Here is a 144,179-nt window from a genome sequence, read left to right on the forward strand (position 1 = left end):
AAAGTTGCCACTGAGATCAGCTGGAAATTCAGCAGTCGAGGTGTACAGGACACAGCATAGCCCTAGTCAGACCAGCATGTGCTGTTGAGTGCTGTGTTCAGCAGTGTGTTACTTACTTCAACCCAGTGTTCCCACAAACAAAGGGACTGTCTGAGGCACAGCTGAAGATCTTTGCAGATGTAGAAAGAAAATCCTGCTCAAATATGAGAATGCAGGTATCTGTTTCCTTTTGCTAGAGACTCCCACGATTTTAGGGAGACTTGGCAGCTCTGTTGATAGAGAAATGTAGTGGAAACTCCATGACACGATATGGAATACATTCCCAGAAAAAAGGGACTACCCAGGAATGCTGTCTGATGGTAAACTCCATTGAGACAGTTAGTTCTGTGGTAGAGTCCAGATTTTCCATACTTTCAGGAAAGTCATGATTCTATTAAAGACACAGAGGCTCGTATTATGTGTACTCTTCTTTATTAAAACTCAAGCAGCAATCTTAAAAAAGAAAAAAAACATTAAACAAAAATCAAAGAAAAAAAACATTTTCTGTGACAATGTCGTTGTTGCAATTTGAAACTCTATTGCCCTCAGGCATGACACTTGTACTAGTCCATGAATCACAACGTTATGGTTCTATCACCTCACAATTCCTCGTCCCCAATTCCTCTTTCTTTCACTGTCTCGCTCTAGCTTCCTAATGAATGACTACATCTCAAACAGGGTATAACGAAGAACAAAACCCATAATGAACTGCCTCCAAATCTGGCAGGGATCTGCCCTGTGTTGTCTGCCTATTTGGTGTCCGCACCTGCTGTCAGGTTCCCTTGGAGGTTCAGCAGATTCCTTCTTAGATAAGTGACTGTAAAATTACTGACGAATGCAACTTGTTATGGCATATGATTGATGGAAAATTGATCAGTTAGTTAAAATAACTTTTAAACAGAAGAGGTGATTGAGCAAACATAAGACTGTCAAGTAAAGTTTAGTCTTTAATGGAAAGTCAATAATGTGATGTTTCAAAGGGTCGTTCATTTTCTACAGGGGCAGAGACAGTGCCCCAGTTTTGAGTCTGTGATAAACCACACAAACACCATTCTCTGCTGTGGCCTAGTCTCAGATTTCACCTAATTGATGAGAAACCCCAGCTTCTTTAGGAGACCCGTCGTTAGGACCATTTGCTCTGGCAGCCACATCGGATCCTGCGCCATGAGAAACATATTGTTGATGTATAAAATCAGTCTCACTCCTGAGTAGCTTTGTGAAGCACTGCAGTGCTGAAGTTAGTCCAAAAAGGGAGACACATAAACTCCCACCTTTGCCATCACCAGAGAAATTCTAATAATTGCTAGTGCATATCAGGAATGGGTACTGCTAGATAGGCATCCCTCAAATCTATGCAGGTTAGCCAGTTAGACCTTTCTGCAAAATGTCCCTGGAGAGATGGATTTCCTCCATCTTGCAATGTCAGTACATGAGAAAGGCGTTAAATTGTCTGAGATTATCACCGGCCTGACTTTTTGCTTCTGTTTCACCAGTATGACATTGCTTAGGAAGTATTGCACCACCTGCTGCTCTGGCCTTATCGCCATTTTCTTTAGAAAGTCTCCTACTTACTTGTCTATGAGGCTTTGTTCCTCCTCTGAAATTGCGAAAGGTTGTTGCAGTTTCGTTTGTCTGTGCTCTTTAAAAGTTACAGACAAAACCCCTTCACAGTCTCTGCGACCCAAGAGTCCACGGTAAATTCCTCCCAAGCCCTTAGGTGCATCGCTAGCCTACCATCTATTGCAGGAATTGCATTGCTTGCTTCTGCGCTGTGTGCATACGACTGTACTCTCACATGCTGCTGCAGCGCCAGCCCCGGCCCCTGCCTCTTCCACGGGAGGGGAAGGAAGGATTCAGCCTTCTGTCTTCTTGCTGTCACCAGTTGTTTCCTCTATAGGGCCTCCGGCCTCCTCAGAGGCTGGCGGAGCTGCCTCTGCTTCTGCCGCCCTGGCAGATACACAGGGCACAAACACTCTTTTTAACAATGTCTGGCCTTTGTCCAGAGCAGCAGAGGTGCTAACAAATCTGGACATGTCTTTGACAAAAGCTTTTCCAAACAAAAGCATTTTAGCTGCTGCAGCAGCCTTAGAGGATGCCAATTCCCTGAGTTCCAGGTCGATCTTTACTAAAATCGATTGTCTGCAACCCGCTGCTAGCGTACAGTTGGTATTACTTATTAAACAAACTGCTCTTTGTGCCCAACTAGCTAGAATATGCACATCCATAGGCAGGGCCTCTTTAGTCTCTTCCACCATTTTAATGATCTTGGCCAATGGACCTATGGAATCGGGAAGCGTGTCCTGGCATGCGGTCCATGAGCGGTCAATGCCCTTTTCAGGTCCTTGGTGTGCTTCACCATGAATGTTAACATTCAGGAGTCCACCTCCAGAGTGTCCGCTACATTATCCAGCAGAGAAGGTCTGGGATATTGTGCCTTCCATTAGCCTCTCACCTCCTTATTTAGAGGTGTGCGCAGTCGCTTGCTCAAGTACCTTTTGGCCTTAAATGGGAGCTTCCCATCCGAGGATCTCGGGTGCAGTAGCAGGTCTGGATGAAAGGGGACGGCCAGGGAACTATCTCTGCATTTCTAAATGCTCTTATTGTGCCTTTTGCACGGTTCTCCTTACTGAGGAGTGGCCAAGCTCACAGATAGGTGAGAACTCTCAGTGCTGCTGGAATCCCATTCACTGCCATCTTGGTCTTCCTGTGGGCTAAGATGTATGTCACCTTGTCCCTTCCATCACGCCTTTCCCTTAGCATGCTTCTCTTTTGTGTGTCCTTTGCGTGATTCGGGCAGTGGTTTGCCACCGGCCTTATATTCCTCCTGACATTGCCTCTTGCAGGCTCTAGGCCTCACAGCTCTCGGCCCTTGCGAAAGGCGAGCCAGCCCAGGAGAAAGTCCAGCTCTTTGGATAATGGCCCAAGGTCTGCCCATGCTGCTTTCTCCATCAGCTGTCCCAGAGAGGGGTCCCACAGAATGTTTGAAGGCCCTTCTCTCCTTTACTCGCTGTCAGCGGATTCTACTCCTACCCACGCCATATTGTGAAATGGACAGGAGACAGACAGCTAGCTGCCGCAAGGTGACACACAGGCTTTTTATTATTAAATTTGATTTATAACATCTCACAATGGTTGTGAGGCTATTTCTTCACTTGTTTAATGTCTTTGAAGTCATTTAAACAGTACATTTTACATCAGCTAGTCTCCAGATTGGTGACATGGTGTGGTATTCTGGAGTTCCAAGTGCTTTCAACCATTCAATTTCTGAAAGTTATTAAATATAAGACAAGAGGCTAAGACGAGAGATGTCTGCAATACTTTTGTGACCCTGCTGTCTGAAAAGGTCCTAAGAACTAGCTCCAGGGATTCCCCACATGAAGCATTGGTGCAATGGTAGAACTTCTGACTATAGTGTTTGAGGTTGTGAGGTCTAGAGAGGTGTCTGGAATTTATATGTATATTTTTTAATTTGATTTATACCATCTCACATTGGTTGTGAGGCTTTTTAGTCACTTGTTTAATGTCTTTGAAGTCATTTAAACAGCAAATTTGACATCAGCTAGTCCCGAGATTGGTGACATGCTGTGGCATGCTGGCATTCCAAGTGCTTTCAACTATTCAATTGCTGAAAGTTATTAAATATAAGAGACGAGTCTAAGAGGTGAGATACCTGCAGTACTTTTGAACCAAGGAAAAGACTGTTTTGAAGCAGCTATGAAGAAATATCTAGGTAGCATGCCACGTTGGATTTGACACTGAAAAGGGACTTGCAGGCCCTGCTGTCTGAATAGGTCATAAGAACTAGCTCCAGAGATTTTCCATATAAGGAATTGCCGCAATAGTAGCACTTCCGACTACAGTGCATGAGGTTTTGAGCGCAAGGGGGCTGTCTGGAATTAGTTTTCTTTTTTTAAAACCATCTCATAATGGTTTGAGGCTTTTTATTCACTTGTTTAATGTCTTTGAAGTCATTTAAACAGTACATTTTACATCAGCAAGTCCCGAGATTGGTGACATGCTGTGGCATGATAAGTGCTTTAAACCATGTAATTGCTGAAAGTGTTTTAATATAAAACAATCCCACAATGATTGAGAGGGTATTTTCCACTTGTTGAATGTGTTTGAAATCATTTAAACTGTACATTTTACATCAGTCAGTCCAGATATTGGTGGCATGCTGTGGCACATGCCACATGTCACATTCGGCTCCTACCCCTTCTCCTGAAGTATCACCTAATAGCCCAAACTAAAAAACAGTAATGATGATAGACATGGAGGAGCTTGTATCGTCTTATAGCTCTGATCCCTCCTTGCAGTGAGCCAATCCTTTGTCACTGTTCTCTCTGCCTTCCCTGGCTGCTGGGTGTGGCTGTGGGGGTGAACGCGAGTGAGCACGACTGTGCAAACCTCAGAGCCAAGCAGCACAATGGCCCACTCTTTCGGAGACAGCAGGCCCTAACTTATATCCTGATTCCTGCTTGCCTCAGATGCTTCCCCTCCTCCTTTGCGGGTGAAACACTGCAGGAGCTTGCCTCGGGCGGCTACTCTGCTCCTGCCCTCCCCCCGTGTGTGGTGCCACTGCCACTGTTAATGTTTGTCTGCCCCCCATGATCAGAACTTTCAGTTTGCTGATTAGAGCCTGCCTGCCACAGAATAACAGCAAGCTATGATCCTGAGGAGCTCTTCCTCGAGTCGCTCCTCAAGGGTTGAGGCAAGGGAGAGGAATGGTCATCAAATTAGGGAAGGAATGTACATTTATCATGCATGCAAGACCATCACACGGGGTGGGCCAGTCAGAGGGACAAACTGCTCTGGGCCATGCAGGGTAGGTCAGCCTTGTGGGGTCGGGGTTCCTCATGTGATGTGCTGTATGTTATTATTTGCATAGCACTTCTGGCGTCTGCGGCCAAGCCCCAGTGACAACAAATTGTGATTTGTGGCCCAGTGTCCACAGCACTGAGCTTAGCATACAGGCACCTCGATTTAAACCTAGCTTCAGTACCTGATCAGAATTCTATCAGGTAATATTATCCCCATAAATAATGTCTCCATATGTATGGTTACCAGGAAACGGCATAGGCAACATTATTTATGGGATAATTTATGGGGTAAATGGGGGTGGGGGTTGTGGGGGTGTCCCCCACTCCCTTAAAAAAAATATGGGAGTTGCAGGGGTGTCCCCCGCAGGTTCCATGGGTTAATATCGCAGCAAAAAACAGTGCCATTCTTATATGCAACATTTTTGCAGGGATATTAACACATGGAACCATCAGCACAGTGCTATTCTGGAACAATCTCTGCATATCCCTGTGTCTATAAGTACAATAATATGGAATGGGATGTGAAATTGTAGCCGTCAGTTGCTTTGCTGCCGTGTGCTGATATCGTCCCTTCACTTCTAGGATTCTCTAATTTGACCTCCACAGCCTCAAGGCCAGATTGTTATGTGCAGGACACGGGAGACGGCCAGTAACAGTTCACCTATTACATTGTGTTGGATTTGTAACAACCTGCTCAGAGTACAAAAAAATATCCACAAAGTTAAACGAAAAGGAAATGGGCCGCTGAGCTCTGTAACCTGCAGGACACCGTTTCTAAAACCCATCAGGGCCGACTCAGCCTTTTATCCTTTCAGAGGTGGAAAAATGGAGTACTGTTTAGCTGAGCATTGACACCCCTGATTACTTAAGCATCAGGTTTGTTTAAAGTGCCCAAAAGAACGTGTCTCATAGATTAAAAAAAGAAAAGCTTGTCCGAGGAAGAATTGTGGTTGTCACTTTGGGGGGGGGGGCCTCAGGAAGGAATTGGCAGGTCATCATTTTAATGGAAAGTGTTTCTGGTGTGGCAGCACTCCCTGAGCCCTTCAATCTGCAAGGCACACAGTGAGGGAGCTCCTCCATCCACAGGTCCGTAAATATGTGTGTGGTTTCAGAAAGCAGGGATGTATAGCGCGAGAGGGCAACAATTGTGAAAGCAACTGAGAATAGTTTTCCACAGCATACTGTAGGAGCTGAATCATGTCTTTGTCTTTAAATTGTTTGTCTAGCGCCTACTACGGCACATAGGCTGGGAAAATGCTTTCTCAGTCAGGTACTAGGCCACTTCTAAGCCATGGCACATTTGATTTGCAGCTGTTATAGGCTGGGGTAACCTCCCTAGAGCCAGAGTTTCCAAGAGAAAACAAAAGCAGGTGACAGATAGTCCGCGTCCCGAGATGTAACAGAAAAGTAACAGTAATGGAAATGATGTTGACCCAAAGAACAATAAATATGATTTGGTGTGTGAAGGCTTGTGTTGAGAAACTATTCTCTGGAAAGTATGTGCATGTCAAACTGTTGTAGGATTATTTCAAAAAAAGGTAGCAGGCGCTCCTCTCCAGAAGTAACATGGCATGATAACCAGTTCTGAGATGTGAGTTTGCAGCACACACTTTTTGCTCACTGTTCCTTTCACAGATGGGAAATATCCATTTGCATATCAGTCTTTGTCCCGCCCACATGGGCAGTCCAGCACCGAAATGCTATGGCAATTCCTCTCTGAATAAGAGTACCAACAGCAACCCCATACACGTGTTTCAGCCTTGTTGGGACTGCCCATGTGGGTGGGACAAAGACTGATATGCAAATGGATATTTCCCATCTGTGAAAGGCACAGTGAGCAAAAAGCGTGTGCTGCAAACTCTCACCTCAGAACTGGTTATCATGCCATGTTCCTTCTGGAGAGGAGCGCCTGCTACCTTTTTTTGAAATATTTGTAAGGAACTTGGGGTTGGTCACCCTGAGTTATCTGGGGGCAACCAGACGTGGACTCCCTGTTCACTGTGCTCAGAGAGGCTCAGCTTCACCTCACCGATGATGCCCAACAAGGCTGAAACACGTGTATGGGGTTGCTGTTGGTACTCTTGTTCAGAGAGGAATTGTCATTGCATTTCGGTGCTGGACTGCCCATGTGAGTGGGACAAAGACTGATATGCAAATGAGTATTTCCCATCTGTGAAAAGTACAGTGAGCAAAAAGCAGATGGCTGTGAACTCTCAATGTGGTTAACAACCACTGAACAAGTTATCATGCCATGTTCTTCCGAGAGAGGGGCGCCTGCTACCTTTGTTGAATTCTTTGAAGGAACTTGGGTTTGGTCCCCCTAGGTTACCTGGGGCAACCAGACCTGGACTCCCTGCTCACTGTGCTTAGAGAGGCGCAGCTTCACCTCACTGATGAGGCCCAACAAGGCTGAAAGATGTGTATGGGGTTGCTGTTGGTACTCTTGTTCAGAGAGGAATTGCCATAGCATTTTGGTGCTGGACTGCCCATGTGGGCGGGACAAAGACTGATGCAAATTGATATTTCACATCTGTGAAAGGTACAATGAGCAAAAAGCAGATGGCTGCGAACTCTCAATGTGGTTAACAACCACTGAACAAGTTATCATGCCATGTTCTTCCGAGAGAGGGGCGCCTGCTACCTTTGTTGAATTCTTTGAAGGAACTTGGGGTTGGTCCCCCTAGGTTACCTGGGGCAACCAGACGTGGACTCCCTGCTCACTGTGCTTAGAGAGGCTCAGCTTCACCTCACTGACGATGCCCAACAAGGCTGAAACACGTGTATGGGGTTGCTGTTGGTACTCTTGTTCAGAGAGGAATTGCCATAGCACTTTGGTGCTGGACTGCCCATGTGGGCGGGACAAAGACTGATGGATATTTCCCATCTGTGAAAGGTACAGTGAGCAAAAAGCAGATGGCTGCGAACTCTCAATGTGGTTAAAAACCACTGAACAGGTTATCAAGCCATGTTCTTCCGAGAGAGGAGCGCCTGCTACCTTTGTTGAATTCTGTTGTAGGATTATCTGTACAAATTAGAATAAGCAGACATACGTTGCAATCTCGCCTTAGTCCTTGACTCTCAATGTTGGCAATTACTTTGAAAAACAAAACACACTGACCTACTTACAAAACTGCGACTGCACGCTATGCAGCACACCTGTTACAGTACATCTTTGGTGCAGGGATTAGCCCCTCGTAAATCTCAATCAGCGCCTATCTACGGTGATAGCTGACAACAAAAGGAAGGTGATAATAGGCAGGACAAGTGTGATCTATTTGTCTGCATACACTGAAATGTTGCACTGTGGGAAAGGCCCCCACTTGGCTACCCGGCAAAAACATTGTTACACTTTTTTAAAGATTTAAACACATCATGATACTGCATAGTGTGCTTATGAGGTATTGTTAACAAGTTCAGATCAGATCAGATCAAGTGAACCTCTAAATGCCCAGTTTGTGCATTCACTACAGCACAACCATTGTGACAATTCCCTCTTTCTTTTGGGAACATATTAATAAAATGAGTTCAGCCATGATGAAGAAGATAGCTGAGTGAGTTAATACTTGTTGCAGAGATCTGCGTTTGTGTGCTGGGTTCATATTAATGTATATACATGCTGTTGATAGGAGCATTAACTATGCTACTAAACAACATACTTGCAATAAAATGAACTAGTTATGTAAACTAAAATAGCACCATTATGGTGCTGGTCTAGTGAGTGGTGGTGCGTGTCTTTCCCCATAACAATATTTCTTATAGCAAGAACAGCATTGCAAGATAAATGATAGCTGCTACATCTCTCAGTGCCACCCATCTACTGGTTTATGTAAAGTGTGCAATGGTAAGCGATGTTGACATTTCTCAAAGCCCCTTCATCTCTTCTTTACTTTAATTTGTGCTTTCTTTGAGACATATTTTTCATGTTATGTGTCCAATTTGATCAATGCAATGCTTTTTTAAAAACAATTTCTGAGCATGATGTACTTGTATGTCACATTTTAGAATGTACACAGTGTGAGGAATTGCCTGCCATCTGGCAACGGTGCAAAGCTCTGGCTTTTTTGATTTGTATTAATACATAAAATGATGCGGGTAATTCCATCTCCAAAGGGGTAATCTGCCAACCAGATTCCCCTTTTTGACAGCTCCAAGCCAAAAGCATAGTGTATTTGTACCCTGCTGCATCAGTAGCCTGATCCACAGAGCCTTCTCTGCGTGTGCTGTAGAGCACATTCAAAGGTCACAAGATGCCCACTTAACAGCCGCAGCGACAGCTAAGTTTCCGAAGTACAGGGGCAACATTTAAGGTATGCCACCCTGCATCAAAACAACAATGACCATTAGTAACCCATGCTGGTAGCAGGGTAAACTGTAAATAAAGCTATGCCTGAGTTTAAGCATGGTGCATGCCACTACTTATGATCATGGCCAACACATCCAAATTGATATTACACATGTGTCAGCTGCTGTGAATCAGGTGTGCTGTGGAAGATGATCTGTATTCTGGCCAGCTGGCTGGAGACTGCCGACTGGTGGGACAGGAACCTGGAGGGCTGAGTCTCTTCTTTGATCTCTTTGTGAGGGCAGGTAACACCCGCTGACAGAGGATGATGTCCTGGGCCCGGATATCAAAGGAGCACACCCGTTCAAAAGGAGTAGCCTCATACCAGCGTGCTGCATCTCTAGGGGCCTTTGTTCATAGTGGGAAGGAAAGGGGCAGAATTAGAGCAGGCTGGAGGCTCGACAATGGAAGGAGACTTCCACCATCTTCTTTCTCTCTGTCTCTCTTTCCTGTCCCCTCCACTTCCTCTGAAGCAAAGCACTTCGGGTGTGACATCAGAAGGGCAAACTACTCCCTGTTCAAGAACAGGGATTGGACCACTAAGTCAGCTAGCTTTAGTCCAATCGCCTGGGAACTTTTGCCTTTCAAAAGGTGGCGTCTCCCACCCCCTCTTTAGATTCTCACAGATCCTGTTGGATCCTCTCAAGACACAAAGATTCACCTAAGAAGAACTAACTGGACTTCCTTTGGGAAAGTTGTGCTTGCCAAAGCCCTCAGCCTAAGGTGAAGAAGGAGCTGTCGAAGGCGGAAGGAAGATCTGCCACCTACCCACTCACAGGGCACATTGGCAGTGACCTTTGCTGTGGATCAGGACTTACCAGTCTGCATACGAATCTCCTGAAGCTGGGAGATCAGACTCTGAATGGAACCATCCTTTCCTCGAGTCCTCCTGAGCAGGCTTCACAGCATGTGGGTGGCCAGACCAGTCGAAGCTCTCTGTTCTACCAAACTGGTCGCTCTGTGTTCATTGCACCGTGATTGAGAAGGAAGGCACCAGCGCTGGCTTTTGCGCTCCACCATCAAGTCTAACTATTGCTTGCTATTACCAGCTCAATGCTGCCTCGTGCCCTAGCTAAGCCCGTCACCTGCTAGGCCCAAATCGACTGCTGGACGCCGGGACCTGATCTGAATCGCTAGTGAGTCACACACTGACTCTGGGCCGAGGTTATAAACATGGCTCAACCCAGCTAACCCTGGAACGGCCGCCTCATGGACCTGCACATCAACGCCGCCCAAAGTCACCACTTCGATGACCATTGCCTGTCAACTCAAACTGCTGGCGCATCACTCATTGACCCCTCTTAGCGACTAAAGCCTGACTTGGTCTGGCTCAACTGCAAAGCTATCCTGGGCCCACCCTGACCTGTGTAATTGAGAGCCCCCCACCTGCTACATAGAGTGACTGCATTTGCCCCTACTAGGCACCTGCCAAGAACTGAATCCAGGCCCTGTTGGCCCTGAACTGCCCTTTCAGTCCACTTGGGCCCTAGAGACTGGTTGGTTCCCGATTGTACCTTTTTTCAAAATCGGCATATAATTTTTGTGGATAGCAGTTTACCTTCCACCCCGGAACCATGCTCAGAGTGCTACTTTCCTCAGTCTGTCGGATCTTCTGTGTTCTTCCTTCTGGGTGGGTTATTGTACAGTATTTTCCATTAATTCTATTGCATGAACTGTGTTTAATTAAGGTATATATATTTTAATCAATCCTTGATTGGACATTTGCTTTATTTTGGACTGTGATCCTGTGTTGTCTGGGTCACTACTGGTTCAACTTAACATACCTCTTAAGAGCATAGCCGTCCCTTGGCCCACGTTACCCATAAAAGGTGAAGGAGGTATATCTCTTAACTGTCCTTGATTGAATTTGTTGGCTCTGTTAAGCATTGAGCCTGGAATGGTTCAAGTGATAGAATTTTCGGACATAATTCATGATTTTGCAATATGCAAATCTAGAAGGAAATGTATAGTTTAATCTTGGCAGTGTTGCATGCACATCGGCTGTGGGCAGTAGAAAGCACATACTCACTGGGTGCTTCTCATCTCATTCTTTCTATGATTACTTGAATTTGTCTCCTGTGTGGGCATGAACGGAAATGCTAAGTGTATTTTTATGTTTGTTACATGCCTTTTTGTTTTTTCTGCTGCCTATTCATGTAATGTTTTTTCAAGGGCATGTACTTTTGGACAAATTGATATAGAAATACATTTTCAGGTTGAACTGTTAGTGTATCATTTTATTAAATAAATGCTTGCTTAGAAATAATTTTCTTGGTGACCGCTAGGGGGCACGGGGGAAGATGGCTGCCTAAGCTTGTAGCTCTCGCTCCCTCCGGCAAAAAGGAGATGAGATTGAGCATGACTGCCTGAGAAAGTTGAATCTAAAGGCATCCATCGAGTGAAGATAACTTTGTGAGCCAACTGAGCCTGAAGAAATAACTCAGACGAGAGCCCCTGCAAGGTGCAGTGCAGAGCAAGCGAACAGCAGAGCGCCCCGGAACAGGACGTACGAGGTGGAGCCCATGCTGCCATCCGATGAAACGACACACTGGAGGAGTGTGGGTGAACGGAGAGTGCTGAGGAGGGCAACCAGAAACCTAACGGACAGGAGTGTCTTTGGTGAGCAGCCGCGAGGCAGGAGCCAGTGTGCCGGAAGACTCCGCACAGCCTTGGAGGAGCTGAGACCGCTGGGCCCGAAAGGAAGAAGACCCGGTGCAGAGGTGGAGAAACCAGCAGGCAGCGTCATCTGAAGGGAGGAGGGAGCCACGCAGCCAGCTCTGGATGGAGAAACAGGCCCAGGAAGTGGAGGACGAGTGGAATTGCCCGAGAGGGAGACCTGGCTGAAGGAGCAGGGCACGCTGACTGCGGCAACAGCCACAGGTACGTCCTTGTCCTCCCAAGCCCTCCCCTCCCTCTGGTGCCCTGTTAGATGCAGCGAATGTGGTGAACCTGGAGAGAAGGCTCAGGGGAGAAGGGAACCCGTGGGGCCGGGGGACAATGGGACAGAGGACCCAACAGGGCCACTAGATACCCAGGGTACCGCATTAGCTGCAAGAACCGAGTAATCAAAAGAAAAGGACAAAAAGGGGCTAAACGAAATAAAGGAAGACAGTGCAATAAGGGTGGGACGCCCCTGCCTAAGCAACACAGCGCTGGTGGGAAAATATCCTGCGTCTCAGCATCAACGAGCGTGGGTGAAACACCCAGGGAAGTGGAACCAACACTGAGAAAAGGCCGGAGAAAGCGGTGGAGTGCAGAAGCCAAGGGGATTAAAGAAACAACGTGGTATGGTAGCCAGGACTGCGGAAATCCTGCAAACACGCATATCCAAGTTTAATCTGAGCTGAAACATAATATAAGGGCAGAACTCCCAGAGAGTCCTTAAGTTGCTAACACGGACAAGAGAACACCGAATCCAAACATCAGCAGGGGAGCGCAGAGTAGAGGCACAGGGAGAGAGCCCCTATGTACAGACTCCTCAGCCCCAGAACAATCCACCGGCCACTGCAAAGGCCCGAAAAGAGTGCCGCCCGCTGTGGCAAAAACGGCCCGGTGAAGTGCCTAAAGGGGGGAACCCAAGATAAAGGTGTAAAGACCTGCTGAACACCCTCACACCACAAAGTATAGCAAGAGGGGGCAGAAGGGGGACACGCCAGTCAGGGCAGAGCTTCAGTTCCACCAAATACAGAAAGAGCAGTGGAAGACCCCCCCTCAAGGGAAACCGAGGACGCAGGGCACAGTTCAGACCCACGAGACAGAGAAAGTAAAGCCCAGCAAACGGAAGCAGTTACCAGGGGTGACAGAGACCAAACAAATCTGTTTGTATGCCACTTTAGCAATACACCAGACCAAAACCCACTACCCGAGGAAACAACACAGAGAAAAGGTGGAAAGGAGTGCCAGTGACAGGGCGCATCAGACCCCCGACTAAAGACAACTGGAAAGAGGCTGGCACGAACTGCATGCAACGCTCAATCCAAGGAAACGCAGAAAAGGGCACAGCTGAGGGAGAAACAATGACAGAGAAAGTTGGGGAGTCAAGAATGAAGATGCCCACGGAGAGAGACATGTCTGTGTTCTTGACCAAGGAAGACATAGGACACATACCGGCGGAAATAAAGGCCCTAAGGGGGGACCTAAGCCTCCCTGAAAGACTTAACAGGCAGAATGACCACAGTGGAGGGTAAAGTCGAAGGCCTTGAGCACATCCAATTGAATGCGGACATGATTGAAATGAAACTGGATTCGAGGATGACGGAAATAGAGCTTCGAAAAGAGGAGGTTATGCTCAAGTGGATGACCTGGAAAACAGAGAAAGGCGCAACGACATATGAATACTCGGACAGAAAGAATTGGCAAGGGAAACTCCAAGGCAGGTTGAAGAGAAGGTACAGGCCTTGGTGAACCAACCCTTCGATGCAGAAGGGGGAAAGACAGTGCAACTCTAAAGAGCACACAGAGGAGGCCGACCCTACGGAAACGGTCCCAGGTCCATAGTGGCAACATTTCTACGATATACAGACAGAACAGAGGAACTGAACAGGGCCAAACAGCTCCGAGAATTGGAATTCGAAGGCTCCAGAGTTGCAATATATCAAGATCTCTCAAACCTCACATTGGCCAGACACAGAGCCATAGACCCCTCATGACATGGCTGCGTGATTAAGGAATTAGATACTGTTAGGCAGAATCACCTGTAGTACCCTCTGTGAACACTACAGGCAATTAGGACTACAAGTGTAAGCATAATTTCACCTTTGGTGCAAGCCTGTACTACACAGTAAAGTTGTAGCGATGGCTGAGCAGCCAGACTTATCTCAAGAGTTTAAGTGAGCAGTAGAACAAGTTACACAAAGGACCAACCCATACAGTGATTGAAATATATACTTACTCAAGGTTTCTTGGTAAAAAAATATACATTTATTTACTCAGTCAGTTAGAAAACATTACACTAGCATATGCAGCTCAATATCACACACTAATAAACCACAAAAATACAACCGGTAAGTAAATGATGAAGTTTAGCTCCAATGAAGTGGGAGCAAAATGGCACTTCCGATACCTATTAAAGGAGTAAAAAGACAAGGTTATAACATTAGACAGCCCAAATACATTCATAGGCAGGGCACAGGGTTTCAGTTAAATACAACCAGCAATTCTTCTCAATAGGCCTGGGCCAAAGTCAATGGTTCAGAGTCTTTTGTATAGGATAGCACAGTTCTGGTAGATAACGGTTAAGTCTTTGCCACAGAGATTAGAAGAATTTGGCTAGGCGAAAGGTTTGACTAATGTTAAGGGAAGGTCAAGCCTTCGTAGTTGAGGAAATTTTCACACACTTTCTCGATGGCCAAAAAGATTTTCGGACCGCGTTTGCACAGTACCTGGTCAATGAAGAAAGCTGTAGCTGAGGCAGTTGTTCCTGGGAGTTCAAGCAGAGCTTGCTGTTCCTGAGCTTCAGTAGTGTGGACAAATGTAACGCTCACCTGATATCCACGGGAACTCCACTCAGCCTGTTTGGACCACTTGCAATCTCGAACCCCTCCCTTGGAATCTGTTTGGCCGAGGATTGGGCCTGAAATACAGGAATATCGGATTTAATCTTACTGTTTCTTGTTGTTTTATTCCCACCTCCCTTGAGGACCAAACGTTCCCCTTAAATCATCTCCTCACCTTGCTTTCTTGTATGATGCGCTCTCCATCCTGCTTTTCGGTGCAGTCCTGCTTTTCGGTGCAGGGGTGCGTAGTTGATGTGGGCACGTCGCGACCTAGTTGCTTCACTGTGCAGGCCCTAAGAGTCCAGACCTGCTGTAACTCCAGTCCGTCAAGGTAGGTTTGTGGTTTTGCAGTTTGATGCTTTGTCCTTTCTTTTTCTTTTGCCTCTGTTAATGTCTCTTCTTCTTCCTCTAGGTGCAGGAAGAGTTTGTTAGTGATGTCGTGCTGCTTGGGGCTGAGCACAAGACGGAGAGTGAAAGCCCGAAGCGCGGCGCTATTTGCCTTTTCTTGTGCTGACCTGTCCCTCTCCTTTTTTCTTGCAGGCTGCTGCAATGTCCCAGAATGGATGCTGGCTGAGAGAGAACCAAGCGGTGAGTATTGCGCAGTACGCAGAGCCTTCTTGACTTTTCACGTGCTAACCTGTGTTTAATATCCTTTGTAGGTCGTTGTTATGTCCCGGGACGGATGTTGACCAATAGCGGCTCAAACCCAGGTAAGCGTGTGATTGTTCTTGCTATTTTTGGAATTGGAATATGAACACATACTAATGCTGTTTTCGTTCTCTTCTTCCCAGGTTGCAGCGTTTCCGAAGATGGAGGAGGAGTCTCCGACATGCTGTGTTCTCTGGACCAAAGGAGTGATGGATGGCGAACAGGATCCCACTCACAGGTAAGTGTTGTGCTGATGATGTTCTTGTTCTTTCAGGTACGCGGCTCCGGGTAGGCAGGCGAAGATCCGAGCAGAACATGGTGAGCGTCACGCTGCAGAGTGAAGAGTAAAGCGTTGTTCACTGCCCGGGCGTGGTTTATATAGCCCCCAAGTACCCCAGGTATCCCTAGGCCTGACCACACCCAAAACACTAGACCGCATAGCATGGTTCATTGAACTGAGCTATGCAGGGGCATCCATATGGCCCAAAGGTTCATTACCAAGTCAAGTTCTCAAGTCTTTCTCATATTATGTATGAGCCTGTCACCAAAGGCGACAGGACTGACTCCAGGAGAGTCTCAGATGAGATGGGAAGACCGTTAGGGCCATTATGGCGGATCGTGACCTGGCTCCAGTGCCTTGTCTATGAGGGTTAGGGGCAGAGATCATGACAGCACTCCCTCCCAAGGCCCCTCCCAGGGTAGTTTTTCTGTCTGGTCCTGGTTTGGTTGAATGATTTTGATGGAACATCCTTTTCAAACGTGGTACATGGACATAATCGCAAGGTTCCCATGTTATGTCCTGCTGGCCATACCCTTTCCACTCTACTAGATAAAATAGTTTAGATCTAACATACTTTGAGTCCAAAATGTCCTTAACCTCAAATTCCGGTTCTCCATTGATTATTACTGATTTTGGTTGTGTTGTAACACGAGTTCCGGGTTGGACAGGTTTCAGAAGAGAAACGTGAAACACAGGGTACATTTGCATGTTGGATGGTAAGGCCAGCTTAACCGCTACTGGATTTATTACAGATTCAATGGTACAAGGACATAGATATTGTGGACGAAATGTCCGGGTTCCTTTTATAGGCACATGTTTTGATGCCAACCAAACTTCGTCTCCAACCTGGTAATTGGGAACCTTTCCATGACGCTGGTCAGCGAATTTCTTTTTACGGTTCTTAGCTTGGAGTAAATGTTCGAATGCCTTTTTGAAGGTGTGAGAAATAATCGTGTGTAAGGTCTTAATTGCTGGCCTTTCCAGGGTAGTAGGAGCATCTAGTTTGGAAGTGCGTGGATGTCTGCCGTATATTGTATAAAAGGGAGTCTGCCCTGTACTGGTGTGTAAAGAATTATTATAGGCATATTCAGCTATCCATAGCAAGTCCTTCCAACTGTCTTCCACTTGCTGTTGCATACAGCGTAGGTATTGCTCGAGTGTTTGGTTTGTTCTTTCTGTTTGGCCATCCATTTGGGGATGGTGGCTAGTAGATAGTCGGATATCGATTTGGGCCATAGAACAGCACTTCCTCCAGAAGTTGGACACAAATTGGGTACCTCAGTCTGAGATCAGTACCGAAGGAAACCCATTGAGCCGTACGATATGTTCAAGAAATACCTTTGCCTGGCTAGATGCATTTGGGAGACCCTTAAAAGGAAGGAAGTGTGCCATTTTTTAAAATAAGTCTACGACCACTAGAATGGTGTTGAATCCTTGACTGGGTGGTAAATCGGTGATGAAATCGAGAGATAATGTATGCCAGGGTGCCGGTGGAATTTCCAATGGTAGAAGGAGTCCAGCTGGTTTTTGCTTTGATGATTTATTTTGCGCACACAGGCCGCAGGATAGGATGAATTGAATAATGTCCTTACGACACGTGGGCCACCAGTAGCTTTATTTTACCTTGGCTAGGGTTTTAGCAATCCCAGGGTGACCCTCAATTAAAGAGTCGTGATAGCCAGAGATGACTTGTTCTTGTAATTCTTTACTTGGCAGGAATAAACGATTCCTGAAATATGGTTGTTGGTCTCAAATGGTATAGTGTTCTCCTTGTGTATTCCACTCTTGTAACAGCTCAGGACTCATCAAGCATTGAATCTCTTCTTGTAGTTCATTCTAGGTCACAGTTGCTGTAATGCCCAGGAGCTTGTCACTTGGAATAATGGCCACTGGATCGGGGGTCGTGTATACCTGCTCATCAATACCCATATGGGAAAGGGCATTAGCCTTTCCGTTTCAGACTCCTGGTCGAAACGTGATCACGTAATCATATTTCACGAAGAAAAGGGCCCAGCGTAGTTGTCGTGAAGATTGAGCCTTTGCAGTTTTTAGGTATTGTAAGTTTCGATGGTCAGCTATTACAATGATTGTATGCCTGGCACCTAGGAGATAATGTTGCCAGGCCTTAAAGGCTGACGTCATGGCTAGGAGTTCTTTATCCGTGATAGCGTAGTTGAGTTCAGGTGGTGAAAAATTCTGTGACCAGAAGGCTACAGGGTGCAATTGACCAGGTACTGGGTCCCTTTGTGAGAGAACAGCTCCCATTGCCATTCTTGAGGCATTCGTTTCCACCACATAAGGAAGATCTGGGCGAGGATGTCGTAGGATCGGGGTGGAAGTGAACCTCACCTTAAGTTCTTGGAAAGCCTTCTCTACTTCTTCTGTCCATTGGAACTTCTTATTGCTTTTTCTTAATAGTGATGTGATCGGATGCACTATTTCAGAAAACCCTGGGATGAATCGGCGGTAGAGGTTTGTGAAAACCAACATGCTCTGGATTCCCTTGAATGAATTTGGTGACGGGCAATTTAGAATGGCATCTACCTTGTGAACATCCATTCGGATTCCTTTTGGGGTGAGGACGAAACCCAGGAACTCCTCTTCGGTGACATGAAATGAGCATTTCTCGAGTTTGGCATAGAGCTGATGTTGGCAGAGTTTTGCAAGAATGGAGCGAACATGCTTGACGTGGTCTTGTTTTGAAGCTGAGCATACTAGGATATCGTCAATATAGACTAGGGCACAGACGTTGATTAGTTCTCTCAAAACATTGTTCATGAAGTACTGGAATACAGCGGGAGCGTTGTAAAGCCCAAAGGGCATTACCTGGTATTCATATAGGCCATACTGGGTAAGAAAGGCGGTTTTCCATTCGTTACCCTTTGTCACTCAAACGAGATGGCATGCTCCTCTAAGGTCCAATTTAGTGTAGATTTGGGCGTCTTTAACTTGATCTAACAGCTCCGGAATTAGTGGTAGGGGGTAGCGATTCTTTATGGTGATTTGGTTTAATGCGCAGTAGTCGATGCAAGTCCTCAAATCTCTGTCCTTCTTCGGCACGAAGAATAGAGGAGAGGCTGCTGGTGACTTCAAGGGGCGGATGAAACCATTTGCCAGGTATTCATCTAAATAGGACTTTAAATGCTGGTTTTCTGGTTCTGTGAGTGCATAGATTTGACCACAAGGGATTTGTGCACCGGATACCAGGTCGATCTGGCAATCATATGGCCTGTGCGGTGGTAAGGTATTAGCTTGTTCTTTCTGGAATACATCTTGAAAGTCCTGGTATTCACTTGGTAAGGTACCGGTTACACCCAGAAATATTGCTGCTGTTCCATGAAGAGATGTACTTGTATCTGTTGGCTGCTTTTCTTTGTGGTAACAAGTGAGAGTAAAACTCTTGGAGAAGGTCAACTCCTTTGCACAGCAATCTATTCGAGGATTGTGAGCTACCAACCACAGCATCCCTAAGATTAACCTAAACTGGGGCGCCTTGATGAGGTCGAAAGCAATATATTCCCGGTGTCCATCCTGGCACAGAAGGGTTAAGACTGCTGTGCATTGGGATACTGGACCGGAAGCTATTTCTGTACCATCAACGGTGGTGACTGTTTCAGTGGTTGACTTAGGGCATAAAGGAAGTCCCATCTTTGCTGCGAGATCTTGGTCCATATAGTTTCCAACTGCTCCGCTGTCTATGTATGCTTCTACGGTATGCATCCGAGACGGCTGCTCGTGGTTGATCAAGATCACTGGCAACGCAAAATGGGAGGTCTGTAGTTCACTTTCTTCGCTCGACAAATGGACCCTTACACTTGCCGGGCTTGGTAGCTTTCCGACTCCTCGTTCGCATCTTCTTTGTCGGTGGTTCCTACGGTTCTCTTTGGTGGTTTCACTGGACACTCTTTAAGGAAATGGCCTGATTTACCACAGTATAAACATAACTGCTGCTGCCTTCTCTTGTCCGTTTCAGCCTCAGTTAAAGGGGCCCTTACCCCTCTGATCTGCATTGGTTCCACCAAACTTTCTGTTGCTCGTGGGGCATTGTCCTTTAATCGTACATACATAGGGCGTGTGTCCAGTCTGATCCGATCTGCTCTTCAGTCTTGCAACCTATGATCTAGCTGAACAACAAGATTAATGAACTCTGCCCAGTCTTTTGGTGGATCGACAACCGTAGGCTCTGATGGAATAATGTGGTTCTTTTCTCCTCAGGCCATCCTGCTTCGACCACGAGCCTGTTGAAGGTTGCTATGTTTGTTACTAAATCTTGGTTTCCTTGATGAAGGGACAAATGTTCGTTGTCTAATGCCTGTCCATGGGTAAGACGAGCGAAGAGCTTCTCCATCTCCTGCTGAAAGCCCCTGAAGTCCTGTAGCAGAGGATCATTCTGACTAACAAAGGGCACAGACCAGTCCCCAGCACTGCCACTCAAATAAGATAGCACAAAAGCTTCCAGTGACTGATCGTTAGGGAAGGCCCCAGGCCTACAAAGGAAATTAAGGCGACATTGGTTCATAAATGTTGCATACTTCTTGGGATCCCCCGTGAATCGTTCAGGTGGGGCCAAAGAAACTGCCCCAGGAAGGGGTATTTGCACCAGATTGGCTGACGTGTTGGCACTGATGAGACATCACCGGGTGGTGGAGCTTGTCCCGCCTGTGACTGGAGAAGTTGCCTGCTCAAATCGTCAGTGCGTTCTTTAGCGACTATCAATTCCCTCCTCAGGGTGTTGGTCTCCTGCCTGGCTGAATGTACCTCAGCACGTAACTGCTCCAGCATTTGAACTAACTGGTCGGTTTCTGCCGTCTCCATGACGTCCAGGTGGATTATGGTATAAAAGGCTTCGCGTTCTGTAACGCTCACCTGATATCCACGGGGACGCCACTCAGACTGATTGGACCACTTGCGATCTCAAACCCCTCCCTTGGAATCTGTTCGGTAGAGGATTGGGCCTGAAATACAGGAATATCAGATTAAATCTTACTGTTTCTTGTTGCTTTATTCCCACCTCCCTTGAGGACCAAACTTTCCCCTTAAGTCCTCTCCTCACCTTGCTTTCTTGAATGATGCACTCTCCATCCTGCTTTCGGTGCAATTGTGCGTCGTTAATGTGGGCGCGTCGCGACCTAGTTGCTTCACTGGTGCGGGTCCTAAGAGTCCCGACCTGCTGTAACTCCAGTCCGTCAAGGTAAGTTTGTGGTTTTGCAGTTTGATGCCTTGTACTTTCTTTTTCTATTGCCCCTGTTGATGTCTCTTCTTCTTCCTCTAGGTGCAGGAAGAGTTTGTTAGTGATGTCGTGCTGCTTGGGGCTGAGCGCAAAATGGTGAGTGAAAGCGCGAAGCGTGGCGCTATTTGCCTTTTCTTGTGCTGACCTGTCCCTCTCCTTTTTTCTTGCAGGCCGCTGCAATGTCCCAGAATGGATGCTGGCTGAGAGAGAACCAAGCGGTGAGTATTGCGCAGTACGCCACGCCTTCTTGACTTTTCGTGTGCTAACCTGTGTTTCCTCTCCTTTGTAGGTCATTGTTATGTCCCGGGACGGATGTTGACCAAGAGCGGCTCAAACCCAGGTAAGCGTGTGATTGTTCTTGCTATTTTCGAAATTGGAATAGGAACGCTTACTAATGCTGTTTTCGTTCTCTTCTTCCCAGGTTGCAGCGTTTCCGAAGATGGAGGAGGAGTCGCAGAGATGCTGTGTTCTCTGGACCAATGGAGCGATGGATGGCGAACAGGATTCCAGTCACAGGTAAGTGTTGTGCTGATGATGTTCTTGTTCTTTCAGGTACGCGGCACCGGGTAGGCAGGGGAATATCCGAGCAGAACGTGGTGAGCGTCACGCTGCAGAGCGCAGAGTAACCCGAATCGTGTTTCTCTGCCCGGACGTGGTTTATATAGCCACCAGGTATTCCAGGTAAACCTAGGCCTGACCACACCCAAAACGCTAGACCGCATAGCACGGTTCATAGAACTGAGCTATGTGGGGGCATCCATATTGCACAAAAGTTCTTTACCAAATCCATTTCTCAAGTCTTTCTCATATTATGTATGAGCCTGGCACCAAAGGCGCCAGGACTGTCTCCAGGAGAGTCTCAGATGAGATGGGAAGGCCTTTAGGGCCATTATGGCGGATCGTGGCCTGGCTCCAGTGCCTTGCCTATGAGGATTAGGGGCAGAGGTCATGACAACAAGAAGGAGGATGTCCGGAGGTTCCTGCACTGCCCAGGGATGAGGCCAAAAGCTGTAGCTAGATGTCGGTTTAAGGTGTGAGTGCCTTAAAGTCCACGAGCTGGTTTCCTTCCCTCTGGCTATCCGGTTTTCAAAAGCACTCTGATGAAAATTTCGACCAGATGGGGACGGTGTCCAGGTGGCTTGCGAGTTGGTTGTTCCTACCAAACCCAAGGGAAGATGTTAACCTTGAAGGGCTTCTCCGTCGATGGAGTTTCAGGCAATTCGGACCTGCAGCAGGGCTTCACCGGTCATCCAGGAGTTGCAGCAGCTCATCTTCGGCTCATCTTTGTTTCTTTTGTTCCAGTGGTCGACTCTGCTTTCCAAGTCCCAGAGACCTGCTTTTAAACAGTTTTCCCCCATTCATTCCAGCCTGCTGTCACTCACACAGCAGGGTGGCTGTCCTTGCCGGACAGCCAGCCGGCCTATCACGCCAGAGTGCATTCAGGTCTCCTAGGAGTCTAAACACAGGGGGTTTTGGGCACCTCCCTCACATCCTGTCCACCCCAGACACCCTGGCGCCACAGGAGGGCTTCAGCACTGAAGCCCGCCAAAGGCCAACGAACAAAGGGACCAAACCTGGTTTGGCGCGCGCAGAGAAAAACATAAGAAGGACCTTTCCTAAAAGAAATGGCGAAAAAATATGACCAGAGTCTGTTTTTACAGATAGGTCTTGGGCGCCATATTGAAAAACATGGCTGACCCGATTTTTAGATACTGTTGTTAGCGGGTGGGAAAAATCATGGTAGTTTGATCTAAACCATTGCCACCAGCCATTTAAAGTAGGAAAGGGTAACAATTTACTGTTACATGAGTGTTTTGACTCAGGTGAAGCTAGGCAACCGCTGCAGCACTCTATAGTAAGATAGTGTATGCTGGGTCAGTAAATTTAAAGAGACTAGTAAAGTCAATTTAACTTTACATGCTCTGGGAGATGGTAGTCAGTCCCAGAGAAGGTATTTAAACCTTGGGAAGTCTGAAAGACATCCCTGTGCCACTGCACTGAAGGTGCTGTGTGACACACAGAAAAAGATGATGCCACTGGAGTTGTTTTAAAACTCCATAACCAAAGAACACAAAAGTAAAACACACATCAAAATACATGAAAGGGTGGGAAAAGAGGGTCACACTCTTTCCAAGTACAAAAAATCAAATCCCAGAAATCCAGCAAAGTTGCTGGGGGTCTCAAAAGGTAAGGGAAATTAGCACATTTTGAGAATTCTCCCTGACAGATACCAATGGGGCTATCCGTTCTTACTTTAATTTGAGGTGGAGGAGGTAGACTACAGCTTAACATCAGCGGAAGAAGTGGAGCAGGCCCTGGGCCATCTCACAGCAGATCTCAAAGCTCTGCCAATGAGCCCATAGGGCCCACCCACAAACAGGGAGAGGCAGAGACATGCGCAAGGCCCACAAAGGAGGAGGAGGGGACAAACGGGAAGGAAATACATGCAGCTCAACAGACTCTCACCTCGCAAGCTACCAGCCACACAAGACCAAAGGCCCAAATAGGAACCTGAGGAGCGGGACACATGAACAACAGAACTGAACTATGAGAATCCGGGCATACACCTATAGAAGTGTAATAGACTTGCTCGAGGGAGGCAGTAAACTCCGCTCCAGAGTGGCTCTCTTTGAGTGAGAGGACATCTCCAAGACTCTACCTACACCTAAATTACATTTGTTTCTAGTTAAATCATTGTTGGGGGTTCACATAAAAGTTACGGCTCCAGGGAAAGAGACAGCACCGGTGAGGAACTTTGCTCCCAAGACGTTGGTGATGAGGAGAGTATAGAGTTGCAGGATTTGGGGAGAGGTGAAGCTGGTAGGGGTTTGTTGGCAGGGACAGTGAATTTAAAGGGTTTGAATTCCCTGACCAAAAGATCCCTGGTCACTAGAGAATTTCTGCAAAGCGACCCTCGACGTGTTATTCCTGCAGGAGACACGTTTAATACAAGGAGAGGGGCGAGCAATACGAGGGGGAGGGATAGGTCAAGCCCACTGGGTTCAGGGGCCTCCAAGAAGCGGGGAGTCGGAATAGTGCTACATAAGCAATGCAAACTGAAAGATTGTGTGACTACCTGCCTGTTGCATGGAAGGCTACTGATGCTAAAGGGGACCCTGGAGGGTGCGAAAGTGATCCTAGCAACACTGTACGCACCCAATCAGGGGCAAGCATATTTTATATCGAACACACTCAATATGATACAGGAACAGGAGGCCGATCTATATATAGTAGGTGGAGATTTTAGTTCCTGGGCAGATGAAGCGATTGACAGGAAGACAGAAATGGAACGCAGCGCAGAGGGAGGTGGGAACCAGAGCCGGACACCTGGGAAGGACAATCGAAGCCTGCGGCCTAATAGATGTGTGGAGGTAACAACACCCGGGGGAAGAGGGGTACACATCCTACTCGGCCCCACATAAAACCTACACCAGAATAGGTTACCTTTTCAAGAGTGACCCACAGCAAAATAAGACCGGTGGGTTGGACCGACCATGACATGTTCCTTATGTCCCTGGATGTAAGAGGGCTTTATAGGCCAGATAGTAACTGGCATTGTAGCGAAATGCTATGGAAGGACCCGCTCTTTGCAGACCAACTGGGGGAGGAAATCAGTGAATATTTCAAGTTGAAAGACACTGGGGAAGTAAGTAAAGGGGTGGTCTGGGACAAAGGGGAAGGAAACCTGGAGGGGACTGCTCATCAGAGAGGGAGCGAGACGCAAAAGGGAAAAGAACCTGATGGAAGACAAGTTGAGGAAAGAGATAATGGAGGAGGAGGAGAGGATGCATGCACTGGAAGGGGAAAAAGAGGAGTAAAGGGAGGGAGTACTTTCTAAGAAAGCAGATCTGAAGGCACTAGAGATGGGGGAAATGGTGTGGAAATTCAGGTACCTCAAACAAAAATACTACGAGAAGGGGGATAAGGCACAGACACTATTAGCAGCGAGACTCTGAGCGCAGAGGGCTGAGAGATGGGTATCGTGCCTTGCGAACCCCGCAGGGGCTACACGGGATACGCCCAAGGAGATAGCAGAAGGATTTGCCCAATACTAGCAGACTCTTTACAAATCCAAGGCACCTGTGGGGGAAGAAGCAGTGGGGGATAACCTAGGCAGGTTAGACATTAGTAAACTTACCAACTTAGAGGTGGAACACCTGGATAGCCCAATAACAGCAGAGGAGGTGCAGGAAGCGATATCTTGTCTACCAAACAGTAAAGCACCAGGGGAGGACCGATACACTATATACATGATACAGCTATATAATCATATCCTAGAAACGAGAGAAGCCCCGGACACCTCCAGCAAGGCACTGATATCAGTTATCCCTAAGGAGGGGAGGGACACCAGACAATGCGCATCCTACCGTCCCATCTTACTTCTGAACGTAGACGAGAAAATAATCACACAAATCCTAGCAACACGTTTTGAGCAGAAATTGCCTAGAATAGTGCACCCAGATCAAATGGGGTTTATAGCAGGCAATCGAAAAAAAAGGGGCTACTGGTTACGGCCCTGTTCTACCCAGGTGGGTGAATACTTAGAACAAACAAGTGAACAGATTCACTGAACCTGCAAAAATACACTCCTATTGGCTTTCACACACTTGACTTGATTGTTTTACTTAAGAGATTTAATCCATAATATCAAATATTTCAGAACACTTATCAATTTACAAAACAGTACCCACACGTGATAGAATGGTGATAACCCAAGGAAGATGCCTTAGATCACAATACATAGACATGTACAAAGCCTTATACAATTTACAACAATGTATGAATTAGACACTGGGAGAGAGAGTCAAAAAGTCAACATGACTGTGTTCCGGCCATTTCTAGCTGTATTATATAGCTGCTGTTGGGTAGGCCTTCATCAGGATGATTGAAATTGGAGTGGGAAGGTCCTGTTGGTTCTGTCAAGGAATGGACAGAAACTCATGTGTCAGGAGTGTAATTAGGGTGACAGAGCTACTTATATTACATGTTAAGTGCAATAAATGCTTTAATTACATTTTTGATACTGAGGACCAACCATGATCTTACCTGTGTTAGGAACCTAGGAACCTACGACATCGGTCAACGGTGAAAAGGACTGTGAAGTAGTCCCAAAGAAGGCTTCTAAGCCTATTGTGACGAAAAATCACTCAGATCTGTCAATATAAAATAATGACTGTTTTAGTAATTCTAATTTTGCTCGGAGTGAGTCCTCAAGGCAACAACCCTTGAAACAGGTCTGTATGATCTTATCATCATCTGGGATTTACGTCGGGGACACGTCATGCAATGTATGTGCCTCTGCAAGAAGGGAAAAAGGAACCAAGAGTCCCAACTGGGTGACTTGCGAAATTGTTAATGATGAATGTCACGTGTATCTGTCAGAAATAAGACAGAGGGGGTCATTACGACTTTGGAGGCAGCCATGGCGCCATTAGCGCCATGGCTGCCTCCAAACCCGGGTCCGGGTCCGGTCTGGCTGAATGGGGATTTACCGGGTCATTCCAACCTAGGCGGACCCGGTAAGTCCCCATTCAGTTTACCATTCCCCATTCCCATTTGAGCCCCCATAGGGCCCAATGGGAATGGGGAAGGCGCTTATAATGGGCCTGCAAATTGCGGGCCCGTTATTAGCTCCAAGGTCCCTTAACGGGACCCGCAGAGAACGGCTGTTCAGATCATCCGTTCCTGCTGGGACCTGCTAAGGGACCTTGGAATAGGGCGGTAAGGGTTTACCGGCACCGGCATCATTACCGGTGACCGTTAACCCTTACCGCCCAACTCGTAATGACCCCCAGTGTTATTGTATACCTCTCAGAGGTGAAAGAGACAGTACTGAAAGTGCTCCAAGTGGTATAAAAGTATGGTCATCTATACGGCTTCAAGGTAAATGTGAACAAATCGACCCTCCTCCCACTGGGGGAAGCAACTGATGAGCATAGAATGTCCTTGGAGGGGTTGGGGATACAGGTTGAGAAAGATAGCCTGAAGTACCTCGGGGTACAGATACCCAGAGAATTGGATAAATTATATGAGATAAATCCCCCAGCCTCCTACTGCACCGGCTCTTTGGGGAGCTAGACACCTGGTTGAAACTCACCATCTCATGGCCAGGGCGTCTGAACGCGCTCAAAATGGTCCTCCTCCCCAGAGTGTTATATCTATACCAGGCTTTGCCGATACAACTGCCGGACATACACTTTGGCAAACTTAAAAGGAGGACATTGAGATTCCACTGGCAGGGAAAGGCTAGAGTAGCCTATAGACAACTGGTACAACCTAAGGGAAAGGGAGGGGTAGGGCTACCGGAAAGGCGCACATACTACAGAGCAGCCCAGTTCAGAGCCTTGGTCCCCCACCTACGGGGAGACAAGCAAAAGCAGTGGGTGGGCATTGAGAATCACCTTTTTTGCCCAGTCACGCTCAGAGAATGGCTGTGGGCACCACGAGAGGCCGCCCAGTGAAACGTAAGGATGCACAAGATCCTGGGCCTGCTCTGGTCCCTCTGGAGAATCAAGGAAGAAATTATGGGGGTAACGACCTGGCCCTCGCCCCTAAGTCACATTTGGGCACCACCTATTAGGGACCGTATCCTCGAACATGAAAGGTTCCAGGACTGGGTCGAGGGAGGTGTTGAGAGAGTGGGACAGATCCTAAAAAAAGACAGCTGGAAGACATTTTGGGAGGGGGAACGATCTCGGTATTTAAATACTTGCAAATTAAAGGGGTGCTGATGTCAGAAATCTGGAAAGAAGACATGCAAAGGGAACTACTGACACACACAGGGAGGGTACTAGATACTGGAAAAGGGATGAAAGGACTCACCTCCGAACTATACCAAGCCCTATTGGAAGTGCAGGGAGGAGACATAGACCTACACAGGAGGAAATGGAAAAGGGATATGGAAATTGAGATGGAAGATGAGTAGTGGCAAAGGTTATGTGAGAATGTGCACCGCGCATCAGTGGCTTGCCAGTACAAGCTTCATGGGTTAATACTGCTATAAAAGTGAAAGTGGGACCCAGTGAGACTTTCTCAGATGTACCTGGGATCAAACCCCAAGTGCTGGAGGAAATGCGGGTTGTGACCAAACTATTGGCGCATGTAGTGGGCCTGTGAAAGAGTGCAGAAATACTGGAAGGAAATTTTGGGATGGATAAGGAGCCTGGATGGGGTGGATAGGCAACTGAGCCCCCTCCTGGTTTTATTTGGGATAGAGGTAATGAAAGGGGACTGGACCAAGCTCCCGCACATGCCACATTACCTGCTATTAGCGGCTAGAGCCTGCATCGCAGGCAGCTGGAAAAGGGCAGATCTTCCTAGTGAGAAGCAATGGGCTGCCAAGGCCCTCGACATATATAGAATGGAGCAGCTTACCAGACAAATACATGGCCAAACCTCCTCCTGGGAGATGGAATGGGCACCCCTTAGAAAGATATGACACAGAGAGACCCCACGGGACTCTTGAGACCCGGGTGGAGGGGGGGGAAATTAAACCTGAGGAGGAACAAGCCTAGAAAGGGCAGAGTTCGCCGAAGACACTATATGCAGGCAGGAGGGGAACAAGAAATAAACAGTTAGTGGAAGGCCACACAACGGACCCCAGAGCGGAAACACAGTGAAAATCAAACAAGGGAAGTCCCATAGCAGGTGGCAGCTACAGAGCTACAGGCAGGCTCCGGCGATCAAGGTGTTCTCATCTCTTAGGAGCCAAGTTAGTCATAAGGGGGGGTAGGTGGGGTATGAAATCAGGGGAGGTGGTTGGGGTGATTCTGTTCTTTTGTTACGAAGGGGGAAGAATTAACACCCAAAAACTGGTCATGGCGAGCTAGCTGTGTATCCAGTGAATGTGTCACTGTACATTGCTATAACTCAGCCATGATTATTCTTTAATAAAGCTAATTTGAAGAAATAATTATAATCTTTAAATTTCTTTCAAAATTAATATATTATTCGAAAAACAAAGTGAACACGTTTTCACTATATCATCCTCTTTGGGAAATAGGTCACAGAGATGTGTAATGTTTATATGTTATTAACAACTAGATAATCCATTTAAAGCCTAGACGGGTTCATGTCGAATTTGACTCGAGGTATGTAATCCCTTCATTTTGCGGATTGGGAGGGGTTACTGGTTTTGGGGATGGGGTGAAATGGTTTTCTGGGGGTTGGGAAGAGGAAGGCATGGGGCTTAGGGAGGGCCCCAAGGCTATGTGTGCCCCGGGTCCCAGAAACTGTTAAGATGGCCCTGAGGATGGTGTGTGGCAGGAAGAGATAAAAAAGGGTTTCCTTTCATCTCTTTCACGATTGGGAGTTCCAGGGTTGGTTGTGGGAGTAGTGTACGTTGGAGTGCAATGAGGATGAGGTTAAGTTAGGTGGGAACAAAAAGGGCAATGGTTGGGCGAGGGGAATCTGTTTGGTTCAAGACTTATGGCATGGTGTTTTTGAAGTGTTTGGTTGACGCCTCAGTTGTTGATGGTTCTTGTTGTTCCAGTTTCATTTAAAGGACGAGGGGAGGCCAACCCAAATCTGTGAGTTCTCTCTATTTCTCGATCGGCACCTTGTGTAAGTGCGTGAATAGTGCTTTTTATTTCTGTATTTCTACATCAGTGTCTGATGAAGAAACCGTTGCTGAAGGCATGTACAGCCTCTGAATAGATTAAAAGAGCTGGGTCCTTGTGGAATTCATTACATGACTTGACAAACATAGTAACCAACACATTTGCCCAACAAAGTAACAGCTGTAAAGGAGCATACATTAAGAAAAGAAAAGAAAAGCGTTTCATCAATCAGGGCTGGGTTTACACATCACCACCAACCCCAAACATATATCAGTACTACTGCATCCCATCCAAGGTCTGTGCCAATGGAAGCAAATAAGGAAAGAGAGCAACAGAAATAGAGGAGGAATTAAAGGAAGGTGATGTCAGCCCCAAAGAGAGAAGGCAAGGGGAAAATATGAATGTGATGAATTGACTTCTTGCCTTGTATGTAAGAAAGAACAGGTGGTCCAGCACAAGACCAATAGAAAACAGAGAAAGCAGTAGCACGATGAATGAAGGAGTGAAGATGATATCTGCTATATCCGTAGTGTGGATAAGGTGTGAAAGGGTCATCTGGGGCAGAACACGAGGAGTGGAAACATGGGGAGAGAAAGGAGATGGAAACAGACAAGCAAAAGCAGGAAGTTCAGGTCAGGGGTAGAGATGGTCAGAACAGTGGAAAGTATACAAATAAAGACTGCGAGAAGTTGGGGAGAAATAGGAACTTTGGAGAACTGGGAATCAGGGACAACTAAATATTGAGCAAAACCTGGACAGATGGGGACACAATTGGGGCGATAGATGAGCGAGAATACACAGTGAAAGGAACATTTCCAGGAATGGATGGTCTATGAAGTTTTAAGGAGTGCCATTTCACAGAATGTCCAACTAAATGCAACCATTTCACCTGAAGTCCTTTTTCATAAATGGGGTAATATGGTGGCAGGTGGAGAGACATGTTCAGGCTCTCATAGGTCATGGATCTCCATCGCCTCTATTGTTGGTGAAATGAATTATAAATTCACACACTTTTTTCCATCATTGATGATTAATTTGAAGCAGTACCTATCAAAAGAGAAATATTAAATGCATGAAATGACAGTATGCGCAAATTCAAATTGGTGTTTGATGCTGAATCCCTCCTCCCGCTCCTCTTTATGATGGGGCTTACCTCTGACCTCCTATAGTTGTCCTCAGTGCTACATCTAGGCAGGAGCGGCTTGTCCATAATCGGCAATAGGGGGCCCAACCATCACCAATTTTAGACGAGTCGAAGCCTGGCCAATGTAAATAGTGAGCACTTCCTCAGCAGCAGCAAGGAGCTCAGGGCCCACTCCTGGGTTGGCTTGAACTGTCAAAGGGAAACGTTATTTCCCGTTAACAGTTTTGGATCCCCAGCATGCATGCCTAGTGTGCCATACAAAGCCATTGCGCTTTGTTTGCCCAGCCCTGCACAGCCTATTTGGGGTGCAGACTGGTGAACTGCAAGCTTAAATGGTAAAGGGCCACTCCTCGACCTCCCTGCACATTTAGAACTCCCTGTTAGCATGATGGAGGTGCTCCAGCCTAGACATGGATTTGCAGGAACAAGGAGGATCTTCCTGCTTCCTGCTATCTGCATAGGTGTTGGTGGTCCTTCAGTGCAGGCAGCATCTGCCGTCAGGACCGGGGCTGCAGGTAAAAGAAACGTATGTATCTATGTATGTACATACGTACATATGCATGTGTGAATGCATGTTTGCATGCATGTGAGGGATTGTGTCTATAAGTGCATGTGCAAATGAGAGCGTGTATCATTGAGCGCATTTGTGAATGAGAGAGTGGATGTTTTATGCGTGTGCTAGTAAGTGAGAGTGCATGAATGTTGTATCAGTGCGTGGGTGTATAGGAGAGTGAGAGTGTAGGAATGAATGCTGTATAAAATCTGCATGAATGTCTATGTGTTGGAGAGTAGGCCTCTGATTGTAGTGGGGGTCGGAGATGGGAAATGTAATCCATTTGTGCAGATACAATCATGACATCTTTTTTACTGTGGCGTGGAATTTTCACTGGACACCAAGGGTAAAGCCAATATTAAGAGTGCTCGTAAGTATCCATACTGGCCTACATTGGTAGCACCAGCATGGACATAAAGTCTTACTGTGGCATGGATTTTTTACTGGGCATCAAGGGTAAAGCTAGCATGATCACTGTCGTAAGTGGTCATAATGGCCTACATTGGTGGAGCCAGTCTGCACAAGTTTTATTAATAGTGCTGTTAAGTATTCATATTGGCCTACATTGGTAGTACCATCATGGGAATACATTCTTTCTTTGGCATGGCATTTTTACTGGAATCAAGGGTAAAGCATAAATGGTAAGTGTTATTAAGTGGCCACAATGGTACAACCCACTTTAGACATGTTTTTTTACTGTGGTATGATTTTTTTTACTGACATCAAGGGTAAAGCAAACATGATGTGCGCTATTACGTGGCTAAAGTGGCCAACATTATTGTATCCAGTCCGGATATAATTTCTTAACATAGCATAGCATTTTTTACTGAGCATCACAGGTAAAGGAAACATGATAAGGGTTATTACATGACGTGACTGCCGAAGATTGGTACAGCCAGTCTGAATATATTTTCATACTGCAGCATGGAATTTTTTACTGGAATCAAGTGTAAACCCAACATGATAGGTGTTCTTACATAGCCATACTTGCCAACATTGGTGCAGACAGTTTGGACATGTTTTCTTACTATGAGGTGACTTTTTTTATCGGCTTTGAGGATAAAGAACCATGATGGGTGTTATTACGTGGCTAGACTGTCTTACAGTGGTACAGCAAGTCTGGATATATGTTCTTACTGTGGCATGATATTTGTACTGAAAATCAAAGTTAAATGAAAATAACAGGTGTTATTACGTAGTTAGACTGGCTTACATTGGTGCAGCAAGTCTGGGCATATGTTCTTACTGTGACATGACATTTGGTACTGCATCAAGGGTAAAGCTAACATGAAGAGTGTTCTTATTTGTCCATATTGGCCTACATTAGTGTAGCCAGCCTGGGCATGTTCTTTTACTGTGTTGTGACCATTTTCACTGGTCTCAAAGGTACAGCAAACATGATGGATGTTAATATGTAGCTAATCTGGTCCACATTGGTGCAGCTAGTCTAGATATATTTTCTTATAGTAGCATGGAGTTTTTTTTTATTGAACTTGAAGGGTAAAATAAACATAAGTGTTATTACGTGGCTAGATTGGCCTACATTGGTGCAGCCGCTATGGATCTATTTTCTTACTGCAGTATGGCATTTTTTTACTGAGCATCCAGGGTAAAGGAAACATGATTAGTGTTATTATATGCCTTGACTGGCATTTATTGGTGCAGCCAGTCGAGATACATTTTATTATTAGGGCAATTACATTTATTTTTGTTCAGTTTCACTGCAAGCCATTTTATCACATTTTGTTTTTTGTTGTTTTCCCTGTAATATTACTCCCTTCTTCAATTCAAAACTTGGTAGCATCACCCCTTTCCTTCCCCTTTGCCCCAAATGACTTAACCTTGCCTTTAGTTCGCTCTTTTTTATTGTTTCTTTTCTTCCCTATTGTTTAGCTCTTTTCTTTGTTCTATTTCCCCGGATCGATTATTAAATAAATATATACTTATGTTGTATTTTTAAAATGATTCCTTTTTTATGCCTGTCAGTTTTATGTATAATTTAATGTGTGCATATTTCCTGACATGGTCTTCCATGTTAATCGATTGGATTGAAAAGGCAGGATCCCTGAATGGATGTCTGGGAACGAGTGCGGTAGATGTGAGGGATAGAAGTGAGAGCAGAATAGAGATGGAAGAGAGGGGTAGATCGAAAGTGACAGAGGTGAGAGTAGAATCGGGTTCATGTGAGAATGAATGGGAGCTATCAAAGTTAAAGGCCAGTAGAAGTAGAGGTGGGCATAAGGGAAACACTGTGTGAACAAGTGGAGCATACAGATAGAACTGGAAGTTAGATTGAAACTGGGAGAAAAAAGGCCTTGAAAGAGATTAGAGGCATAGAGAGCAGAGGTGGACACTTCTAAAGCTCAGGGACTGGGGGAAATGGTGGTGAGAAGATGTCATGTTAATGGATATTATGCCACGATCTGATGCCATTTCCATAGTTTCTTGGCGCTCTGGCTGCTGTTGAGTTTGGTCATTAGCGAAAGACAAAAAATGCAGCATAGTTTAGCTCTTGTGTTTATGCGGGGAGTTCAAAGTACCAAGGTACTCTATGTAGGTCTGCTTCTAGATGCTTCGTGACCAGAGTACTTGAGGTACATGCATCCAGAGGGGACACTTGTAAGCCCCTGGTGCAAAAATGCATTGATCGGAAGAGTGATATATATGTTGATTGGAGAGCTGTATATATACCTTTGATGTCTGTTGGGAGGGTGTTTGATTGCCATGAGTGTGGGGCTGAAATGATGTATGCATTGTATTTTGGGGGCGGGTTAGAATATGAGTGTTTCAGTGTGGGGAGCAGTCAGTGGAGACCGTGATGGTCATTTGCCACATCCATCTGGTGTGGTTGTGCTGAAGTCCTGGTAGTGGTGCATTTCCAGTAGGGTAATTATGAGGCAACGTCCTGAGACACCGTGGGGTGGTTGGGTGTTTCACAAAGCCAGACTCTATGCAGTAGTGAGTGAGTGAGTGAGCAAGGTACTTGTGTAAAGTAAAGGGAAACAGCAGACATACTCATGCAAATTAACAGAGATAGTACCTGCACTTGTGCAAAATACCTAAGACAAATGTGCTGGACACCTTAAAAGAGGGTCCATAAATGCTTGTGCAAAGTACATGAAAGAGAACAGAGGCACTTGTGAAAAATAAATGCATACCATCAAAGGGGATTGGTGCAAGCAAATACAATAGAGATGCCTGTGCAAATTAAGTAGGAAGAGGAAACGGTGCCTGTGTTTGAGAGAGAGTAGAAAATGTAAGACAGATGATGGTGAGGTGCAGATGGGAAAGGAGATGAGGCAGGGGAATGGGACATATCTCAAGAGTAGGGCGTAAGAGGGTGGTTGTGTCTGAAGGAGGTGACTGTAGGAGTAGGGCAAGTGAGTTACAACAGTGTGAGAAAGCAAATGGGGGGATCATTGAGAAGAGGAGGAGGGTAAGAGTGTAGCTGGTGAAAGCAGCAGGTGTGAGAGAGAGTGGAGAGTTAGAATGCGAGAACGGTGGGTAGACTAAAGGTTGGGGAGAGAGATAGTGTTGGTTGTGAGAGAGGTGAAGCTGTGGGCGATTGTTTAGGAGAGAGCATGAGAGAGAGACAGACAGTGGAGGGAGGATGTGCGAGACTAGGGTGTTAGAAGGAATTGCGGATGATGTAGATAGAGACTGACGATCTAAATGAATGTTAACAGTGTGCAAGGTGAGAAAAGTGACTGGAGCAAGAGGGGCGTGTTTTGAGTGAAGTAATTGAGTGAGAGGAGAATGAGAACGGGGGGAAGTCAGACACTAAAAAGGAGAGCAGGCGACATATAGAGAGGGAGGTGGAGGAGACCCGGGTTGTATTATCTAATACTTGCATCGTTACAAAAATGTGTGCAAATTCACCAAGCAACCATTTTTAAAGATCTATTCCCCAAATCTACATTACATACAGAGGTTTGCATTTGGCCAAAAATAAAGCAGTCTCGTGTTTGCTCTGTGCTAGCTGTGACATAAAAAATATTTTTGTTCTATCCTGCTCATGTTTAAAGTAAACTTTGCGCAAAACCAAATAAAATACATTATGCATAACAAAAAACAACAAGAAAAAGAGGAATAAGAGAAGTAAAATAAAAATAAAATAGAAACAAACTAACTTAAAAAAGAGAGACAAGCCGGATCTTTACACATAGTAAAATCAGTTAACAATATTTTTCAGTTCGTTATTTCGGAATACAAATTGCAAAAATCGCAATACAGCTAAAATTAAGGATACTTGAATGCCACTAAAAAAATTCTTGCCCAAAAATGTTGGCGGCGAGTAAGACCCTCGGAGTAATTTACAAATTGATAAAGAATGAATTTCTTAGCTCTTGCAAAATTCCATAATCACAAGATGCTTTAAAGTTTCCAATATATTAAATCCACATGATCTACAATTTCTTTTACTAACCTCTAAATTCTGTTGCATATCTAGCACTTCAAAGGTTGGGAAAAGATTAAGACGAAAACTTGCATCAAGCTTTCTCCAGTAAGGATAAGGATATCTAACCAAATATTGGGGCAGTTGACCAAATCTCTTTGCATAGATAGTAAAATGCGTATAAAGTTTGTATTTAAGTATTTCATATATAGTTGAAATCTAATCTACATGGAAGAGCTTTTTTTAACCTCTGTGGGATTAGTGAGCAGCCCCTCAAGAGATACATTCAGATTGATTAGTATTACCACACACTTGTTCAACCACTCTGTTAACGCAGCCGATAAATTATCTAAAGCGGCCTGTTTCAGTTTAGCAAACAAAGAATTTGCCGGTGGATCTTTGATTTTTACATATAAATTAAACATTTCCACCGCACTGTGGCACACAATGCCATTGTGCCTATCTCAAATTCAATTACTGCTACAGGGACAACACTAAGTAATCCCAAAATAAACACATTTCCCTCAAACAAAGTCCCATGTCCACACGGGAAAAGCAGAGCAATTTTCTTGGCTCTTCTTTCATCAACTCAAAGAAAATGTAGAAACTGTTTGCTAACTTGTCTTGCTTTGTTTCAAAGTGTTTTGTACGATGACTATTACTACATTCGCAGCAAGCCCTATTGGCTCTACTCTCTTTCACACTGGCAGAACATTTGGGAAACACCACTTCACAGCATTGCAAAACCTGTTATGTAATAAGGATGGAGCCAAACTGATCACTCCAATCTGTATTACACTAACAGCAACATTGAGAAGAGGGGAGGACACAACAGGAGAGTGAGAGGGGAAGGTTAAACAGAACGGGTCTGGGGGGGAGCAGAGGGAAAGAGTGCGAGAGGAGAGAAAGGGGGCGATAGAGGGTGTGAAAGACAGATATAGAAAGTGTGAGAGAAGTAGAGGGAAAGAAGTAGAGTGTGTGAGAGAGATAGAGACTGAACGATAGAGAGAGAGGCCGATGGGTGAGGGAGATAGGGGGTGAGAGAGATAGAAGGGAGGGAGAGCGGAAGGAGGGGGGAGAGAGAGACAGTGTGAGAGGAGAGAGAGCGCGCGCGAGACAGGGAATAGTGAGGGAAAAGAGACTGAGGAGAGAATACGAGCATGAAATACAGAGCCGTGCTTGTTGGAAAATGAGAGAGGCATGGAGGCGGCACATTGCAGCGTGCCTCTCTAGGTATCCTCCTCGTAGGCACAGCTTCATGTGTGTTCCTGCTTTTATTTTGTCTTGGTAGATCAGACGGAATACGTTTATTAAAAATAAATGAATCCCGCAAATTAATAAGTGAATTCATGTTTCCGCTTTGCGAACATGAGGGCTCGGGAGCCGCCTCAGCAGCCAGCTGAGTATGACAGTGCTGTGGCGCGAGCTCAAACTAACTCTTTCTATTTCTCTCTTGTTCAACGATTTTATTATTTTAAAAATGCTATGAGAACCCCTTCGCATTCAGTTTGACGTGGAGTATATGGCGTGCACATTTGTCCAATTCTGTAACATTCAGAGCAAAGGTCGTTTTTGGCGGCGCACAAAATGGCACAAGAATTTGGACTCGTGCGTTTCCGTTTTGTCAGTGTTGTCGCCACGAATGACTTGCATAAACACAAGATTTCAGCTGTGCTTTCATTATTTGCCCAGCGGATTACTTCGGATTCGCCACATTTTCATGCAAGTGTACACACATTTGCACAGGACCTGTGACATGACCCCTCCTATGTTTGCGTGTTGTCCTGTTACCCTGGGGGATGCTCAAAACATGGCGGCAACCCAAAGGGCGCGTAGGAGGTTATCCGAAGCTGGGAGATATTGGAAATTCCTTAGCAGGATGAGCCGGCGACCGGGACACGCGCATGGAGACACTTCCGGGTTGTCGCAGCGTTGAAAGAATACAGGGCCAGACCTGGGGGTAGCAGCCTGTGCAGGAGGAACCACCTCGTACCGGAGTCTTCCCCAATCCGCAAGGACCCCCACGACCACCCAGCGTTGCCCAGTCCCTTGTTAGATCCTGGTTACCAAAGGCAGGGTCAGCGCACAGCATCCCGGGAAGAAAGGAGCAGTCACAGCCTGCTCTGCAGGGGCTGCCTCCTCATATCCTAGTTACACAAACGGTGGTCAACACGCATTCAGACCTAAACAAAACAGAACAAGCAAACCCTCCTCATACATCCCCCCTCCACATAGAGAGAGAGAGCCCCCGCGCCCCATCCCTGAAACGAATGCTGCATAACAACAAGTTTGTTTTTTGGGTAAGCATCGCCTCTGGTGTCAAGGTTTGCAATTTGCGCATGCTCAGTTGCCATAAAACTGTTACTTATAGAGCACTTTGCACCGTTGTCTTGCTGGGCCTAATTCATGGAACGTTTAGAGCAGAGCAAAGTGACTTTGCACTGCCAATAAACATCTTCCACTGACTTTGCATTGCTAATAAACACGTTGCACTGGGCCTTTCCACAGAGCACTGCCTAAGTCTCAAAGCGCTAAGGGTGTTAAGGACAGTAGAAGGAGAAATCGATAGAGGGAGTAAAAAGGCAATTTAATGTCGTCTCAATGCCTGGCAGCTGGTCCCGCCCCAGCCCTAGGTGTTGTGAGGTCCTGGGAAGGGCAGAAAAAAGATATGTGTGCCCCTAATTTGCATATGTAGTGTAATCACAGTATATGTCACCACAGAGTGCCATGCATCTTTGATACTCGAGGGGATCATGGGAAGGTACATTAAAATAATGTGCTATAAGTAAGCCAACGAGACAAATACACTTCTTAAAGTATATAATGTGAATGTTCACTGTTCTGATAATATATAGTGCAATATCACGAGATCGCATTTTTTCTGAAGTTGACTGCTGAATCAAATCTAGGGGCTTTTTTTTTTTTTACAGCTAAGGCAAAGTGAGATGAAATGATTTGTCTGGGATCACACACTTTAGTGAAGTGATGCAGGTGGGAATAGAGACCAGTCAGCAACTCTGACACTTGAACACACACCTTCCCATCTATAGTAGGTAGACATATGTGTTTTACACAGGTCTGTGCTGCTTAATATTCATTTTTCAAATTTGGTTTGAAAACATCATCTGACTTTGGAATGCAGTGTAATAAAAATGTGACTGTGTTTTGCTAACTCAGAAATAAATGTTGACTGTCAAAATAAATAAATATTCAAGCAATATTTTTATTATTTTCAAAACACAAGGCAAGCTACAGATTCCAGGGACGTGAGGGCAGGGATTGGGTCTGGGCAGACAGTGGGACGTGTCTCTAGGGCTGAATTGCCTTGTAGGGGCGATGGAAGCAGAGCCAATTCAGCAAGGAGGCCTTGAGGCAATGAGTGTAAGCAATTTGGCGGTTCTTAAATGGTAACAAAATCACCAGCGGGCAGTGGGTGGAAAACACAACCATGGTAGTCTCAAGGCCAGTAGCTTCCCTTCCCACATCCCTGATCCTGGCAAACCAACTTGCCCTCTCCTTTTCCCTGCTCACCCATGTGCTTAGCTTTCAGAAATTTTTTATTTCATAGACATGCCTTGAAATGTACTGTTAGAGAGGGCACAAGAATAACACTTACTCTCAGAGGCAACTCAAGAGTTTCTATTGAAATGTTGGTAGGCCCTTGGGCCATCCCTCTCGTCTTCTATCACACCTCTTCCGTAACCCAGGTGTGGCTGACCCCAGGTTAGCAGATACAGAAGATTGACCCTACTGTCTAATTCTGTCTTCAAACAGATGTGAGGACCTAAAGGCAAATCGCATTTACTCACAAAACTCAATCAGTTAATTCCTAACTGTCACTACTCTATCCAGTTGTTAGTGTTTGTGTGACTGCTCTGAGAGCAAAACACTTCCTGATACACTGGATGGAAGGCTTTCCTTTATCTCTTTTTATCAGAAGCTGTGGTTTTGTAACAGCATTGTCATCTGTGCCTTTATGTCTCGTTCCACCACTTCTCTCTTTCTCATTTTTTGAGACTGAATTGTTGTCATTTCCCCCCTAAGGACAACATTGAAGGCCTCCCAAACCCATTCCAAGGAGACGCCACAGTTCTCATTGTCTGCAAAGTATTCATTTATTTTGTCCTCCAAGGTAACCAGAGCCGCTTCAACAGATAGAATCTCCCTGGGGAACGCCCATAGACCTCTTCGGGTTCCCATCTGCGTATTGAGATAATCAGAGGCGCGTGATCTGACAGAGAAAGAAATTCCCCCCAAGTCCATGCCCTCAACTTCCCCCAACAGAGACACCGAGACCCAAATGTAATCGATTCTGGAAAGCGTCTGGTGTACATGTGAAAAACAAGAGAACCCGCTATCCTCACCCCTTATTTCTCACGAGGGTTCCCTGAGGGCCAAGTTCTCAAAAGCTACTTTTAAGATTTTGGGAGGGGACTGCTACCTTGGGCACTTTGAGAGCTACGGTCTCTGGTAGGCACCCCAGATAGGTTGAAATCTCCTGTAACTCTAATCTCACCTATCGCTAATGTTTCCAGTTTTATAAGTACAGTTCGAAGGAAACTGGGCTAGTTAGAATTTGGAGCGTATACAGTTCCCAAAGTTAGGTGTTTAGACCCAGTTGGATTTGTATAAAAATGTACCTACCCAATTTATCCTCCATTGTTTGTAAGACTTTTGCCTGCAGAGATTTTCTGAATGCTATCAGAACCCCTGACTTTCTACCAACAGTGTTAGCTTGATAGATGTGTGTGAAGTGTTGAAAGTGGGGGACCGCCTTATCCTATTTTTTTATGTGGGTCTCTTGTAGTGTGATAATGTCTGGTTATTGTGGTTAAGTAACCTCTCAACTTTATTCCGTTGGGCAGGGGAATTCAAACACTGTACCTTATAGGAGGTGATTTTAATCGACATTATCTTTGTAATGGCCTCTTCCTTCATACCACTTTATTGTGAAAGGGACCCCCCCATTCCCCCTTCAACTTGCAGATTCCCTTTAAGTCGCTTCTCAACCCTTCCCTCCTCTCCCCCCAGGCCCCTTCGTCCCATCACCCTCTCCCCCTTATACTACTCTGATCCGATCTCCCCTCCTTGCACCCTCCTCCCCCCTTCCCTGATCCCCCATCCCTGCCACGTTCCGGGGAGGACCTAAGTTCCCTAGAACCACCCCAGACACTATCCTGGGGCAATAGACCTGGTATATCCCCAGGAATGTTCCTCCACAGGGGATCACAATGGCCCAAAGTGGATTCCAACATAACCCCAACCCCACCCCCGCCCAGGCCCATTCTACCATAACTTCCTGGGTCTTTTTATTAATATAACTCACCACCCCTCCCCCAAACATTTTTCAACAGAGCAGCATCTGGCTGCAAGACCCACAACGCAGTCTGAGCACTGGTCAACTTAATGTGATGTACTTAACGCAAGGACCTTTCAGTTGTATCTCTCTGTCCCCTCGTCTTCTCCCTCTCCCCACTCCTAAGGCATGTTGCCAACTGCTTGGGGGGCAGCCCCAGCTGATGGCGTTGGTTGTGATTCCTCCTCATCCATGTTCAGTATCGTTAATCCCTCCTTGGGTGTTGTTGCATGCTGTTGTCTGCCATCCCACGTGAACAGGAGACGGAAGGGGAACGTCCATTTGAAGGCGATGTTCTTTGCTATTAACACTTTGGTCACTGGATGTATTGCCCTCCTCTTTTGCAGTGTAGACAGTGCCAAGTCCTGGTAGAGTTGGACCTGGGTGCCGTTAATAGTAATGCCTTGTTGAGATCTTGCAGAGCGTAGCATGTCTTCCTTCATTGTGTAAGATGTGAGGACCACCAGGACATCTCTGGGTCTAGCCCCAGGGTCTCACTTTTTAGGGCCCACTCTGTGTACCCGGTCTATTTTTACCTATTCCAGTTGGGTATCATTCAATAGACTTGCATAGCACTGTTGCATAGTGCCCTTTAAGTCAGTGTCCAAGAGAGTCTCGCTCAGACCGTATGTTGGAGCTACACAAACTGTTTTTCAGGTCTTGCGCCTGTAGTTCTAAGTTGTGGGTCGCCCTTGCTACCTGCTCCAGTAGAATACTGTTATCCCTAACTTCCCCTGACATTTCCAACAGACCTTGTTCCATCGTGTTCATCCTTTAGTTTACCCAGTTGCTCCTGGAAGGAGCTCTTGATTCTGTCCTCCATCCCTTTTAGGCATTCTTGCAGATCTTCTTTGTTCAGTGCCATGAGTCTTGCGCTTTCCGCTTTTTGTCTTCTTCTAGCTTGCTGCCCAGTGGTCGTCGTTCCTTGAGTGTCCTCGTGATTTTGTTTCCAACAACGTTCCAGTTGACCTCCTTGGAAATCAGATGGTCCTTCTGTTTTGGCCGGCATGTTTTTCCCTTTGGGACCTGGCATCTGTGATGTGGCTCATGTCTTGTTCTGCCTTAGTGTTGCAGTGGGTTGCAGTGGCTCTTTGAGGGACCATCGTGGATCCCACCCCCCCTTACTACAGAGAGCGAGCGGGCCCCCGCAGTGTCCTCCCAGAAGCTGCCGGGCCTGTTAGCTGGTGCAATGCAGTGTTTGGACCTTATTAATGGTGGAGGGCCCTATAGGCATTATGATCCTTGTAGATGTCCTGCAGGCTCCCTCTAATAGCTCCCCTGCTTCTTTGGCCCACTGGGACCTCCTCATAGGTTTGTGCTACTGAGGAAATGCTGCTCCCCGGAGCGGGGGGGAGGGGCCCTATTGTATCTCGCTCCAGTGCCGTGTCAGACTCTTGTACCTTCTTTCCCCCTGCCCCTCACTGAGAGTATAAGTATCAAAGATGTGCTGCAAGTCACTGCCGCACTCCCCGGGTCCCTGTGGCCCCCAACACCTACTTCCTGGCCCTCTTGGGGCTTCTTGCAGTTGTATTGGGTGGGTGGGGGGTATTGTTTCTGAGAAGAGAGGCCTCTCCCTCAATACTATTACCAAGTTGTGTAGCTCGACTGTTGGGTCTTTCCTTTTTTCCGCACTTAGTCAATGTGAGCCTGGAGATGCTGTCTAGCTCATCACGTACTCCCCAGGTACACACTTCACACCACGCTCCCCTCTGTGGCCTGCCAAGCCCTGGCACTTTTTATCGGAATATGTGAAAAGAGAGGGGGGAATCCCGTTCGGGGGAGGGGGATCTCTTGCTCCCATGTTTTGCAGTTCGTTTATGGCTTTCCCTCTCCTTCTTGTGCCTCACTGCATGAGCCTCCCTGGTAGTGTAGTGTTGCTACTCGGACCGCCTCTCTGCCCCATCGGACTGCAGTTTGCCACGGGTGGAGCCTTCCTAGCATGAAACTATATCCCTCATCCCTCGCTTTCTCTGATGACACACACATACCTTTCAGCATTGAGCCATCTTCCCCCCTTCATATGCGGGTCCTCGCAGACTTGCAGGTGACACGCTCGATCAATATGCAGGTCCTTGTGGGCTTGCAGGCGGTATGCCTGATCCACAGAGCTCCTCCTCCATGGGACACTGGAGGCCCAGCTGCTGAGACTCTCACAGGACAGAGCCTGCTCGATCCTCCCCAGGGGTCTCACCAATCCCGCGCTAACTCCAGGGGGAGGGGTGGAGAGACACCCTGCTGGAAGACTAGGATTAGACCTCTCGAAGTTGCTTATAAGCGCCCAGGAGGGCGTGCTGCAATGTTGGGCCCCAAAGGAGGACTAGGAACACGTCCTCACTCGTCAGCGGCCATCTTAGAATCCAGACATGGATTTCTTGAGACCATCAACCACCCGAAGCGCGTTATGGTTGTGTGTGTCCTTTGGCATATGCGTGATGTTGATCCCCAGATATTTAAAGGAGTAAGGCTCCCATGGGAGTCCCAGATCGGGTAAGGCAGCCACATCTACCCTGCGGAGACCAGCCAAAGGGAAGTGGCAGGACTTTCACTTACTAAAGGAGATCCCGGATAGCTCAGCAAATCTGTCCAGCACGTCGACAACTATGGGAGATTATGTTGTTGTTTGCTCAAATAAAGCAGGACATCATCTGCATAAAATGATATCAGATATTTTTGGCCGCCTATCATAACGCCCGCTCCTAGGTATTCTTGACATAAGAATGGAGCCAGGGGTTCCATAGCTAATATGTATAAAATGGATGAAAGTGGGCAACTCTGGCGGGTCCCCCACTGAATGTTCCACACTTAAGATATCTGACTACCCGACTTCACTCTAGCTGTTGGGGAGGCCTACAAGAGTTTTAACCATCAGACGAAACCTTCTCCCATCCCAAAGTTCTGTAGTGAGGCAAGTAACCATTCCCAGTAAACTGAATTGAAGGCCTTGATGGCATCCAAGGATGCCACCACGTAAGGTTCTTCACATTAATTGTTTGGTCAATGATATGCTGAAGTCTACGGAGGCTCATGGCTGTACTGTGACCCGGCACAATCCCAGTCTGGTCGGTATGTACCAGGGTAGAGATGACTTTACAAGGATGTGTCGCCAGCACCGTTGTAAGTATCTTCACATCATAGTTCAACATGGCTAGGGGCCCGTAGGAGTCACACCTATCCATTGGATTCCCTGGTTTGGGGATGGTTTTCACCAAGGTCTCTCTCATGCCAGCTGGGAGCATGCCAGTGTCATAGGCTTCTCCAAAGACCTTTAGAAGTATTGGGAGTAGGGTGGAGCTATATGCTTTATAAAACTCTGGGGGCAGCCCGTCTGTGCCCTGCATTTTACAAGTGGAAAGGGAGGTAACTACCTCGCCCAGTTCTCCCACGGTAATGGGTTGGTCTAAGGAGGTTCTTTGGTCATCCGTGAACCTCGGGAGGTGAATCAATTACAAGGCCTCAGCCAAGTCTTTCTGGGGATTTGGTGGGCATGTCTGTACAGTTGAGTGTAGTAGGAGGTGAAGATTTCATTGATCGTCTGTTGGGCGCTCCACGGTGCCCCACGCTCATCGTGGAGTAGCGTAGTCAAGGGCCTAGGGTGTTCATGTTTGCAGAGCCATGTTAATAGCCTCCCAGGTTTATCCCCATCAGCATGGGCATGTGCTACCCGAACGGCATAATCAAATTTAGACAGTCTCACCCATGCTTCCTGATACCTGGAGCGAGCCTCAGCCAGTTTCCTCTCCACTGATCGTTGGCCTGGGTGTTTGAGCTTCCAAAGCTGTAATTTCCTCCTCTGTGGACTCTAAGACCTGTCGCAGCTCCCGACGAATGCCATCTGCGCTTGCTATGACCTTGCCCCTGATTACAACCTTCATGGATTCCCAGATGGTGCCCCAGCTATCCACGCTCCCAACATTGTGTTCAAAGAAATTTGTCAGGGAATCTAACAATTACTTCTTAAATGCCACATCTGTTAAAGCTCACGGGATAGGCAGTCTAGGGGATGCAAGGCACCACTCTAACATCAGCGGGGAGTGGTCCGACATTGTGCGATCCAGTTATTCTGCACTGCTAAATTCTATAAGGTGCCTCGACCCAACAAAAAAGTTATCGATGCGGGTATGTAGTTTATACGGTGACGAGTAAAAGAAATAACCTCTGGCTACTGGGTGTAATGCCCTCCAGACTTCCACCAGGCCGAGGGCAGTCAGTGTGGCGTTCAGAGCAACGGTAGCTGAGGGAGGCCTTCCACTTGGGGGAGTGGATCTATCAAGCTCTGCGTCCCTAACACAATTAAAGTCTCCACCCCACAAAATGAAGCCATCGCGCCTAGTGAAAACAAGATATCACAGCGCATGCACATGTGACGGGATCCCATGGTTTGGAAAGTATGAGTTGATAATACAAATTTCTCTGTGAGCAAGGTGACCCTGGACAATTATGTATCTCCCTTCCCTATCCCTCTCAACCTCCAGCAATTGAAAGGGCAGCAACCCATCATTACGGATCAGCAGTCCTCTGGCAAATTTGGAATATGTAGTGCCATAACCCCCTCTCACCTCCCCCATCGGTTCAGAAGTGCCTCCTGCTCCTCCAGTAGCAGGTGCATCTCCTGGAGTAACACTATTGATATTTTGTTGCATTGAAAGTAGGACTTCGCCCTGTTTCTGTGGAGGTAGGAACACAGGTCTTGCACATTCCAAGTCAATATTCTAATGGCAGCCATTGATATATCCCATGTCAGACAGCCCTCCCCTTGCCCATGGATTCCCCAGCACAGTCACTGCATGTACTTGATTCCCGGTTGTCTAAGCCTTGTCTTGTGTTCCTGGCCCTCTGAACTACCAGTGTACAGTCCGGGTAGATAGCAATCTTGAAGCTGCCCCTTAGTATCTCGCCTCAACCTCTCTGGAATATTGCAGTATTACTTCTCTATCTCGCAAGTTGAGGATCTTAGCAATCACTGGTCTGGGATGCGACCTAGGTGGTGGTCTCTTCTGTAGGGAAAGATGCGCTCTTTCGACTGAAAACCCCTGCAATAGTTTACCAGGACCAATCTCTTGTAGTAGCAGATTTTCAATGTAGGATGTTGGGTCTGATCCCTCTGTTCCCTCTGGCTGACCTAGCACCCGTACATTATTCCTGTGCAACCTACCTTCAGCATCTTCCACTCGCAGTTCCATTGTCGCATTTTGCTTTTCCAGTTCCATGACCCACACTTCAAGGTCTTTCGTAGTGATGGTAGTTTCCTTTATTTGCTCTTTCACAGTTGTGACCCTCTCGGCTAAGTGTCTGACATCCTGGCGGAGTAGCTGGATGTCAATTTTGACTTCATCTATCCTGCTCTCAAGGGGGGGATCGCAGTGCAGATATTGCTGCTAGTACTTGGTCCTCGTGCGGGTCCTGTTATGGCACATGCACCAATGGTTTAACTGTGTTCTCCTCCTGGGGGACATTACTTTGCTTGCCCTTGCCAGCAAATGATTCCACAATTGTAGGCTTGCCTTTATTTTTGGTAGGCGACATAGCAAAGAGTTATTGTGTGGGCAGGCCTCAGTATGTTGTGTGTCCCTGCACATATAGGTTGATCAAGTCGCAGCCAGGCACAGTCCCTCTGTACCTCCGAGCTTCAGCACAGTCAATGATGTCCGGGCCTGTCTTTAAGCAGCTGAAGCAGGACAACAGGGTGGGCTCAGTCCCCGTGGGAGATGGCGCACAGCGGGCTCTTATTGGCAGGCTCTATGGATCTGTGATGTGTGGAGAACCGATCCAGTGGCCAAACCAATCTCCGTCTTCGGCCGCACGTAGTTCAGACACAGCATTGAAGGGGGGCACCCAGCGGGCAGACAGCTTCTTCCTAGACCTAATGTGCTCCGTACTATCTGTGATACCAGAAATTTTCATTTCTTGTAGACACTGGAGCGACTCGTTCCTGTGTTCGAGAGGGAAAGTACCCAATGTCTGGCATTGCCATGAATGAGTTGGGATTCTCTGGGGCTATGAGTTTTGTTCCTTTTACTGACAAATTACCAATTTCAATGGGAGAACATGATGTGTCTATGCCATTATTGTATTCTCAGCAGACACCAGTTAACATATTAGGACGTGACTTGATGACAAAACCTAACATGATGATAGGCCTCATTACGAGTCAGCCGGTCCGGAAAGAACGGTGGTGGTAAATCTGCCACCACTGTTCTTTCCGGACCAGCTCATTAAGAGTCCTGCAGGCGGGAGGTGTCACTCCCACCAGGTCTGACCTGGCGGGTTTAACACCACCCGCCTGCAGGCGGACATGGAAATACCGGCACCATTACAGCATGGTTCCGGTGTTTCCACTTCCTCATTCCCATGGAGTCCTACGGGACTCCATGGGAATGGGGATTAATAGAATTCCGCCTCCGGAATTACCGGGTCACCAGGGTTGTAATGCCCCGGTGATTCCGGCAATCACGGAGGCGGAATGGTAATACAAGTCCAGAGGTAACCTGCCGCAATTTCTGGCGCGGTTACCGCCGGACTCGTAATGAGGCCCGATATCTTTTACTGACAGAAGGATAATATGTTCTACTCCAGGGATACATTACATGAATGTAAGAGAGTTTACATTAGTATTGACAGGCCATAAAGCATTGCTGCAAGGTGTACCTTTAGACCCAGAAGTATTTTTATATGGAGCAAATATTTTGTTGACATGGCTTCCTGGATTGATAGGTAAAGTACTTAGGATACCTGACAAATGTTTGTTTAGGCCACAAATACCCATTGATGACGAGGAAGGACAGGTTATTCCCATAGAACTAGAGGCAACAGTACTAAGAGAGGAAAGGGTGGTTGCTCACCGGACGGATGATGAAGGAAGAGCATGGAGAAGAGTAATAGCTCTTGACGAAGAGTATAGACTGACATATTTGACAGACGAAGAGTTGTTCAGAGATGAGCATTCAGATGATGAACTAGTATTTTTCATAAGCCTTGCCTATTGGATAAAAGTTGAGGATAGGGAAATACCACAGAGAATGGCATTGGTAAAAAAGAAACCGTCATTCTTTCAAGAAGATTTAGAAAAGGTACCAAGCATCTTATGGACCAACAGTCCTTATGATGTGGGTCTGTTGAGTGGAGCAGGAGAAGTTAAAATCAAGCTTAATACAGGAGCAATTTTACCACTAGCAAAATAGTCCCCCTCGTCCAGAGAAGCAGATGAAGGTATATTTGAAACCATTTCCGCTTTAGTACAGTACCACCAGACTCCACATGTAACATGGCTGTGTACACAGTAAAGAAATCAACGTGGGGATCGTGGACATTTATTCAGGATCTACGTCTCCTAAATAACAGTGTCGAAGCAGAGTTTCCTCTGGTTTTGAATCCAGCTACGATATTATGTAATAGCCCAGCTACAGCCAAATATTTTACAGTAGTAGATTTAAAGAATGCTTTCTTTTCAATTCCCCTTAATGAGGACTCCCAAGGTTTTACCTCTTTTTCGTATAGAAATCAGTGGTGGAAACATACAAGATTACCACAGGGGAACTGTGAGTCTCCAACAATCTTTAATAGAGTTCTTCCGATGGATCTAGGTAATGAATAACTTGAGAGCACAATAATTCAGTACGTAGATGACATATCAGTGTTCAGTGAGACAGAAGAAGGTTCAGTCCAGTTAATGAGAGCATTAGCAGAAGAAGGATATGAAATGGATACAAAGAAATTACAGTATTGCCAGGAAGAAGTCCTGCATATAGGACAGCTAATCTCTGAAGAAGGGAGAAAAGGGACACCTGAGAGAGCAGAAGCAACCATGAAAACTCTACAACCTAAGACAGTGAGGGAAATGCAGCCATTTTTAGGCTTATGCAATTATTGTAGTGCCTGGGTTTTTGATTACAGAACAAATATCAGGACTTAAAGATACATAAATAGGTAAAGATGACATAACATGGACAGACGAGAAGGCAGAAAGATTTGAAGAGGTGAAAAAGAAGATTTGTACAGTCCCTGTGGTAGGGATTCCAGATTATAACGAGGAGTTTTATTGGAGTGGTAATGACAGCAGTCCGCACGCAGAAGACAACATTATGACACAGACATAATTCATTGGCTTATTACAGTGGGATTCTAGACCCAGTAAAGAGAAGGCATTACCCTTGTGAATAAGTATTAGATGTTGCTGATTTTGCAATTGAAAAAGCTGCAAGTATTACAATGGGGTGCTCAATTACATTATTCGTCGAGCATTCCTTATTTGCCATTTTGGAGAAACCTAAATGCACATTCACTACGCAAAGAGCGTCAGGATATGAGGTGATTACGATAAAAAACAGATATCCGATACCACTGATCTCTGCTTTACTAGACCAGCTGCATCAGGCTACCATCACTAAACTTGACCTAACTTGACCTTAGTGGAGCCTACAATCTGGTTTGTGTCAGACAGGGTGATGAATGGAAGAATGCTTTCTTTACGCGGTATGTTCTAGTCAAATACAACGTCATGCCTTTCGGTCTCTGTAATGCGTCTGCTACTTTTCAGCGCTTCATGAATGACATCTTCCATGAAATCGTAGATACTTATGCCATTGTCCATCTGGATGATATTTTGATCTGTTCTCCTATGTATGCAACACACATTACCCATGTCACAGAGGTGCTTGTTCAGTTACGGCAACATAAGTTATACGCCAAACCCCTGCATTCCACGTGCATGAAATTGAGTTTTTGGTGTTTCAGATTTTGCTTGGGGTTTGTCTATGAGTACCAGCAAGGTAAAAGCCGTTCTGGAATGGCCTGTTCCCGCATCTGTCAAGTCCCTACAGACTTTCTTGGGATTTGCCAACATTTACAGTCATTTTAGCCCTGGCTTCTTGGCTATTGCCACCCCTTTGACCCGGCTTACCAGTACGCTTAGCCTCTATGTCTGGTCTCTCGCAACAGAATGCTTTTGATACCCAGAAAACGGTATTTTCCATAGCCCACGTTTTACAACATCCAAATCCAGATGTTTCATTCATCATGGAGGCAGATGCTTCCTCATTCGCTTTGGGTGCTATTCTCTCACAGGCCTGTTCAGGTACTGAGCTCCTGCATCCAGTGGCCTACCATTCCCATAAATTAACTTCCACTGAATTACAATATACGGCCACGGAAAAGGAACTACTGGTGGTGAAAGATCAATTTCAAGCCTGGAAACACCATCTGCTAAGGGCTAAATGGCCTGTTACCGTGTTTACAGACCATCGGAATCTCCATGAACTGAGCCCCGCTCAAGAGTGTGAACAGTCAACAGGTACGGTGGCATCTGTTTTTTGCTGCTTTCAATTTCGTTATAAAGCTACACCCAGGCCACAAACATGGAAAACCAGATGCATTATCACGGCACGATGGGGGCGAGGCTCGTCCGGTGTTTCTACCTACTGTTCTAGAGAAGGTACACTTTGTTTTCCTTTGCACTCCTCCTCCTTGCCTAATCTCCTCCATCAAGGATTGGGTCATGCTCCATCCGGAAGAATTGCACGAATGGGACCTAACCTATCATGAAGGTTTGCCTTATTTTCAGGACCGTCTATTTCTACCAACCCAGCACACCAGCCAACACGCGTTGGACTGGTCCTATGATGCCCTAATCAATGGCCTGCTTCGTTCCTTGCTCAGGTGTTCCTTCTGCTCCTTTATTGGCTAGTTTGTATTTCCACAATATATTTTGTCTTTTTGGTCTCCCATCGATTATCATTTCTGATCGTGGCTCTCAATTTACTTTTCGCTTCTGGAGAGCCCTGACTGCCATGTTAGATATAGACGCTGTTTTTCATCAGCATACCATCCTGAAACTGATGATCAGACCGAGCATGTAAATCAGATGCTGGAGCAGTATCTGCGTTGCCTATGCCTCCAACACCAGGAAACATGGCACAAAGTCTTAAGTACAGCTGATTTTGCTTACAACAACGCTCCACACTCCTCTACTGGGTCCTCTCTGTTCTTCTCTCTTTATGGTCAGCATCCACGTACCTTGCCCATCTCTATTGCCCCAGTTTCCACTGTCCCAGCTGCGAATGATTGCTATTCTAGCCTGCAAGCTGTCCATGAGCACATTTATGCAAACATCTAAAAAGCGCAAGATACCATGCGTCAGGCAGCAGACAAGCATAGTCGACCTGCTCCTCCTTACAAACCTGGTGACCAGGTGTGGCTGTCCACACGCCATCTTCATATTCCAGGTTGCCATAAGTTACAACCAGGGTTTGTGGGACCATACTGTATCATGAAAGCTATCAACCTGGTTTCTTTTCGTCTTGCTCTGCCCATTTCCTGGTGCATCCACCCAGTCTTTCACGCTTCACTCCTCAAACCATGTCCACCCACCACACGAATCACAGTCCCGCCTCCTCCAGTCACTCCTGGTTCTAATGACGAATATGAGGTACATGCCATCTTGACTCACGTTTCGTTAGGGGGGTTCTCCAGTATCTAGTAGACTGGATGGGGTATGGGCCAGAGGAACGTACCTGGGAACCTGTCAAGAACATGCATGCCCCTGTTTTGCTGAAATGCTTCCACCAGCCCCATACAACCTGTGCGTGGGGACCGTGGCCCTTGGGGTGGGGCTCTGTCATAAGGCCTTGCCACTTACCTGCTCAGTCACAGTGTCATCCACCTCGGCAGCTCCGCTGTGTAGGGAGAACATGGCAGCTATTCCCCAAGATCCAGGGGTCCCGCATTTTCCATGGTGGTTGCCATGGTGTCTGGCCGAGGCGCCGCAGCAGCGGCTCGTGTCATGTGCTCAGCACATCAGAGCATGCGTCACGTGGCTTGTTACAGTCAGGTGATCTGGTAAACCAGGAAATAGTGCTATTTAAGGATCCTCCATTAATTCCTCCTTGCTTCTCTACTCCTATGGGTAGCTACCTTGTTCCTGGCATTACTTCTTGATATTTTTGCCCTTCTACTTCTTGGATTGTTCTGGGTCCTTTTGACCCACGAGCTTGTGAATTGGACTGCTCTTGCAGTACCCTTCTGCTCCTGCTGGTCTTGTGATTTTTGACCTGGCTTTTTCTCCTGGATTGTTTTTTGGATTGCCCCAGCTGCTTTTCTGGTGAACTGTGCATTTTTGATCTTGGCGCTGCGTCTTGGACTGCCTTTGGATTGTCCTTTGCTCCGGTGAACTTGATATTTATGGACTGCCTTTTTCCCTCTGGATTATCATGGAACTTGGAGAACTGAGGGTGGGCTGGACTATTGTTTTTTTCCCCAACAGATTGTGTGCCCTCTGGCTCACAGCAAGAACCTTTCGGATACTGTCAATACGCTCCTAGTTGGTGCTTTTCCCGCCCTTTTAAGGGTCAGGTCATCAACGCATCAACATATCTTGGGGTTCTCTGGTATCAGGTAAGATTAGGTTGTAGGTTTACTGCTGGGACATTCCTAACCATACTGTACTTATTGTTAACCCCTGCATTTCCCTTGCAGCTACAGAGGATCTGGCGCAGTGCATCCAGTCCCACCAGTGGTCTCAGTAACTGGCTAGGGAGTGAACCTTACTCTCACTGGCTGGTGCTTGGGAACAGAGGTATAAATTCACCTGGGAAGACCATCATTACAATACGGAATTGGCAGTAGTGAAGTTAAAAAAGAAAGGAGAATTTGAAATAGTGACGAGTGCAAGATTGCCTTCACATTGTTCAGCAGAGATATGAGGATGATGAAGTGTCAGTGTACTCCGACTCCACATATTTCACGTCATCCGTACATGCAGAATTGTCACGATGGAAAAGGAAGGACTTCCTCCGTGCAGACGGTACACTAGTGTATTATACAGTGCTATTGTACAAACTCAGAAAGGTACTAAAGCTTCCATTGGCTATTGCCATGATTAAGTCCGCAGCCCATACTAAGAGTGCAGACATGATTTCTAATTTTGAAGTAGAAAGTGTTGAGCAAATGTCAGAATGTTGTATGATGATGAAAGAAGGCTTTAATATGTTATCAATTGTACAGTTAATTGAGCTCCAAGGCCGAGCTCCACAAGAAGAACAGGATTTATGGAAAAGACAGGGGTGTTCTTTATCCCGCACAGTGGCTATATGGAGCAAGATAGTACTGGAAAGCCAGTTATGCCTCTAGCATTATTGAGAGTTGCGCTGGATTAGCTTCACTATCCTGCATATACAACCAGAAAGAATCTTGCTGCCATGATTGCAGAAGATGTATTAGAACACATTGCACAGTTTATTGAAAATTGCATTGTCTGCCAGTAATTCACAGCAGGGCATAACTTTCAAACAGTGAGAGGAGCAATACCCCTGCCTAATGGTCCTTTTCACAATCTACATATAGATTATGTGGATAATTGCAAACATGCAATAGTTACAGATATATGCTAGTAGTAGTTTCCTTTTTCCATATGGATTGAGGCAGGTCCATACACGTACCCTGATGCCACATGTGCTGCCAAGTTTCACGTGCGTGAGGTGTTTCCTAGATGGGGTGTATGCAAAGTCCTGCGGTCTGATAATGGGCCACATTTTGTAAATGAGATGTTCAAACAAATTACTCTTCTATTAGGCAAAAACCATACATTTTCATCTGCTTATCACCCATAAGAAAATGGTATATTTGTGAGCATTTAAATGCACTCGTTAAATAGAGGATAGCCAAAATTAAGATGACTCTGATGCAGGGATGGCTACATTGCCTACTCCTTGCTCTATTTACACTGAGAAATCTGCCTGGCTCAGATCACCACATGACTCCTTGTGAGTTGGTGACTGGACGCCGCATGTTAGTGCCTCTTGCTCCTCCCACTTGAACAGAAACTGATGCCCATAGTGTAGCGAAAACAGGGGGTGAGATGCATGATTATTTGACATATATGATCACTAGTGTTTCTTTTATTTTTCAACGGATCATAAATCAGAGGGAAGGGTCGAAGATATGAATATGACAGCCAAAAGATCAATCCTGTAGAACTGTTAAAGCCACCTAGCTTCTATCCGTAGGGCCAAGTGCTTGTCAAGAGTTTTGCTCGCCCTTGGAATAAGCCCTGCTTTGAAGGACCGTACCTAGTAGAGGGGGTCACCCCCATGGCAGTGAAAATCCAAGGAAGACGAGCTTGGCTGCATCTGAATGATGTAAAGTCTTACAAAGGAGAGACCCTTGCCCCTCTGGCACCCGTTGACAGCGAAGCAAGACAAGAAGTTCCACAAATGCAGACTAGATCGGCTACCAAGAGCCAACAAAGTACAGATGAAGTCAAAACAATTTGAACTGTCAATTATTACCACGTTGAAAGGGAAATGAACAAACTTTGCTGTGTTTGCAGAATTACTCCTGATAGGTTAAAGAGACAATGTTTTGAAAACAGACAACAAAGAAGATCACACAACACTTTATGTTGCCTATGACGTTACACACATTTCTGTATGCTGTTTTGAATCCGTACTTTGAGCTTATCTAGCTCTAGTGAGACATGTTGATATTGTTAAATTTTTTGGAAATCCTTACAATAGTCATATCATTTGCAGAATCATCATTGTAATAATATTACAATTTCTGTTATAAAAAAGTTTGATTATTATAAAGAGTAATAGGAATTACACTCTGATAAAAGATCATGGTAATTTTTCAGTTTGTGAAACACACATTGCTAGCAAGAAGACCAATCAATACACAAAATGCAGTAAAACGTTTGAATTCCGTTGCAATCTTTCTTGTGGCTACATTTTGTACAATGTGCAGTCTTTATTTCCTTATTATTTTAGCATTTTTGCCAAATGATGTGTTATAATACAGATGGAGTGTTCAGCAATGAAACATCTATTTCTATCCCAAAGAAAAGCAGAAGTGATATTTTCCCTGATATTTCCAAGCAAATTATCCGATTTAAGAGGGATGCTGGAGAAGATCATGAGGATATAAATACATACCTTGATAACACAGCCCGTTTAAAGAATAACATGTGGTATCAGCACATGAAGGATGTGGGAAGAAGGACATCAGATGAGAGCTGCTGTGTGTGTTCTCTCATCCCTTATGCCACAAGCACAGCCAGAATATTTATAGCAAGAGAAATACCTACACATGATGCAAAGTGTCTCAGTCATCTAGCAGCATGCATGACAAGAGCACAATTTGAAAGAAGATGGGCAACCCTATGATGGATGTCCAAAAGAACGTTCCCATATGAAGATGCTTACATAAAAATGCAGAAAATGGAAAAAGACCTGGGTTGGAAAAGCAGAATGCTCCTGTACTTATTCATTGATCGGACTGGAGAACAGATGAGGATTGTTGAACAAAAGAGACTGAATTGTGCAGACACATGGGAAACACCAGAATTGTCAGGATGCTGGGACAACCCTCAGCTATTGGTATATGGACGAGTAGCCACGAGTATAGGATGGGGAGAATGAATGTTAGGATGCAGTGTACATTTATTGATGACAGCACCAGTACAGACAGTGCAAATAGTGAATTTTGAATGTCTTAAGGAATGGGCCCACTATTTGAAATTATTAACATGGATTGAAAATGAAGCAGGGTCTGTACCCATACTGCCAATGAAGAATGCAACACTGTGTTTCAGAAACAGTGGTCTGACCAAAGTTGCAGAAAACAAAGAATGCAAGCAAATAATTGATGTGGTAGGAATGAATGGAAGAACTGGGGTGCTAATGGGCCACTCTTGGGCCTGTGGATCCAAAGCTTATATGAAGCTACCTAAGAATTGGGGAGGAATATGTTCCATAGTGGTAATACATGTTCCTGCGTTGGTGATCCCCCAAAGTGATCTCCACATCACCGATTTTCCAAAAATGGATGCTCACCAAATGAGGAAGATGTCTCGCAACCTGATCCGACAGAAGAGAGAGAACTTTTTTCTGCAAAATCGATAGAAGCTTATCATGACATCGCAGATGAGCACAAATTGTTCAGTAGAACAGCAGTGATATTTACAGCTATATTTATGGCAGGAATTCACTCTGCAGGGAATGCTTTGTTTTTACAAATCACCAGATGGGCGCTGCTACAAACAATTAACACGACAATAAAAGGATTTAACATGATTAGAGAAGAATTGAGGGCCATCAGACTCATGGGCCTACAGAACAGGTATGTCCTGGACTTAATTACAGCAATGGAAGGAGGCGTGTGTGCCAAGATCAGGCCTTCTTGCTATACATACATACTTGCCCATGATGGAAAAAATTGAACCCTGACAGAAGCAATAACTTTGCTGTCAATTCTGGATATGAAAGTGGTGGAAGAAGTAGATGAGGCTGAAGATGAAGATTGGTTTTCATCTCTATTCTCATGGGTTCCAAACTGGATGGCAAATGCCTTTAATTGTTGGGAGCAATACAAGTGTTAGTGTTGCTGTGATTCTGTCTTATAAGAATAATCATAGGACAATGCAAGAAGACAGCAAAGAAAACTATTGATATGAAGATGATTGATGTGAATGTTGTGGCCGACGGGCAAACACAGTCTGAAAGCACCACCCCTGAGCACCTGAAAGGAAGTACCTTGGCACCCCTAGGAACAACATTTTATTATCCCAAAGATCATAAGAACTGTGTGGTATTTTGTGTGTTCTGTCAACCGACTGGGGAGTGTTGCCATATGACCGGAGTGTGGATGAACTCATAAAGAATACAGGTGTTCTGAGGGGGGTGACAAAGAAATAGATTCTGAAGAAACCATGGTGTGAAGAAGAGGTCAAGAAAATTGAAGAAGTGCTCGACCAGAGGAGGGAATGTAGAGAGGCAGATGTACACGTCATCTATAGAGCTCACCTCCGTCATATTGGAAGAAGAGCAAGAGAACACTGTGCATGACATCTAGTATCATCCCAATACCACATGAAAGGTATGAAAGACATTATGCGCTCAGACAGCCGTACCGAATGTTCCCTCGAACTGATGTGGTAGACATGAGCCAGCAGACACCACTGGACATAGGAGAGCTAGAAGTAAAGTTGGGCAGAAGAGAAGTGATGTTATAAAAAGAGAAAATACATAGACACACTAAGTCTGATGTACGGCTGTCTACAGAATGAAGATGTAACTGATGTAACGAAGTAAAACATATATGTGAATATGAAGAAAATCATATACACGTAAAAAATAAGTGACATGTAACGGTTCATTGAGAGGCCACCATCAACACAGGGAGTTCCTTCCCTGCCCAATCTAGGTGCCGCTCAATAAACGGTTTAATGTTAGTTCTTTGTTCATCCCTATCTCAGCCTCATATTTTGCCCCTTGGATCCCTCCCCTGAGCTACCAATGAGCCAAGAACCGGCCAGTGTACAGGAAATATATTTGTTTTTATTTGAATTATAGGTAATAGAAATCACTCAAAACTACACGCCACCTTCTTTGTGGCTCGAAATTAACCCCTTGTTACACAAATAAATCTCACAAGTGGATTGAAAAGAACGCAAATCACAATTCTTTACTTTCTACAAATTTCACTTCAAGAATTCATTAAACTGATCAATAAACAAAACAATTATGTATGCAATGCTGTGCAATTTCGATTTTCCTGCGTGGCTAAAACTGCTAGAAGTTTGGTTTACCGATCGGTACAATGCATGCAGCAATTATGATTTCACCCACATCGTTTCCTTAAAATAAACACAGGATGATTTAGTCTGTGTTGGGGAAGTCTGATAGAAAAATTGGGATGATTGAGGAATTTGGGATTTCAGACCCCCCCTTCACTAAAAGGCCTGTTTTGGTGAAGCAGGATAGCAAAAATTGAAATGATTTGAAAATTTTGGATTTCTGACCCCCCCTCCACTTAAAAGCATGTGTTGGGGAAGCTGGATGGTAAAAATTGGGATGGTTGAGAATTTTCGATTTCAGACCGCCCTACACCTTAAGGCCTGTATTGAGGAAGCTGAACAGAAAGATTGCCTGATCAAATTATGGTCTGTAGTTTTCAGCGCACACTGGGAATGGGTTTTGTTTTTTGTTAATTGTGAATTTTAACAAAAATCACTCTGTGGTGTTCTGCCAAGGGGAATTAATTACATTAATATTTTTAGTTAAAAACAATAAGGATCTACATAGTTTTACCCCCCCGCCCCCACCCCTTCCACTAAAATGGGAAAGGTTTTAAGGTCAGCAGATCTCCCCACCTTTTGGTTGCAAAGGGTTAAATTCTACTTACATAGAACCCCTCCACTTAAAGGCCTCTGTTAGAGAAGCTGGATGGTAAAAATTGGGATGATTTGAAAATTGGTGATTTCAGACCCCCTACACCTTTAGACGACCTGTGTTGGAGAAGCTGAACAGAAAGATTACCCAATTAAATGATGTTCTATAGTGTGCAGTGCACACTGGGAATGAGCTTTGTTAATTTCTAATTTTAGCAAAAATCACCCTATAGTGTTCTGCCAAGGGGAATTCATTTAATTAATATTTTAGGTAAATAGGCTAAGGATCTATACAGTTTTAGCCACCGCCCCCCATCCACTAAAAGGGAAGGGTTTTAAGGCCAGTAGATCCCTCCACCTTTTGGTTGCAAAGGATACAATTCTACTTACATAGAAAACCTCTGTTTAAAGTACGGGAAAACCAACTGCATGTCAGGACTCTCTGGAAGGACAGGGCAGGGGTCTGGTCACTCCAATCTCAAGGATGCTCCCTAGCTGTTCACCATAGAGTACATTCAATTCTTATTGGCCTCTCTAGCAGACAGCATCACCCAGAAGCAAACTTCTTCAGTGATTCCTTGCGGCTGTCAGAGTCAGATGCTAAGTTTCAGTAGCTCTCTCTCCCTTCCTCATAGTGCATCCACTACTTTATATAGCAGTGATGAAACCATCAAGTTTACAATCTTGGGGAGAGCCCCGCAAGAGTTCTTGTAAATAGGATTGAACAGTTGCCTTTCTCTCTCCTCCCAAATCCATCCCCTCTCTAAAGATCAGCTTAGCAGTCTGGAGCAGACATATGAAAGCTTCCATTTGCAATCCCCATTTGTTCTTTGCAAAAAGTAGTTATGTAGCAAAACTTCATGATTTTACTAGTGTTATACCAATACTAACCCAGGGTTAATCATCACTTTTCATATCTTGAATAAGAGAAGAAGTCACCTACCTGAATCAGAAACTGCAATTGGAGATGATAAAAGAATTCCCCTGGTCGCCCTTGTCCCACCTGCAAAGTGTACTTGCAAATAGCAGGTAGGTTTCCAGGGAAGCCCTCGGGGGAAGAAAGCCCTGTGGTTGGTAGAAGTAGGACATCAACCCCTGGCTGTTGTTCTGCTATAGGACCGCTGTTTATGCAGAGCTGTAAACTTCTTAGTGAAAGCACTTTGCTCCGTGTAGTACCTCAGGATCTGTCAACATAAATGTGGGGGTTTTAGGAATAGGCAATAGGAATGATACAAAGACTGATTGAAATCTTGCTTACCCGTGGAGCAGACAGTAACAAGGACGTTTTTATCGAATGGAGTCAATCCACGAGACAAGGAAGCCACTGAAAGGCTGGACGGAACTTTGGATAGAAGGAATAGCGTAAATAAGAAATGTAGCAACCTCAAGAATAAGAGCCTCCTGCGTTTGTATGTAATAGCGAAGTGTTTTCCTACCCGTATCCAAAAGCAAACTCTTGTGGCGAGTCTGTGCTGTCAGCTGGGACTGAGCATTCACAGACTTCAGGGTCTGCAGAATGCGAGAGCGGTTACCATGGCAATCACACAGCGTTGATCGCGGACCTCAGAATACACAAAGTGAAAATGAGATTACGTGCGTATTCAGTAAGTGAGATCTAATCAGGTTCCCTCCAACTGCCTGTGCCCTTTTCCTACATACATGAGCAAGATCAGGGGTCTGCGGGTGAATGGAGAGAATGCAGCAATTTCGGGAGGCAAGGTTGCGGTTTGCTGTAACGGAGGCTAGTGTAGGGAAAAGAAACGACAGGATGAGCACAGTACTAGGACACAGAAAGCATAGAAGGCAATTGTAGCAAGAATCATAGGACGAAAACTCACAGAGCTTAGCCACAGGAAACATAGCAACGCATCGTTGCTCTAACTCTGCTGCAAGATAAGTGCTTTTTGACAACGGGGGCGGAGCTAGCCTCAGAGAAGCCCTACTGTAAACCGGAACACTGCCTTTATTCCAGCGCACCATCTTGGGGGAGCCAAGAGTGACTAACTCAATCCTCCTCTATCGCTGCCATAATGACCACCTGCGCCCACAGGACATGACAACTAGTAACTACCAATACATTTTTTCCAATCAGCTTATCTCGGGGAATTAAATAAAACGACAGCCAGGTCTGCACCATTTTGCATGGCGGTTTGACAATTTTCTGCCATTTGTACAAAAAGCTACATCGTTAGGTATATGCAATTTATTATTCATATTCCAAATTTTACCGTCCACCTGCTCACCAAACTCTCAAATTTGGAACATTTTCAGATCACCTAGAAACCCATTTTAGCTTGCCATTACAGTACCCTGAGTCGCAGGTGGATATATTTTATATCACCAAAATCACCTGGAAATTACCTAATAAATGACACCTCAATCAAGAAAGTATGACTGTTGGTTGAGGTGTAGGGTGCAGATCATAAATGGGGGATGCATTTGCTACACAGAGATCCCCCACTGCAGACATCTGGCATCCTGTCTTCTTATCTGAAGGGGACCACATTTTGTTCTGAACAGCTTCTATTTTCCTGCATTTTTTTCGTTCCAGAGTTCAGCCTTGTTTATAGCCCCTGTGTTCACACCTCCCTCTACATTCTGGACATGCATCAGCCAGAGCATTTGGCCTGCTCAGAATTGCCCTTATAGACAGCAGGTCTATGGAAATTTGGGTTTCGACACTGTTAGGGAGAATGTTCAGTTCTGTGCTAATTCCCTTAAACGTTAGAGACCCCTAGCTCTTTTGCTGAACTTATGACCTTTTATTGTTATTCCTGGAGTGATTGAGACCTTTTTTTCACTCTCTCATGTGGTTTTACCTGATTTGGATTTTGTGTTTACACTGTTTTTGGAGTCAGACCAACTCCATAGGCATCTGCTTTTTGTATGGTGACACTCAACACTTTCAGTGCTGTGTCACTGAGAAATCATTTACATTTCTCTTAAGGTTTAAATACCTTTTCTTGGGTGAACTACAGTTCCCAAGAAGGGTAAAGTGAAATTGACTTTACTTACCTTTTCTCTTTGTGGGTTCAGCACACACCAAGGTATGTGGAGTGCTGGGGGGTTACTTAGTAGCCCCTTATCTTAAATCCGCATGTAACATTTTTATATTACCCTCACTACTTTAAATGGCTGGTGGCAGTGGTTTACTTTTTCCTACCATTGTGCTTTTCTACCACAGGATGAACCCTCAGCTGCAGTAGAGCACCCATGGGTGACCATTTTGTCAAAAGTGCCCCTGTCAACTTTTTTCACCATTTTCTGTTTGTGAGGTCTTTCTTGGGTTTTACTCTGTGCGTTGAGACAGGCTTGAGCCCTTTGTTTGTCTTGCCTTTGGCGGGCTTCAACCCTGAAGCCCATCTCTGGCTCCAGTGTATCTGGAAGGACAGGATTTGAGGCAGGGTTCCAAAAATTCCCCTGCCCTTTGTCTGTAAGAATGGCTGAATGCAACCAGTCTTGATTGGCTGGCTGGCTGTCCTTTCAGGAAAGGCACCCTGCTGTGTGATTGACAGCCTAGGCTGTGCATAATTGGGAGAAACTTGCTTAAAAGAAGAGGGCTTTGGGACTACAGGCAGAGTCGACCACTGGGAGAAACACTCGATAAAGATATCATGTACGAAGCTTGCTGCAACCTCCTGGGCCTTTTAATTGCCAGCTGAAACCCTGTTTCTGTGCAGACCTCCTTTTTTACCTCGACAGAGAAGCTCTGGATGGAATGACTTTTCCCCCTGGGTTAGTGGGACCAACTAAACCCGATTCAAACTTACTGGACCACCATCTCCGACTTGCAGTGCCTCTCCGTTGCTGCGGGAGCCCAATGCCAGGGATTGAGTGTCTGTAGTCGAGTCCAATGTCTGCCGCGGAACAAATCCAGCTAGAAGCTCCAGGAGCCTCCTAAAGACCCTCGAGAAGCAGGACCTCCACATCCAGAGTCCCCTCACTAAAGTGCAGGACTGAGGTAGTTAAGGAAGTCCAACCTGTGTCTGAGATCTGCATCAGCGCTGTTTGCTAAGCGCTGAAACTGCGAAGTGTCACTGAACCGAAAATAGCTCGTAGCTGCTGACGACCTCCCAGGTACTGCCGCAGGAGCCCTCCAGAGGTCCTCCCTCTTGTCCGCACGACTGAGGCTCAGGAATCAGGACCTGCACCGCTGTAGCAAGACTGATTTGCTGGACCACTCTTCTGCTAACCAATGGTACTGTTTAGGCTTTGGGTACTTAGCTTATTGCCTTTAGCCACACTTTTCTCACTGGCGGATTGCATTGGATACCTTTTCGAGTTGATTTCAACTCCCTTCTCACAAGTTAAACAGCTTGTGACCTTACAAGTGATTTTTCTGAACTCTCTAACTTTGTGCAAGACTTTTGTCCAAGAAGTGCATCCATCCGATCCGTAGACCGTGTCCAAATGACTTTGGCTGTCCTGGCTCCCTAAAGGCACTCTTCTAAAACCACTGACTTTAAAACTGTTTGTCCCTCATTGGTGGTAGCTTGTTGTATACTGGTGCGGCTGGGAAAGGCTTACCTACACTTCATTGGAGGATTCAGTTTTCCTTTCTGCAACTTAGAGTCAACAAAAGTATGTTAGTGTGATATATAAATACAAATACTATCCTTGTGACGTACATTGAGGTATAAATCCTTTTGCATAATGGAAATGCGATGAGAGTGTGTGAGCTAGAATCTGTTTGTTCACCAGGGTTCCCTACTTTATTGAAACTGATAATAAAGTGGTATTTTGGCATATTCTTTGAGTCTGTCCAGTTATTTGGGCTTGGGATCATGTATTTGGTAATCCCATTCAGCACTTGGAATGCTCCAGGTGCTATTGTACAGGGTCCAACCTCTCATACCTCCGCTTTATGCCCCCACACTCTAACCGTTCTAACTGCAACCCTTTTTCTACCACTGTGTACCTCCTTAATACCCAAAACCTACTGCGGTACAATTCAGTAATTTGTCCCTCTGACCAACACAGCCACTTTGATGCAGCCACATAGGGGGTATGCCATTCTATCAACAACACTCGAAAAATACAGATGTATAGATTTTAAAAGTAACTTTAACTCTGTTATCTGGACCCCCGCCCTCCAGAATACAGATATTCTGTTATCTGACATACTTTTCTTTCAGGTACTATAGTTTCTCCTAAGGGTGCCAGATAACAAAGCATGTGATCTATATATGATTGGTGGACCCTCACTTGGGGTAACACTCTCAGTTTTGGAGGCCCTTATCTCTGAGAGGTAAAGGCAGACTTCAGAGATGCCAGAGACCTGGGCCCAAATCATATAGAGTGCAACAGTGATGGGTCACTTTGCCCGGTTGACAAGCAATTTTGCACTGGCATTCATATCAACTTACCACTGCAAACATGGCACCGGACTGAGTTAACAGTGCAGAAACTGCCCTGCACAGACCAACAAGGGAAGAGCCGCATCATTTTGCACTTTTTGGTCTTTCACAAATATTGGTGGTGTATTAAATATTAAGGTGTTAACTTAGCCATCACTGGTGCAATATAGACCAACATCCATGCAGTTAATGAGTTCCAACCTTTAGCCTTTTGCCTCTGTTGTGTTATGTTAAAAAGCATTTTTACATCCCTAAAAATCAACAGTGGCAAGCGAGCGCTTTAACCGCCGATTAGAAGAGTAGATGGTTGTTACTGGCTGGTAGTGACTTTGGAGCCTGAAACCTTTACTGGCGCAAAAGTGATGCATTTAAAAACAAGCATTGATCACTTCAATAGTTTGGGCTTTTGTACTGCCAGTGAAAAGACATTTGCCAGAGATTTTCTATTTGCCAGTTGTTGCCAGCAGTTCCCCTCCCCTGTATGATATAGGGCTAACACAGGAATGTCATTTCACCAAAATGCCAGGGGTAGCAGAAGTGACATCACACGACCCTTGACATCTGATGATATTTGACCCCACCCTAAAGTGACATCACGGGAAGTGATGGAACACGACCTTTCACACCTTGACAAAACAGGAAGTGGCCTCACATAGCATTGTTCCGAAGTACACTACGAAGAATATGGTTATGATATCACTATAAAGTGATATACAAGAATGGATCACCAATTGTATCGTTAATATCATTGTGTATAGGCCCATATTACTCATTCATAGGGTTTATTTCGACGGTAAAAGTCATAAAAGCATCACAGCATGAATATACCATATAAATTTAGCACAAGAGTAAAATACAATCATAAATACATTCATCGTTATAGATCAGTAAAACTATAAAACGTGATTAAGATAGGGAGGGGTGATGGACAGCATCATAACATTAGATACTGAGGTGGTTGCTAAGAATGGCTAGGCAGGCTCCTTACACTTCTTCTGGTGGACTCTCCATGCCCAGCTCAAATAGTTACTTGTGGCAAAGACAGCCAAAACGTCTGTTGAGTCCAGGCATTTTGCCGTGGCTTCGCTAGTGGTTCTGCAGCCACGATTTAGGAATAACGGCTTCAAGTAATGTTCCCTCAAAGGCTTGGTCCCAGGGCAAAGTAATCTTCCACAGTATCTTCATATAAAGTGCATGTTGCGGGGTAGATGGAGTCAGGCAGCAGTGGGCAAGATCCCCAGACGAAACTTTAAATATGCAACCTTTTCCCTCCTAGAGGTAACATAGTCCAGGTACTCTTCGCAGCCGACCCCTTTCTTGATCACAAGGTACCGGGCCAGCGACTCAGAGGCCCAGGATTTCAACAGAATGTCAACCTCCGCCCTTCCCCGTGCAGCAATCTTTATCTCTCTTGTGATGTTGATGTCAACGCAGCCGGGTTGGACCAGTACTCCCCGAGCCCCAGCTATCCCAGGGTTTTTTTTCTGTGGGAAGCCCACTTTAAAGAAGTGCTCCCTTGCTGAGACAGAACACCCAGAACTGCTTCTTTATATTTACAAAGATGTTTATTTGTCCATAGGGGGACCCAGTACAGCACCAGACGCAATTTCCGGATGTAATCGATCCCTTGCAGGCCAGTCTCAAGCAGCACTGAAATGATTGGTGCACTGAGGGGTAGCCCAAGGATATTTTTACAGGAATTTACTCTCCACCACTGCAAGGGGCTCAATAGCCGTGTTCCCCCAGACTTCAGCCCCATACAAGCCACCCCATTTCTGTGCTCATTTGTAAACCTAGCAAGGGCCCCACAGTCCCGGGCCAATGTCATTTTAGCCTTCTCAATCTGCAATGTCCACCTGCAAGACGCCATGACCCTTACCCCCAGATAATGATATGAAGCGACCTGCTCTATTACCCCATCCTCCAGAGTAAGTCTAAGGGCCTTATGTTTCTTCCTTACATTGGCGTTAAAAATCATGGCCTTAGTTTTACTAATTTTCAAGGACAGCCCATTCCTTTTGCTAAGCTCAACATAAATCTCCAATTGCTTGCGGACACCTGCAGGGGTCCGGGACAAAAGAACTGCATCATCTGCAAACAGCAAGGCTGGGAGCTTGTCACCCACCAGGAAAGGGGCATCGGTCTGAGCACCGAAGAGCTTCTTCAGAACTTCATTAATGAAGAGGCAAAACAGTTTGGGAGCCAAAACACAACCCTTGCGGACCCCCTTCCTGATATCAATGCTGCTAGTGGTGCGTCTGTCGGCACCCCAAAGGACCACCACAGTGTTCTCTGTATACAGGCTCTGAATTGCTGAAAGCAGTGCACCTGGGATGCCGAGCTCTGCTAACACCTCCCAGAGACGTGATCTTGGTACGGTGTCAAATTCAGTTTGTAAGTCAACAAATACTACATATACATTAGATTTTCTGAGCATGGCATAGATCTCACACACCAGGCGGAGACGAAGGCTTTGGTCTATAGTGCACAAACCCTTACAAAACCCTGCCTGGAGGTGATCTATTATCTCGTTGCTCAGAGCCCATTCATCCAGGTGAAACAGCAATGTCCGGGCAAAAGTTTTCCCCCTGGCATCCAGTAAGGAAATCGGTCTAAAATGTGCGGGGTCAGCGCAGGCTCCCTATTTGTGTATTGGAACAATTTCTGCAGTAGTCCAGGACACAGGGTCCTGCTTCCCACACAATACTGCATTGAATAATTTGATCAGGTAGGGTATCCGGACGGTAGGCTAATTTCTGTAGAAGTCTTTTGGAACCCTGTTTGGTCCTGGTGCCTTACCTGTTTTTTGATGCACCAATGCCAATTCTACTTTGTTTGTAGTGAGTATCAATGGGTTGGGTAAGGCTCCCCAGATGAGGCAACACATTCCCTGACCAAACTCGTGTCGTGGGTGCTTCTGCTTCTTCCCGATACAGGTTGCCATAGTGTTCTACCCATGCTTGTTCAGGAATCAAGCCCAGCAATTGGTTGTGGCTCCCTCTTTGCCCGGCCCCCATCTTTGTCCAGAAGCCGCTAGAATCGCCCCTCCCTATTGCTTCTAAGAGTGCCCTCCAAAATGTTTCATGCCACCCCCTCTTCTTCTCCTTCAGCAGCCTGCAGTATTCCCCTCTTGCCTGCCTCACCTCAGCAGCCCCCTGCGTTCCTTGGTTCTTAGCAGCTATGAGAAGCCGCCCCTTGGCCGCCCTGCAATCCTTGTCGTACCAGGGGTGGCTTTCTTCGTAAGCTTGTGGAACACTTTTGCGGGCTTTGAAAAACGTTGACCCACACGCACCATTATTTCCTCATGAAGGGAAATCAGTGCTATAGCATCACTAGGGTTAGACTGTGCATAGGCATCTAGCAGGTGGCAAATATCGTCATACGCTTGTGGGAGAACTCCATCCAAGTCAGTGCCACCCCACCTCAAATTTTTCCTAGCGCGCCCTACGGTTTCCACAAAGACTGCACGTTCTGCATGGCCTACCTCTCTCCCGCATGGACCCTCCCCACAGGTCCTTAGACACCTCAAGGAGCAAAGGGTGATGATCACTCTCCACTCTCTTGATAACCGAGAATGCTCTAATGGCTCCCCATGCCTTGAGGTTGACAAAGATATCATCCATTTTACTTGACAGCAGGTTATTGTCAAAGGTTGGGCTGCAGGACAATCCCCAGGAAATCGGCCAATACATGCCCTTAAATTGGCCGAGGCTATCAGAATTGCTATTTCTTCCGCAGACTTGTGCTGTCTCGCTGGAGGTGAAGAGATTGGAGGGCCCAGACCCCAGGGACTATCTTCTTCTTCCATAATATCAGCGACTTGTAGGTCATGGTCCCCCATGACTAGGACCTTCGGCGGTCCAGTAAGAGACAACCTCCACTCTAGTATTTTACACATGATCCTCTCGATAAATACTGCACCCTTGCCCCCTGCGACCCTGTTATACAAATTAACAAGCAGCAACGATGAACGGTCCTGCAGTTTTATGTGTAATACTAAGACATATGGCGAATGCATGTCTATCACACTAATTGAATTGAATAAAGCAGTATTAACCCAAGTCTCCAAGCCCCCAGAAGGGTGCCCCCTCGCTCCCTCGGTCACCGGAATATAAAAGATAGCATTCCCCGGCAGATGAGGGGGTTCCAAAGCCCAGGATTCCTGCAGAGAATTCACCTCAGACTCATGAACAAAGGCAGGCCAATCATTGTCAACAAGATATGTTTTAACCCCCGCAATGTTCCAAGAGAGAACCCGCCCCCCGGCCCAGGATAGGACCGAACTTACAGCCAAAGGGGAGTTTGTAGTTGCTTGCAGCACCCTGTCATCCCGATCAAGGGTGAGAGCAGATGGAGTTAACGTCCATCCCGGCCCAGGATACCCTGATCTTCAGGTGCTGTAACCTGGCATCTGGTACTCACTAAGATGAATCAGCCTTTGTTGGATCCCAGCCTTATTAGAATTAAACATCCTGGGGTACCTTCCACTCCCTTCAATGCCTATTATACCTAATTTTGCCTCGTCGTGCACAAGAACAAATTTCATGTGCATGTCACAATAACCATAGGGTACGCTTTGCTTCGTTGTGTTTCTTTAAAGTACAATAGGAAACCCAGAGGAGGATTTGTTAGGCTCACATTGAATTGCATTATGGTACTTGTAGGTTTCTGTCTACGGTGGGAAAAATAAAGCTACATATACCTTATAGGAAACAAAAGACCTGCGTTAAATAAACAAAAACTGCAGAACATCACGTGAAGGCCCCATTTCTGTATATTTTTGAGAAACAAGAGTGTTACTTAACGGGCAACGTTAGTTAGGAAAAGTTCAGTATCAGCATTAAAAGCTCCCCTGTGTTCTTTCTTTCTTAGCATGTATGTGCTTGCAGGTGACAACTGTGTGACCTCAAAGATATTCGGCCTGACTCACAGAAGCCTTGCACAATGGAGCCATCCGATTTAAAAATGTTTTGAAGATCAGGCCCATTGAATGTACAACTGACAATTGAGGGTGTTAAACCCCCTGTGGTCCGGTAAACACTCGTTCGGATTCACAAATATATAAACTGTGACAAATGATAAGTCCATGAGCTCTGAAATTGTCACCTGATTCCTTATGTTATGTTATAAAATGTATTTTATTGGTTGGTAGCGCCCAGACCCGGAGGTATCTCGGCACTAAAGGTACAGGATTGGACACAGTATAGTAAAGCATACATCACAGAACGTGAGGCATACAGGAAATGGTGGTTGCATGACATCATAGATCCATGTTTAGAGGAAGTAGGAAGCAGGGCAGGCTGCCTCAATTAGAGGTGTTTGTTGAATAGTGGGGATTTTACTTTCTTACGGAAGAGTGCATAAGCAGGCTCGTCTTGGATCTGCTGAACAAATTCAAAACATATTGTAAGGGGTAACCATCTACACAGGCTGCGCTTGTTACCTATTGTATGCTCACTGGGTGTGATAAGTTTGAACAGAGTGGATGAGGAGTGTTCACAAAAAGACACAACTGATTTATGTTGTAATTGATTAGTAAATCAAAGAGCCCAGCTTTAATTCCTCAAGTCAATACTTGGGACATTTTAATTTAAAGTGCCCCAAAAACAAATGATACATTCTTGGTACACATGGGTACACATTTCATGTAAGAAGCTTAATACTACAAACAGATAAGTGCCAGGCAGTGTCCTGCCGGTTAGTGTCCAAAACAAAGTACATTCATATAATGCCAGAAGTAAAAAAAAATGCCAAACAAATGCCAAAAAAAAAAATGCCAAAAAAAATGCAGAAAATGCCTCAGATGTCAAGAAATGCAGAAAATGCCATCAGGAAATGCGAAAAAATGCCAACACGTGTTTCAACCTATGAGGTCGTCATCAGGGCAACCAGGATCTCATTCATTTTGGCGAAGTTTTTTTCTTTCGAACTGGCCGGGTTATTCATATCTTTGATTTCAGTTTTGAGTTTTTCTATCTCTTTGACTACTCGAACATGTTCACGTTCAGCGTGTTTAACTAAAATTTTCATCATGTTCTCTGAGCTGACTGTGACATTTGATTCCCAATCAGCTGCCAGGTCCTGGTCATCTTTGTGTACGAAGTCTGGAAAGATTAATATTCTCAAACCTCTTGGTATAATATTTTTTTGAATATAGTTTTTGAGCGATACCTGTTCCCAAAACTTGTTGATTTCTTTTTTACATAACCTTTCAAGTTTAATGAATTTTTGTATGAGAGTTTCAGATATATTAGGTCTGGATTTAAAGGGGTTAGTATCAGAACCCCTGGGTGCAAAGAGGGCAGCACTGTCCTCTTCTCTGTTCTGAATAGACTAAATACGCTCCACTTGCTTTATATTTCACAGTACACTGAACTGACCAGTAACATGCTTTTGGAACCGTCCGTTGCTCCATTGTTTCTACAGCTTGACAGAGAATAATTACAATAAGGTATGCTTTATTTTTTATAGCCTACATACTCACCTTCAGAGTCATGTCATGCACGCAGTAATTTAAACAGTATATTTTTCTTCTTTTTTCCTTCTTTTCTCTCCCATTTCCAATTGCTCCTTGCTTTGACACCCTCTCCCCCCCCCCCCCCCCCCCCGGCAGGTTTCTAAATTGAACACAGTTCAGGATTTAGCATCAGCACTATAGCCCAATGCACTATATGTATCTATATGCCCTGATGACGACCTCATAGGTTGAAACACGTGTTGGCATTTTTTCGCATTTCCTGATGGCATTTTCTGCATTTCTTGACATCTGAGGCATTTTCTGCATTTTTTTTGGCATTTTTTTTTTTGGCATTTGTTTGGCATTTTTTTTACTTCTGGCATTATATGAATGTACTTTGTTTTGGACACTAACCGGCAGGACACTGCCTGGCACTTATCTGTTTGTAGTATTAAGCTTCTTACATGAAATGTGTACCCATGTGTACCAAGAATGTATCATTTGTTTTTGGGGCACTTTAAATTAAAATGTCCCAAGTATTGACTTGAGGAATTAAAGCTGGGCTCTTTGATTTACTAATCAATTACAACATAAATCAGTTGTGTCTTTTTGTGAACACTCCTCATCCACTCTGTTCAAACTTATCACACCCAGTGAGCATACAATAGGTAACAAGCGCAGCCTGTGTAGATGGTTACCCCTTACAATTCGTTCTAGTCCAGGTGATAGTGGGAGATCACCTTACCATCCACACGACAGCAGCTTTACCAATATTTGATCAGATCATCCATTTAGACTTCCAGGTGTGCGCACTCCTGAATAGGGCCCTACTCCCACAATCCCTTTGTTCAAATTCAAAACATGTTATCTTTTATTCTGTTCACATCAGCACCAAGCTGGTCATGAGGCGCCGATCCATGGCTGTGTATAGACGAAGTGTGACCCCGCCCACAGTGGCAGCCGGAACATAGTCTGTAGCGTCAAGAAGGAATAGGGCCCAAGAGAGTGGGGAAAGTCAAGGAGATAAAAACATACTGGGCCTCAGCACATGGCTACCCCCAAACCCAGGTCTGGGTCCCGCAAAAGGGGACTTACTGGGCCATTCCGACCATGGAGGGCCCGGTAAATCCCTTTCGCGGGACCCGGTCCCATTTGAGCCCCCATAGGGCTCAATGGGGAGGATGGTAACAACGGCCCCGTTGATTACGGGGCCGTTGCTGCCATCCAGTACTGCTTGCGGGTCCGCTCTGCACAGCGCCATTGTTGCCTTTCCGCAGCACTTGTAATGAGTCCCACGGACTTCTCACCACACGTGACAAGATGAAACCATAAGGGTGAGTGATAGTGATTATCTGGATGCATGTATAGTTTTCAGTGTTTTGACCAGAAAAAAATACAATCAAAAGAAGGGATGACGGCTTCCTTGTTATGCTGCCGAACGTTCATGGAGGCCATGACTAGTTTGGTGTGGGTATGAAGTTAAGTAATGCTGTGATGGCCTTGGGATGTGCTCAAGAGTTCCTGTGAACCTGCTCATCTACCCTGGTAACCTTCTACTCTAGAGCGAGTCTATGGATCCCTTGATGTGCTAAAAATCACTGCTTTACGCACAGTATTTTGGGTGCTCCACTGGCATGGAAGTGATTTCGACGGGAATTGATGTACATTGTGGAGTTTGAAAAGAAACAGCGTTAAAGAAATTGCTCCAATTAAAAACTATGAGTTTGAACATTTCCTTTGAGTGAAGCTCAAATGCCAACTCTGCACCCTCCTCCAAACCCCACCCCCTACCCTAGCCCTTGGAGGATCCCCCTTTAAATTTTTTCCATTTCCACCACTGGCTACATCCATTGGGAAAATAGGATGAGACATGTCTTATTTTATGTGCACCAGACATCGGCTTCAAGGTGCAGCGTTCCCGATATCCATTAGGGTCAGTGGTATAAACAGTCCAGTGACCCGGGGCGAAGGTATGTAATAGTTAATACCTTTTCTGGAGATTGGTCTATAGTAAGAGAGGTCTGTTTTGCATTTTCATTGCTGAGAGGTCTCAATCTCATCTACATGACATTTCTGTGTGCGCTTCATGCCACAAGGCGCTTGTCTCACCAAAGCCAGCATGTCACCTTCTATCGTTCCTTGCCCCTACAGATGCGTACTTGATATGATATGTTATTTATAACGCATTTAATACCCCGAGGTTTCTAAGCGCGGACCGGGGACCGAACCTGTGGTTCTCAGTGTCGTCTTGCTTCCAAAGCGAGCACGTTGCCCCTGAGCTATCCTCCCGAGACTTGCATTTTGCCAGACTTTTTTTCCAAGTATACACTCCAGCTGCCAAGCTTTCGGGGCTTCCTGCAGCACACGAGACACCACACAAAGCAACGTGCAGTAACCCAGCAGTGCTGCGCATGCGCTCCTGGTTCGTGCTGTGTCGCGTCCAGTCCGCCAGTGTTGGCCAGGCCTCCTCTCAGCCGCCGCTTCTTCTACGGGTGTACGTTTTGTGGCTGAGCCAGGTCTGCCACGCGCCCCACTTCCATGGGCCCTGCTCTGGGCCTTGGCCCTGAACTTTTATGGCTGCACTTTTATGTACCCCAGTGATTCTTCACTTCACATGTCACCTTCTATCGTTCCTTGCCCTACAGATGCGTATTTGATATGATATGTTATTTATAACGCATTTAATACCCCGAGGTTTCTAAGCGCGGACAGGGGACCGAACCTGTGGTTCTCAGTGTCGTCTTGCTTCCAAAGCGAGCACGTTGCCCCTGAGCTATCCTCCCGAGACTTGCATTTTGCCAGACTTTTTTTCCAAGTATACACTCTAGCTGCCAAGCTTTCGGGGCTTCCTGCAGCACACGAGACACCACACAAAGCAACGTGCAGTAACCCAGGAGTGCTGCGCATGCACTCCTGGTTCGTGCTGTGTCGCGTCCAGTCCGCCAGTGTTGGCCAGGCCTCCTCTCAGCCGCCGCTTCTTCTACGGGTGTACGTTTTGTGGCTGAGCCAGGTCTGCCACGCGCCCCACTTCCATGGGCCCTGCTCTGGGCCTTGGCCCTGAACTTTTATGGCTGCACTTTTATGTACCCCAGTGATTCTTCACTTCACATGGGGTGCTCTGGTGCACATCAATGGCATTGACGTTGCTTGTTCTTTCCAGCCACAGGACATTGCACACAGCAATGCTGTCTCTATTCCCATCGAGGATGAAAAGTGCCCCTTTGTTCTCCTCCACGAATGCTCCAATTCACCCTAAAAAAGGTTCCGGGCTCTGCAACCCTTCTCACCGCCCTTGCTCCCCTGGTCTTTCTCCACAGCCATCTACAGTCTCTGGGGCCAACCAGGCATGGATTGCTGCGGACCCGTCTATGTGTTGAAGTTAAATACGCACTTGTTTAATTCATTTAACAGATGCACACGTTTTAAAACATGTTGACGGTGACACAATGTGCAAGAAAACATGTGCGCCATCAATATCATGCGCATGTTTTGTCATGCAGTGGGTCAGAAGTGATGCCATTTAGGCATGTTTCTGATCCGCTAATGTGCATGTGTGCGTCACGCATTTGACGTGGAGCCCTTTTCTGAATTGGCAGCAACATTGCAATGAGCTGTCCGGTCAAGTGGCACAGCGAGTAGAGCGCTCGCTTTGACATCCGTGCAGAGCCTGCTAACGCAGGTTCGAATCCCGGCGGGGCCAAGCTCAGCTTTTCATCCTTCTGAGCTCGATAAATGAGCACCGCAAACCGAGCAGCGCTCAGATACCCGAGGCTTCGTAGCACTATATAAGTGCCAAATTATTATTATTATTATGTGTGAGCCTGCAGTGTGCATGTTTGTGGGATTTTCCATTGGATTGTGATGTGCACGTTCTGGAGAATCCAGCACAGTGGGCCTAATTACCAAAGAATGTGCACTAGAGCACACGAGGCGAGGCCCTTCCGCATCTCAGGTTAGCGCACGCAACCTCATGCCTGATTCACAAAACCGAACACTGCCGCAAATACGGAAATGCCCGGGTCCTCTCTGAAACGCGCACGATCAAGTCTGTGTGAATCACGTTTGCACGTGAGCGTCTCAATAGAGCTTCAGGCATCTCAGGGCTGGCTTTCGTTCTGGGCCTTGTGAAGATGCCACAAACACACCGATTCATGGGACTGTGCAAAGTGCATTGTTGCAGTACAAAAAAGGACTTTGCAGACTCTCATGAATCAGGGTTGTGTCTGCGGTGCAAATTCACTTTGAACCGGGCAAGCCATCCCATGAGTCGGGCCCAGAGAAGGCTGCATGCTCATGCCAGCTGCCTCCGGAAACCCCTTGAAGGAGGTATTTGGAAGAATATTGACTGAATGAGTTCAAATGCACTTGCCCATGCTGCTTTCAAAATGCCTATTCCGGGAGTCAGTGGGGCGACAAATGAATGTGGGGTTCCCTGGGTTTTAATGTAATCCTGCCTGGGGTTTTGCAAGGCTTTGTGGAGGATTTATCTGCCTGGGTCCTACCACATTTCCCTTCTATTCGGCTGCTTTGGTGGTATCCCCTTTGTGTTTGGACAGGTTGCAGTGCAGTCTCACTGGCTATCAGTCATACGTTTGAATAACAGTGTAAGAACCTCATATTTCTTTGGCCGAAATTGTTTTTCGTAATGTACACCTTCTGTCCGCCTTGTTTAGGGTGTCCGTACCAGCCTCCCCACCACACTTTTAGGGTGTTAGCAGCCTCCCCACCACACACACTCCTTTCGGACACCCAATTTGTACTATCCATGTATTGTATTCAAAGGCTTCCTTCCAAATTTCGATTTCATTACTGAAAGCGATTTTTCATTTTTGAGGGAGCCGCACTCATTTTTCGTTTTTGATCCATGTCTGTATTTTCTTGCCCCCTACATTTTAAGACATAATGGCAGTTTTGTTACACGAGACCGGTATGCTCCATTCTATCACTTCCTGCCGCACCATGCCATGTTTTGGAATGTTATATTTAAATTGTCATGTTGCTGTACACAAGGCTAACAAGGGCTTTGAGGCAGTGCAAAGAGTTACTTCGCACTTCTGACCAACCAAAAAAATAGAATGATACACATTAGCGTCATTCAGTTCGGAAAGGGGCCACATTGCGAGATGTAGCCCTGCAAAGCAAACTCTACAACCGCTCTGCACCCACTGGACCTGATATTACCTTTCTACCCTCTATTATCAGGGTGAGGAAACAGTAAACCAGGGTGAGAAGGGTAATCAAGGCGGGATTATGCAGATTACCTCCCAAAAGAGTCCAGGCTCGGGCCGAGAGAAATCAAACCACCACACGATCATCACAATCCCCACAAAGCTCCTAGAAGGCCAGAAGAGCCTCCAGGAAGCCCAGTCCAGGGCCTTGCTCTCATTGGAGCCACAGATCAAAAACCACCCTCATTTGGGTACCCATAGTTCCTCGCAGGTTTCTTTGTCTGTAGAATCGGGCTGCTGATGGCCTCGCGAGTAAGGGGAGCAGTGTGTGATCTGCTGCTCCTAAGATCATCTTTTGAATACCCCTAGGCGGTGCAGGAATGCCTCAACGCCAGTCCCTAAGGTACCCACACACACTCTGCTGCATGGTCTTAAATGGTTTGTTGCCCTCCTACAGTGTTGTCCTTAATGCAAATGTCTCCTTTGACCCAGCATGCTTGATATGATTGGTTATTTATAATGCGGTTAATACCCAGGGCTTTCTAAGCACTAACTGCAGGGATCGAACCTGTGTTGCTCTGTGTCGTCTTGCTTTCAAGGCGAGCACTTTGCCCCTGAGCTATCTTCCCAAGACAATGCCATGGATCATTTTGCCAACATACCTCTATTTTAATTTGTTCATACTGCATTTCAGTGGATTTATTACTAATTCCCTAATCACAAGGTCAAAACGTGCTTCTCGTCTCGCCACCCAAGACCAATGTGGTGTGGCTCGCGGTAGGTGAGACCTTTTAGATAAACTCTTTTTGTGTCCCCAGTACTCATTCTGCATGCAGCCACTGCCTGGCTGTGACACCTCTGACAGTGTGCCCAGCTTTACCAAGACTCCCCCCCTCTGTTTATCCGCAGGTGGGAAATGTATTAAAAATGTCTTGTTAATCGTATCATTTTTTTTAAATTCTTTATTTAAAAAAAGTGCCATCAAATGTGTTTGGCCAGAGCAGGTGTTGGGGCTGGTCGCTTGCTTATATTCAAGGTGGAGCTGGAGTATTTCTGTCCCTGTAGTGAAAATCAAAAGTTGACACCCATGAACCACACAGTTTAATTTAATTTCCTAATAACTGCTCTAAGCACAATAGAAGCACAATAGAAGCATTTATTTGCGATTAATCAGTTTGACAAGCATATAACATCTTTAGAAATGTTACCTGTGATAAAACACAAAGGAAGGGGTATAAACATTACACGGTATCTGTGTGTTAGTCCCACAAACAAAAGAAACACATTTTAAAGAAAACTAGTGAATGCAAGTTTAAGCAGAGTTTTTGAGTTTGGAAATACTTTTTTTTTCCATTAATGTGTAAAATGCACATTTGGAAAACAATAGTGTGCCCAGCATGTACAAAGCCTGCTTGTAACAGTGATGGCCCCCACCCCAGTGATAGTCATGGCCCATTCATTCTGTGGTGTACCTTCCAGGCCAGATGTAAGAAACAGGCTAGGAAAATGGACCCTGAAAACACGCGAGAGACAGCTGGAGAATGGAGGAGAGCGCAGATTACATCACCAAGACCGAGCCCCCAGCTTCCTTCGACACAGCTGGGGGCTCGGCAAAGCCTTGTCAGGGCTGAGGTAGGCCGGGTCCGAGTTCCAGCCAGACATCTGATGCGGGATCTGGGACCCAGCAAGAGCCGGCCCATTGACCACAGCTGGATGTAGCCACTTCATATGGTTGGGTGATGGGAGAATTTGTCAGTTACAAAGTAGGTCTAAGGAGGATAGCTCAGGGGCAATGCGCTCGTCTTGGAAGCAAGATGACGGGAGCATCACAGGTTCGATCCCCGGTCCGCGTTTAGAAACCTCTGGGTATTAAGCGCGCTATAAATAACCCATTACAATTACAAAAAATAGTATAAGTGGATGCTACACTGCTCCACTCTACAGCTGCCTTACCTACACATGGGTATAGACTTAAATGTCACTAGTCAACTCCCTTTCTCACTCACATGCTGCGCCACAGAAAAGCATGGATACAGCACTATGCCAGGAAATGCCTGCACTCAGGGGTGAGCGGATGAGCAACAGGCTGCGTAGAACATTTCACTGTTGTCCGAAGAGCACCAGGGTGTCATGGGTGAGGCTGCCAAAGTGATAATCCCTGAAGGGCAGTCGTTCCTTTGGAGACCAAGCAACACCCCCTCGACAGGAAGACCTAATACCTACAACCAGGGACACACTGTGATATTTGCCTGGACATGGCCAGAAATATTTTGCTTTGCCATCACAGACTTTGACCTGGGAGGACGAGATATGATGAGACCAGACGGTCATTGGGACCCACTTGTCCTCAATGAGGTCCACCTTCGGCGATGTGTTGATAAATCCAGCCTGTAAGGGGCTCAACAGGTGTCCACAACCTTTGTGGAACACTCCCGTCCCTTGCACACCATGTAGTTGAAAAAACAACCAAATTCTCTTGCGTAATTTCAAAATAAAACTTTATAAAGGGATGATTTTATCATCAATGAGTTCTATGCCCCAGTTAGGGTTAATTTAGACAAATAATAATTCAACATTCAATTTGTTTCAGTTCATAACCAACATATATAACATAAAGTAAACTGTTTTTTACAGTACATGGTACAAATGGTAACTATTTTTCATAGTCCAGACAACCAAAATCTTCCATTTACAATACATGTGGCCTGTAGTAGACAGTTTGTACTTGATTTTAACTCATAGTCCGACATTCACAGTAATATGTGATATGTTAAATGCGTCTTAGCAGACAGAGCAAAAATCTTCAAAGTACAGTATGCTTTACGCGTTTCGGGGCGAATAGAGCCCCTTCTTCAGAAGATGTCTACTAGACTTGTTTTTTCTTCAATTTATCTGTATCAACAGTAAAAAGTATATTGTTATTTTAATCATCATGATATATAATAATACCTATCTGTCATGACTGGATATTTCCTTATATATAATCACCTGTTTGTGTCTTAGTATGCTCTCAATTTGAAATTCAAGTTCCATCTTGATTAATATGTTCTTGTCAATCCTAAAAAATAATAAAAAAGGGGGCTATAAGTCCCTAGCGTAGTGAGAAGTAAGGGTATTAGATATAAACAACCACGTTTATATTCTCAAACATATCCATTAGAAAAAGGGTATTAGTAATTACCTGATCTGCAGGTCGTAGTCAGGATTTTGGATAATCTCCCACTTTATTTAAACTCTGTAATCCTGTAGTGGGTCTTAACAGCACAATCAGAAGTAACGTGGGCCCTGTAGACGGAAAGAGGTACCTCAGAGGCTATTCTTACCAGTTAGAAAAAACGCTATTGAATCATTCTATGTGGTGAGTATAAATGTCACAAGTTCTAACACAGCTTACCTGAAAAGGGGACGCCCTTGTGCATGTATCCTGTGGTGATGCTCGTACGAACGGCACCTGAGAAAAATGGCCGTCGTAATGTTTATATTGCGTAATGACGTCAATGCGTGACAACGTCGTGACGTCACAATGTTTACTTTTGACGCGATATAATGCGCAGTATTTAAAAAACAGGGTAGAGTCTAAAAGACTAAGTTGGAACCTCTATTTTCAAACATATCTAATGGTGGGTGATGTAGGTCCATTGAGCTATTACATGGATCTAAAAAACATGACATTTAAAATTATCACAGTCTCGTGATTAGAGGAAAAAACTAGCATGCTCACAGTCTATCTGTTGTTAAAAATAAATGTACATCCTCTATGTCGCATGTGGTGTAATGATTCAATCGAATTTTTTGACCACTGTTGGGGTACCTCACATAGCTACCCTGCATCACATTGTTGCAATTGCAGCAATTTAAGCACAGGAATGTGCCTTTCTTCCTCTTCTTCAAAATCTATTGTCTGTCTTGTTTGATTTTTTCTGCTTTCACCAGTTCATCTTTGAAATTTCTTCCCCTCTTGTATGCAATTAGGGGAGGTTTTGGAAATAGTCTGTCCAGTTGTGGATCCATTTTGATAAAATTCCAAATTTTCTTAATGATCCTAGTAATGTGATGACTTTTGGCAGAATATCTCAAAGTATGGAGAAATGGAATATCCTTAGATATGTTCTTATTAATGAGGAGATCCTTTCTTTCAAGTCTATCGACTTTGTCTTTAGCCTTTTCGATGATGTCGCTAGGGTAACCTCTTTGTCTATATTTCTCGGACAGCAGTTGATTTTCTTGTTGTAGTGTTGTGGTGTCTGACGTTATTCTTTTAAGCCGTACGAATTGGCTATAAAGTAAATTATTCCTTAGCTGGTCAGGATGATGGCTCAAGTAATGTAATGAATTGTTCACATCTGTCGGTTTGTGATAAACATTCGTGATTATTCCTTCATCTGGTCCAATCCACAGTTCAACGTCTAGAAAGTGTAGTTTGGGTTCTCCCACCTCCATTGTAAATTTAATCTGATTGTGAGGGTGATTAATGAAATCCAAAAAAGCTTGTAAATCATCTTTTGATCCTCTCCAGATGGCAAAAATGTCGTCTATGTAACGTTTCCATGTTATTAGATTCTGTTGCCATTGATGAACATTGAGTACATGTTTGCTCTCTAAATGAAACATGAACAAATTAGCATACGCCGGGGCCATTGAGGAGCCCATAGACGTGCCTGATGCTTGTAGATAAAATTGTGATTTGTTTCTGAAATAATTATTGACCAATATGATCTTACTGAGTTCCAGAATGAAAGTTTTGTTGGCCTCACAATTATTATTCAGCAATGCCCACTCTAGTGCTTCCAATCCGTCCTGATGCGGAATTGATGTATAAAGACTTTGTACATCAAAGGAGACTAGTATGTCGTCCGCCTTGATGGTTGTGAGTGTAGCCAGATGGTTAAGAAAATCCGTAGTGTCTTTCAGATAGGTACTAGTACTCTGGACTATGGGTTGCAAGGCTTTATCCACATAGGTTGCAAGGGGGTTAAAAATGCTATTAGTTCCCGCTACAATCGGTCTCATTGGTGGAGTTTGTAATACCTTATGTATTTTGGGGAGTCCGTAAAAGACAGGAGTGATCAGATGTTCATTAGTTAAAAATGTTCTGGTTTTCTCTGAGATCCATTCATTTTCCAATGCTTGATCCAGTACAGTTTTCAGCATTGCTGTGATGTCTTTAATAGGATCCTGGTCAATTTTAATGTATGTGTCTTGATCTGCCAATAGTTAATTTTAGTATCGTAGTAGGTGGTGTCCATAATGACTATCGCTCCTCCCTTGTCAGCCGGTTTTAGAGTCATCTGCTAGTTCTTTAATGATCATACTTTGACATCTCCTGATATTGTAGTACTTGGATTTTGTAAAGTTCACCCTTCTGAAATCCTTTAACACTTGTTCTTCAAATACCTTGATGGTCAAGTTATTGATTTGTGGGTCAAAACAACTCTTTGGTTTGATTTCCAAATATTTATGTTCCTTCTGTGAATACTCCATTCCTGTCTGTGTATCGAAAAATACCTTAAGTCTCATTTTCCATGCAAGTCTATGCAAATTAATTTTTTCTTCCAACAGATTCGAGTTTTGAGTAGGTACAAAAGATAAACCAAGATTTAGTGTGTCTATTTGGTCGCTTGTCAAATTTTTCTTTGAAATATTAACGATTAGCTGTTCGGTTTTTGTCTTGGTCTTAGGTTTCTTGAGGCTTCTTCTCTTTGCCTTTTTTCTAAAAAAGGAATCGGTGGAGTGTTCGATGTAGTAGCTTCTTGAGATGTGTGTATTATAGTAGTAGTAGGTTGACTTGTTCTTGTGTTGGTGGTTTCCTCTCCACTGGTTGGCACCTCACTGCTGGGGTCGCTTGTTCCTGGTTCTTGAGTTCTAAGTTTATAGGGTGTTTTTTTATTATTAAAGTCTGGTCTATTTTGGGAATAGTGTTCTTGCCAGGTGTAAACTATATCTTGTTGATAGTCCAAGGTATCACGTCGAAATTTACGGACTTAACGTTGTTCAATATCCTTCTTGTAGTTCTCTAGGGTCCGGTTCACCTCATCGATTAAGCTTGTTAATTCCTCTTTCGTTTTAAAAGATGCTAATTGCTCTGATAATTCTTCTATTTCTTTATCCAATTTGTTGACTGATTTTGATAACTCTTCTATAGTCAACAGAATTAAATCTAGAGAACATTTGTTTAATGTTTGTTCCCACTTCTTAACAAAATCCAGATTATACTTGCATAATGTGGGTCTCAAATAGACCCTGAGACCTCTTGGTATACGTTGGGCCCGGTAGTATTGTGCCAAGGTGGTGGCGTGTAGTTTTTGTGATATCTCACGTCTAATTACTTTTTATAATTGAGATATTAGTTTATCAGGACTGGTTGTAACAGGTGTACTGCTTTCAATTTCTTTAATGAGTCCTAATATGCACTACCAATGCCTGATAGATCTTGAGTTTCTATTTTCTACTTGAAACGATGAAATAAATATACACACCCATATAGATGTTGCCCGATTGTAATTAATTGACATAGAGGATGTACATTTATTTTTAACAACAGATAGACTGTGAGCATGCTGGATTTTTCCTCTAATCACGAGACTGTGATAATTTTAAATGTCATGTTTTTTAGATCCATGTAATAGCTCAATGGACCTACATTACCCACCATTAGATATGTTTAAAAAGAGAGGTTCCAACTTAGCCTTTTAGACTCTACCCAGTTTTTTAAATACTGCGCATTATATCGTGTCAAAAGTAAACATTGTGACGTCACGACGTTGTCACGCATTGACGTCATTACGCAATATAAACATTACGACGGCCATTTTTCTCAGTTGCCGTTCGTACGAGCATCACCACAGGATACATGCACAAGGGCGTCCCCTTTTCAGGTAAGCTGTGTTAGAACCTTGTGACATTTATACTCACCACATAGAATGATTCAATAGCATTTTTTCTAACTGGTAAGAATAGCCTCTGAGGTACCTCTTTCCGTCTACAGGGCCCACGTTACTTCTGATTGTGCTGTTAAGACCCACTACAGGATTACAGAGTTTAAATAAAGTGGGAGATTATCCAAAATCCTGACTACGACCTGCAGATCAGGTAATTACTAATACCCTTTTTCTAATGGATATGTTTGAGAATATAAACGTGGTTGTTTATATCTGATACCCTTACTTCTCACTACGGTAGGGACTTATAGCCCCCTTTTTAATTATTTTTTAGGATTGACAAGAACATATTAATCAGGATGGAACTTGAATTTCAAATTGAGAGGATACTAAGGCACTAACAGGTGATTATATATAAGGAAATATCCAGTCATGACAGACAGGTATTATTATATATCATAATGATTAAAATAACAATATACTTTTTACTGTTAATACAGATAAATTGAAGAAAAAACAAGTCTAGTAGACATCTTCTGAAGAAGGGGCTCTATTCGCCCCGAAACGTGTAAAGCATACTGTACTTTGAAGACTTTGGCTCTGTCTGCTAAGACGCATTTAACATATCACATATTACTGTGAATGTCGGACTATGAGTTAAAATCAAGTACAAACTGTCTACTACAAGCCACATGAATTGTAAATGGAAGATTTTGGTTGTCTGGACTATGAAAAATAGTTACCATTTGTACCATGTACTGTAAAAAAACAGTTTACTTTATGTTATATATGTTGGTTACGAACTGATATAAATTGAATGTTGAATTATTGTTTGTCTAAATTAAACCTAACTGGGGCATAGAACTCATGGATGATAAAATCATCCCTTTATAAAGTTTTATTTTGAAATTACTCAAGAGAATTTGGTTGTGTTTTCAACTACAGGGTGTGCAAGGGACGGGAGTGTTCCACAAAGGTTGTGGACACCTGCTGTTTTCACATAGTTTGGTACAACCCAGTGTCAGGGTTGATATTCTCCCATGCACCCCGCTAAGTATCTTAATACTTTTACTCAATTTAAATAAAAGTTGTGCACTAGGCAAAATTGTTTTAGCTTTTATAAGGGGCTCAACGCCAGACATAAAATGACTGAAAAGATCATGAAAACCCAGAGGACCAAGCCGCCCGAGACCAGGGGGCCATGACAACTGCTATAGTCGAAACCAGGAAGGTCAAAAGAGCCGAGAAGGCCAAAAGCGGGAGAGCCATGGTAGCTGAGATGACTGAGAACCAGAATCCCACCAACCGATCTCGCAGAGAAGTGCCCACCTCATGATGATGCATCATGGCCTGATATTGGGTGGCAAACAGAAGTGCATCCCCCCCGACGCACATGTGGCACCCTCCAGCTGCAGGATTACCCTCACTCAAAGGCGTTGCTGATGGGGGCGACTGAGGGGTCTAGAGCCCTTCTTCTGGTTGTAACCCTGGATAGAAGCTCAGGGGGTAAAACCAAAATGCTAGCTAGCCGCTGGTCCCGACAGTCTCCACATTAACGTAGCCCCAGATCTTTTCCAGACCTAACAACACCCCTGCAGGCTCACTGTGCACTAAGGAGTGGGTGCTGGCCCTTCAAATGTGACCGAAGGACCAATGCTGCTTGAGGCACCTACAGGAGCTCCAGATGCCCCACCAGGTGCCTGCATGTGTGACACATAATCAAGCACAGTAAGAGCCTGTGAGTACTGTGATATTACCAGCCATGATGCCACTAGCACTGTGTACCAGCGGTGGCATGGCATGTCTTGGCTTGGTGCTTGCAGTCAGGCCCTGCTCCAACTGTGTGAGCACATCCAGTATTACCCGAGAGGGAAAGCCAGACCCCAGCAAGGCCTCGTCATCTACCAGATCAAAGACGCGCACTCTTCCCCTGCAGCTTCTTCCCCTCCGCCGCCTCATGAGTCGACGCGGCAGCATGAGGCCCACTGGTTCAGCACCTCTGGATGTGAGCACCGGCTTCACTGCGCTGGGCGTTTGTCTAGTGTTTGGTATCCTGATTGTTATAGTGTGTTACTCTGCTTTTGTACTGCGCCAAAACACCAGCATAGTAGTTTCAACGTGCTGCATCCTTGCTGAGGCCTACTGTGCCCCGCCCGGGTTCATCAAACCTTCGACTCCTGGGAAGGATAGCATGAGCATGGGCGAAGTAAGAGAGAGGGAAAGCGGGAAAGGAGTTTTCAGACACGGGCAGGCAGTTAGGAAGGCCTAATGCTTGTATAACAACACATATCCATACTACCATAACCACTTTCCCTTCCCCTCGTCCTGAGTGATTTCTCCCAATTCAATTCTCTCGTACATTGTCTCATCCACCAGTTCTCCCCCCCCGCTACCGTTCTTACTATCCACAGACCAAGGTCCGGCTACACCTTGGTGGGGTCACTGCACGTCACCTCTCAGACAAGGTCCGGCGCCGTAAAACCACTACAGTGGTGATGGGTGCAGTATAAATACTGGATAACATGACATAACATACGCACAATCTTCTACGGAGAGGCGACACGGAAGTGTGTGTGTGTTGAGTTAATATATGCACTGGAATTGCAGAGTAGTTTTGGAGTATTATAAGCATGGGTGGTGCCAGCCCCTGGCTAGGGCGGGCTTAAGCCCTCCCACTTTGAGACAGAAGGCATTCCTCTGTTGTGATGCCCAGCCCTGTGCCACGATACCAACGATGCCACAGCAAGATCCTGTTAAATTCCACACCTAGGAGGGCAGTGTGTTCACATAACATGTACACACTCATTGGCGTGACAGCAACATACAGTGGCAGAGGATAAAAGCCTGCCCAGGCAATATAAATGGACGCCCTATGATGAAGCCAAAACCTTAACAGCGCTGATCAGCTTTCAGATGGCCCAGGCCTGCAATGATTAGCATCTTTGTGAAAGTAAATAGCCTATGAATTGGGATGAAGGATCCATCCAATGGGCCAATTAAAGGCATAGTAGCTATTCAGCCTCCTCTGCTCAGAGCAAGTAGGACAGGGGGCGCTGACAGCGCAGGGGGTTTAATTGCTGCACTCACTACAAGCTTTCAAAACTGCAATCCAGCCCCACCACATGGCGCTGCCCCTGATTATAAGACAGAGACTGGGTGATATTGGATGTGTGAGGGTCTTCGAGAGAGTGCTTTGCCAATCCGCGTAGATATGTAGCCTTGAAACACCAGCCATGTCAATTAAAGGTACCGCAGGTAAATTCTCGACTAATATTTCCCAACTTTGAAGGCAACCTAATATAAGAGCAAGATGTGTGACAAATGAATATTGTTGGTAATGAAAGGCAAGTGAGGGTTGTGGACAGAGTCAAAGTAAATATGCTATGTCTGGCCCTAGTTATAAAGCAATCAGTGCCTGTTTTGCTTGATTCTTCTACCCTGCCCCCCCCGCCCTCCAGCCTACTTCTGCCCCCTCCCCCTTCAGCCTACTTCTGCAGGAGTCTGCCCTGCTACATTCTGGTTTGACCATCACCGTCTTGTGGCCAATGCTGGACTGGATTTGGCTTTTATGGACTTCATTGATTCACGGTGTGTCACCCTTTCTCAACTCTCATGCTGGACTTCCTTTGCATCTGGTACTCATGGTGGCCCTGAATCATGCTGTTCCCATCTTCATCTTGTATCCTGGCTTGCAACATTTGCTCTCCCCTCTTGCTTCTCCACTCTTTTTGACTGCTTACTCTCTGTTCTCTCCTCCTTTCCCTTCTCCCTTTTCCTATCTCCTCCCCTTACTTCTTCTATGCACTTACTCTATCAGAATTGTCCCTGGACCTAGTGTGATAGCAACCTTGTCTGTCACCTCTCTCCTCCCCTTACTTGTTCCCCCCACTCCAGCACTATCTGAAATGTCATCAGGCATAGAACGATAGTCACTTGTTTTGTTCCTCCCCTCCCTTTCTGCACCCCTCTCCCTCACCTTTTTTGTTTTCTCCGGCTCTACCAGAAATGTTGTCAGGCCTAGTACGGTAGTCGCCTGTCTATTTCCATTTCCGTCCCACTCTCCCCCTCCTTTCTTATGTATGTCTTAGCTCTTGCACTATCTGAAATGTCGTCAGGCCGAGTCCTTACTGTTCATGGCCTGTAAGAATGTCATTGTATTTTCCCTTGTTCCCTCGCTTGCCTTTAAAGCGCTTTGAAACACATTGTGTATAGGCGCTATATAAATAAACTATCATATCATAGTAACAATGTTTGTGTTCTATCCATGGAGTACATTGGGTTAGTCATTTCTGGAGCAAACAATTGGCTCACTTTTCATTGCCCAATTGCTCTAGTTGGCACCGGAGCAATTGCTGATGCACAAATTTCAAGCGCATCACTCACTTTTTGTGTTGTGTTGCATTTTCCGCAGCTGCGCCCTGCGTGCAGGCCTGCTTTCCCCCACGTTGTACATCTTCTGCATGACCTCCTGGCATGTGTGCATCTTGCAAAAGGGAATGTGTGTGACTCGTGCACCTTTTCTCATCGCACCATAAAGGGAGGCACATGCTCATTTCTTTGCGCATCTGTCCCTTGCCAGAAAAGGTTTTGATAATCAGGCCCATTGTGTAGCCCTCTGACACCTGTGGAGATCTGCGGGCAACATGCACGCACATATTTGAAGTCCCAGAGGGCAGACATTGGGCCTCATTACAAGTGAGGGGGTTTGGGAAAAACGGCGGTAATGCAGTGGCAACTGTGTTATAAATGTATTACTGCTGCGTTAGCTCACCTTTGGTGGTGAGGTGGAGTAAAAACCTCCAGCACAATGCTGCAGGTAATTCCGCCACTTTAACGCCAAAAGTCAGAAAAATCGTCTGAATTAGCACCAGCGGTAATTCCGCTGAAATCCACTCCATAAATGGGGACAGCGCCACACCACCACTTGTAATCTGGCGGTAATTTCATCGGACTAATTTCCGTTTGGCAGTATTTGCGATGGATTTACCGCCAGAATACTGCCAAACTTGCAATGAGGCTCAAATAGTCTGTTCATGTTTCCAAAGCTGATTAAATGAATGCCATTTATAAAAGCAAAAGGGAACTATGGTTATTTACACTGCTACGAAGGAGTGAAACTGTGATAGAAAGCACTACATTAAAAAAGTTAGTCATTGTGAAGGGAGCGGCTTGAATCGAGAAAGGACCGTGAGTGATGGACAGTGTCGCGTGGGATAGAAGTGACCAAGAATTGGAGGGGGAAACTGAGTGTTATTTGGCCATAATGGTCTAAAAAGGAGATTTTCCTTGAAATATTGAAGAGTAGAATGTAAGAGTTAAGTCTTGTAACGTTTTATCTAAAAGTATCCAACATTCTATAAACTCAAAATAAATAAAGCACACCAACAAGAGATGCGTATGACCCCTCTTCTCCAGGCCCTCGTGTGCGTGGCCCAGGGACACCCTGCCAGGAAACCCTGCCTGCTTGGCACAGGCATGGAACCCTTGGGAGAAGCCAAGGGGTGGCCAGGGCTGGTTGGACAGCGCCCGGAAGACGCTGGGGCCGAGCTGACCAGCGCTGGCGGTGACCGGATATTTTCCCCATCGCAGCTGGCCATGGAGCCTTTTGTGTCAGCTTGAAAGACCGATTTGACCCCCACGAATGCCAGGCATGGCTAATCAAACAGCCCCGCCGTGCCTCCGGTGACCCGTGTGTCCTGGTAAAACAGACCCCGGCCCAGTGCAAACCGAGCCCCTATTCACCGGCGCCTTTAATCCCCTTAAAGAGGGCAGCGCTATGACGCTGATGGAGCTGTGGGAACATATTGCGCAGCCAAGGCCCGCGGGTGTGGGTCTGACGGGGGGTGGCATCCATCGGGCGGCGCAGCTGTGTTTAAAGGGGGTGTCTTCCAATCAGGGCGCTCCCAGATGTTACAGAACCGAAAGTCACCCGCCCTGGTATAAGAGGAGAGCCCCCCCCGCCCACTTCCATACAGACGCCGCTTTCCACCGACACCGTGGCCCTCGAGTGACACCTGTCTCAGCAGAGAGGCCCGCAGGTAGGAGAATGGGCATCGTTTAAGGGGATGTGGGGAAAGGAGTCGTGCAATGATGCACGAGGGATCAAGTGATCTGTCGAGGATCACACGCCGTAGCGTCAAGGGGTTAAGATGGGATTAGAACGCGGACCCTCTGGTCCCACAGGTAACCGCCACCTGCGCGTCGGTTTCTGCGCTCTGAGTGCAGTGTGTATTTATTTTCTTTATTTGAGGTTTTGTATTTGGCTAACAGGCCATTTAATACACCGCGGGCCTTAAATTCGATTTAAATGAAGGACACATGTTTTCCCTGAGCTATTTGTTAGGCTTATTCTGAGGTTCCAGGTCATTCCAATCACAGCTGGGAAGTTATATTATGAGGCAGGGGTCAAGTCCTAAAAATGTAAGTGTGGGGGGGGGGGGGGGGGGCTCATCAACAAATGAATGGGATGTGACATAGCCAGAAATTATCATGTCAAGGTAAAATATGCACATTTCATGAAATTGGCTCTACCCAAATTGCACAGGACGAATGGCATTTACCTTTCATAAAATCAACACACACACAAAACCAAGAGAGGATATTTTCTTCTAACAGTGTTTTTGAAAACGTTAAAAGGTGGGCATGTTTTAAACTTCAAGAACCAATAAAAATGTTTTCCCTGGGACTTGCATTACAGTAATGGGATATTTCACTTTTAGTTGTTTGTTAGTCTTTTCAGGTTACATAGTGCAGTCATGAAGTATCTGGTCTACAAAACCCAATTGCTGCGGTTCGATCCCCGAGGTTGGCTTAATTCAAAGAGCACATTCAATGTTTCTCATTTTAGCTTGGGGGACTGAGTCCACCCTCTGAATAAAGTGGGGGGGACGGGCCCGCGTGTACGCTCGACTTCAGCCCTGTTATTGAGGATAGTATGCGCTTTGTCTGAAATCACACGGTGTGGCTGCACATGAGCTGGGAGTTCAAATCATGATGTTCTGCTTCCACATGTGCTTTGAACACCCAACAGCCCCCAGCGGTGAAGGAACAGGAAGGACCGGAACCGAGCTCTGGAGCAATTCCCTGTTCCATCCTGAGACCCAGGTGCTCGCCCAGGGAACGACTATAAAGCTCTGCGTGTTCTCATGCCAGCTCCAAAGTACTCCCCGCAAATGACTGAATGCAGACATCGCTGTTCAATTTGGTATATACGGCTTGCAATTTGCAGATTTTCTTTTGCTAGGGTTAGTATTGCGACTAATGCAAAGAGCAGAGTCCAACTTCCAGTACTCGCTCAAAAGGGTTTCTTGCTGAATCACTCATATCAGCCATGTTTAAAATCTAAAACGGGGGCATTCTTATGTTCCCATAATGCCCTTTGCTTTTATGCAAATAGCCAGCCTTGTGTTAAATGAAAAGATACAAGTACAAAACGGAAAGGGATCATTCTGCTGAAATAGAACAGAGGCCATGTTGTCCCAGTCCTAAAACGAACAGAAATGGTTCTCTAAACTCTGATGACAAGAATATTGATACATTGTTTTTCTCGAAGTGCCCGAGCTTTGCAGAAGAGCTGATTCTCATGTTTTTGCTTCAAAGGCTAGCACTTTGCCCTTGAGCACTTAATACCCAGAGGTTTTAAGCGCAAACCCGGGGATTGAACCTGTGTTGCTCTGTGTCATCTTGTTTCCAAGGCGAGCACATTGCCCCTGAGCTATCCTCTTGAGACTCGGGAAGTGTCAAACCCCAGAGGCCTGCACAGGGGAGAAGACTGCCAGGGTGATGGTTCAGTTTCACTTCTTGGTGCACCAGGGGAAAGAGTCAAACCCCAGAGGCCTGCACAGGGGAGAAGACTGCGCGGGGGTGGTTCAGCTTCCTGTTGCTGTGCTGAAGTTATGCCATTGTAATTGTTTATTTGTAAAGCACTTATACTCAAGTGAAGTTCTTATAGCCTCCTCTAATATATATACACACACACACACACACGCACGCACGCACGCACCCCCCTCGAAAATGTATACTTGGCATTCACATGTGGTTGGCACCGGATCCGCCGCTCGTCAGCGGCTGAGCCAGGCTCCAGCAGTGCTCAGCTCCGTTTCTTCTCATGCAGAGGTGCACTGCAGTGGCAAAGTAAACTGTCAACGTTTAATTTTACCTTCAAGATTTTACCTTTGCAACTGCCACTGCGGGGCTATGGGCCTCACTGGAATCAGTGTCTGATCCTCCTGGAAATGAACAGCATACTATACCAGGCTGGAAAACATATTCAAAACATCAATATTAAAATACGGCGTTTCCGCTGGACTCCCCATCCCACCCTGTAAAGCACAACACTGCATTGTTCTGAGGCCAGACCGGCCATAGCACAGGCAGAGCTGTTCTAATAGTTTGTTGACACTGGGCAACGAAAAATGCCTCGCTCCTCCAAGAGGCTGCCACTTTTCGAAGTTTTCGGGGCAGTATAAAATCCAAAAGACTGTTTCACTTGCCCAGAGATGTATCCCTCATTCAAGGGATGGAAGGAAGGATTTAGAACCAGGGTCCTAAACAAGTGAAACACCTGGTAGAATACCAGGGTGCTGCTGCTGTAGCTGCTCCAACGCCATCCATTTCTTTATTCAACTATGACCCCTTTAGTCAGTGACATGAGTGTACCAAAAAAGTAGTGGAACTGTGACTCCGACGGGGACAGAGTAGGAAGGAAGGGAGCAATGTGCAACACGTTTTTCAAGGGTTACAGTCCTGCTGGGTGACAGCCAACTGAGTTGAAACAGATTTCAGTTTAGCTGTTACTGATGTCTAGTGGTAAAGTGGAGAAGAGTGCTTTATCCTCACAAAAAACAGTTCTGGAATGATGGAAATTGTTGCAAAAAGTAGTGGAGCTCTTAACAATAAAAAATAAAAGTAGTGGAACACCGTTCCCGACCGTTCCCGCTCACTTCGACCACTGCCTTTAGCCATAAGAATAAAGTGCCTAGTGAATCTCACTTTCGTTTTAAGTTGATGATCCCATTGTCCAATTGGTGCAAGTAAAAAAGCGCAGCCGACGTAGGGAAGGGCATCTGGGAAGGGCATGTAGGGAAGGGCATCTGGGAAGGGCATGCAGGGAAGGGCATCTGGGAAGGGCATCGGAATGTGTGCCTCTGTGGTGCGCACATTCAGATGCCCTTTGAGAATAGGGCACAACCTTACAAGTGATGGGATTCACATGTGCATTTCACCAATTGGGCCAAAACACATTTTGAGAAGCTGCCCCTAAGGGAGTAAAGAAAGCTGCCCGATATCTCGCACTATGGTTAAGTGGTACTGCCGGGATTTGGGGCTGGCTTGTAATTTTGGCACTTGACCACATTATTTTCCAGTTCTTGTGGCACCTGAAGGAGCTTTTACTTGTGAAGGTTTGCCTTTCAGGAACTAAAATAATACCTTCTTTTGTAGAAGTGTACTCAAATCTCACCATACGACCAAATGGCAATATCTTATAAACGTCCCTAGAGAAACATGCTCTACAAAAGGAGCATGATTGCAGCCTTATGTTCGCCCTCATAACTAGAACTCTTAATGCACCAGAATCCTAATTGTTGTGAGCCTATCGACATCTGATTTGGGTATTACCACTGAATTTAAAAGATTTAAATACACTGAACCAAATAAATTGCGCAATAAAAACACCCGCCTGTATTCTTTGTATGACTTGAATAACTGATTGTTGCATTATGCGAGGAACATTGGAAATTCTAAAAATAAAAGCAAAACGATGTTTATGTAAAATGGGCAATCCTGACAATAAGCTGGCCAGAGGCCTGCCACACTTAGTCGCCCCCCTCTGGCCAATGCCTGTGCTAGTGCAATCGTCACAGGAAAGATGAAGGAATGGGCTAAACACTGCCACCGTAATGTGAGCTGCGAACCTTTTCACTGAAGACAGAACAGGCCCTGGCTGTCCAGGTTCACCATATCATCTGGCAGCGTCCCACCATATCATCTGGCAGCGTCCCAGACAGTAGCGTGAGATACGCTGGTCTGTCCAGGTTCACCATATCATCTGGCAGCGTCCCAGGCAGTAGCGTGAGATATGCTGGTCTGTCCAGGTTCACCATATCACCTGGCAGCGTCCCAGGCAGTCGCGTGAGATACGCTGGTCTGTCCAGGTTCACCATATCACCTGGCAGCGTCCCAGGCAGTAGCGTGAGATACGCTTGTCTGTCCAGGTTCACCATATCATCTGGCAGCGTCCCAGGCAGTAGCGTGAGATACGCTGGTCTGTCCAGGTTCACCATATCACCTGGACGCTGGTCTGTCCAGGTTCACCATATCACCTGGCAGCGTCCCAGGCAGTAGCGTGAGATACGCTGGTCTGTCCAGGTTCACCATATCACCTGGCAGCGTCCCAGGCAGTAGCGTGAGATACGCTGGTCTGTCCAGGTTCACCATATCACCTGGCAGCGTCCCAGGCAGCAAAGCGGGGGTGTGAACCTCTACACTGTGGCTGCACTGTGTCGAGTTGGACTACGAAATCCCTGCTCCTGACTAATGTTTTATGCTTCTTATTGGAGGTGGCTGCCCGAGCACCGTAATAACGTTATGTTACTGTTTATAATGTATGCTTTCTGGTGTAGCAGGTACGTGGGCATCACTAAGAGCATTGCTGCACGGTAAACAAGTGGCAGCAATGAAATTACCGCTACTTTTACCACACTGCCATATTATGAGGTTCGAGTGATGTGGAGGACAAACCTCCAGCCAAGTTCATATGTGTCAATATTGTCCAGTTGTACTTACTGTGTTCAAAGCTATTTGCTGTGCAAATGAAAGCAGTTGCCACACGTTTTCTGCATTTATACTGGAGCATAATGTGGGAAAGTCCCCTTAGAACAGTTATCAAAAGGACCTTCTCTTGTATAGGGCTCATCTTCTCCAAAATCTCTTTCAGATCTCAATGGGAGTTTGCGGATAGTGGGACTAGCCTAAATGTTTTGATGATGATTTTGATGAATCAACTTCCAGGGCACCAGTGGTCCTGAGATGAATATCGGTTTCTAAACCATCAATCAGCCCCACACCTCTAGTACACCAGAAGGGATCCAAGCAGATTGGGAACACAAGCAGATTATAAACCTCCTAGTCCAATTTTGGTAACATGGACAGAACGGCAGGCTTATCTCTGCACAGTCGTGGATCATTGATTAGTTCCAACACAGTGAAAATACAATTCTTACCCAATGATAAAAGGGACTGCCTAGTCAAGGTTGTATACAAATATCTACTTTATTATTATCACAACAGATAATACACTACAAAATACAACCAACCTTGTATAGGAATGCAGAGGACAGTTCCAAGAAGGAAAAATTATGCACTCTGGATACTGACAGGAGGGTATTCGCTAAAGTAATTGATCACAATAGTTCAAGGATACTTGGTTTTAACACAAAGGGAGCAATGGGTCGTAAAATGTCACTGGGGGCCTTCAGAGATGGACCAGGGGGACAGAACCACAATGCACCTTGTGCTTGTACAAGTTATTGGTGCTCGACAGTGTGAAGACAGTTTCAGGGTGCTTTGCAGCTTATGCGACAGAGTTCAAGACAGGAGACAGCTGCAGGTATCAAGAGGCAGGCAGTTCAGCAAGCAAGGCTGGATGGACGGCTGCAGGCTGGCCTGCAGGGCCAGGAATCCTTGTCTTAGTGCTGGTCAGCGGGTCTGAAGCACTGGTCGAGTGATCTCGGACGGTGTGAGCGACTGCGGCATAACAACAGTCAGCGGTGCAGTCGGTTGCAGCTTGAAGGGCTCGACTGGCTCGAAAATGTCCTTAAAGGTGGCCGTCGGTAGATGCTTGTCTATGCACTCCTTCTAGCTTCTTCACTGGACTTGTATCGTCCTTTAAGGCAGACGGCCCAAAGCTGAGGAGAGTGTTGCAGGCAGCTGCCTTGTCCTTAGTTTGGCTCAGAAACTCTCTGGCACTTCCCACCTAGGGAGCTTGCTGCAGAGCCTAGCAGGGCACGCTGCGTGACAGCTGGGTACTGGTTCTGGAGCTGCTGAAGGGTCCTCTGGATTCAGTATCTCCCTGTGTTCCCTGGGAGATGTTTAGGAGAGGGATCCTGCTTCCCTCTTTGGAAATCATGGCCCTCCTTCACTGGTGGAAGCTGTAAGGCAGACTCTACCTTCAGCAAGGGTCCAATGCTGAGTTCTTCTTGCTACTCCTTGCACAGTCTTCAGATGATTTTCCCAAAAGAGGGGCTCAGCCCACTTTTAAAGCCAAACGGGCCATAGTGATTGGTGTAGGCTAGGTCTACCTTAATGAACTAATCCTGGGTCCCCTCCAACAATCTCCTGGATGCCCCACGTCATAACCACAGTTCTTTGCAACAGAAAAGGTAAAGGGGTGAAAACATGTAATACTAAGTCCCACCCATCTTCCTGTCTGTTGTGGATCAAAGGGTTTCTCTTGTTAATCAAGCTCTCTGTGGTTTCTGATTAAAGTGGCAGGTCTCCCTTGAAGCTGTAACGAGGACAGATTTTCTGTCTCCTTCAAACCACATTCTCATGCAAACCACCTTCTGAATGGGGACACCCTGCGGGGACTGCATACTGTAAACACATAATCCCAGAGATGACAGCTCACATTCATTGATACTTTAGGGCAGGAGCTGGCTTCAGGTGGCCACAGTGTATATGTGTCACAGTATGCCATGCAAAAGACAGCTTGCATGGCAGATGGCTTCGGCTTCCTTATCATTGTGGCGGAGGTGGCGGTTGCCGTGGTGCCTATGGCAACGTACTGGAAATAAACCATCTGCAGCTGCTCCCTCGTGACGGTTAAACACTGTGGTTGCCATGGTTACCCAAAGCGAGGAGCCGACGCCAGCCTGAGGAACTTCCAGATTCCATAAATGAGGAACGCTTCCAGGTATCAGTGATTCTCATCGAAGCTGATGCCGCTGCCTTCACGCTGTTCGTTCCTTCTGATCAGATGCTTTTCTAGTTCTTTGCATGACTGCTGTTCTTGCAATTGAATTTTCCTTCCCCCATTTCCCTTCCTTGCCGTGCCGCGGTAAACAGAACTTCCTCACCTTGCCATCCCGCAGTAAACGGAACTTCCTCACCTCGCAGTTCCACGGCAAACAGATCTTTCCTTCCTTGCCGTCCTGCGGCAAACGAACACCATTAACCCTGCAGAACCCTTTCTCGCCTTGCCGTCCCACGGCAAACAGACTTTACATACCTTGCCGTCCCGTGGCAATCAAACACTGTTTACCACGTGGAATTCTATTTCCAGCCAACTTGGAACTGACCTCGGACCGTTTTACTGGATTGATATGGATTATTCTTGGCCTCGGGTTTAAATAGACATCACCTTTATTTTCTTTTGAAACTTGGATTCCTGTAGAACAGAACTTGAGGATTGATTCCAAAAAGATACGCTCTGCAGTGTTCTAGTGTTTCTGAAGAGTCGTTAGAGCGTCCTCATGCCGTTCGGGGTAGGTCCTTACCAACCTTTCCGTTTGTTGTTTTATTCTCTTCGTTTCCCTGGATATTCTTTGTACTGGCTGGCCTTTCTTCCCTCTTCTGTTGTGTGAATTCCATCCTCCTTTTCCATCAGAGAGAGTGAAGACAGAGCAGTTTTACCAAACAATAGGATAGAGGATTAAGCCTAATTGCTATCAGGATAGTCATACTACCTTTACTAGGTTAACATTTCACCATCATTTCCTAGTACTAAATATTTCCTTTCTTCTTTACAGCTTGGCGTATACCAGGTGGAAGAACTGCTATTTTGTTCTAATTTCTGTCCTGTCGGTAGAGTCAATCATATAGGGAGGTGTCTAGAGAAAAAGTTCACCCTGTATTCAGGAGACCACAGTTTATTGGGTTCAAGACAGAACAAGAGAATAATATCAGTCTCATCTTTACCTCATGAGTATTATTGCCATGGTGGTGGTGTAACAATAAGAAAGGGGTGCTGGGGTTTCCTGTCTCCTTTGTTTAGCCTCTGCGGCCAGGCCCCATGAGGACATGTTTGAATTAAACTTTGATTAGTATGTCAAGCTGCCACCAGCAGCAGAACCTAAACTTAAACAAAGGGAAAGGGCGGATCCATGAACCCTTTATTAGTTAATTAGGCTGGCCATGGCAGGAGGAAGGTTTTGCCCTCCCCCTTCTGAGATGCCTTGATGTACTCTTGGCTGTCATATCCCAACTAAATATGACCGGGGGGAATGGCACCTGTAGTCTGTGTCCAACCAGAGTACACAGGTCTATGTGTATGTCGAGCAATCAGCATAGGAAAATGTGCGCAGATTATCCCCACAAACTCTCCAGAGGTTCATCTACCATCATAAAATATCTTTTAAAATTTCAAAAAAACCCAGGCAAGCGCACGCCCAGCGTGCAGTGGTCAAATTCCTTACATGCCCCCCAGACTCAACATGTGAACCAGGACCCTACTAAGGGTCTGGTTCGTCATCAAGGTGAAAGTACCGGCTGAGGCCAACTGCATTTACATGGCTTGTGCTGGATGTCCATATCTAATCCCTGTAGGACTGTGGCCCAACACAGAAGCTTAGGGTTCTACTCTTGCATTGCCATTAATCATCGAAGAGGCCGGTGGTCTGTCTGGATCGTAAAGAGCGCCCCAAATATGTGGGGTTTCAGCTTCTTTATGGCCCACATGACTGTGTAAACCTCTTTTTCAATGACAGCCCAGTTCCTTTCCCTTTTTGTCAGTTCCCTGCTAATGTAAGTTGCTCTACCCCTTGAGAGTTCAGCTGAGCTAACACTGCTCCAATCCCAAAATCATAGGCGTCTGTCTGGATAATGAACTCCTGACCATAGTCTGGCACTTTCAGAACTGGGGCCCTGAACAACCCATCCGTTAAATCTTAAAAGGAGGTTTAACAGGTGGGGGTCCAAGTTACCTTCTTTGGCATTTTCTTGTAAGTTACATCATTCAGGGGCATGGCAATGGTCCCATACCCCTTGATGAAGGACTGGTAGTACCCGGTGAGACCTAGAAAGGCTCTCACCCGCGTCTGTGTGTTGGGGATGTCCCAACCCTTCACAGCCTGTATCTTTGCTTTGAGAGATTGGTTCTTACCTCAATCGACCAGGTTGCCTAGGTAAGTCACTTTGCCCTTCACTTTCTGGCACTTTGTGGCCTTCACAGTCAGACCTATATTCTGCAGCACCTGAAGCACTTGTTTAAGGTCGGAGATGTGATTCTCCTAGGTGTGGCTGAAAACAGCAATGTCCTCCAAATAGGCGACACTGAGGTTTTCCAGCCGAGACAAAACCTGGTGAACCATCCACTGAAAAGTGGCAGGGGAATTCTTCAATCTGTAGGGCATCATAGTGAACTGATTATGTCCTTTTGGGGTTTAGAATACAGACCTCACTCTTGCTCCATCTGTCAAGCTGACCTGCCAATACCTGCTGTGAAGTCGTAGGTACTCATGTACTTGGCAGCGCCGAGCTTGTCAAAGAGCTCATCAGCCTGAGGTATGGGGTGAGCGTTCTGTCTTCATGACAGAATTGAGCCCCCTATAGTCCACACAAAAGCAGACTCCAGGCTTCCCACGACTGGTCTTTTTAGGGACCAGTGCCACTGGGCTAGCCCAGGAGCTGTGGGATGGCTCTGTCACTCCGAGGGACAGCATCTTGGAAACATCCTCCTTTATGATGCCACTTACCTTCTCGGACATCCTGTAAATCCTACTCTTCACCGGCTTACTGTCTCCAGTGTCCAAATCATGGGTGCACCAATCTTCTTGACACGGAGTCCGTGAAAACAGACTGGCAAACTGTTCCAAAGCTGGCGACAGTCTGTCAGTTGCTGTTCTGACAGGTCCGTTGCAAGGCTGACACCTTCAACAGACTCATCTGTGACTTCAGTGTGCAGGAGGTCTGGGAGGGGAATGGTCTCCTCAGTCTTTCCATCAGTCACTAATGCCATGACCAAGTAAGCACAGCCGGTTGATGTGAAAACTCTGTGCATCTGTTTAGGTCCTTTCACATCAATGAGATAATTCACCTCACTGACTTTTTCCAGCACACAGTAAGACCCAGTCCACTTGTCCTGAAGGGCACTGGGTTTGAAAGGCTCCATTATCCACACCCATAGGCCTGGAGAATAGACTGTCACTGTGGCCTTCTGGTCATGCCAGTACTTCATCTGCTGCTCCTGACTGGCCTTTAGGTTTCTCGTCGACTGTTCCATAACCTTTGCCATTCTAGACTGAAGGCCAAGTACAAAGTCCACCACATCTCACGTAGGGAATGTAGGGTTGCCCACCCATTCCGCTTTCACTAGACTGAAGGGACCTCATACAGGGTGTCCAAACAGAAGCCCAAAGGGGCTAAATCCTACTCCATTCTGTGGCACCTCCCTGTAGGCGAACAGAAAGCATGGCAGTGGAATATCCCGTTTTCTCCTCAGGTGCTCTTCCAAGCCACCTATCATGCCTTCCAGTGTCTTGTTGAACTGCGCAACAAGCACATTTTTTTGTGAATGGAAGGATTTAGAGAACCGGTAGGTGACTTCCCACTCTTCCCACATAGCCTTCATATACGCTGATATGAAGTTTGATCCTCTGTCAGAAATGACTTCTCTGGGGAATCCAACATAGGAGAATATCCCAATTAGAGCTTTCTCAACCACAGGGGTTTAGATGCTCCTCAGACGGACAGCCTCATGGTACCCTGTGGCTTGGTCTACAACCACCAAGATGTATCTGTTCCCTAAACTGGTTTGAGGATTTTAAGGACCCAAAATGTCTATGCCTATTTTCTCAAAAGGCCACCCAACCGCGGGTAGTGGAATTAAGGGGGCCTTTGCGGCACCACCTGACTTGCCAGAAGCTTGAGACGTTGGATAGGACCTGACAAATTCCTTAACCTTATGCCAAACTGCCTCCAAGGCATTTCTTTTTTGCTCTCAAATAAACCAGACATCTAAAAGGAAACCGTATGATATGATATGATGTGGCATTTATAACACACCTGTACACAAGTGTTTCTAGGTGCGACAAGACAAGGAGGAGAAAAAAAGGAAGGACAAAAGATGAAGGGACTGTATGGCTGCAGATACAGACCCTTAAGTGCTGGGGAGCCCGGAGGCAGTGCAAGGGCAACTGAACATGCAGGAGCATGGGCCCGAGTTCAGAGGGTGACCAGGTGACTAGTGCATGGAGCAGTCAAGAGCATCAGCAGGGGAGAGGAAGAGAGAAAGCGTAACCGGAAAGGAAGGTCTTGAGTTGCTTCCAGAACCAGAGGTGGTTCTGCTCAAGTATGAGAGAGGCAGGGAGGCTGTTCCAGAGGGAGGCCCCACCCGAGGAGATAGATCTGCCCCCAACTCTCTGCTTGGAGAAGCGTCTGTCCCTCAGAGAGTTGAAGGTGATTAGCGGAGAGCTTGAGAAGGAAGATGTTTTGGAAGAGAGAGTTGGAGGTAGAGCGGTCCCAGGTCCCAAAAAGCTTTGTGGAGAATGTAGAGGATCTTGAAGTTGATCCTTGCAGCCACGGGGAGCCAGTGAAGAGATTTCAGAGCTAGAGAGATACGATCCCTGGGCTTGAGGCCAAGGACAAGTCTTGCAGTCCTGTTCTGGATAAGTTGTAAAGGTCGAAGAGTAGAGGCAGGAACATTTAGAAAGAGTCTGTTGCAATAGTCCAGCCTAGAGAGCACCAGAGTTCTGGAGACAGTGAGCTTCTGGGGGAAAGTGAGAAAAGGAAGAATACCTCGGTGGAGGTGCAGCTGATAGTTTGACTTCCTATAGATGTCAGAGATGTGAGGACAGAAGGAGAGGGTGGAGTCGAAGATGACACTAAGGTTCTTAGCCTCACAGGAAGGAGCAGGAAGAGGGCCCAGAGTGGTTAGCCAGAGAGAGAGAGGAAAGGAGGGAGCGGGTGTCCCAATGTGGAGGATCTCAGTTTTACTGGCATTAAGGCAGAGATCTTTGGCAGCACACCATTCCTGAATTGCGGCCAGCCAGTCTGGTATGAGAGAAGAAGCAGAGGTGGCTGAGGGGAGCCTGAAAAAGAGCTGAGTGTCATCTGCATAATATAGAAAATTGGAGCAGAAAGTAGCAATGCGATGGGCAAGAGGTGCCAGGTAGTGGTTGAAGAGCCAGGGAGAAAGGTTAGACTCCTGTGCAACAGCACAAGTAGAGAGAGAGAAGAGAGGAAAGAACCCAGTTGGACCTGAGAGGGTGGGTCGGTGAGAAAGGAGGTAAACCAGGCCAGGGCCTGATCAGTAATACCAAGGTTGTCCTGGAGTTGATTGAGCAGGATGGCATGGTTGACTGTGACAAAAGCAGAGGATAGATCAACGACAATGAGCAGTTTCCGTGCTTCTGGCAGCTCTGAAGCCAGAATGGTGGTCATGGAGGCAACCAACAGATTCAGTATGTAGATTAAGTTGGTAGATGGCCGGCTTTTCAAGAGTTAGCCCAGTTATGGAGATTGGGCGATAGTTAGCTGGAAAGGAGGGATCGGCCAAGGGCTTCTTTAGAAGGGGGTGCACAAAAGAGTGCTTGAGGGGGAGGGGAAGTTCCAAAGGAGTGATTGCAGAAATCGGCCAATGCTGGATCAAGGGTGTCGATGTGGTCCTTGAGGGTTCTGGATGAGCTGAGGAGAACCTGCTTTGACAAGACTTTCAACGATCAGACTTGTCTAGAAACATCGGCAGGGGTGAACGGGGGAAACGGGGAGAAAGGATATTGCAAAGAGATTTGTAATACCTGATTCTAACATTTCATATCTGTCATTTATCTTTTTTTTTTGAAAATCGATTTTATAAGGTTTCCTTTGTGCATTACGTGATTACATTATTACATTGCATTTATTAATGTAAGTTAACATATAGAAAAAACCAAACGCAACACACCCCTTACCCCTCCCTCCTTTTCCCTCCCCCCACCCCCCTTCAGTTCGAGCGTTCATAGCATAGGTAGTTACTTGCGCAACGGGCTCTCTTAGTGATGGAGGCGTCAGTGCATTGTGCGTGTGGCACGTCAAAGTCATGCTGATCAAACGGGTTCGGTTCACAACCAGGTCCTAGACCACTCGGCCGTATTTGTCAAAAAAGGGGAGCCAGATTTCCTCGATGTTGGACTTGGACTCATCAAGCAGGTGTGTGAGGAACTCCATGTCGTAGATGGCTCTTACTTTGGTCACCCAGGTTTTTTCCCCTGGCATTTTCGGGTGTTTCCATTTCTGTGCCAGGCAGCATCTAGCTGCTACCAGCATCACCTGGAGCATGTGGTCTTGAGTGCTATCCCGGTCCTCCCCGTTGCTAATCCCGAAAAGGAGGAGCCAAGGACAGGAAGCCCGTTCGATCCCATCCACCCCTTTAATCCAGGCCCGCACCTTGTCCCAGTATTTCTGAACCACTGGGCATCCCCACCACATGTGGATATAGTCACCTCTTTCTGTCTTGCATTTCCAACAGTGTGGGTCATATCCTGGCCGCATTCTAGCTATCCTTTGCGGGGGGTAGTGCCATCTGTGTAGTATCTTGAGGGCCTGATGGCGATACTGGAGGGAGGATGTGGACCGATTAGCCCGTCTACACATCTCTGTCCATCTCTCGTCATCGATTTCCTCGCCTAGGTCCCTACCCCATTGCGTGCGTGCCGGTGGTGGGTCTCGGGGGATAGAGAATTGAAAGAGCTTGTATAGGCGAGAGATTATCCCCTTGGAACCCTTTGCGGTCAAAAGGAGCTTTTCAAAGTCTGTGAGTTCCCTCCTGAGGGTATCGCCCCAAGATGGCTCGGTGAGGACCCCCTTGAGCTGAAGATAACGAAACGGGGAAAGCGTACCTATTCCCAGGGCTTCCTCGAGGTCCTTTAGGGGGAGGAAGGAGCCCCCCACCCACAATTGGCCGGTCCTACTAAGGCCCGCCTCTAACCACGTCTGGTAAGCTGCTGGTTCCGCTATTTTGGCCAGGAAAGGGGGGGCCCATATACAGCTCAAGGGGGAGGGCCATGTCGTGAGCCATCTGTAATAACCTCCCTCTTTCCATAGAGACCACAATACTTTCAGGATCGGGTGGTTCAAGACGGTTCTAGGGATCGTACTCCTTGGGACCCAGAGCCATTCCTCTAGTGTGACGGGCGCCAGGGGCCTATTATCCATGGCTACCCACTGTTTTTTCGTTCCCGGTGTGAAGTGATCAACCAGGATCCTCAACTGGGATGCCCTATAGTATGTCTCGAGGTCGGGGTAGCCCACCCCCCCATCCTCCTTGGTCCTAGTCAATACCTCAAACGAAATCCTGTGTTTTTTGCCCTGCCAGAGGAATCTAAGGAGGATTCGTTTTGTTTCATCAAAAAAGGCCTTAGGGACCTGCACCGGGAGCATTTGGAAGAGAAACAGGAATTTTGGGAGAATCACCATTTTTATGAGATTAAGGCGTGCCATCCATGAGAGACCCGTTCCCGCCCACCTTTCTATGTCTCTCCTGATTGCTGACCAGAGGGGGGGGAAGTTGGCCCCATACAGGTCTTCAAGGTTACGTGTGATTTGGACTCCCAAGTAACGGAACCCCTCATCGTTCCGCTTGAAGGGGAGGCCCTCCACAAAGGCCACCTCTGTGTCCGGCAGGTTCCCTCCCATAAATGCCACCGATTTGTCCAGGTTGACTTTGTACCCCGATAGTTCTCCATACCTTGTGAGGCCCTGCAGTAGCCGAGGGATTGTATGGGACGGTCTGGTAACGTAGAGCAGGGCGTCGTCCGCAAAGAGGCAGATTTTGCAGTGCATATCCCCCATCTGCACACCACTGATGGCCATGTCATTGCGGATCGAGATTGCCCACGGTTCCATCACCAATGCGTAGATTAACGGGGACAGGGGGCATCCCTGCCTCGTACCACGTTCAAGGGGGAATTCTCTAGATTCAATCCCATTTGCCACTACTCTGGCCGAAGGGGAGGAGTAGAGCGCGGATATCCATCCCAACCACCTTGGCCCCATCCCCACCGACATGAGAACCTCCCTCATGAAAGCCCAACTGACCCTGTCAAAGGCCTTCTCCGCGTCGAGAGCCAGTAGGAGTGTGCCTTCGTTTCTGGCCTCGGTTGTGGCTAGTATATGAAGTGTTTTCCTTAGATTATCGGAACCCTGTCTATTAAGGACGAATCCCGCCTGGTCTGGATGTATCAGGCGTGGGAGGGAGTTTTCCAGTCTGGAGGCCAGGATCCTAGCAAAAATCTTGGCGTCTACGTTGAGAAGTGAGATGGGTCTGTAGGACCCACAGACCGCCCGGTCCTTACCAGGTTTGGGTATGACAGTGATGAGGGCCTGTAAGAAAGTCGGTGGGATTGTGTCGTTGCCCCTAATTTGATTAAACAATTTAGTCAGGGGCTTCACTAGGGTGGATTGGGTCTGTTTATAAAAATCCGCTGTGTAGCCGTCAAGGCCTGGAGCTTTTCCGGCCTTCAGTCTCTTAATGGCTCCCTCCACCTCCTCCTCTAGGATTTCCCCTTCGAGGGCCTCTAAGTCTTGGTCGGTCAGTTTGGGGAGGGGATGTTCTGCCAGGTAGGAGGCAATATCCTCCTGTGATTCACCCACTTTCCTGGAATAGAGTTTGCTGTAGTAATCGGCAAAACATTCCGTCACTTCCTGCCGGTTCCCATGAATTCTGCCTTCCTCGTCGGCTAGCTGGGTAATCCCTCTCTCCGCTCTACACCCCCTCGACCTCTGTGCCAGTAGAGTGCCTACCCTGTCGCCCTGTTCATAGTATCTCTGTCTGGTATATCGCATCCTCTTAACCACCTCACCTATGACAACCGTGTGGAGCTCCTGTCTTTTGCCCTGCATCTCGTCCAATAGTGCCCTCCGGTCCACCCCCGGGACGCCCAGTCTGGCCCGCAGGATCTGTAACTCCGCTCGGAGTCTGCTCTCGATCAGGCCCCTTTCCCTTTTACGCCTCGAGCCCTCCGCTATGAGGAGACCTCTGAAGGTGGCTTTCCCCGCTTCCCATACCGTGGACATGTCTGTCTCCCCGGTGTCGTTTATCTCGAAGTAGGCCAGCATTTCTTGTTTCATGAAATCACGGAATACTGGATCCCTAAGGAGCGTGTCGTTACACCGCCATCGAGCCGATCTCGGGGCGATGGGCAGGGACCAGTTAGCTACAAGTAGTTCGTGGTCCGACCACGTTATGGTCTCGACCTTTGGTTGGGTTACCGCCCCATCCCCCTCCTCTGAGGCCAGCAGAAGGTCAATTCTGGTGTAGGTGCAGTGTGGGGGAGAAAAGAATGTGTAACCACCCTGGGCCGGGTACGCCTTGCGCCAAACGTCTACCCAATAGTGATCCCTCAGGAGGTTTTGCAAAGCCAGGTTGTCCTTAGTGATCCCCTTGGGTGTCCCACCTCTAGCGGACCACCAATCCAGTTGGGGGTCGGCTATGAGATTAAAATCCCCCCCGAGAATCATGGCCCCCTCAGCCCATTCATCCATGACGCCAAAGATCCGTGTGAGGAACTCTACTTGACCCGAGTTGGGTGCGTATACAGTGGCAAAAGTGACTCGTTGCCCCTCGCAAAGCCCCTTAACGCCTAGGAATCGACCCCCAAATCCTCTCTTGGTTTCCACCCCCGTGAGTTGGAGAGCCCTTCCCAGGAGAATGCCCACCCCCTCCTTCTTGGAGGTCGGATGTGAAGCCCAGTAATTGCTGCCGATATCTTTCCCCTTGATTCTGGACTCTCTCCCACGCTTGTAATGTGTTTCCTGTAGGAATAGGACCGTCAGGTGTTGTTTACGGAACATATTACCCGTGAGGGACCTTTTATTTTGAGAGTTTAGACCCTTGACATTCAACGTGCCCACCTTCCCTTCAATCATTGTCATCATTCCGGGCGTGCATTTTGAACCCCTCGTGGTGATTGAATTTTAGAGCCCATTGCCAAGCGTATTCCCGTGGTTTGAACTGAATTTCCCCCTGAACCCCTCTAACTGCCCCGTTGTCCCTCCTACCCCCTTCCCCCTTATTCCAAACCCCCCTCCCTGTGCCCTCCCTCCCCCCGCCCCTCCCTTGAAACATAAGGCGTCCGTCCACTTTCCCCAACATATGTTGGGGTTGGTCAGCGAACCACCAAGGACTCTAACCCCAGCCCCGGGGTTTTCGTGTGTTTGGAGAGTCCCAGATCGCAAACTTGATTCAGGTCGGCCCCTGCAGGCCTTCGGTAGACATGGCCGGGATAGAATTCTAGGACCCGGAGCCCCCCCCCCGGCCACCAACCCATAACCCGAACCTCAGACATGGGGCAGCACAAATAAACAGTTAACTTTTTAACAAAACGCTCTGCCGTCCCATAGTCCAGCGGGCTAAACACAGCGCCGCCGCGGCATCCATTCAAGGCAGTTCGTGGGCCCAGGGCCTCCATCGCCCGCACCTCGAATCATCTCTCACCTCGTGATTTTCTCCACCTCCATTCGAACGCTATTATCATGAATTTGGGTGGTCTTCCAGGTTCGTCGACGGGTGTCTGGTTTTCCGAAACTTTCGGGCCCCCTTGACCTTAGATTTCCCGCTGTGATTTCCTAGTCTGTCGGGGCCCCTGGGGGGGTCCCGTGGTCCTCCCTCCTGGGCGCCCGAGTGGCTCGCCTGGTCGCTCACCAGATCCTCTGTGGCTCTCCGTATGTCTTCCTCCGACACCAGGTGGTGTTTCTCACCTAGCCACTCAAACTCCAGGTAGAAGGGGTGCCCCCACCGATATCGAACCCCTTTTCCCTGCAACCATCTTGTAAGTGTGCCACATTTCCTCCTCATTGACAGGGTTAGGGCCGATAGATCTTGAAAGATGGATACCTTCGAGTCGCCGTACTGTATGATGCCAAGATGTCTCGCCTTCTCCAGGATTCTGACCTTGTCCCTGTAGTAGTGCAGCCGAACCAGGACCGAGCGTGGGCCTCTGCCTCCCCCCCCTGCTCGGTGCACCCTGTCGAAGTTGATCGTCCCCACGCCCTCTGTTCCCAGGGCGATCCTCACGATGTCGTGCACTTTGCCTTCGAGACCTTGTGTGGATTCGCCCTCGGATTCCACCAGGCCAAAGATTCGGAGGTTGTTCCTCCTCTCCCTGTTCTCCATGTCATCAACCTTAAGCCGAAGCTCTTCTTCACGCCTTTCCATGTCTCGGAGTCTCATGTCCATTTGGGTTTCGAGGAGTGTTACTGAGAGTTGATTATTTTCGACACCCTCCACGCGGTCTTCTAGGGTGGTGACTTTGGTGGTGAGGTCGGCCAGTTTGGCCCCCATGTCTGTCCTCATCCCTCGTATCTCCTCCAGAATCGTTTGGATGTTGTTCTGGATAGCCCCCAGGTCTGGGGGTGGGGGAGTGGGGCTACCGGTGGCCATGGCACTTTCTTTGGCAACGAACTGGTATTTCTGCAGGTTTTCTTTCCAGTGCATGGAAGGTTCGTGCCGGCCACTTATCAGCGGGCGCCGCCTTTTCGTCGACTGGGGAGCCGGGAAGGGGTGGTTGAGTTGGTCCTTTAGTGGAGGGTTCCCGGCAAGTCAACTGGGGGGTCCCCAAGGTCTTACAACGCTGTCGGTGTATTCCACGCAGTCCTTGGTGTCCTTGGTGCCCTTATTCCGGCCCCGTCGTTGCTCCACGGGTGAGCGGGTGGCCCTCAACAGGTCGAGTTCTGAGGCCGTGGAGGGGGCTGGTGGACTTGGGCCTCCCTGTGACCGGGTGTGTCTCGTTAGGCGTGGGGCCCCCGAGCACCGCGGGCCATCTCGGCGAGTGTTGTGATGGTGGGGGGGCGTGCTCCCGCGTCGGCCCCCTTGCAGTACCGTAGCTCCCAGGACCGGCGGATGGTCCTCTCCAGGTCGGGCCGGGCTTCGGGTATTAGAAGCGCCGGGCGCGGAGCGCCTGGGCGCAGAGGGCCGCCCCGGTGTGTGCTCCCTGGGCGAGCGGACGGCTTTCCTCGGGTCGGGGCCCTGGGTCAAGCGGTGGGCCGTGGAAGATGTCCAGGGGAGTAAGCGCCGTGCGCCCTCCCTCTCGGGCCTATTCGTGGGCGGCGCGGCTCGCGCTGCTTCGTGCGTTGCTCCGCGCCAGGTCGTGGGGGAGGGGCAGCTGATGCCGCCTCGGTCCGTGTAACTCCGCACAGGAGCGTCGGATCGGGACCAGAGTTGGGTCCAGGTGGGGGCTACAGGCTCCAACGTCTTTTGGTGGGGGTCGCGTAGTGCATGGGACCCTCGTTCCGCCGGTAAATCGCAGTTCACCCGGGGCTGGGTGCGGAGCTCGACGTTCAGGCGTCCATCCTGCCCGCGCCCCCTGGTGGCCTCCTCATTTATCTTTTGAAGTAGTTCACAAGGTGACACATTGATAAAGTGGGTTGCAGCTCTTAGTGTATGAGTAACTCTGTAGCATAGAGTTGCTAGTTCCCTTTCAAACAGAATATGGAAAATTAAGTAAATGTTGTGATCTGTGCTGAAAATTGCTTTTTGTTTTACTGGGGGATCCCACCGGGCACGGAGAAGGGGAAGTCCAGCAGTATATTACACACCACCGATAAACATTTGTCTCTCAGCCCATGAGAAGATCAATCATGAACACAAAGAAAATAGCCCCATTTCTTATAACTTTGACAGCAAAGTATAGCATGTACACACATGTTAAACATATTAAAATATTCTTCAATATTTCCTGTACAGTGCAATATTAGCAAGGGATTTCCGAGGATTCCTGCTCAGACCGTCAAGTGGTCTTGTGGGGAAGTGTCTTTCACCTGATCATAGCAACCACGGTTCAAATCCCACCCCACAATATAGCTTAAAGAAATGCACAATTTCTAAAATAAATGTAGAGTTTAAATAGATTTTCCTGTATTAGATATATGGGGAGACATGTTTTGCCGTATCCCAGTTCTGAGAAGTTCCAGCCCAGTGCCAGCACTGGTTGTTATGGTATGTTGGCTCTTCAGAGTACATTCTGAGAGAACGATACTGTGTATGGCTTTGTAGTGTTTATTCTGCTCCTTGAGATATAAGTACCTCTTTACTTTGTTTAAGCCAACTTGTTTTAGACACATTTTTCTGTCTTTTGTTGGTACGCCATTTATCAATACAATTGATTATTAATTTACTAGTCATCCTACTCCTAGAATTTCAATGTTTTCTTTGAGGTCTAACAGTAAATATACTATCTTGCCAAGAATGCATTTAAGTAATACTGATGAAGGTATTTTGGGAGTCTTGGATTGTGATTGTATTATAGTTTGGAATGGGTGTACTGTATCGGGTGTGCTGTTGCAGAGCATTTGGAAGTGGGAATATTTGTAAGTTTTTAATGTTAGCTTGAGATTGCATTTGGTTGGCATTGAGTTTAAAATCACAATTAATGCATAATAATAAGGAATCTGTTATATCATATTTATTTTCTGCTGTTTGTTATAAGGCCAATCAAAATGTATTATTATTATTATTGTTTATTGTCTTCAGTTTTGTGGCACATGTGTGTTATTTTTTGTACTTTGCTTGTAAAAGGTTAAACAGCAGCAGACACATACTTTGGGATTTCAGCAGAGGTAGTTTGAAACGTTTCTTTTTCTTTCTTATTTGTGTGGTTAGAAACTGTTGGTTGCTAGTTTGTGAATAGGGTGTGTTTTCATCTTCAATACAAAAATATTATTTTGTATGTTATTTATTTGGTGTGGGACTTCTTGTACTGTGCCGGTTAGGAGAGTTTCATTTAATTTTTGTATTTCTAAAGCTGGATCTTAAGCACTGTACAGTTTATGCACAAGAGTGCACTTTGTAGGATTGTGTGTTGCTAATATGTTTATAGGATGAAAGGTACTTTTACAGGATGCTGCGTAAATATAGCTCAAAGAAAGTCCACGTAATCTGTTGTGAATATGCACTGTACAGGAGTGCATGGTCTGTAAATGTTTTACTCTACTTTAGTTTTTTCCTTTTATGTATCATTTTAGAAGTTATAAACATATGAGCGACTGCACACATTTCAGATTGTAGACTGGACCTAGCGTCTGGGCATGAGAAGAATTTGGTTCACTATTTGTTTTGGGACATTTTTGGATTAAAGTTTTCTTTTTCATAATAGTTCCTGCTACTCTCTGATAGCCTCTACCATGAGTATCTATTGCAATTGGATTGGTTTGCTCTTGGTTGTAGGCTTCTTGATTCTACTACGGTTCTATACTGATAGCGTGATACCGCTCACCCTCACAAAAATTGCAGAAGTTATCTACATTAATATTGCACATGCTTCTTAGTTTTGTTTTTAGTTTTGGTTAAGGCTAGTATAAATCGTTTTCTTTTACTTTAAATGTGCTGTCAATTATTGCTACAAAGACTAGTTTTTTTTGATAATTGATAATTTGGAATGTGACTTGTCAGATTTCTTATGAGATTGGTAAGGACTCTACAATGGAACAGTTTTTGTGAAATTCATTTTTTGAAATGTTTTCATTGGGACCACATTGACATTGTAAGATATGTTTTTCATATCTGTTGTGTTAGCTAGGGGCTGAATTTTTGTTTTGTAAGGTCATTCTTTGCATTTATGTTTCATGGAGGTGGAGGAATTACACTTATCTTGGTGGTTGTGTGCATGTACTTTACAGGTTATGTTTATCTATTGTTTTGTTTGTACATGTTATATTAATTGTTTTAGTGGAGGGTAAGTGTATGAATCACCCTTGTTTTTATGAGCACAATAATTTATTTGTTTTCTTTGAAGTTGGGTTTCGGTTGGCATTTTTGTATATGTTTGAGAAAAGAAATACTATTTTAATTGTATTCCAGTAAAGTGTAAGTGTGTTTTAAAGGCTATTATTGTTCATTAATATCTGGTAAGAGATGCTGTAATTACTTTTTTGTGAATTGCAGGAAATATTCTTTTTGAAGAAAGATTATCCTGTAACTTTTGGTGGAAATTAAAAAGACATATATTTAAAAAAATGTAACAAATGCATAATTGAAACATGGTTTTCTGTATTTGGGTGGGTGTGGCAGGCAATTCATTATTTTGGATTGCGGGCTGAATCTTATGGCTTACCCAATGTTTTGAGCGAGCTGATAGCTGCTCGCACATGCCTGCCATCTTCTATTTGTCTTCATTTTGTTTTCCAAATGTGAATTGACCTCTGAACACCCTCTCCATCTTGGTTACTTGTGGGTTGTGGTGCCACCACTTAACTGTTCCTGACAAGGTCGTCAGATTGCCATGAGAATGGCAGAGGGGTTTTGCATGGAATGCTAAATTTCATTTCAATGATGTACATGTTGGATAAGTATTTGTTTGAAAGAATTGGTTTCAGTGAGCATGCAATCTGTTCTTTAATTAATTACATTGCTGTCAGTATTCTGGGGTGTAAACCTGGGTGCTAGTAGTAATAATCAGCTTACATGTAAGCTCCACAGGCTGGTTATGGTGCTTGGACCCAGTTGTTTCGCCGTTGCTTTGCTCTGGCCTGTAGGTTGTGTTCTGGCCATTTGTGACAATTGTTGTGTAGGATTTTATAACTATAATATTTGGTTAATATAATGTAAGAGCTGTTGTAGCTGATGTTACATAAAGGCAGCATTAATAAACATCATATTAAACTTTCCTGCAAATAGATTTTTCTGATTACGGGCTTAGGGTCAGTAGTATATACAATACCCATACTCTCTATAAATGGGTTATAGTAATGGTTTGTTGTAAAATTGTTTATTAAGAAGATGGAAAGTGAGGGAATGTAATTAGCACCTAACTGTGTGCTTAGCCAGGGATTTGCATAATGAGAGAATTTGTGTGGGTAATTTGAAGTGGGAGAAGCAGGGGAGTTGTTAGTTGAGTGGTGGCATTATGGGAGAAAGTGGAGATATGTTATGAAGATTGTACAGGAATACAAATAACACACATATACTCACTTTTTGTGAAATGCAGGAAATATTATTTTTGAAGAAATATTTGTTTTTAATTTGTGTTGCTCTTGAAATAAAAAAGATATTATTACATGCTTTAAAATTGTGACAAATGTATAACACATGGATGTTTAATATAACTTTTATGTTTACATTTTAAGACACATTTCTGCACATGAAAATGAACATGTTAATTGTACAAGTTCAGTATTGACATTCATTATTTGCTCATGATGAGAATAGATGCAGTTGTATTTGGAAATAATCACTTTGTTTGATTGTACATTTGCTTTTAACTGCTGCAGTAGTATGTTTGACATATTATTAATATTCTATTGCTGTTTTCAAGCAGGAATTGAAGGGTTGGAATGTGGTTTATGATTTGATGGTGCCATGATTTGCAAATATTTAAATTGTTAGTTTGTATTTTAATGAATGTCTTTATATGGAATGGAAAACACTTTTTGCTGTATATTTTAAAATGAAGAACCTTGCTTTACAGTTTAAAGTGGATGATGGTTTAAACATGAACATTTACATTGCAGTATAGTTTGAGTTTCTTTTTGTTGTTTTCTTACAAAGCAGTGCACATGTGGAAAGATAGGTTCATTTTTTGCACTGTTGTTTGATAATAAACAATCTTTAATTCCAGTGGCGGCTGGTGAGTTTAAAAGTTGTTTGGGCGCACATTTCCCTGGGGTACTTTTTGAGCGAGCGTGCAAGCCCACACCACCCAAATGGGGTCAAGGGGTTCTCCCCCATGACATTTTTGGAAAAAATGGCCTCCAATATGTGCAGTTTACTGTCCAAAAAACCCACCAAAATATGACAAAAAGCATTAGGTTTTACATACTAATGGTGGTACATTATTCTTATATGTGCACGTGTGATGGTGTATTTTACAGCAGCTTGTATTGGGAATAGCTGGTACTATGGTGTATGCATAAAGACATTCATTATATAGCCAGTAATGATGGAAACATATATGACATTTCATATTTGCAAATATCAATCTGTAGCAGTGCGGGGGATTGAGGTCTAGATGTTATAAATGCACATCCAAACTCACATATAACACGTACAATTGCTATTGAGCAAGTTTAGTTTGTTAAATAATGTTCTGATGGACAGAAATTCACAAACCTGAAACACACACCAGAACCTGGCACTACATTAGGGTGAGATTTTAGCTACTGGTTATTTAAGTCTACTTTGCGTGTTCCATTTCAATCCTTTCTCTAGATCACATTCCTGTTTGCTGTGGGTGTCCTAAAGTTACTATTATCATCCTGTCAAAATGGAAAAGCTACTGACACAGGATGCTGAGCACCAGAGCAGCTGCTTTTCAAGTGAATGTTGCACAACTGCTCAGGGACTGCCAGATCTGTCGACATACCAAGTATGGAAAAAAGTGCATATCATTTCTTCAACTTTGCATGTTGAAAAGCCACCTAAACTGAACAAATGTGGCCCCCTTAAACAAACAGAAAAATATTCTGATTGTTCCTGTAGCATCATTTGAGGCAGCAGCCAATGGTATGAGAAACTGCACAAACGCTCGGACATCTTGAAATGAACATTGCTTTGCTGTTACCAGAATCAACAAAACTGAACTCCGTGGATGCTACAATGCTGTCATCGCCTCCCCAATTTCAGTACTGAAGTCTTTTAAAGAACTAAAAGTTACGTCTGCTTCAAAAATGGGTGATGTACCTTACAGCCTGAGGCTGCAGTCTTTTTGTTGCGGCTCCCCACAACATCAAAAGACACTTATTCAGCACTTTATGGGGCATTTCTTACTGGCCAGCTCTTTCCTGCTACACCGCAAAAGAGAAGAGGAAACATTGAACCCGCACAACAAAATATTTGTGTATTGCCGGCCCGTGACTGACTTCAAGAATGCCACACTATGCATTTTCTAGTGATACCTGACGGTTCGTAGCGCTATATAAATGCTAAATTATTATGCCGCCCCATTCCCCGCCTTATCCGAGCATTGTCCCGGTGGTGGAGGATTTAAGGGCAGAAAAGATTCCAGGCCCAGCCAGGGCAGTTCTACGTCCACCTCATCCAAGCCGAGCTCCAATTGTGCTGCGTGGCTACTAGTCCCCACTGCATCGATGCAGCTGGGCCTAGTACTAGTAGCCACGCCGGGGCCTGGAGTGCAGGGCCTAGTAGTTGCCCTGTCCATGCCGCGTGGGCCACGCAGCACGGACAGTGCAACTAGTAGGCCCTGCATTCCAGGCCCAGGGCAGTCCTAGGTCCTCCTCGGCCTAGAGCACTGTCCTGGCCTGGGCTCCTGCTGGGGGATTGGGGAATGATGAAAGTTTAGGACACAAGTTAAATTACACTTACCGGCTAACTGGTGGTGACTGGCCTGGTCTTTGGAGGTACGGCTCGTGATGAGAGGAGTCAACCACACCACACGATTGTGAAGCACCCTGCGTCACCGTCCACCCCACTCGGCCACTCCCACACTCAAATGTCATTGGCTGGGTAACAGCCAATGGCATTCTTTATCTACGCACCAAGCACTAGAGATAGTCTGACTGTCATAGTGAAATCTCTTGCGCTGTTTGCGTATATATTATTACTGGCGGGGCCAGAATTCAAGCGCCCCGCCAGCATCCTAGATTAAATGTGCTTACGTAAAGTGCATGGAGATACGAGCTCCATGCACTTTACTATAGGAAAAAGCTGCGTAAAACGGGACGCGCCCCGCTGTTGCAGCCTGCCCTGATGGTCATAAGTTAAGTACACTGCTCAAGCTGCTCACAGCTGACTGAGCCTCACACGACGAGTCACGACTGTATTTGGTACCGTATTTCATTTTTATTGGGATCATTGGAATCAGATTTTTGTTCCACTGTTACAGCTTTAAATATTAATTATGCATTTGCTTCGGTGGGGGCCCTGGGGAGAGGGGCGGCGCCCCCCGCCCTATGAAAGCGGCCGCCACTGTTTAATTCGAAGCATATAAAAACTCCATAAAAGATATAAAAACATTTTGAAAGCACAAAGCAACAAAATATACAGAACTACAACAGTAAATACTGTATACATACATTAATCAGATTTTTAAATACATATACAGACAAACCAATATAATTTGTCAGCATTTGGCCTATTAAATCCTGGCATGTTCCAACAGATGTTCATCGATCAGATGCATTGTTGCTTCCAAAAGCCTATATACAGCCACTACAACCACTTTTTTTGGAATGAGTATATATATATATTGAATTGCTTCCTTTACAGATCTATAGTTTGATTTCATTAAAATTGTAATTAAAAACCTCAACCTTGGATAGTTAAAAATCGGACAGGAAAACAGCGATGGGTAAAATTGCCTAGTAGTGTAACACTACATGGGCACTGAAAGCACAATTTCGAACCAATATGATTCCTGCACCATGCATGTTGATTAATGACATTAAACGGCTTGCCCTTAAATGGAACAAAACACTCCTCTTACATTTGCTGACACCCACTTAGGTAGTCAGCATTGAGCCCATCGCAGCCATGATCATTATACTTAAGTATAGACTGCTTCTGGGACTCTAAACTATCATGTACCCCCCTCTATGATCCATGAATGTATGCCGAACCTTGCATGAACTGCCCTTTGAGATGATTGCAGGAGTAAGATAAATACTCACAAGGCCAAGGGACCCAAATGCTTTTTTCATGTTAGCCAGCCAGGAAATATTCCTGCCAACTTCTGAAATCATCATATCCTTTACGATCTATTGCGTTAAATGGTGCTTAGCTTGAGACCATAATTGTATCCAAAGCATCAGGGGCTTTAGGCTTATAAAATCATCTATATAATCCATCCTTAGTTCTTTGTGGAGCAGATAGATTGAAGTGCTCTTTGCGACCCCAAAAACATTTTGTAGGAATCTATTTGCTGTTGTTTATTGAACCTACCTGGAAATTGCGGAAGTGATGCTCTGCCATATGTGGTAGCACATTTTAGCACTGCGAACTGTGGCCGCTTAGTGCATGTATATTCAAATAATGGGAGAAGAGGAAGTTCTAAATGCACTAGTAGGTATTACTAATTTCCCCATTGACCTTTCATGCATGCCAACGTGCGCCATTCTACTTGGGAGATGTTAGTCAAGTGCTGGCTCATATTTTGCATTCTTGGACATGTAGTGCTGGGTTTGTAATGGGGATATCTGGCACTACAAGTACAATAAAGCAACGTTAAGCCAGGACTAGACTAGCATCTCCTGGGTGACATGGGGTATGTTGTATTGTATGACTTGTACTTGTAATTTAAAGACAGTGTTGTATCAGAAACCATCATTTATAATTTAGAAGAGATTAGTTTTGCATTCAGTAAAAATGTGCACTGGTACTCAATTGCACAATTTGCATATTTCTACTATATTGTTTTAACATACTTGACCACTTTTGAAAATGAGTAAAACATACCTGCATGATGTTTTCTTAGATTTTGATGGCTTTAGATCCTTGAAGATGAAACCTGTACAAGTTTGAAAAGGTAGCTTGTGATGGAGCTGGCTATGATTCACCGTACACATGCACTCTCAGAGTTGAAAGATACACCTGAACTGTTGAGTTGAGGAGATTAGATGGAGGGTTAGTAGTTTGTGTGGCTGCATGGCTGTGTAGGCCTCTTGAATGCAGCCAATCAGAGTGTGTTGTAGAGATATGGGTAAAAAGCTAAGAAGGGAAGCCATGGACCCTTTGCCCGATGTCTGCAGATACATGCGGCTGTTCGCAGTTGGATCACACATGGCCCTCAGACCTGCCTTTTTATACCCTGCAGGGAAAGAGGAATGCCACGCTCATGGACACTCGCACAAACAGCAGGAGGTTCAGCCAATCAGTAGTCCTCTTTGTGGAGAGGGGTGGTTGACCTCATAAGAAAAGACATCAAGTGCTTAATTTCTTTTTCTGCATTGCTGAAAGCATGGACCTCAGCAAGAAGACTGCTAGGATCATTGGAGATTTATGGGTTTATTATTTGGAGGTATATGCAGAGCAGCTTGGTATTTCGCATGGCCTTGGTTTTGAACATTTGGAGGTGATCTAGTATGGAGTTCGTATTATTAAGTAGAATCAGGTGTTAACAATGTTTCTGCACATGGCAACCTGCAAACACCCACAGAGGATTATTGTTCATTGCAGATGCTATTGTGTAGGATATGTTACTGGAACATCTTTGCAGTCTGCTATGAAACACATTTGGAGCTTTGATCGCTCTTTTTCCATTAACTTGATTTATCTTTTGCTGGATTTTGCAAAGAGAAGTGTGGAAAAGGTCTAAGAAATGTTGTCCACAAATTGAAAAAGTCAGGAGTAATGTTATTAAAAGTGTCAGAGTAGGAGGAGAGGGGGAGAACTGGGGCAATTTAGATGTTACATTTATGGGAGGGGACAATCTTTCTCATGTGCCTTGACTGTGGCCTGGAAGGCACTCAGGAATTGCTCCCCCAGCAAATGAGTCCATCATGGAATGCACAGAGGACAATTGTCCATTGGAGATTGTCATGATTCCCGCCCCTCATGTCCCCAGCCCTTCAAGATGTCAGGTTGGAGCCAGGCCATGATCACCTACATGACCCTCAAGGGCCTCTCCATCCCTCCAAAGACCCACTTGGAGTCAGACTTGGCGCTTGTGGCACCAGACTCACTCACTCCCATAGGATAACATTGGGGATTGGACTTGTAGTGCATTGATGGGGACAAGATGGATGCCCCCACATATTTCGGTTCCCAGAACTGCATGTGCAGTCTTGTCTTTTGGGTGTGGTTCAGCCCAGAGACACCTGGGATACCCAGAGACTATTTAAGCCACGCCCAGGCTGAGAAACATGCTTTGTGTTTTCTGCACCTACAGCGTGACACTCACCGGGTTTGGATCGGTCTCCAGTAGGCCTGCATCTTTCTTCTGCGCTCAGCTCCTGCAAGAACAAGAACACCGTTAGGAACAGCCTTACCTAGTGGCGCTTCTGCCCATCATTCATCGCTCCTTCTGTTCTGCGGGCATCTTTGACGGTGTCATTCCCATCCCGGCACGCTGCTTCCTAAGGAAAAGGGAAAAGAACAGAAAAAAGGCATCAGTAAGCATTCAGCAAATCTTCGCTTATTTTTAAAGACTGTGCGAGCTTCAAACGCTTACCTGAATCCGAGCCGCTCTGTGGGAACTCTGTGTCCGGAACTTCTCATCCATCTGCAAGAGGGAAAAGACACTCCAGGTTAGCGTGGAAACATCTAGAGGCGTCGCATACCGCACTTACTCACCACATTTCTTCTTCATAGCCGGCATCCACGCTGAAAACTTTGCGGCACCTAAAAGACACAGAAAAATAACTCAGTTCAATACAAATACGAAAGGGTCGCATCGCGCTCTCACTCACCTTCAGCGCTACTCATCTCAGCAGCACGTCGCCATCCCCGGACGGCGGCCATCATCTAAGGAAGGAAAGGAACAAAGTTAGAGAACTGTTCAAAAGACTCATTATACTTACCTGTCGGACTCTTGCCAGTGAAGTAACTATGCAGCAACGAGCCCGCATCAATCAACGCGCCCCTGCACTGAAAGCAGGACGGAGAGCACACTTTCCAAGAAAACAAGGCCCAGTCTCCAGTCGAGTAGACTCCAGGGAAGGGTTCGAAGTCGTAAGAGGTCAGAACAGGCTGAGTGACGTCCCCGTGGATACCAGGTGAGCGTTACAGAACACAAAGACTCACATCAAAATCCACCTGGGCGTCATGGAAACGTCAGAAACCGACCAGTTAGCCCACATGTTGGGGCAGCTACGTTCCGAAGTACATGCAGCCAGGCAGGAGACCAACACCCTGAGGAGAGAGCTGATAGTAGCCAAAGAACGCACTGATGTTTTAAGCCGGCAACTTCTCCAGTCACAAGCAGGGCATGCACCATTGCCAGGAAGCGTGCCCTCGATGCCAGCACCATCAGCCAATCCCGTTCAGATAACCCTTCCTGGGGCAGTTCCCTTGTCCCCGGCCGAACGATTTACGGGGAATCCCAAGAGGCTTGCAACATTCATGAACCAGTGCCGCCTGCACTTCCTTTGTAGACCAGGGGTCTTTCCGAATGACCAATCACGGGTCACTTTTGTGCTATCCTACCTGAGTGGTAGCGCCACGGACTGGTCTGTACCCTTTGTGGCCCAAGATGTACCCCCCGAAAGACTGCTCAGAATTCATTGACCTTGTTGTTCAACTGGATCATAGGTTGCAGGACCGAAGAGCAGATCGAACCAGACCGGACCCTCGCCCTATGTATGTGCGTTCAAAGGACAATATTGCCCGCACAACGGAAGGTTCAGGAGAAGCAATGCAAATCGGGGGGGGGGGGGTCAGATCCCCCTTGACTAAAGAGGAAAGGGACAAAAGGAGACAGCAGCAGTTATGTCTGTACTGTGGAAGGTCAGGTCATTTCCTAAAGGACGGTAGGGGCCACGGACAAGGAAGATACCATCAAGGAATCGGAAAACTCCCCAGCCCGGCAAGTGTAGGGGTCCACGTGTCGAGCGAAGAAAGTGAACTACAAACCTCCCATTTTGCACTATCTGTGGTCTTGATCAATCACCAACAACCATCTCGGATACACGCAGTAAGAGCGTACATTGACAGTGGAGCCGTTGGGAATTACATCGACCAGGATCTTGCGGCAAATATGGGGCTTCCGTTATGCCCTAAATCAACCACCGACAATGTTACCACTGTCGACGGCATGGAAATAGCTTCTGGTCCAGTATCCCAATGCACTGCAGCTTTAACCCTTCTGTGCCAGGACGGACACCAAGAATCTATTGTTTTCGACCTCATTAAGGCACCACAGTTCCGGTTGATTTTGGGAATGCCATGGTTGGTAGCTCACAATCCTCGAATCGATTGGCGAGCCAAAGAATTGGCCTTTCCCGAGACTTGCGCCCACACATGTTATCGCCAAGAGAAACAACCAATAGACACCAGAACCTCCATGCTTGCGACTGTGGCAATCGGCACACTACCAAGTGAATACCAGGACTTTCAAGATGTCTTTCAGAAAGAACAGGCTAATACCCTGCCAGCGCATAGACCATACGATTGCAAAATCAACCTGATACCCGGCGCACAAACCCCTTGTGGGCAAATTTACGCACTCACAGAACCAGAAAACCAGCACCTGAAGGCCTATCTTGACCAATATTTGGCCAATGGGTTCATCCATCCCTCGAAGTCTCCGGCAGCCAGTCCTCTATTCTTCGTACCGAAAAAGGAGAGGGACTTGAGACCGTGCATCGACTATCGCACACTGAACCAGATTACCGTAAAAAACTGCTACCCCCTGCCACTGATCCCTGAATTGCTTGATCAAGTCAAAGATGCCCAAATCTACACAAAACTAGACCTGAGGGGGCCATATCACCTTGTTCGCGTAAAACAGGGGAACGAATGGAAAACTGCTTTTCGCACCAAATACGGCTTGTACGAATATCAAGTAATGCCCTTTGGCCTTTGCAATTCGCCTGCAGTATTTCAATACTTCATGAATGATGTCCTACGGGAATTGATTGATGTCTGTGCTCTAGTGTACATCGACGATATTCTAGTATATTCTGCATCAAAGCAGGACCACGTTAAACACGTCCGATCCGTATAGGAGAAACTCTGTCAACACCAGCTCTACGCCAAGCTCGAAAAGTGCTCATTCCACGTCTCCGAGCTGGAATTCCTGGGCTTTATTCTCAGCCCGAATGGAATCCGAATGGATGTACACAAGGTAGATGCTATCCTGAACTGGCCATACCCAAATTCATTCAAGGGGGTTCAAAGTATGCTGGGTTTTGCAAACTTCTACCGCCGGTTCATCCCAGGATTTTCGCAAATCGTGCATCCCATCACGTCATTGCTAAGGAAAAGCAACAAAAAGTTCCAGTGGACAACAGAAGCCGAGGAAGCTTTCCAGGAACTCAAAGCAAGATTCACATCTGCCCGAATCTTACGCCACCCTTGCCCTGATCTCCCATACCTGGTGGAAACGGACGCCTTAAGCATGGCTATGGGAGCAGTCCTCTCACAAAAGGACCCCGAAATGGGCCAGTTACACCCTGTTGCCTTCTGGTCATGTAAATTTACACTCTCTGAACTCAATTACGCTATCACAGACAAAGAACTCCTGGCCATTAAGTCAGCCTTTAAGGCATGGCGGCACTACCTCTTGGGCGGCAGACACACAATCACCATAATAACTGACCACCGGAAACCTCCAGTACCTAAAAACGGCAAAGGCCCAATCCTCACTACAACTACGTTCGGCTCTTTTTTTTGCTGAATATGACTACGTGATTACATTTCGACCAGGGGTGAAAAAAACGGGAAGGCCGATGCCCTTTCCCGTATGGGGGTGGAAGAGCAAGGGTATCAGACCACTGACCCAATAGCAATCATCCCGAGTGACAAGCTCCTAGGAATCACAGCAACCATAACTCAGAAAGAATTACATGAAGAAATCCAAAACCTGATGAGTCCGGAGCAATTACAAGCATGGAGTGCACAAGGAGAACATTACATGATAAAAGATCAGTTGCCCTACTTCAGGAATCGTTTATTCTTACCAAACCAAGAACTATGAGAACAAGTCATTTCCGGTTATCATGATTCCTTGATCAAGGGCCCCCCCGGAATCGCTAAAACCCTAGCCAAGGTAAAACAAAATTATTGGTGGCCCACGTGGCGTAAAGACATTATCCAATTCATCCTATCTTGTGGAGTGTGTGCTCAAAACAAGTCATCCAAGCAGAAACCAGCTGGGCTATTACAACCATTGGAAATCCCACCAGCACCCTGGCACACGTTGTCCCTCGATTTTATTACTGATTTACCACCCAGTCAAGGGTTTAACACTATTCTTGTGGTCGTGGACCTATTTTCAAAAATGACACATTTCATTCCTCTTAAGGGGCTCCCAAATACTTCCACTCTGGCAAAGGTATTTCTTGAAGGCATCGTACGGCTCCATGGGTTAACTTCAGTTTTGGTCTCAGACCGAGGTACTCAATTCGTATCTAACTTCTGGAGAAAATGCTGCTCTATGGCCCAGATCGACATCCGGCTATCCACCAGTCACCATCCCCAAACGGATGGTCAAACTGAGAGGACAAATCAGTCGCTCGAGCAGTATCTGCGTTGCATGTTACACCAAACTGAAGGAAGCTGGTTCGACCTATTATGGATAGCTGAATATGCTTATAATAATTCCCGACACACCAGCTTTGGGCAGACACCCTTTTATACCATGTATGGCAGGCACCCACGTACTTCTGAGTTGGACGTTCCTACAACCGTGGAAATGCCAGCAGTCAAAACATTGCACACGACCATTTCTCAAACCTTTAAAAGGGCAGCTGAACACCTACTTCATGCTAAGAATCGCCAAAAGAAATTTGCTGATCAACACCGAGCAAAGGCCCCCAACTACCAATTGGGAGACAAAGGGCCTCATTACGAGTAGCCCGGTAAAAACGAGTTCATTACCGGCATGCCGGTGAGTGGGTCCGTGCTAGTAGCGGGTGATTACGAGTGCGCGAGCCCGCACGAACCCCCATGCCGGTAATGGTAATACCGGTATGCTGCTAAAGGCCCTCCAACCCCCTGATAGCGGCATCACGGGACCCGCCGATACCGGCACCGGCTCAGAGCAACCCCTAAATACCAGCCCGGTAATACCACCATGCTAATACCGGGTTCGCAAAACCGGACCCGGAAATTACATCATCACGCAGGAACGGGAAATGGGCCGGCTGCCATCTTTAAAAACACAATCCATTGCCATCCTCCCTAACTACCAGTCTTTTCGTCTTGTGCTGTGTTGGAAAACCCTGAGGATGTCCAAGGCCACCAGGAAGACGACCACCCGGCAGCGGAAGAAGCGTTTATCAGACGCTGAACTCAATATGCCTGCTGACACTCTTGTTGCACATGCAGCCATAATGAAAAGCAATGATATGAAGCGAGAAGCCCAGATGAGGAGAAAGGAAATCTGGCAGGAGGTTGCCCGGAAGGTGTCGGCCGTGCGGACCACCCCAGGCACTGTGCGGGACTGCCGCAAGAGGTGGGACAACCTCCGCTTGAGGGTGCGAAACATCCTATCGAGCAACAGGAGGGCGGCCATGGAGACAGGTGGGGGTCCACATTCACCTGCTAAGCTGATGCCCTGGGAGGAGACTGCCAGCACTTTTATTGATCCTGAGTCAATAAAGGGATTCGGAGAGATGGAGATGGGTGCGACATCATCCACAGAAAGAGGTGAGTGACCCTGCACATCCCTGTAGGGGAAAACATGACTTAGCACTAGTGACGTGGATGTGAGACTAGGCAAGGCAATGCACGTCCCTACACCCACATCAACATATCCAAGTCAAGATTGCGGCCCAAACCCTGCCACACTGAAATGCATGCTGAGTGCCAATCCCATAACCTACACACGGGCAACATACCAGGACCGTGCCCATGTAACCCAACACACGAACCCCATATCAACGGCATGCCACCTGCCATGCAGTGAATGCTAACATGCCCCCTCTGAATACCCTGCGTGACACACCTGTAAGACATGAATGCATGATCAAATGAATAATGAACAGCACCATTGTATGCCTCTCTCATGTCACACCATCACTGATGCCCTGCATCTCTTCTACCCCCCAGGCACCGATGAGGAAGAAGCAACCCAGGAGACCACCGCAAGGGCATCCACCTCACACCCTAAGAAGAGGGCTACCACCACCACCACCTCCGCTGGAGGCAAGCAGGCCACAGCCACTGCCAGTGTGCCTGTGCGAGCTGGTACAAAGCCAGCAACACCTGCTGCCAGTGTGCCTGATACAATACTGACCCAGCAGGCCACACCCACACCTGTCGAAGGGGAGTCCCTGGAAGCACCCGCCTCCACTGGGGAAGAACTTGATGCCAGTGTGGAGCCTGAGGGAGACACTGAGGTGACATGCCTGGCCACCCTGAGCCCCGTGCCCATTCCCTCACCCCAACACCTGCAGTCACCCACCTGCAGTGAAGCTGATCCCTGCCTCCGTGACTGTGACCTACCCACCTCTGAGGAGTACAGTCCCAAAAATGCCATCCACGTGACTGCACAACCCACCACTCCAGCTCCCAACAAAACCCTGGAGACACAATTGTCGACGGTGGAGGTCCGACAGGAGGCCATGTTAGACCTACTCCGCCAGTACATAGCGGACGGGGAGGAAACCAGGCGGGGTATTACCACAGCAATTGCGGGGACCACAGTGGCCATCGCAGCCAACACAGCCGCTGTTAATGCATCGGCTCGGCTAATGAGGGACTGCCTTGGGGCGGTGACACAGTTGCTGACTTCAATGCTGCTCCATATGCAGTGGCCACGGCTTGCAGGAGGTGTGGAACCTGCCAGCGACTCACCTGCTACCTCCACACCAGCTTCATCTGCCCCCACCAGCCCAGTGCGCCAGACACGTAGGAGTGCAACGCACACTGAAATGCCGCCTCCGGACAGGAAGAAGTCCCAGAAGTAGTGTGGGCAGACAATGGGAGTGGGACACAAGGTTGGGGGTGAAGGGGTGCATCTTGTGGAGTCTATTGGGGGTATTGGTGTTGGTTGGGGGGGTTTGGAGTTTGTTGGGGTGTCTGGGAGTTTGTTGGGGGGGTCTGGGAGTTTTTTGGGGGGTAAGAGAGGGGGGAGTTGGCACATTTTTGCTGTTGTAAATAATACACACGTTGTGATAAGAAAAATCCATGGCTGGACATTGTTATTTTCGTGTGCATCCATTTAATGTGTTACGGTGTTCAGTGCCCAACTCCCAACATTCCCTGTGTGCATGTCCACATTGGCCCAGTGTCTGACTGACACATGTCTTTCATAGTCCCTGTGGGTCAGGAGTATTTGTGAATCTGTGCTTGGCGTACTGCATGGCCATCCCATGCATCATGTAATAGCACCTGCCAGCGACTCACCTGCTACCTCCACACCAGCTTCATCTGCCCCCACCAGCCCAGTGCGCCAGACACGTAGGAGTGCAAGGCACACTGAAATGCCGCCTCCGGACAGGAAGAAGTCCCAGAAGTAGTGTGGGCGGACAATGGGAGTGGGACACAAGGTTGGGGGTGAAGGGGTGCATCTTGTGGAGTCTATTGGGGGTATTGGTGTTGGTTGGGGGGGTTTGGAGTTTGTTGGGGGGTCTGGGAGTTTGTTGGGGGGGTCTGGGAGTTTGTTGGGGGGGTCTGGGAGTTTTTTGGGGGGTAAGGGAGGGGGGAGTTGGCACATTTTTGCTGTTGTAAATAATACACACGTTGTGATAAGAAAAATCCATGGCTGGACATTGTTATTTTCGTGTGCATCCATTTAATGTGTTACGGTGTTCAGTGCCTAACTCCCAACATTCCTTGTGTGCATGTCCACATTGGCCCAGTGTCTGACTGACACATGTCTTTCATAGTTCCTGTGGGTCAGGAGTATTCGTGAATCTGTGCTTGGCGTACTGCATGGCCATCCCATGCATCATGTAATAGCAGGGGGGCTCTTCACCTCCGTCTCCATCCTCATCATCCTCACCCGGGGCATGCATGTCAATGTCAGGTGGCCATGGTGCATTTCTCCGGACGCACATGTTGTGCAGCATGACACAGGCCATGGTGATCTTTACCACCTTCCCAGGCCTATATAGGAGTACCCTACCAGACCTGCTTAGGAAGCGGAAACGTGCCTTCAACAGGCCAAAGTTCTGCTCTATTTTTTTTTTTTTTTTTTTTTTTATTTGGTTTGGTTTGGCTAATTAGATTAACCTTTCAAACAAAATTACTTTTATACAAAATATAAAAAAAAAACATACAGTAAAAAGGCAAGGTATGCCAAGTAACCAATTAAAACATCGAACAATAACACATGTGACTTACATAAATGATCTTATAATCAGAACAAAGAGAGCAATCGATTACTTACTTGGACAAATTGGACATAGAAGCTTATTTAGGAATTGAATAGTGGCTATTCTTACTGTGATTTTTGGAGTCGCGAATAGCTCATTCCATAGTTCATCATTTGAGCGGCTTATATAGTGGTGTCTCGTTAATTTATCAATAATGTCTTTTCTCTGCATTTTTAAAGCCGCACATTCTATTAATAGATGTTTCAAACTTTCTTTAGATAGTTTATCATTACAAAATCGGCAAAATGATTCATCCAACTTAATGATTCCCCTTCTTACCAAAATTTGTTTGGTCGGCCAAAGATTCAGGCGGAACCTCAGTATTTGGTTTCTGAGTTTGTGAGAGGGGCATTTTAGTAAATAATCCGCAGTTTGGCGGAATTTTTTGTGCCCAAACAGAGCTCTATCAAAATCTTTTAATTTTAGACAATCTTGTTGGGTTATATGCCAATCAAGTTGGTATAATTTAATTTTGGCTTTAGAGGGATTAGTTAGTAGAGTGTCTAATGAGATATTTGCTTCCGTCAAATCGGCCATAACCGCCGCTCTCCAACTTGATGGAAATAGATGTACTGAACGTATTAGATAGTCTGCCAGAATCTTCAGTATACCATTACTTACCAGGCCTAACACACATTTTCTAAATAGACAGCATCTCTTCCACGAAGCATGTATATTTACTGATAAAATTCCCAGCTCAAAGCGGAGCAATGCTGTTGGACTAGAGTTTGGGAGATTCAAGACTTTCTTCCAAAATTTTGCCTCGAATTTGTTCCAATAGCAAGCCTCCACAGGTAGCCAAGCCTCACATCCATAAGTGATAATGGGAAGTACCTTTTGCTGATAGAAGGTAAGAATATGCTTACATGAGAACTTACCATACTTATGTTGCAAAATTCTGGCTTGTGATATTAATGTGGTCAGTTTACCATTTAGACTGTCTCTTTGGGGCTTATTTGTGGGAGAATTACTGAATAGAACGCCCAAGTATTTGTATTCATTCACCACGTTCAGCTTTTGTTTATTCAGAAACCAACAATACTGTTTCCTTAATCTTGGCTTAAATCTCCCCAATTCCATCACTTGAGTTTTTACCAGATTCAAAGTCAGATTATTCTTGGTGACATATTGATCTAATTTATCAAGCATGTTTTGTAGGCCACTCGGCGTTTGCGAGATGAGGACTAAATCGTCTGCATACAAAAGCCATGCAATGATCTGGTTCCCTAGTTTAGGAGCATCATTCACTACGATATTGAATTCATTGCCTAAGTCTAGAATAAACAAATTAAACAGTGTGGCAGCAAGGATACATCCTTGTTTCAGGCCTCGTTGGGTTAGAATCTCTTCAGACAGTAGCCCTTCTAGATTCAATTTAACTTTCATTGAAGTATTAGAGTGGACTAAGTATATTAAATGGACAAGCGAAGAAGGACATCCAAATTTTAACAATTTCTCAAGTAGCAGACTCCGATCTACGGAGTCAAACGCTACTCTAAAATCAACATAAGCGAGATAAATTGGTTGATTTCTTGATGCATACAGTTCTTTAATTGCATTAAGAGTCGTAATGTTAATACTGGTGCCAAGACCTGCCACAAATCCAGTTTGAAATGGGTCTCGCCGATTCTCTTCTGACGCCCAATTGTTGAGCTCTCTCAGAATAATTCTACTAAAGATCTTACCCGGGGCATCAAGAAGAGAAATCGGACGATAACTCGCTGGATTCGCTCGATCTCCCCTCTTATAGACTGGTACCGTAATGGCCTTACACCATGATGGAGGGACTGCTTGTTTAATTTGCACAGTTTGAAAAACATCATACAAAATAGATGCCCATAGTTCCGGATTCTGTTTTAATACAAAATTTGACAGGCCATCTGGCCCGGGAGCTCTTGATGAACTTGCTTTGTTTATATAAAACAATACATCTTCTCGATCAAAATTGATTTGGAAAGATGGATTGCTTAATTCTAAGTTTGGTTGTGAGATTTTTCTATTATTTGGAAGATCATATATGTCAGAGAAATAGGTCACCCACTTCTTCTCCGACACCCCATTAAGTTGAGTTGCTAGTTGAGTACCAGCTACTCCATTATTTAACAATTTCCAAATTTGCGATGTATTTTTGGTTTTAGCCACCTGTAACCACTTTTCACCATCATATTGGAACAAAGCTGCCTTGTTGCCCCGGACCCAATTCCTATAATTGGTCTTCAGTTTGCGTAACGCAGATTCTCGGTAGTGTACTGGTAGAAGGGTTAACTGCCTTTTCTGTTTTCGGTACTGTGCTTTTCTCTCTCTGATGCCCTGATCAAATACATGGATATGAGACTTATTGTCCTTACCAAAACCTGTAGACAAAGTGGAGGCAAAAAGGTGCATTTTATCATGATAATTAGATGAGTCAATACCTCTCAACAAACAGTGATGGTCATTTGTTACACTGGCCGCAAAAGCGTGTAGTCTCTCGCTTGTCCATAATAGCCTGTTCCGTTGAGGATTTATAACCAGACCATTCAGTTGATGCTGACAGTATCGAGGTTCAATCACAACCTGGAGTAAAAACTCAGCCCTCAAGATCCAATGATCACTTACTATAGTTGGAATAACCTTGAACTCGGATATTTTCTCAAATAGCTTTCGGTCAACATACATATAATCAATTGTAGCATTTTGGCCCCCACAAGTCCAAGTAAAAGATGGTGGATTGTCAGAATCAACTGCTCCATTTAGCATTATTAAATCCCAGGTGTCAATAAATACCAACCATTGGGAGACTCTATCCGTATTTCTTTTCTTAGTTGGTTCCAACAGATGAAGATTCAGGTCCCCTGCTAGTATCACATGCGCAATCTCTGTGGTGGTTATAGTATTTTCTATCAATGCATTCAAATCATTAAAAAAGGTAGTTGTTATAATTGCAATTGGGTTCCAGTATATGTTTATAACAAGAAATTTCAATTTATGAAACATTATTATGGAACATTGCAAATAGGGATTTGGGTTAGGACCATCTGAGATTGTATTTGTCGTGGTCGTTTTAGTGATAATTGTCATCCCTGACATAGGTCTACCTTTTTGTCCCTTAATCGCTGGAGCCAAATGGACATAATGATTGTCCCATGATAGTGGGGCAGTTAGCCATGTTTCCTGCATAAGAATTAAGTCAGATTCTTCCAAACAACCACTCATATTATTTAGCAGGTGTTTATGTCCCCTGGTATTCCAGCTCGTAACTATAAATTTCTGGGTTCGCGCAGCACATTCACCTGTTCTTAGTTATGCTTTTCCACAACTACAACCCCTAGCTGAATTGCCATCATCACTAATAACCTGACTAGTAGATTTGCAAGCAGTCGCGGATACCAGGGGTTCTTTTGTGGTTGGAATTAGGTTAAAACCCAGATCAAAAAGATCAGATCTAGCAGACCAAATAATGTTATAAATGACACGGGATCCCAACCACAAACAGGACACCGTTGGATCGTTGTCATCCGGAAACTCTACTTGTACTACATCCCTAGAGGAGATGTCCTCTAAACTGGGCACATCCGAGAATATTTGCATTATACTTCGTCTATTCATGGTGTACTTGGGGAAGGAGCCCTCACGACAGCTAAGAAACAAGGCAAATAACTGGGGGGGCAATTTGCTCTTAGATATTCCTTTGGAGCCAGGGCGACTCTGAATACTAGATGTTTCTATAGGCGGATAATGTTTGGTCTCTTCGACTGGAGATTTGAACGAAACCTTCTTAGAGGTAGATCTTTCATCACAAGATTTTGCCAGGTCAGACTGACTACAGCTCATTGCCTTCATAGATGATTTAAGAGTCATTTGTTCTGAGGTCAGAGCAACTAGACAGTCTTTGATTGTAGTTAAAATATTATTTTGTAGACTATCTTGAGTATCAGGAGTCAAATCTGCTACTGGCAAAACATTTCTAGATGGTATTATTAGTTGATTATCTGCAGCCCTCCCAGTGTTTATTTTCCCATCAACCTCTAATTCAGGCTTTTTTGCTGCTGGAATTAGGACCCTGGACAGTGGGTAAGTCAGAGATGGCTCAGGATGAAATTGGGCCATATACTCATCCACTGCCTTTCTAAGATCTTGAGTGTTAGGTATTGAGTTGGATACTCTAACATCTTTCGATTGCTTTTTCTTCGGGGCCCTTAAAGCTGGGTTCCGATCTGTCACATTTGAAGATTCGCTCTCAAGATCTTCCGCTATTTGCACCAGCTCATTTAGGGGAGCATGCGGGGGGATCACATCGAGGGGGTCCAACCCCCCACTCTTCACTCGTTGTCGCTCTTGTGATAGGTTCTGATATTTTTTTAAGATTGCATCAGAAGCTATCAAAGCGCCCCTATCCGGTTTAGACAGGGATTTAAAGAATTGTTTTGTTTTCCCACTCGAAGGAGTTATCCTAGACTTCTGATTTTTTGATTTCTTCACATTTTCCTTCTGTTGGTGGGCTAACCCTTTAGCATTTTTAGCAAATATTGTATAAGCCCCTTTAGACTGCTGCTCGTCACTTATTTTGGAGGCAACAGCATTAGGGTCCTCAGGTTCCTCTTCACATAACACCACCTGATCAAATATAGGCGCCAACTTAGTCAGCTTCACAGTACCTTGACCCCTTACATCCTTACCAACGACATTGGCTGTTCCCACACAAGGGCTTGACTGTGACACCACAGATGCCAGCCCCACCTCCTCTACTGATATTTCTCGTATAATACCCTCAACAAAAGGCACCGCGGTCTTAAACTTTTGCATATTTTTCTCGGCTCTAAATGAGCTCAATTTCCTGTCCACTTGGTCTCCAATGTTATTACATGATGACACCAACTCACCTAACTGTTTAGAGAGGAGTTCTATCTGATCGACATCACACTCTTGTTTCTGGGCCAAAGATAAACCAAAAGCCTTCTGTGACCTCAAGATAGATTCAACATTATTTTGTAATGAGTTAATCTTTGAATCTAAAACTTCAAATAATTTAGCGAGGGACATCAGGGCCATATTCATTGCTTCTAATGTTACAGGAGCTGCATTTTTTATTACCAAAGTCGGGCTTGCAGCTGTACTATCACTATTTAGTCTCCTCGGAGTCGGTGGAATAAATGAGATGGAGCTTTCTGATTCTGAAATATCTCCATTTTTAAATAAAACAGGGGATTTAGAAAGGTCAGATTCGTCATCTTTGGCCACAAAACAAGAATCCGATGACTCCAACTCTATAATTGCATTGTCTTCAACAACAACAGACTCTTGCTTCTGCATAGATAGAGGTGCTAAACTAACAACTCCTGAGCGGGCGTTCAGCAGCATCATTGAGTCCGATAGAGAGATATTACAATGTTGCTCTCCCTGCTCATTACCAACATTTGTGGCCTGAGACAACCGTGGGCTAAGAGCAGTTTGCTGGATAGCAGAACCCGCTTGTTCGTTATTGAAGGGATGCGCCTCGACATTTGATACACTTAAATTATTACATTCAGCAGTTCGAGCCACAGGACGTGGAGATCGACCAACATCAAATCCGTAGTCTCTCAGGTCACCTGTAACAAAGTCAAGTCGTGATCTTTTCTTCTTTGTTCGCATCTCCAGAGGCGCACTTTTAACAAAAGAACGCGTCGTTTTTGAGGAAAACGCTGGGCTATCTCTTGAGGTAGACTCCAATAAGGCACGCACACGTTCCGCACAAGGCATACCAGATCTAAGGGTGAGCATAGTTGACACTTACTTGATTCACGATGATGCCTCTCTTTGCTTTTAAAAATTTTAAAACCAGTATTAATATTTAATCATGGAATTCTTAAAACCTAGCTCTCCCACGATAACCGCGTCACCGCGGCGAAGCAGCAAAGCGGGACTTCACGGGACTTACACGGGTGCGCGCGCGCGGTGCGCGCGCCCCTGAGCTTATATAGCTCCGCCCAGCCCTTATTGCAGTTGAGCCTAAACAAGGAGAGAAGTATATTAGAGTCTTGTTCTTAGCTTTAAAGCTAATTAATCCTTTGCACAATCAACTGTTCTCCCTTTATTTTTCACCTGCTGGGGCTTGTAGTTTAACAGTCCAAAATCCAAGGATCCACGAAAAGAAGCACTGGAAGCAGGGTCCGCGGCAAAGCGGGACTTCACGGGACTTACACGGGTGTGCGCGCGCGGTGCGCGCGCCCCTGAGCTTATATAGCTCCGCCCAGCCCTTATTGCAGTTGAGCCTAAACAAGGAGAGAAGTATATTAGAGTCTTGTTCTTAGCTTTAAAGCTAATTAATCCTTTGCACAATCAACTGTTCTCCCTTTATTTTTCACCTGCTGGGGCTTGTAGTTTAACAGTCCAAAATCCAAGGATCCACGAAAAGAAGCACTGGAAGCAGGGTCCGCGGCAAAGCGGGACTTCACGGGACTTACACGGGTGCGCGCGCGCGGTGCGCACGCCCCTGAGCTTATATAGCTCCGCCCAGCCCTTATTGCAGTTGAGCCTGCTGGGGCTTGTAGTTTAACAGTCCAAAATCCAAGGATCCACGAAAAGAAGCACTGGAAGCAGGGTCCGCGGCAAAGCGGGACTTCACGGGACTTACACGGGTGCGGTTCTGCTCTATCACAACACGGGTGCGGGTGTGCACACAAATGTACTCCTCTTCATGGCTGTTCTGCGGGTTCCGCACAGGGGTAAGTTGTCACGGCCTCAAGGGATATCCTCCGTCACCTGCAAGCAAATACAAATAGGTGCGTGTCACTCTGAGCTGGCACCTTCAGGAAGCACAGTCATGGCGGCAGCTATTTGGTGTGGACATGCACATGTCCCTGTATGTATGCAAAATTGTCACCTAGATGCATTCTAAACTGTTATGAGGTGTGGTAGTCTGGATGGCGTTCAATAGATGATGCAGGGTGTAATCATGCATGCTGAGGCGGATGTACTGTGGTAGTACGACAATGTTTAGCCTCCCATTCAAGCAGTTAGTTCTATGCATGGTCACACTAGCCACATTGGCCCAGTAGCCATCCTGTACAGTCATGCATTGCTTGCCATCACCATGGTGGCCTGGTTGTGCCTCTTACTTGTTGTCATCGATATGCATTATTTGTTTAATTTGTGCCAGTGATGTGTCATGTTCCATTTGTGAGGTTCAGGTCTGGAGTGTTTAGCTCTGCATGCATTCTCCAATCACCGACAATTGCCACCCAGGTGCGGTATGCATACCCCACCCCTTCCCCAACCAGGTGGAGTATGCATCCCTACACATCAGTACCCCAGAGCACTGCCATGGCCCAGTTGTGCAACTCACCAAGCAGCCAGGCACGTGGTCCAGCATGTAGCTCCATGTGACGGGGTAGAGTGGAGTTGTGCAGTACCATGGCATCATGTGTTGATCCGGGATGTCGGGCCCAGCAATGTGTGATGATCTTGCTGGAGTCACATGCCATCTGCACATTGATGGAGTGGTATTGCTTGCGTTTGCGGTACACCGCCTCTATGGCATGGGGGACTACCAATTCAACATGGGTGCAGTCCAGGGCACCAACACAATTGGGCATGCCTGACAGTGCATGGAAACTTACTTTGGTGTCGGCTATCTCCTGGCCAGTCCGTGGTAGGGATATGTGGGTGCTTGCGTGCTTCAGGAGGGCATCCAGCACTTGGTTCAATATGCGTGAAAAATGTGGTTGTGAAATGCCATGCAGTTGCCCCACTGTGTGTTGATAGGTGCCTGTGGCCAGGAAGTGGAGCACGGACACCACCATTAGCAGCAGGGGGATGGCAGTGCGTATTTCTATGAGGCTGCCTATGTCGTTGTTTATCATGTCCACTATGGTGGTGATGGTGTCCCGGTCCAACCGGTACAGGGTGTGGATCTGCTCAGGGGTTAGGTTGAATGGGCTGGGTCTGGTGTGAGGGATTGGTGGCTGCCTATGAGGCACTGCTGGCTGCACTGGTGGTATTTGCTGGGCCTGTCTCACCCTCCTTCTCCTCCTGCGTCTCCTCTGTGATGCCTGTTGTTGATGCTGTAGTTGTTGTTGTAGTTGGTGTTGTTGCTGTAGTTGTAGCAGTATTGGCATGTCTTCCAGCGCCATGACTGCAACAGCTAGTGGTGGCATTTTGGTGTTGGAAGGGGTGTGGTGTGTGGGTGTGCTCATTTTATACTGGCCCAGCCTCCATTGCCTCCACGTGTGGGGATTGTGTGCACCTGTGGCAGTTGGCTTGTTTCCTGATTGCTGTTTGCGGGTGGTCCGCGATGCCTGTATGGCCGGCATCATGCAGCCCGTGATTACCGGCTTCGCGATGCCGGTATTTGCATGTCCGCATGGGTTGGGATGTCCCCCTATTACCGGCATGCTGGTATTTGCTCCCCGAAGGGGTGCGTGTACGCGCCCATGCCGCTATTAGCGGCACCGTTATTTAGGGTGCCGCTAATACCGAGTTGCCTGGTCAGAATACACCGGAGCAGTAAACGATGCCGGTATTAGCATACCGGCATCGTTTTTGCCTTACCGCCAACCTTGTAATGAGGCCCAAAGTCTGGCTGGCGTCTAAACACGTGTCCATTAAAGGAACCCAAACTTTCCGTCCAAGATACCTGGATCCATTCACCGTCACCTCTGTGATAAATCCTGTGGCGGTCAGACTAGCTCTGCCGTCAAACATGCAGATTCATCCTGTGTTCCACGTGTTTCTCCTTAAACCTGTTCAACCTGGGACCCGGGTAGCAACGCCACCGCAGCCACTATTAGTCGCCGGGGAGCCAGAATTCAAAGTCAAGGACATCCTGGATTCAAAGTACGTCAGATCCAAATTATACTACTTAGTAGACTGGAAGGGGTATGGTCCACAAGACAGAACATGGGAACCTTGTGAGTACATCCATGCACCTCGCTTGCTTAGACGATTTCATCAAAACCATCCAAACAAACCAGGACCAGACAGAAGAGCCACCTTGAGAGGGGCCTTGGGGGGAGTGCTGTCATGATTCCTGCCCCTCATGTCCCCAGCCCTCCAAGATGTCAGGTTGGAGCCAAGCCACGATCACCTACATGGCCCTCAAGGGCCGCTCCATCCCTCCAAAGACCCACTTGGAGTCAGACTTGGCGCTTGTGGCACCAGACTCACTCACTCCCATAGGATAACATTGGGGATTGGACTTGTAGTGCATTGATGGGGACAAGATGGATGCCCCCACATATTTCGGTTCCCAGAACTGCATGTGCAGTCTAGTCTTTTGGGTGTGGTTCAGCCCAGAGACACCTGGGATACCCAGAGACTATTTAAGCCACGCTCAGGCTGAGAAACATGCTTTGTGTTTTCTGCACCTGCAGCGTGACACTCACCGTGTTCAGATCAGTCTCCAGTAGGCCTGCATCTTTCTTCTGTGCTCAGCTCCTGCAAGAACAAGAACACCGTTAGGAACAGCCTTACCTTGCGGCGCTTCTGCCCATCATTCATCGCTCCTTCTATTCTGCAGGCATCTTCGGCGGTGTCATTCCCATCCCGGCATGCCGCTTCCTAAGGAAAAGGGAAAAGAACAGATAAAAGGCATTAGTAAGCATTCAGCAAATCTTCGCTTATTTTAAAAGACTGTAAGAGCTTCAAACGCTTACCTGAATCCCACCCGCTCTGGGGGAACTCTGTCTCAGGAACTTCTCATCCATCTGCAAGAGGGAAAAGACACTCCAGGTTAGCGTTGAAACATCTAGAGGCGCTGCATACCGCGCTTACTCACTGCATTTATTCTTCATAACCGGCATCCACGCTGAAAACATTGCGGCACCTAAAAGTCACAGGAAAAGAACTCAGTTCAATACAAATACGAAAGGGTCGCATCGCGCTCTCACTCACCTTCAGCGCTACTCATCTCAGCAGCACGTCGCCATCCCCGGACGCCAGCCATCACCTAAGGAAGGAAAGGAATGAAGTTAGAGAACTGTTCAAAAGACTCATTATACTTGCCTGTCGGACTCTTGCCAGTGAAGTAACTAGGCAGCAACGAGCCTGCATTAATCAACGCGCCCCTGCGTTGAAAGCAGGACCGAGACCACACTTTCTAAGAAAACAAGGCCCAGTCTCCAGTCGAATAGACTCCAGGGAAGGGTTTGAAGTCGTAAGAGGTCAGAACAGGCTGAGTGACGTCCCCGTGGTACCAGGTGAGCGTTACAGAGATATGGATCAATTTCCTTCTGTATAAACCGTGATGTGCCCAACTGAAGTCTTTCCAGTTCGAACAGAGGTGAAAGATGAGGATGACATTGCAGATGTTACTGCACATCCCTTAAATGGAAAAGGCTTTCGTAAGGTGGCTGCATGGAAAGTGCAGATGTGGTGGCGCATGGCTGTCATGCCAAAAGAGTACTGCCCTTGACTGCCATGACTGAGCATGACTCAGCGCTGTCGATTCCGACATACTGAGATTTTGGAATGTTTGCAATGGTGGTAAAGAACCACCACTCTCGTGATTCCTAATGGCTGCTGAACATCGCAGGAATTTCAATGCCATCTTCCTTCTCCTCTTCCTCATGAGGCTTATTTTCCCCTGTGCCCCTGTTTTCCCCCCTCCGTATACTCCACGAGGTGGTGGTTGTCATGGCCGTGGCTCCTAATGGGGTTTTGCTGCCATTATAGCTGCTATGTCTCATGGAGGCTTCCTGAAAAGTATGGTACAGAGACCCTCAGAAAACCAATAGAATACATGGGTGGGTCCCGCTTGATGCTCTGTCTGCTGAACAATTATCCTCAGGATAAAAAAAGGAAATTAAAAGTAAAACAAAGTGGAGAGAACAGTTAGAAATGGATGTAGCACCTGTACAAGGCCACAAATTGAACTTTAAAGTTGGCAGAAATAGAGTAAAATGCTTTCCTATGTGTTTGTAACCAGCGGTGCTCGTTGCAGACAATGCGGTCATGCCAGATGGGTGCAGTTACATAAAGATGTTTGCGACTGTCTGCACCATACCATGGCATTTGTGAATGTCCGCACACCCAGAATTACATCAACTGGATGCGTCAAGGAGACTGCAGCAGTGACTTCATATTTGCATACCTGTTAAAAGTGTGTTATGGAACAACATTTGCCTGAATTGCCTGAATACCCTTGGAACAGCCGGATTTGTTCATAGACCGTGAACATCGGGGGAATGGAATGATGCAGTTTTATGTTGATATTAGAGAAAGGTTAGCCATTAGATTATTTAGTGACTGACATGTGGGTACTGAAAAACTGTGATGTGCAATTGTTCACTTGAATATTACATACTATTCTATTCATGTGTAAAGATTTCCATCCGCAGATTAAATATACTGCTCGCAGACATCATTCAATATTAAAAATAAAATGACAGGGCCTGCAGTAGAGGCACTGTAGTTATGTTGAAGTTGCCCAACTTATAGAAAGAGCACTTTTTGGACGGCTTATAACTTTCAGTGAAATACAAGAGTACAATTTGTTAAACAGGATAGTTTAAAACCTTTAATTACATCCATCCGTCAATCAACTTTATTAGGACTTTAAGCCATCAAAGTACATTCGAGCAGTACATTTCTAAGGGGTTATTACATCAATTCAAAGAATAAGAGAAAGAAAACAATAGAAAAACAGCACCTTCCTTGTATGCTACAGGACAAATATCAATCAAAGATTCAATAGCACCAACCCCATGCCCCTTTTAACTCCCAAATCACCCGGGGCCCAAAAGGGTAAGGTTTGCCCCAGAAAGTGTTCCCTTACTAATGGAATTTGCTAGGGCGGGCCGCCTGACCAGAGTTGGGGGAAGGGATGGCTACAATTCCGCTTCTACGTGCCCACCCAACCCATAGCTGTCTTTATAAGATTGTGAAGAACTCTACGGTGGAACATTTTTAGTAAAATAAATTTTTTGGAATGCTTTACTGTGGCTGCGTTAACATTGGTAGATATGTTGTTAGGTTCATTAGTAGGTCTGCCTTTGTTTGTACATCTTTTTTTACTTTTAGTTTTTGGAAGAGGGGGCCTTACTTTTTTTGTGCTGGCAGCGTTAGTTTTCTTGAATGAGTTTACTAACTGTTTTGTTTTAATGTTGTCTATAAATTGTTTTAGAGGAGGATGCGTATATGGCTTGCTTTTATTTGTATCTGCTTTATTTTTCTTTGTTTTCTATGGAGTAGATTGTTAGTAGGCATTCTCTTCTGTCTGTTACGAAAAAATTAAGTTTTGGTTTGAAAGTTGTGGAATGTATATGCATGTATTGTTCATGAGTGTGTTGGTGTGATTGTAGAAATTAATAGAATTCTGTGTGATTGTGCAGTGGGATGATAGGAGTGGTTGGGAAGGTTGTAAGAGTAAGAGTCTGTACCGGTGTGATGGTGTTGGGTTACTGAGTAAGGGAGTGGTGTTGTGATTGAATAAGTAGGGACATTATGATGTTATGAGGAAAAGTTGTTATATTAGTGTAATTTAGTGCATAGGTATGAACGTTGTGTGGGTGTAATAGAAAATGGGTGGGGGAGTGTGTGTATGTGTGGTAATGTGTGACAGTGATTTGGAATGCAATGAGTGTGAAACTTGTTGGGTTGGAATAAGGCCCTCATGTGGATAGGGGTATGGAATAGTAAGGAAGTACAATTGTGGTATAGACGTTGATGAGAGGTAGATGTGTTGTTAGCCATTAAGGAATGGGTGCTGTATTGAATAAAGAGCAATGTTTAGATGGGAATAGAAAGAGTGTGAATGTTGCAATATAACAAGTAAGAGTGAAATACATGTTGCTGACTTAAAAGGAATACTCTAGGCTAAAATATAATGAAAGTACATTGTTACAGTTAGAGAGATATATATGCTATATTAATGTACTTACTTTGTAGGATGTGAAGAGTGTTCTTTTTTCGGTAGCTGTCTTCGTCAATCTTCTTTTTATCGGTAATTGTAAAATAAAGTTAGTGGGTATGTGTGGTAATGGTGAAGTACTTTTAGTAAGATATGTTATTTATGACGGTAGGAGGAGTTGTTGGGAAACGAGTTAATAAAGTTGTGTTATGGCTGGTGTAGTTAAGTATGTTAACTATGTTGTTAGAACAATTGGAGTATGAGTAGTGCTGTTTGGGACATTACAAGGAACAGGGCATAAAGTGGGTTTGAAAAAAATATGCATAGTTAGGTTATTTTTGTCCTGGTGATTTTAATAAAAGAAGTGCTGTGTTTGTGGTGCAATGTATTTTTTTATGTGTTGCTGTGTTTTCAAAGAATTGGGAAATTGTGGCCTAGTGGTAATGCAATAGCGGATTATAGTTGCAGCAGTGTTTGGTGTCTCATAGTAGAGGTTAGGAAACAATAGTACTTTATATTTAAGGTGAAGTTTTGTATATAAATACTTTGGCAGTATACACATATGTGTGGGATGGTGGAGAATGGTGGCAGTATAAGGGATCTAATGAGAGAGGTTGGAAAGTGACATTTATATGGAAGGAAAATGGAAAATGCTGAGCGTTTAAAAATGTTTCTTTTTAGGAGCATTTTCATGAAAGGAAAAAAGTGCATATGTGCCTTTATAGCAGCACTGTGTGTAATTTTGTCTAAAAGAACGGAAAAGCAGATGGAAAAGATTGGTAGAACATTTTTAAGTGACACTTTGGTGGATGGAAGTTTATTATGTTGGCAGTACATGCATACTTGCCAACATGATCCATTCCAATCTGTAGGTGCTTATCAAGTCTTGTTTTTTTTCTATACATTCTGGGACTTGCACTTCCACTTTTCCCATTATAAAACTTGGTCTACAAATCTTAGAATGCAGAACGCAGAGAAACAACTTTACACACACATTTGGCATGTATTTGGTGGTTTATAGGGAACTGGAGTGCGCCCCTCTCCTCTTTTTTCAACATATATATATATATGTCAATATGTTATGCCTTCGCACTAGAGCAAGACATGGTTAAGGTTAAGGTTGCTCTACGGTGCTTCAGAAAATGACTTTTCATAATAACCTTCGAATGCTTGCATGACAAAATCTGAAATGATTTCAATATTATGAGGCAGACGTCTGGTATTGCAAAATTTCAGATTTCTACATTAAGGCCTGCATAGTTTAAAAAAATGTTTACTTCGATTGTGTTTCGAGCAGCTTTTAACATGGGATTTTCCCATAGGAAAAACAAGTTTTTTGCCAAAATGTCATTATCAGGCCGATTCATGGAATTAATGTGCGCCGAAAATCTCCACGCAAGGGTGCGAAAGCGTGCGAATCGCAATGCAAGTGCAAAAATTGCAGTGCAAGCGTGCGAAATCCACGCACATCGATTCATGCAAGTCTGTGCACGTGTAAATTCTGGGATGTGCACTAAAATTCTGCGTGGAACACGCGGGCGCACACGTCATCAAACGGCGTGCGCTACGCGCACAGTGAAAGCACACATAGCGCGGCGCACACAACAGAAGTAGGCGGAACACAGTGCGTAACACGCGGAATGGGGAACAACGCGTGAAAATGTGGGCTTTACGGGGGAAGTACGGGAGGCAAATGCGCGGAACGCCCACACGCGCGCCTACAACACATATTCATGGAATCGAACAGGGCAAATGCGTGCGCCAAAAAAGACGCGCTAATCCAGAAACACGTACGCCAGCAGGAAGCAGGCATACGCGGACCCGCGCAGCATAAAAGTGCGCACAAACAACAAACAAGCTCAGACGCTACGATGAATGTATCGTTCCTCGCAGCAGTGGTCGTGGGACACCGCAGGAGGAGGAGGATAGTCAGGGCCAGAATTTTTACACTCAGGACCAGCCTTTTTGGGATGCCTGATGACCAGGTGTATGGGAGGTACAGGTTTCCACCTCACATAATACTCGACCTGGTGAGTGAGTGGGAGGATGACCTCACATCACCCACCCTTTGCTCCCAAGCACTGAGCCCCTTGGAAAAGGTGCTCAATGTACTGCACTTCTTGGCCACTGGTTCATTTCAATGGACAAGTGCCATAGTGGGGGGGGTGTCACAGGCCACGCAGTCACGCTGCCTGCACCAGGTGTTGGCCATCATGACTGCACGCCCATCAGTCCGCAGGCACATATACCTGCCCAGAACACCTGCAGAAAGGCAGGCTGCAATCCAGGATTTTTACAGGGTGGCACACTTCCCCAAAGTGCTAGGTGCCATTGATTGCACCCATGTGGCTCTACGTCCTCCCAGGGCAACTGAGCACATCTATAGAAACCGCAAGCACTGGCATTCCATCAATGTGCAGGTAGTATGTGATGCCAAAGTAATCATCACCTCAGTATATGCCAACTATCCAGGGTCCACCCATGACAGTTTCATCTACAGAATGTCAAGCCTAAACCGGGACTTAGAAGCTGGGCGGCATGGCGATACATGGCTGCTTGGTGAGTATAAATGCCGCTGCACATGCATGCATGTCAGATACTGAGTAATGTCACAACCCCACTAATGATACCCATCATCACCTCCTAGGGGACAATGTCTACTCTGAGCACCCACATGATGACGTCAATTCAGAACCCCACCACACCACACCACCCGAGGTAAGATACAACACAGCCCATATTGCAACCCGGGCATAGTGGAGCGCACATTCGGAGAGCTGAAGTCATGCTTTTGCTCCCTTGACCGCTCTGGTGGGCAGCTGCTATACGCGCCCCCATTAGTGTGCAGGATCATAGTGGCAGCATGTGTCCTGCACAACGTTGCAACCCGCCGGGGCCTGCCGGTGGACATGGTGGTGCCCCCACATCCCCAACCACATGCACGGCCGCTGCGCATGGGAGGGGAAAGGGCATGTGGTGAGGCAGCTCGTACGCAGCTGGTGGCTAATTACTTCACCTAAAACCACACCCCTGTGGAGTGCACACAGCCTTGGCACATACCAGCTGACAATCAATGATGATGACATAAGGGACAGCCAACTCTCACAACCATACCAGCCTGAGATTGGTCACCTGGAAGTGTTACATTGTGTGCATCCCTACCTACCAAAAGACAACCATTGCTGTGTCACAAAAAGACACACATGTATGCTGCATGAATGACTACCCCCTTGCAAAATACAACATGAAAATAGGGCCATGTCACCCAATCTCTCCCCATCTCCGCCACCCAACACACCATGGCATGTCATGCAATGTGAAAGCAAACAAAGGAATGCACAACACATGACACAAGTGTCACAAAGTGCACTTTCCCAAATGGAAAGAGGCCACATACAATATGCTCCCAGTAAACAATAACAAACAGCACACATGACCAAATACTTACCAGCAACACAATACAGCAACACAGCATGAAACATTGCCAAAATATGACAGTACAAACTCAAAGTAGTGCAAGTCTTACAACCTGAATAATCCAGCACATCCACCCCTTCCAACTGCAGAGTGTTGCTGTCAGGCAAATGTGTCAGTGTACTGCATACAACATAAACTGCATCTGCAAAGGAGACGGCCTTGTGAAGACATGAAGAAGGTACCTGCGAATAAGGAGAAAGACATGGATGCACAAGCACATATCAATACACCATGCAGTGTTCAATACAAAAACAAACCCCACTAGGGATGTCCATACAGTTATGACTACAGACTGCCTACACAGCTCATGGGAGACCAATGTCACTGTGTAAGTCACTGTCACTTGGTCACACCCTTTGCAAGCCCATGGAAATGGGAAGCAGGAGGGGTGTGTGTGTCAGGAACCCAAGCATCTAACCCAAACACAGGACAAGCCTGCATGTGCCTGCCGGAATACACAGTGGATGCCCACGGGAGCCACACAAGGCAACACACTGTAAAAATAATAATAATTAAAAAAAAGAAATGGCCATGTGGGAGCCAGGGGTGGGGGGAGGCCACCCAGGAGGTTCGAGGACAGGGTGCACACCAACAGCCACCTGCGTGGATGTTGCGGAAAAAAATATACCTCCATGGGCTCATGGCCTGCTAGTGTGGGAGGAGTGCTGCTGTCGCTCTCATCACCCTCTACTGCTGCATCAGGATGTGGTGGTGCTATGGGAGGCAGCCCACGCAAAGCCCTGGTATGGTCCTCCATGGCAGCAAGCATGCGGGTATGGAAGGTCTCGTTCTGGAGGATGATAGTACGGAGATCCCCATGCAGCACCTGATGGGTTTCCTGCATTTCTGCACGCATGGCCTCCCGTGATGCCCGGATCACCTCCCGAGTTCCCTGCAGCTCAGCTGAGAGCGAATGTGTGAGCTGCTCCAGCTGCTGTTCTGACCTTAAATTTCGGGAAGCCTCAAGTTCAACCAGAGTCTCCCTGAGGTTATGGAGTTCTACCCTCAGGGCTTCCCTGTGGCCCTGTGACTCTATAGATATGGCTTCGCGCAGAGTCTCCAGTGCCGCCCGTCGGTCCCTGTTGGACGCCAACATGTCTTCCCTGTGTGATTGGCAAATGGAGTCTGTTGCCTGCTGTTGTTGCTCCATCTGCCTTTCAGGGGGAGAATGGAAGTGGCCACCCTCTCCATTGTCTGAGCCATCATTTCAACCGATGCTCCCTGTTGGGCTGCTATACTGTAGATGAAGTTTTCCCATACAGTATTGCCTGGTGGCGTACGGCCACCGCGTCGGAGGGCACCACACCTGTTCGGGGCAAGGCGATCTGCACCTTACTATGCTGGCACTGCCTGAGGCTGCAGGACTGCATTCCCCCTCTGATCTGCTGGCCCAGGAACAGGATCAGATGTTGTGGAGTGTGACCCTGCATCCGTAACTGCCAAAGGCGGACTTACCAACACTGACATCCCAATAGAGGGTTCTACCCCTGGTGCAGGTGGGTTGGACAGAACAGAATCCCTGCCAGAAACACTCACCTGCGACAGCACATAAGTCTCATCATCCTATTCAGCACCTGAATAGAGGTCTGGGGAGGTGCACCCAGAGACACCCCTGGACAGTATGGTCTGCAGTAAGATTGGGTTTTCACCCACCACCACACCACATCCCCCACTGGTGCCCGGTCGTGCCTGAGATTCCTTCTGGGCCTGCACCATCTCCTCAACCTCAACAGCATCAAGTGCGTCATCACCTGCAAAAACATGAAAGACAACAAATGGAAACAGGCATGAGCACCATAGTACACACATAAGCCAGAGATCCAGTACATGATTTACACATGTCCCACATGACTATAACCCTGGCAGGCATGCACTGTCAATGAGTTGGAAGGGGAGGCAAAAAGCAGACAATGAGGACACCAAGATGGAAAAGCAACACATTTGCTGCATGCCGGGTAGCACTGGCATCACACATTAGCCTGTGAGTGGCATGTTCAATGCACATACATGACACATGCCAGCACACAGATGGCATGTAGCATAGCCATGGTACATTTGACAAGTACAGCCATATGTCAGTGAATGAGTACTGTCACCCATCCATGTGAGATGGACATGATGAGATGAAAATGCTACATATTGTGACAAAATACGCATGTGCCACACACTGCAACACATCCAGTGTACAATAATACAGTGATGGCAGGCAGATGTACACATCAATGGTTGGTCACTTCAACATGACAGGAAACAACTATCATGTACCACATTCAACCAGGCCCCAAAAATTTATGTGAGCAGGCTAATACTCAATCAGCCTGAATGGTCTAATCATTCACATAACAAGGTAACAAATGTGGGCCAATGTGGGGTGTAATCAATGACAGAAGCATGTCACATATGTGGCATTAGGGCTGATAAATGTGTTGCAAAAATGGGAGAATTGAAACAATCAGCCTGAATGAACCCTGAAAAAATCTGAACAATGTTGTTGCAAAATGACAGTTCAAGGGCAACTGCAGTAATGTTGCGCTAATTGGCTACTGTGGGCAGAAGGGATACTGTCATACCCAAATTCAAGGCCAGTGAATGTTTTGGAGGAAGCACATGGGTGACCCATACCACTCAGGAGTACACACTCTCACCTGGCACCCAATCAGAACCCGTCACCCAAACAACATACACATAGATTACACACACATACATGGGCACTCACCGGACAATGCGTCGTAATCTGGTAGGTCTCCCACGCTTGGATCAGTTCCAGTGTGACGAAGGTTCCAGCAACAGACTCATGTTCAGTGAGTTGGTTGGCCTCTGGTGGAGACCCACCGCCAGTCACCAGAGTAGAGGCATGATTTGAGGCCAGCTTGTTCTTTGCTCTGTGTTTCAGGTCATTTCACCGCTTGTAGCACTCATCAGCTGTGCGCCTCACAAATCCAAGGGCACTAATGATGTCCGCGATGGTCTGTCAGTGTGCCTTACGTTGACCAGGTGTGGTCTTGCACCCTGCAGTCACCACCATTTTGCGGCTATGTGCCGACACATAGGCCACAAGTGCATCAAGTTCGGCGTCATTAAAGCTAGGCTTCCTTGACGTGCCGGAGTGTGTAGCCATGTCTGGGGTCTCAGCCTGAGGTGCCAGAGCACCCTTTTTCTTCTTTTTCAAAGGTGG

This window comes from Ambystoma mexicanum, chromosome 2p (genome assembly GCF_040938575.1).
Source record: "Ambystoma mexicanum isolate Mex_15411 chromosome 2p, UKY_AmexF1_1, whole genome shotgun sequence".
NCBI classification, from domain to species: domain Eukaryota; kingdom Metazoa; phylum Chordata; class Amphibia; order Caudata; family Ambystomatidae; genus Ambystoma; species Ambystoma mexicanum.